Source organism: Hemitrygon akajei, chromosome 11 (genome assembly GCF_048418815.1).
Source record: "Hemitrygon akajei chromosome 11, sHemAka1.3, whole genome shotgun sequence".
Classification (NCBI taxonomy): Eukaryota; Metazoa; Chordata; class Chondrichthyes; order Myliobatiformes; family Dasyatidae; genus Hemitrygon; species Hemitrygon akajei.
In genome coordinates, this window is record NC_133134.1 from 150,372,220 (window position 1) to 150,494,115 (window position 121,896).

At 39.6% G+C, this 121,896-nt stretch overlaps 1 protein-coding gene and 1 long non-coding RNA gene across 3 annotated transcripts; one reads left to right on the forward strand and one right to left on the reverse strand.

Annotated features, from left to right (window-relative positions):
• Positions 1 to 27,847: 27,847 nt before the first annotated feature.
• Positions 27,848 to 55,588, reverse strand: LOC140736122 (uncharacterized). The gene is made up of 3 exons (XR_012100890.1): positions 55,503 to 55,588; positions 36,313 to 36,426; positions 27,848 to 28,125 (listed from the first exon to the last, which is right to left on the reverse strand). It is a non-coding gene; the product is annotated as an uncharacterized lncRNA (long non-coding RNA).
• Positions 55,589 to 59,011: 3,423 nt separating this feature from the next.
• On the forward strand, positions 59,012 to 121,686 carry rpn2 (ribophorin II). Of its 2 annotated transcripts, XM_073061915.1 has the most exons (18): positions 59,012 to 59,086; positions 67,532 to 67,728; positions 68,823 to 68,918; positions 69,889 to 70,064; positions 78,395 to 78,470; positions 80,312 to 80,446; positions 81,499 to 81,675; positions 83,782 to 83,900; positions 88,770 to 88,875; positions 89,996 to 90,087; positions 90,209 to 90,323; positions 90,707 to 90,901; positions 92,526 to 92,612; positions 95,900 to 95,995; positions 98,233 to 98,308; positions 101,305 to 101,434; positions 108,964 to 109,041; positions 121,395 to 121,686. In XM_073061915.1, the coding sequence occupies exons 1-17, from the start codon at positions 59,071 to 59,073 to the stop codon at positions 109,013 to 109,015; spliced, it is 1,941 nt and encodes a 646-aa protein (XP_072918016.1). In that variant the 5' UTR covers positions 59,012 to 59,070; the 3' UTR covers positions 109,016 to 109,041; positions 121,395 to 121,686. The 2 variants fall into 2 exon arrangements, with proteins under 2 accessions (XP_072918016.1, XP_072918017.1); XM_073061916.1 differs by lacking the exon at positions 108,964 to 109,041.
• The last annotated feature ends 210 nt before the right edge of the window (positions 121,687 to 121,896 follow it).

The following is a 121,896-nucleotide window of genomic DNA, read 5'->3' on the forward strand; positions in this document are numbered from 1 at the left end:
TGTTCAGTTTAGTTCCGTTCAGTTCAATCTAGTGCTGTGTCGTTCATTGACTACAGGCCGCAGAGCCAGTTCGCCCCGATCAAAATCACACAAAGTGGCAATAAAAAAAGGAGTAACTGGAAATCAGAAACACATTTACCATGAAGTGCAGAATCCACTCTACAAACCCAAGACTCTGGCACCATCCTCTGGTAGCATCGAGTGAGGGGTGAGAGAGAGAGACCAATCTAACACAGGCACCTTCCTTCGGGAGCAGCGAACGAGAGAGAGAGACCAGTCAAAACACCGGTGACTACCTATTTAATTCACAAATGCTCTTTATCTGGCTTGCCTGTGGTGTTTGGACATGAGTCTAATACCTCCCATCAGCAGATGAAACAGAACTAGCTGATGGTTCCACCTGTAACAGATTTCCTTCTCCACTCCATTGTTGTTTGTACAAGAGACAACCAGTGTTTCCACCATTATGTGGAAATCTTCCAAAGATTTTCTTTCATGTGAAGAATAATATGGTTTGTAGGAAAGCTGGCAGGGAATGAAACCATAGAAGCTACTTTGCACGCCAAAATATAAACCAGAAATATAATTGGACTTCAGAGAAAATGTCTGATGTAGCTATAAAAGGCTCATTTTCCAAGTCCACAAACACTCTTATGTAAAGAGTAATACAGATTTCAATTTAATTTTGAAGTAATTCCCTGTAGCTTCTGCATGTTAAAGTGAAAATGTCCCCTGTGCACATAGAACACTTATGTAAAGGAGTCAGTTTCTATATGCCGCACATAGTGTGTTCATTCATCGCACTAGACCATGAGAAGAAAGTAGTATTGACTCCACCATCTGGGTGCAATTCAGTCACGAGTATAAAGGCATCCTCATCAACTGGGTCGCGATCAAGTTATACCAATCGCAAATGTTAAATGTTCCCAGAACTTGTCTGATAGTAATCAGCTAGACCCATAAAGATTTATTAAGACTGTTACATAAAGTGGGGGAGAAAGCTGATTATTCCAGGTAATATTAAATAACTTGTAATAGTGCTGGGAACTGTCTTTGACAAGAATTTGGATCAGAAAATCTAGAAGCTTATTTTCTTTTACATTACACTGTATTTTCACTGGGAGTGCAGAAGAAAAGAAAGATTTGCACTTCAATAATGCACTTTTTAACCTCAGGGCATCCCAAAACCCAATGCAGTCAATAATGTATTTTTGAAGTGTAATGTAGGAAACATTACAACAACTTGAATGGAGTAAGCTTCCAAAAACAGCACTGTGATAATGACCAGAAAATCCGTTTAAGTAATGTTGAGTGAGAGATTAAAATTGGCCAGGCCATTAGGGAAACACCACTGGTCCTCTTTGAACATGCATCATGAACTTCTGCTCTCTTTTAGCTCAGAGACGGCAGTTTATTAGGTGGTGTAACTGAATATGGTTCTCCCTCAGTACTCCACTGGCACTCAGACTTCTGGAGAAGCACTTAAGCACACAATCTCTGACACCAGGCAAAAGGTTGGCGATTAACCCACATCTGACATAATGATCTTCACGTTTAGTTAGAACATAGTCTGAAGTCCATGTAGGTTCTCTGTTTGGTCTACAACAACGGAACAGAGGCCAAAATCTTAATCTTAATGCATTGCAGATTAGCGATGTGTAACAGTCGGGTGCTAATGAGATACATCCTAGGATGCACTGGGGCACATCGTTGGTGATGTAACCTGGGATCATCAGGTGTTTCAAGCTCTCAACATCAGACACTTTCACCCCGGTGACCAAGCCAGGGTTGCTCAGGTCCTGGGTTGTGTCCCGGCAGCATTGCTCAACGGGTTGTCAATGGGTCACACTTCTTGATCCACAGCCATCTGGGGGCTCGCTCAGCAGCCTCTGTGACGGTCCTGGTGGTTCTTTTCTTTGCAGTCCCCATAATGACAAGGAGAGAGTAGGTTCTGCACAGTGAGCAGCCAGCACAACCTCACACCCCAGCTCTATAGACTTGCATCGTGCCCTTCACCCCTGTCCCTGGCACTGCTCTACCAGCTCCTGGTATTTGGCTTTCTTACATTCAAATGCCTCCTCAATCCGGTCTTCCCAAGGAACTGTCAGTACTAACATGACCACCTGCTTTGAGCTTTCTGACGGAGTGACCATGTCAGGCCTCAGGGATGATGATGTGAGGGAACTTTAATTGCTTGCCTAGCTCGAGTTTCAGTTGCCAGTCAGACGCGGTGGCAATTGAGCCTGCTTGTGATCTGGGCTGAGTCTGTAGTTGGTCCTTTCAAAAGAGCAATCAAAGCACATTAGAGGAGGAGTCAGACAGAAAACTATTTGTGTTAATTGCCAAGCAATTCAGAATCTGTAAACTTCACTTCAATAAACCTGGGGGTGGGGGTGCTGTGTGATGTAACTTAGGTACCATCTTTAGGAACCCATCCCTAACTGCCTTTGAGAAGCTATTGGTGAGCTGCCTTTCAAAGATCAAAGTTTGAAGCTCCTGCAGCCAAGCTGGTGCCAAAAGTATTGCTTCCCTTTCCTTTGGACAGCACTGGTGAGGCCGAAAGGGGGATCTTAACTACTGGGCATCCCAAGTTCTCCATACTTCCACTCAGGCTTGTGCCCTGGAGAGATCACACCAGTGCCACACTCCATTGTTCTTTGAGACGGACAGATGCCAACATCATCATCATCATACATGCAATGTGTAGTTTGTGTTTTATGTGATGGTTGGTACTGCATTTTGCACCTTGGCCCGGAGTAATGGTGTCTCGTTTGGCTGTATTCATGAGTATTCATGTATGGTTGAATGGCAATTAAACTTGTATTGAGATTAATTGAATTTCAGCTATTGTAAATTGATCACGGATGGAGTGAACATTTAGTAATGGATATGGTGCCAATCAAACAGATTGCTCTGGACAGTTGAGTTGTTAATTCTCCATTCATCCAGGCTAGTGTAGAGTATTCTATCATGCTCCTGATTTGTACGTCATAGGTAATAGAAAGCCCTTGGATGTCGAATGAGAGTCATATGCCACAGGATGCACAGCATCTAATCTGCTCTTGCATCATAATGTAAGTGTGGCTATCCCAGTTAGGTTTCTGGTGAACCCTAGATATTGATGGTCAGGGTGCAATAACAGTTGTGCCATTGAATGTCAAGAGTAGATGATCAGATTCTCCTTTGTTGGCACTCTTGTGGCCCAAATATTATCTGCCACTTATTACCCCATGGCATGACTATCATTGAGGCCTCGCCATCAATATCTGGGTTCAGTATTGATCAGAAGCCTAACTGAGACAGTCACACATGCATTGTAATACAAGAGCAAATTAGACACTGCATGGATACCCTGAGATGATTGACACCCAATAACAAGAAACATTTTCCTCTGTGTAAGGTCTGACTCCAGCCACTGAAGTCCTTCACTTTTATGATTGCATTGAATGAAGTCCGCCTACAATTTAATAGCTGACTTATGCAGTAATGACATATTATGCAATTTCTTCAAATAGAAAAGTTTCATCAAATAGGAAACTCACTACCCCAATAATCTAGAGTTAATTACATAATTTATTAGATTTTCCTGAATGCAGTAAATTTCACATCCAGTATCAGGCTCCTTGGGCAGTTTTATATCTATATCATTCTATGTAGCAGAATGAATGTTCCCATAGTTCAGGAATTTTCGACTGCCACTGTATATGTCAGAATCTTCTGTCTCTCCCTTATAGATTTAAAGCTAGGGCTCATTTCCAGTGTCTGAAATCTACACCTTTAACTTCTACACTCCAATTTTGAACTCATTGCTTGTCTTTGTAAACTTTTCCTTAAAATGCTTTCATTACACCAGGTACAAGGAGCATATTCCAGTGCAAATCTGCACAATATGATACGTGCCTTGAAGAGAAAGGCACTGTGCCTCAAACATAACAGCCAGGCCAGTAACAGGTCCTTCTGGCCCAACAAGCCTGCACCACCCAATTACCTCCATGTGACCAATGAACGTACTAATCCGTATGTCTTTGGAATGTGGAAGGAAACTGGAGCACCCCAATGAAATTCACTCGGTCAAGGGAAAAGCATAAAGTACCAGCAGCAACAGAATTGAAGCTGGGTCACTGGCACTGTTATAGCGTTATGCTAACTACTACACTATCGAGCCATGCCGTTTGTCTGCATATGAATTCTCAAAAGACATATTCCTGGATTTTGCTGTGTTTCAGCATAAAAGATTAAATCGACAGTATTTGTATTGTCCCTGATGTCTTGTTAAAATACTGTTTTAAAACACTTGGAAAGTTAACTGCTTCTTAAAAAGTTGTTCTTGGGGTTGGAAAATATTTTTCAATAGAAACTCTTGTAGACTTTGAAATTCAATTCTATGTCATTATATTTCTAAGTGTTATATAAATTTTTCCATTAGTAAAATATGTAAACAACCATTCTAAAATTAACCTGGGCACTCCCTGTCATGAGGCACCCTAGAACTCTGTTACAATTATCACGTCAGGGCCAGGTGAGATGATAGAGCTCCTCGTGGAACCCTCCTTTTGCAGCGCCAGGAGTGCCCGACACTTCACACTGATTGGACCACACGAACTTTCCTATTTTCTTACCCACAGTTCACCCCACAGAGCCTAGGTTAATCACACCCTAACCCTGTTCCTGTAACCTGCTCTCACCACAAAGGTCAAAGTTCAAAATAAATCGATTATTAAAGTACAAACCTGAGATTAATTTTCTTGCAGGCATTCACATTAAATCCAAGAAACACAATAGAATCAATGAAAGATCGGCCCCAACAGGATGGACAAACCATCAATCTGAAAAGACAACAAACTGCAAATACAAAAAAAAAGAAATAATAATAACAAAATAAACATCAAAAACAGAGGTGAAGAGTCCTTGAAAGTGATACCATAGGTCGTGGGAACTCTTCAGTGACAGGACAAGTTAAGTTGAGTGAAGTTATCCCCTCTGAATCAAGAGTCAGATGGATAAGGGGTAATAACTGTTCCTGAACCCCGTGGTATGGGTCCTGAGGCTCCTACATCTTCTTCCTGATGGCAGCAGCACAAAGAGAGTATGGCCTGGATGGTGGGGGCACTTGGTGAGTGGATACTTTGTTCCCACAATAGTGCTCCATGTAGATGTGCGCAATGGTGGGAAGAACTTTATCTGTGATGGACTAGGCCATGATGCTTCCAGTCAATATACTCTCCAGCACACATCTATAGAAGTTTATCAAAATCGTCAATGACATGTCGAATCTTCACATACTTCTAAGGAAGTAGAGGCACTACTGTACGTTATTCCTAATGGCACTTGCGTGCTGGACCCAAGACAGATCCTCTGAAATGATAACACTGAGGAATTTAAAGTGGCTGACCCTCTCCAACTCTGATCCCTTGATGAGAACTGGCTCTTGAACCTCAGGATTCCTCCTCCTGAAGTCAATAATCGGCTTCTAGGTCTTGTTAATATTGAATAAGAGGTGGTTGTTGTCTCACCACTCAGCCAGATTTTCAATCTGTCTCCTACAGGACTGTGCAGAAGTCTTAGAAACCCTAGATTTTTATATGGTTTCAGATGGCATATCCTCCAGAGTCCTGATCTCAACATCACCTAGGCTGTCTGGGATTACCTGGAGAGACAGAAGCAAGCGAGACGCCCAAAGACTGAAGAAGAACTGTGGAAAGTTGTGTGAGATGCTTGGGACAACCTACCCGCTGATTTTCTTACGACAGTGCACCTGAGAACTGATGCAGTTTTAAAGGGAAAGGGTTGATTTGATGCAGTTTTTTTTTACTGTTTATTATTCGTTATAGTTTTTTTGATATTTAGAAACTTTATGTTTCATTATCTTTGAAAGCATCATTGCTTTCAAAATTTATTTGCAAGTTGCTATGACTTGCACAGTACTGTATACGCTAATTCATCACCACCTTTGATTCAGCTAATGACGATGCTGCCATCAGCAAATTTAAATACGTCATTGGAGTTGTGTTTAGCCTCACAGTCATAAGCGTAAAGTCAGTAGAAGGCAGAATCCCCTCTGCTGTCCCTTGAGTCTACAATTCAACTGTACGCTGGAAGCAATTCACAGTGACCAATTAACTAACTTACCAACCTACTTCTCTAAGGAATGTCAGGAAAATAAAAACAGAGCATCGAATGGAATCCGTGTGGTCACAAAGAGAACAGTCAAACAAACACTGTCAGTGCCAGAAGTCAAAAATGAACTGGGATCACTGGAACTGTGGGACAGTAGCTGTCCCAGCTATTCCACTCATAGAGTCATGGACACATAGAGCAATGCAGCACAGAAACAGACCAACTCATGCATTCCGACCAAGGTGCTCTCTTAAGCTAGTCCCATTTTCCTGTGTTTGTCACATAATTCTCTAAGCCTTCCCTATCCATGAACCTATCTAAGTGTCCTTTAAACATTGCAATTGGTGACATCTCTATCACTTCCAGTGGCAGCTTGTTCAAATCCCAACCACACTACCTGAAAACTTCATCCGTCAGGTCCTCTCTCACATTAACCATGTGCCCTTTAGTTTTAGAAACCTTGGGAAAACAACTGTGGCCGTTCACCTTATCTATGTCCCTCATGATTTTATAATTTCCCTCGTGATTTTGTGGTAGCAAAGTGGTTAGCAGAACACTTTACAGTACAGGTGACACAGGTTCAATGCCCACCACTGCCTGTAAGAAGATTGCACGTTCTCCCCGTGACTGCATGGGTTTCCTCTGAGTGTTCTGGCTTCCTTCCACAATCCGAAGATGTACCATTTGATCATTGTAAATTGTCCTATGATTAGACTAGGGTTAAGTCGAGGGATTGCTTGGGTGGCGTGGCTCAAAGGGTTTAAAGGACCTATTCTGCAATGTATCTCAATAATTAAACAAATCTATAAGATCACCCCACAACATCATTCACTCCAGGGTAAAAGTCCCAGCATTTCTCCTGATAACACAAGCCCTCCCGTCCCAGCAAAATCCTTGTGTAACTTTTCCATACCCTCTCCAGCTTAATTACATCTTTCCTATAGTATGGATAACAGAATATTCCAGGTGTGGTCTCACCATCTTGTACACCTGTAACATGACATCCCAACTCTTGTACTTGATGAAGTTAAGTCTGTCTTCCTGTGTACCTTGTCTACCTGTGTCACCACTTTCAGGAACTATAACTTCCAAAATGCACATCACTTAGCATTTTGCTTTGTATTTGCTCAAGTTAAATTCCATCTACTATTCTTTTGCCCGATTTCCCAGTTGATCGTGGTGTAACCTTAGACAATCTTCTTCACTGAGCACCATGCTCCCAATTTTAGAGTCATCTGCAAACTTACTTGCAATTCTGTGGCAAAAATATGGGACACAGCACAGATCACTATAGTACATCACAAGCCTCCAATATTAAAAACAATCAACTAAGAACACCCTACTACTGCTTTCACCAATCACAAACAAGAGAAAATCTGCAGATGCTGGAAACCCAAGCAACACACACACACACACACAATGCTGCCTGGTCTGCTCTGTTCCTCCAGCATTATGTGTATGTTGCACTGCTTTCCCCAAACCCATTTTGTATCCAATTGGCTAGCTTAGTCTGGAGATCACGTGATCTCAGCTTCCAGAGTAGCCTATCATGTGGGATGTTGTCAGAAGTCTCACTAAAGTCCATATAGGCAGCAACTGACCACTCTGCCTCAGTCAATACTTTTGGTCACCTTTTCAAAAGACCTAATCAGGTTTGTGAGACATGATTTCCCCTGCACAAAGCCATGCTGATGATCTCCAATCATTTTTTGCCTTTCCATATGCAGATTGACCCTATCATAATCACCTTTATGCCAAGAAACCAGCATAATGCTTACTTGTTGCCTGCTGCTGCTTGTGTGTGGGAGGGGGGAGCTCAAGAAGGGGGGGCTTTGGGGTTCTAACATTTAATTGCCATTCATTCTTTGAGGCACACCTCTGTTTTTGTGGATGCCTGTGAAGAAAAACAATTTTGGGATGTATATTCTATAAATTTCTCTGATATTGGTCACCTAATTACAGGAAGGATATTAATAAAGTTCAAAGAGTGCAGAGAAGGTTTACAAGGATGTTGCCAGGACTTGAAAAACTGAGTTACAGAGAAAGGTTGAATAGGTTAGGACTTTATTCCCTGGAGCGTAGGAGAATGAGGGGTGATTTTATAGAGGTGCAAGCAGGCTTTTTCCACTGACGCCAGGGGAGAAAAAAACCAGAGGTCATGGGTTAAGGGTGAAGGGGGAAAAGTTTAAAGGGAACATTAGGGGGGCTTCTTCACGCAGAGAGTGGTGGGAGTGTGGAATGAGCTGCCAGATGAAGTGGTGAATGCGGGCTCATTTTTGACATTTAAGAAAAACTTGGGACAGGTATATGGATGAGAGGGCTTTGGAGGGATATGGCCCAGGCGCAGGTCAGTGGGACTAGGCAAAAAATTGGTTTGGCGCAGCCAAGAAGGGCCAAAAGTCCTGTTTCTGTTCTGTAATGTTCTATGGTTCTATTAAATGTACCTATTGAAACCTATGGAAGTTGTTTTTCCTCACAAAGGAACTGTTTCAATATGGAAGTGTGTGATGTGGGAGTCAGTTTATTTTCATTATCCAAATGCATTACATCGGGTTATATCTCCCTGTATTCCGTACTGTATTTTGCTGCAATTCTCCACGTCATTTGCTTTTCTGCCTCATCTGATTTCAACTACATATTTCAAGTTGAATGAGTAATTGCCATATCAAATGCCTATCTGAGAAACCACCCTTAATTCCAACTGATTATTTCCTGTTCTGTGTCTATCTTTGTGTGATTTTGTTTTTGCACGGGACGGGGGGGTGGTAGTTGATGTTTTTCTTTGAACGGGTTCCATGGTTTTCTTTGTTTAATGGGTGTCTGGAGAAGACGAATCTGAGTGTTGTGTGTTGCATACATACTTTGATAATAAATATACTTTGAACTCTTTCGACATATTCTGTTACCACGCAATTATATTACTTGCTCTGATCACCACATCAGATAACATGAGCGTCTACTGAAAATGCTAGTTCAAAAGATTTATTACCCATTTGACATGGGTCCATAACAATATACCAAACATGTAATATATTTACAGGACAACATGATTTTCAAAGGGCTTGAATCTGGACTAATTTATATGCCTGGAGCAACACACACAAAATGCTAGAGAAACCTAGCAAGTCTGGCAGTATCAATGGAATTGATTAAACAGTCAATGTTTCAGGCCAAAACCCTTCAACAGGAATGGAGGAAGGGAGGAATGTTTGATTTGAGTGAGTATGCAACATTTTTTTTTAATTTTATGAGGGATCTAATTGATATTGGTATCATATAGTCATAGAAAAGTACAGCACAGAAAGAGGCCCTTTGGCCAATCTAGTCCATGCCAAAACCAATTAAACTGCCTACTCACATCAACCTGGACAGGGACCAGAGCCCTCCGTGCCCCTACCATCCTATCCAGACTTCACTTAAAGGTTGAAATTGAGCTTGTACGCACTACTTGTGTTGGCAACTCGTTCTACACTCTCTCAACCCTCTGCATGAAGAAGTTTCCACTCATGTCCCCTTAATCTTTTCACCTTTCACGCCTATTCCATGACCCACCCGACCTCGGTGTGAAAAGCCTGCTTGCATTTACCCTATCTATACCCCTCATAATTTTGTATACCTCTATCAAACCTCAATAAGGAATAAAGTCCTAACCTATTCAATCTTTCCTTATAGCTTAGCTCCCCCAGACCCAGCAACATCATTGTAGACTGAGGCATGAATCTCTTTTGCTACAATGCATCGATATGCTATAGAAGTAAGGTGATGGGTCAATTCTCATATCACAGTTGTTAATCCACCTTAAACATCCTGGTGTAGTCTGTAAAATTGTTTTCAATATAAAGATGATGTTGAGAATATATTATTCTAATTAGTGCATTAAAAACATCAAACTAACTGAAAGTTATGGAGACAATGACAATTCAGCCTGTCATAGATCTACGTATCTGAGCTTGAGTGTGGTCTGGATATTTTCTGGCATCTCTGAGCACAACTGCTGCCAAGCATCGGATTCCCGTGTGAATCAGAAGTCACGAGTTTATTGGCTGAATTTATCCTCTGGCAACACTCTGGCTACATTCCACCTCTGGACTCTGTATGGAGTCCAAAAGAGAAGAGGGAGCTCGCTGAGATTGCCCAGCCTCTATCATGATTTCAGGTCTGCACCGTGTCGGGCCTCTAGCAGGGCCCATGACCCCATTCATTTGAATGGAAAATGTGGATACAATTGCCCGGAAGCAAGTTATCACTGAGTTCACAGTCCTATACTGAGCTGGTGCTGCATATTCAGAGGTATCATCCTCCAAGTTAGATGCATAGCTTAAAATGTCTTTGAATTGGGGAGCTTAATAATTCTCCTTTACCAAAAAAAAACATTTTAAATTTCTTTCTGGGAACTTGCAATGAGCAATAAGACTAGCACATTTTCCTTTAGTGATATCTAAATACATGCAGAGAACCAGGAGATGTGATCAGATTCTAAAATAAATAGACATTTAGAAGGAAACATTCAGTGCCAATTAGCTCATGTTTAATTTTTGAGTGCTGCTTTATTTAAGTATGACAAAAAGCTTGTCCACTGCTATTCAGTGCACATCATATTGATTAAGATTTTGGTGCTAATAATTACCTTCTGTTTACTTAAATTAAACAGTTCATCTGTTTGGATCCCACCCACTGAGATATTATTCAAAGTTTTTGCTTAGTTTAGCAACCATACAGATTATGTTACTTGCTTCATCAAAACTACATGTATTTAATGAAAATATTAAGCAGTCAAGAATCAATTAAAATCAACAATGCTTTAAACCACCTGAAGAAATTTTTCAGGAAAATTACCAATTTGACCTCCCTTTATGTCCTCTCAGATAATCCAAATTGTTTTGTTAATGTGTTACATTGGTGTCTGCTAAAATTTCTCTGTGCATTTATCCAATAAGCCTCATCATAAAAACACACTAACTTAAGTTCAACACTGTGCTGACCAAAGACTCAATGATAAGTGCTGACACAAATCTTTTTTCTGTCATAAATATTACTCAGCAAGTTAAATAATGGCCCCCTGAATGGCTCTGATATAGAGTTACAGGGTTTCCTGGTGATTAACTACAGATTAATTCTTTGGAAATCCACAGGGAATTTGTCAAATTGTTAATCCTCTTATGTGTCCATCAGTCACATGTCACATATGTTACACACATTGACAACTGGCGTCTGTATAGAGAGCTGCGTTGGCAGAAATGTTGAGTAAAAACAGGGTAATTTCCTACTTAAAACTGAAACAGTTCTGCTTATTATGAAGGATAGATACCACCAAAGAGAGACTTCAAGGCTATAAAATCATTCTCAAGGCTCAGCTATTAGGTATAAAGCTCCTGAGATTTACAGATGCAACTTATATTATAAATCTTCCTTGCTTTGTTGGATTCCTATGGCATAATTACCCTTGAGAATCGAATATCCATTCTTTAAATTGATAAAGTTACCCTTATCAGTTCAATACAAAAATGTTAGTGCAATTTGTTAAGGGATTCACAAGAAATAGATATTTATTACAGTTAGAAAGAAACTGAGCAAAAGCAAATTTCGAGCATTCTTCAATCTTAAAGCAACTCATAAAAAGAGGACATTATCACTCTAAGATGTTGACAAGATTGATCACACAGATTCTGTGGGTAAATATGTAAGCTGTATGACTATTGGATCTGAGATGTTTTTATTTTAAAATGCTCCAGGTAATTAATCTTTATCTCACAGAGAATTTAAAAACAGAATTTCACTGGACACTAAATATCTGTATCTTCCAGCACCTGGTTGAGAATGAAACAAATAGGACTTGGCTTCAACATCTTTAACAGAGTGAAATAAAGACCATAATCTGAGGAATGTTGATACCTCAGAGGTGTGAAGAAGATTACAGAGGCAGGCAAGAGCAAGACCATGAAAGAATGCCATAAGCAATGAAAATATGGATAACGGGAGCCAGGTAGGCTTACAAGTGTAGGGATAATGAGGAAATTAAACTTGAAATGGGTCAGGAGATGTGGAGCAGATTTTTAGATGACCTCAGTTTCATGGAGGGCAGAATGACAGCAGCCAGCATAGGGGAAGGAAAACATGGATGAGGATTCTAATTCTGAAATGAAGAGGCAGTAAGGAATTGCTCAACATTACAGTCGTGACAATGAAGGTAGATGGTCCAAAGCTCTCTCAAGGTCTAATAGGAGAACAAAATCTAACAATTTAGTTCCATTTTAAACTGTAGCTCAAGACAGGGATGGAGTTGGTAGCTAGAGAAATGGAGTTGTGATGAGGTCTTCCGGATATTTAATGCAAGGAAATTTCCACTCATCCCATGCTAGATGTTGGACAAGCAACCCAGCAATTTAGAAGCAGCAGAGTCATCAGTGGGCTGGGAGAGGTACAGCTGAAGGTAGAGATATGGAAATTGACCATGTTCTTTTGGATGGTGTTACCAAGGATCAACAGGTAAAGAAGAAGAAGAAAAAATTCCTGAGAAAAACCATGGTAAAAGTGCAAGTCTACAACAGGGAGTCAAGACAGGAGACTATTTGTCAATGACCAGATAGACAAGAAAAGAACCAAGTGAGTGTAGTCCTACTAAGCAAGAAGAGAATGGAGCAAAAGCGGGATGTTGTGGACAACCATATAAAGTAGCTTTTCAGTTTGAGGGAAGATGGAAAAAAACCTGATATGAGGAATTCATTCAAATAATTCCCAAAAAGATACATTCACATTTGGTAGCCTATGACATGCTGGAGAGGAAAGGGGAGTGGGAGATGGGGCAGTGAAATACGAGAATAATGTGAGCTCAAGAGGGCGGTGACAAGGACAAACTTGAAGAATCAGACAAGTAGCTTAGAAGAAGACTACTTAGCTAAGAGTAGTGCCAGCAAAGGAAGTTGAGCAGGCAATGGTTTTTGTGGGGAATGAGTTGAAGGAGCAGCATGAGGTCCATGGACTGGATGAGCACATGAAGAGCATAGGGAGAGAAGACAAAGTAGAAACTCAAGAGAATCTGAGAAACTTTAGATAAGTTGCCCTTTAAAGAGGGGGAAGTAATAGAGGTTGCCTTGATCATCTCAACCTAATTTCAAAGAAGTTCATGTGCTCCTCACACATGTGAATGTGATTGAGGAGATGGGGAATACAAGTCATGAACTTCTAACATAGATATTTTATACAACATACAAAACAGCAGCAACTCAACCAGTTACTGATTCTTACTGCAAAATAAAATCTAAGGTCACTCAGCATATCTGGAGGGAAATGGAATTTCAATATTTCATGACAAGGCCATTAAGCTGTACTCTTTCCCTCATGGATGCTGCATGGCCTGCTGAGTTCCCCCAGCAATTTGTTTTATGCTCCAATGTTTGCAGTTTCTTGTTGCAAAGATCCTTACTATTAAGTTAGACCTAATCTTAATTTTAAACTATGTATGGCCATCAAGATGCAACTTTAAAACTATATCAATTTTATCACAATGCAGTAAAAGCAAAAGCAGAAAATGGGGGCATGCAATAAAGTATGATACACTTGGCAGTACTTTGATTTGTATCTTCCTGCCTTTGGTACTTTCATTAATTCTTTAAACCAGGGTTTCCCAATCTGGGGTCCACAGACCCTTCAGTTAATGGTAAGGGTCCATGGCATAAAAACGGTTGGGAGCTTCTGTTTTAAACCAAAGAAAATAATGCATTAATTTTACATGTTTTACATCAATAAATATGTTTAATTTTAAATAATTAAGTAAGCAGCATTTCTGTGCCCTCCACCTTCCTGCAATCAAAGTAATAGCTGTGGCAATGAATTAATTATACACTAATTGGCCATTTATTAGGTACACCTGTACACTGTTTGTTAATACAAATATCTAATCAGCTAATCATGCAGCAACAACTCAATGCACAAAGGCCTGCAGACATGGTAAAGAGGTTCAGTTGCTGTTCAATCCAAACTTCAGAATGGAGGAAAGAAATGTGATCCAAGTGACTCAGACTGTAGAATGATTGTTGGTGCCAGAGAGTTGTAGCTGCCATAAGTTGAACAGCTCTCCAAGAATAGTTAGAAATGGCAAAAGGAGTTAAAATGTAGCTTGCACTTTATTTAGCAAAAGTAGATTGATTTTAAAAAAATTGTGAATACTTATGATAATTAAGCAAATGCTGTAAATCCAAAAACCACCCTTGGGGTTAAGAAGGTGCTGAATTTCAGATTTTCCCATATTTTGGACAATATAAAAGCAATATTTGAAAACTAAGAGCATTTTTTCCTTAATAGATTTTCTTCCAAGTCATCTACTTCCAAAGTAGACAGTTCAAGTACCTCAGGGTGACTCAGACTGCAGGACCAGCACGACATTGTAACTGATGTGGTAGAGCTGGAGACCCTAGCAGCTAACAGAATGTTCAGAAATGCCTGGATCTCATTAAACCCCAGTTTTTATTGGACAACATTCTCTATTGTCAATTGTTCTGTGATTTGTGCCTCTGGCCTATGATGCCTCATAATGGAGGAGGCTTTGGAGATGACATTGAGAAACTTAACACATATATTGAGAACTTTGTGGTAGAAATAGGTCACCTCACAAACTTGAGTACTTTGTGATCAGAAGGGTCATTTCAATGTTCAAATGGATTACTTTGAACATGGAAATGATCTCTTTGTATAGCAAAAAAAACGAACTTCAGCTATCATGTACAATGCAGCTTTATTTGCTCAGCTAACTTACGTACCTGTCACACAAACATTGTCAAGAACATTCAAGAAATGCATACACTCACCTAGCTTAAATAACAAGATTATAACTTTGGGTGGTGGGGCAGAGATATGTCTCTACCAAAGGCGGTGTAAGGCGCTCCTTCTCTCTGCTAGCCTGCAGGTCACCCTTGGGCAAGGTGTAGCACACGCTTAGCCCTCCAGTCATGGTCATATGAAGCCATGGGAGCTGGTGGTGGATGATCGTATGAGCAGTTGCTACATATCACAAGTCCTGGTCATGTGACCTCTGACACCAGGCAGACAATCTCTGAAGAGTATTGATAATGGCTGGGGTCACCTGTCTTGTAAAGACACTGCCCAGGAGAAGAAATGACAAACCACTTGTGTAGAAAAAATTGCCATGGAAAGACCATGATTACCCATCTCATATGACACAGCACATAGCAAACAAATGATAACATTGAATTCAACTGAGAATTGAGATAAATCTTTAACATAAAATGTATGTAATTTATGCTTTAACCTAACCTACCAGAAACAAAAACTATTGAGATTAACTCTCCATTATTTAACCTTTCCAGAAAGACAATAAAGTAAACCTGGAAATAAAGCATGGTGATATCACTTTTATTACTGTTATTTTATTTTAGAAACTCTGAAACAAAGGTTCAGACTTCTCTTGCAACATCTGTGGAAGAGTCTGAGGGTGTCATACTAACCCCAGTAGACACTTCATAGCCCACAAATCTTGAGCAGAAGTCATCCTTCAACCCAGGAAAAAGGCTATGATGCCTCATTTAACGTCCAAATGAACCTCATGCTTTTTCTACAACTCCAATTAATTTTGGAGTGTCTGGACATCCTGGATAATATATTAAGTTTCTGACATGTTAAGACAATGATTAAGAATCCTCACATAGAATAATAAATCTCAATTAGAATTAACAGCATGTCCAGATGTTGGAAATAAAGAGGGTCTCTAACTCAAAATGTGATGAACAACCTGCAGAATATTAAAAATAACATAATAATTGCAAAAACAAGTCTACATCAGAGATAACTGAGAAGGTAAGTCAGCCATGTCTATAACATAGATTGAAATAAATTGCTATACAGGCAACCAAACTGTGGTGCATCACCTACAAATTAACTGTGAAGGGAAGATTATGAGGAAATAGAACAAGCAAATCAAATTGTTCAGCTGAATGACCTAACTATGTCAAAATCAGGGTTTTACATCTTTGTTTTAAAGTGTCTGAAATAAAATAACAGTAATAAAAGTCAAATCAATCAACTTTATTTCCAAAGTAACATCATAAAACTATAATGGCTCTCTGGCAAAGTTAGTCAGTGGAGAGTTAATCTGAATAGGCTTAGTTTCTGGCAGGTTATTTTAAAGCATAAGTTAAATACATTTTGTGTTAAATATTCAACTCGATTCTCAATTGAATTTCATGAGTTATAACCTTGTCATTTAAGCTAAGTGAGTGCAGGCATTTCTGGATTGTTTCTTGACAATGTTTGTGTGAAGGGTATGTAAATTAGCAGAGCAAATAAAGACATATTGTATATGATGGTTTAAGCTTGATGTTGCTGGAATATAAAAAGGTCATTTCAATGGTTAAGGTAATCAACTTTGACAGCCTTCAAAGTAATAAGTTAATTTTCAAAGATGAGAAGCCGTTAAAATCAGACTATTTTAGAATTAAATAGGTCTGTGTGTTGCAACTTATTTGGGGTATGGGGTGATATTAGCAGTGTTTTCAAAAGGTCAGCCATAGGAGAAAGAAGACTAGAAACAAGAACAATGGTATTGTTTAATCGAGATTAATACATAATAAGATAGAAACTAGAAACTCTTAGGTTTCCTTTAAACGTTGTTTGGTTAAAACGCACAGCAATTTAGAATGGAACACATCTCTCTACCTGATATATGTTGAATTCAATTTAATTCAATTCACTGATTTTAATTCAAGGTTCAAAGGTTTAAAGGTTCATTTATTATCAAAGTGTACATCTTTGAAATTCTTCTTCTCCAGATAGCCACGAAACCAAGAAAGAAAAGAATGGCAGCACGATCATCAACCCCCAAATCCCTCCTCCCCTCAGAAAAAAATGGGGAAAAAAATGGAACAGGCACATCGACCTCTAAGTCCCCTGCCCTTGCACATAAAAAATGAGAAAGATCAGGCGAAAAACACAGAGTATAAAAAAATCTGTAAGACTGGAGAAAATATCTATAGTCTAACCCATATCCAAAACGCAGAAAACGGGTAACATTCTCCAGGCACAGCAGCAGGTCTTTTCCGCTCTGTAGCAGAGCGATCTTACCAGCAGTAAAAAGGCAGTCTCCACTCTCCATAGCAGAGCGATCTCACCAGTGATAAAAACGCAGTCTGCCCTGTCCGTAGCTGAACAATCTCACCAACGATAAAAAGGCACTCTGCCCTCTCCGTAGCAGAGCGATCTCGCCAGAGATAAAAAGGCAGTCCCCACTCTCCCTAGCAGAGTGATTCCCCAGCGATAAAAAGGCAGACAGCTGGTGTTCATCTTCTGCATTCATCGTGATGTTTCAATCTCCCTTGTTGCTTTAATAGGCAAACAATGGAAGATTTAACTGGCAAAATGATGATGATGCCCCGCAGCCATCTCAAAGCCTCCTCATGCTACACTAGACGCACTTTTTACTGAGAGTCTGGAGTCATGTATATGCCAGACTAGATGAGGGACATGATCATGTATATGCCAGACTAGATGAGGGACATGATCATGTATATGCCAGACTAGATCAGGAACATGATCATGTATATGTCAGACTAGATGAGGGACATGATCATGTATATGCCAGACTAGATCAGGAACATGATCATGTGTATGCCAGACTAGATCAGGAACATGATCATGTGTATGCCAGACTAGATCAGGAACATGATCATGTATATGCCAGACTAGATCAGGAACATGATCATGTGTATGCCAGACTAGATCAGGAACATGATCATGTGTATGCCAGACTAGATCAGGAACATGATCATGTATATGCCAGACTAGATCAGGAACATGATCATGTATATGCCAGACTAGATCAGGAACATGATCATGTGTATGCCAGACTAGATCAGGAACATGATCATGTATATGCCAGACTAGATCAGGAACATGATCATGTGTATGCCAGACTAGATCAGGAACATGATCATGTATATGCCAGACTAGATCAGGAACATGATCATGTATATGCCAGACTAGATCAGGAACATGATCATGTATATGCCAGACTAGATCAGGAACATGATCATGTGTATGCCAGACTAGATCAGGAACATGATCATGTATATGCCAGACTAGATCAGGAACATGATCATGTATATGCCAGACTAGATCAGGAACATGATCATGTATATGCCAGACTAGATCAGGAACATGATCATGTATATGCCAGACTAGATCAGGAACATGATCATGTATATGCCAGACTAGATCAGGAACATGATCATGTGTATGCCAGACTAGATCAGGAACATGATCATGTATATGCCAGACTAGATCAGGAACATGATCATGTGTATGCCAGACTAGATCAGGAACATGATCATGTATATGCCAGACTAGATCAGGAACATGATCATGTATATGCCAGACTAGATCAGGAACATGATCATGTATATGCCAGACTAGATCAGGAACATGATCATGTATATGCCAGACTAGATCAGGAACATGATCATGTGTATGCCAGACTAGATCAGGAACATGATCATGTATATGCCAGACTAGATCAGGAACATGATCATGTGTATGCCAGACTAGATCAGGAACATGATCATGTATATGCCAGACTAGATCAGGAACATGATCATGTATATGCCAGACTAGATCAGGAACATGATCATGTATATGCCAGACTAGATCAGGGACATGAAAAAAAGTCCTAGGCAAAGCGTGTAATAATTAAAGACCAAATGATTAACAAGTGATTGCAGATTCTCGAATCTGGAACAGCTCCTCACCTGAATCGATCTCTTGCCAGCTTTTGTCCAAGCTATTCCCCTCACCACTTTATCCTGGCTGTCTCCCCTCTACTCATTCAGTCCAGTTTAGCTTTCTGAAATTATCGCTATGCTTCTGGCACCAAAAGTCTTGACTTAAAATGGGAACCCACCATTTCCCTCTACGGATTCTGCCTGACCAATTGAGTTTCTCCAGCAGTTTGTTCTTTGTGTCCTAAATGACCTCTGACAAATTCTGACCTGGGTAAGATTTTTCAGTAGCTCCTCCGTGGCCACCAACCATTGACCCTCGGGTATATTCTTGGTTCTGGAATCAGGAAGATAACGACCTCTTCCCGATTCCAGAACCAAGAATATACCTGAGGGTCAATGGTCATGCGCTTCCCATGTGAGCCAGCAATTCACCTCAAATATTCGGAATAGCTTCTGGACCTTGAATAAACCATGGAGGCATCTAAAGGCAAGATATCGTATAAACTCACAGCAATTTTCACCCATATGATCAATTTACCTGAATTTGTATTTTTCATCTTTAAGCAAGTTAGCATGAGGTGTGTTGACCATCTAGAAAGGGCAAGGAATTAGAATTAATTAACTAAAAACCCAATGCCAGCCTTTTGTCAGTTGATGCGCCTCTCATATAAAAGACAGATGGCTAATACTTCCTAAGTTTGGGCTAATCATTTAAATATTATAACATAACTGATGGTGTGATCACCTCTATAGTCCACAGTATCTCCCAACCTTCCATTCAGAATCTAACCCACACTTCAGTATCACCGACCACAACTCCATTGATGCTCTGTCTCCTGACATCTGAACACTTTTCCCCCCCTTTAATCCTTCCAGACTCTCGTCGTTCCTCACTATAGGGCACTGTTGGATCTCTATTTCATTTCTGATCCTCAGGGTTCTTCCAGGAGTCAGGAATAACGAGCAGCCTTAAATCCAAGATTTCATTTTATTTTAGGATACAAGCAAACATACAAATACTAAGCAAACTAAACAAAGAGCTGAGAAACAATGCTAAGGGGTATAAGACAAAGGAATAACTCTCTTTCTTCATGTCTTCAGAATGTCCCAGAATGTTTCATAATCAGTGAAATGATTTCCAGAGTTTATTCACTAAAGTAACACGAGCTGATTTTGGTGAGGAAAAATTGCTTTCAGTCATACATTAAAAGAAACATTTTTAGACTTGTTGCTGTCTGGAAGAGTAAGCTTTGACATTCCTTTTAATGCACAGGCATATCCATTAATCTTCTAATCCTAAACTCAATTTATAATAACTCTGATAGGCTAGGATGATTTCATGAACACCTATAAGGAACTACCAAACTGAGTTATTTTTAGACATTATCATTCATAGCACTGATATCCAGACTACCATTTACTGTCCATTTCTAATTTTAAAAGCCACTTAAGAGTCCACCACATTGATGAGAATCTGGAGTCATGTATATACCAGACTAGATGAGGGTGGCAGACTTCCTCCTCTAGGACATGAGAAAAAAACAGGTCATTTTTTTGAAACAACAGTCTGGCATTTTCATGATTCTTATTCCTTGTTCTATCTTTTAAATTCAAAATATGTTCAATCATTTGAATTTAAATTTCCCAGTAGCCATGCCAAGATTCAGTCTGGTGTGTCTACACTAACGATCTAGGCCTCTTTTATTATTACAACAATTATGTTACCATAGCAGCAAGAATTCCTTTCACTGACGGTACATTAGAGGCAACCCTCCCAGCACGGGAGGGTTGTTACCCTAGATCCTTGACAGTAGAGATCAAGGTGGAGGTAGTGAAGTAGATGGGAGTCGCTGATCCATGTACCCACTCCTGATATCATTTCCTTAGAAGACAAAGCAGACTCAGGTAAGTAATGACAGACAGCTGAAATGGATCTGGCCTCACGTTCAACTCTCTGTGGACTTCTGATTGTCCTGAGCTCCAATCACCGATATACTGCATTGTTATTAATGAATATTCAAAAGAAATTCGAATTTCATATGTTTAACTGTCCAGACTACGTGATGATATTCAGTTTGATGGCTGCGAAGTTTAAAACTCAAAGATCTAAAATCCTATCTGATATAAATAGGTTCAGGTACCCACACTAAGGGAGATTATACTGTAGTCATTGTCTCCTCAAAATCTAATTCACCTTCCTTGTTTATCCTCCGTGGTGCGTTTAGCTGCCAAAACCCACCATTTGAGTGGTGCTTTCCCCCACTTAGAAGGAGATACTTCCAGCTAACAAAGTAATTCAAAGATAGACAAAATTCTTAAAATACAGTTAAAACTCACAGAGGATTTCTATTGTATAAAATATTTCCAAATTACAACTAATTTCTCAGACGCAGAGAATTTTCAAAACAGAAGTACAATTCCTATAAGCTAAAAAGGCTTGCCAATAAGTTGCAGACGAATGAATCATCCATCACAGAAATCGAAGGGAGAGAAATGGATTCTAGATCCCCACTTCTGTCATTCTTCTTGATGTTTCTGGACCATCATAAAAAGCCTGACTGCTCTCTTACATTTATACTGTTTCTCTACCACTTGGGTGACTACACACATGATATTTTTTCAGATCTCTTTTCACAGAGATGACCTAAAAGCTTCTGGGGACAGAGATTCCTAGACACCCATAATTCATGCTGTGAAGCTGACTCTCTCAGTACACAGATCTCTTATTGTGATCACAAGACACTGTTGGACCTTGGTAATGTATAATACTACAAGTCTGTTTCGTTGGTTCATTGGCAAGGGCAACGATGGGGAGCTGCATTGCCTCAGGGGAGGAGAGCTGAGGTGGTATGGAAGATAACAGGGACCACAGTTGGGTATGCTAGAACCCATACTGGGTTGAGGGATGGCCCCTCCAGGTGGTCGCTGGGTGGCTGCCCTCTGGTGGTCGCTCAGTGGAAGATCAAGCTGGACCAGGAAAATCTACAGTACAGTCATGACACTCAGGGACCTGGGCTATATTTTTTTGTGACTATGTTTTTTTTAATCATAATCATACGTGCTATTTGTGCTGTGTGCTGTTGGTAATGTGTTTTGCACCTTGGCCCCAGAGGAATGATGTTTCCTTTGGCTTTATTAATGTGAACTTGAGCACCGTGTGTTTGGCTGTAAATTTGAAAGGAAAATATAAAATTTCACTTCGGACACTTCAGGTCAAAATCTAGGCTACGAGTTCAAGGAGAACATATATAACTCTTCTGCAACCATTGTTGTTGGGATGAAACTTAAATCTAAATTCATGTCTGCCCTCACATGGCCACCACAATTCCCACTGTACTATTCTGAGCAACAGCACAGGAATTATCAATCCAATATTGATCTATTGATAAGCATCTAGTCATTAACACATTGGCATTTCTAGGACATTACAGAGTGAAAATCAACTGTAGCATTTTCAATTTTCCATCAGTGACAGTATATCAAAAATAAAACATCTGACATGTAAAGAATCGTCTGACATACTGAGATAAGAAAAAGGCTTTTATAGATATGTCTTACTGTTTATACACAACTACCAAAGAAAATACACCCAAATCAGTCCTAAAATAGTTTTAATCGTAAATGCTGAGTGTCCATGTAGTTAGTTTATGTAATATCATCACGATATTGTCTTAGTAAATAAACTCATTACATATGTATTTGAATGTAGTAGCTACACATTTTTAACACCAGATATGAAACTTCAGTTAAGTTTCACTTTCAAATTGCTGACAGAAAATGATTACAGTGTAGTGGGACATAATTGCAGCCATCAAGGTGAGTATCAGTGCACTGGGATGCAAAACCAAAAAGAATGTCAAATACAGTACTCAAAGTGTTACATCGCAGTGCAGTGAGTATAAGAAATAAGGTGGATGAACTTGTTGCACTATTACAGATCGTCAGGTATAATGTTGTGGCCATCACTGAATCATGGCTGAAGGATGGTTATAGTTGGTGTGGTAACTTCTACTTTATAAAAAGACCACTCGACAACTTGATGGCCAAAGGAGCATCTTTATCTGGGACGGCAAACAATACTTACAGTACAGAGGCTTCCAGGTACCTCGTGCGGCCTGGGTGGAGGAACTATATACAATGCATACTGGGAGTAAAAAGAGCGGAAGTAAAGACCCCGCCAACCCCGGTAGTATTAACTTGCTTTTAATAACACTCACATTACAACAGTTGGGGGTTGAATATCCAAGGTTACACGTTGTATCGGAGGGATAGGAAGGTTGGCAGAGGGGTGGCATAGAATGGTAAAGAATGCCATCAAATCAGTGGAAAGATGTGACATAGGATCGGAAAATGTTGAACCCTTGTGAGTTGACTTAAGAAACTGCAAGGGTAAAAGGACCCTGAGGGCAGTTATATACAGGCCTCCCAACAGTAGCTGGGATGTGGACCACAGATTACAACAGGAAATAAAAAAGGCATGTCAAAAGGGCAATGTTATTATAGTCATGGGAGATTTTAACATGCAGGTTGATTGGGAATATCAGGTTGGTAATGGATCTCAAGAGAGTGAGCTTGTTGAATGCCTAAGAGATGGCTTTTCAAAGCAGTTCTTCATTGAGCCCACTAATGGATCAGCTTGACTGGATTGGGTGTTATGTAAGGAACCAGAGGTGATTAGGGAGCTTAAGGTAAAAGAGCCCTTAGGAGGCAGTGATCACAATATGACTGAGTTCAAAATGAAATTTGATAGGGAGAAAGTAAAGTCTGACGTATCAGTATTTCAGAAACAGAATCAGAATCAGGTTTATTATTGCCAGCATGTGTTGTGATACAGGCATCCCCCGTTTTTCGAACATTCACTTTACGACAATTGGCTGTTACGAAAGACCTACATTAGTACCTGTTTTCGCTAACCAAAGAGGATTTTCGCTTCTATGAAAAAAAGGCGCCGCTTTATACGTGTGTTTACCCCAAGAAAGACTACAATGACCGTGAAACCTTGTGCGGGCCGTTGTTTGTGTATGTGTGTACGTGCGTATGCATGTATGTGCACATGCGTGTACGTGCCGATTTTTTTTCTCCAAATAGATTTTGGCTCGCTGTCTTTCCGATTTTGATAAGTGAAACTACACCGTACATACAATATTTCTACTTTATATAGAGTGTATATTTATCATATCATTCCTGCTTTTACTATATATTAGTGTTATTTTAGGTTTTATGTGTTATTTGGTATGACTTGGTAGGCTATTTTTTGGGTCCGGGAATGCTCAAAAATTTTTCCCATATAAATTAATGGTAATTGCTTCTTCACTTTATAACATTTCAGTTTACAAACGGTTTCATAGGAACGCTCTACCTTTGGATTGCGGGGGGAACCTGTATTTGTTAACTTAGCAGCAGCAGTTCAATGCAATACATAATAGAAGAAGAAAATAATAATAAATAAATCAATTACAGTATACTGTATGTAGATTGAACAGATTAAAAATCATGCAAAAAAGAAGAAATAATATATATTTAAAAACTAAGGAAGTGTTCACGGGTTCAATGTCCATTTAGGAATTGAAGAGAGGGGAAAAGCTGTTCCTGAATCACTGAGTGTGTGCCTTCAAACTTCTCTATCTCCTACCTGATGGTAACAGTGAGAAAAGGGCATGCCCTGGGTGCTGGAGCTCCTTAATAATGGACACTGCCTTTCTGAGACACCACTCCTTCAGTGGAATAAAGGAAATTACAGTGGTAGGAGAGAGGAGTTGACCAAAGTAAATTGGAAGGAGATGCTGGCGGGGATGTCAGCAGAGCAGCAATGGCTTGAGTTTCTGGGGAAAATGAGGAAGATGCAGGATAGATGTATTCTAAAAATGAAAAAATACTCAAATGGCAAAATAGTACAACCGTGGCTGACAAGGGAAACCAAAGCTAACGTAAAAGGAAAAGAGAGGGCATACAACAAAACAAAACTTAGAGGGAAGACAGGGGATTGGGAAGCTTTTAAAAACCTACAGAAAACATCTAAAATAATCATTAGAAGGGAAAAGATGGAATATGAAAGCAAACTAGCTAGCAATATCAAAATGGATAGTAAAAGCTTTCTCAAGTAGATAAAAGATAAAAGGGAGATGAGAGTGGATATAGGGGACAAGGAGATGGCGAATGAACTAACTTTGTATTTTGCATCAGACTTCACTGTGGAAGACACTAGCAGTGTGCCAGATGTTGTAGTGTGTGAAGGAAGAGAAGTGAGTGTAGTTAATATTACAAGGGAGAAGGTGCTCAAAAATCTGAAAGACCTAAGGGTGCCTAAGTCACCCAGACCAGATGAACTGCAACCTATGGTTTTGAAAGAGGTTATGGAGGAATTAGTAATGATCTTTCAAAAATCATTGGACTCTGGCATGATGCCAGAGGACTGGAAAATTGCAAATGTCATTCCACTCTTTAAGAAAGGAGGAAGTCAGCAAAAAGGAAATTATAGTCTATTTAATCTGACCTCAGTGGTTGGGAGGATATTAGAGTCAATTGTTAAGGATGAGGTTATGGAGTACTTGGTGACACAGGACAAGGTAGGACAAAGTCAGCATGGTTTCCTTCAGGGAAAATATTGCCTGAGGAACCTGTTGGAAATCTTTGAGGAGGTTACAAGTAGGCTAGATAAAGAGGATGCAGTGGATGTTGTATATTTGGACTTCCAGAAGGCCTTTGACAAGGTGCCACACATAAGGCTGCTTACCAAGTGAAGAGCCCATGGTATTACAGGAAAGTTACTAACATGGTTAGAACATTGGCTGATTGGTAGGAGGCAGTGAGTGGGAATAAAAGGGTTCTTGTCTGGTTTGCTGCCAGTGACTAGTGGTGTTCCACAAGAGTCGGTATTGGGACCATTTCTTTTTATGCCGTGTATCAATGATACAGATGATGGAATAGATGGCTTTGTTGCCAGGTTTGCAGATGATGCAAAGATTGGTGGAGAGGCAGATAGTGTTGAGGAAACAGGTAGGCTGCAGAAGGATTTAGATGGATTCGGAGAATGGGTAACAAAGTGGCAAATGAAATACAATGTTTGAAAATTCATGATCATGCAGTTTGGTAGTAGAAATAAATGTGCAGACTATTTTCTAAATGGGGAGAAGATCCAAAAATCTGAGATGCAAAGGGATTTGGGAGTCCTTGCACAGAACATCCTAAAGGGTAATTTGCAGGTTGAGTTGGGGGTGAGGAAGGCAAATGTAATGTTAGCATTCATTTCAAGAAGTCTAGAATACAAGAGCAGGTATGTGACGCTGAGACTTTAAAAGGCAATGGTGAGGCCACACCTTGAGTATTGTGACACAGTTTTAGGCTCCTCATCTGAAAAAAGATGTGCTGGCATTGGAGAGGGTCCAGAGGTGGCTTACAAGGATGATTCCAGGAATGAAAGGGTTATCGTACGAGGAACGTTTGATGGCTCTGGGTCTGTACTTGCTGGAATTCAGAAGGATTGCAGGGGATCTCATTGAAACCTTTCAAATGTTGAAAGGACTAGACAGAGTAGATGTGGAAAGGATGTTTTCCATTGTGAAGGAGTCTAGCTCAAGAGGGCACAGCCTCAGGACTGAGAGGCATCCTTTTAAAACAGAGATGCAAAGAAATTTCTTTAGCCAGAGGGTGGTGAATTTGTGGAATTTATTACCACCAGCAGCAGTGGAGGCCAGGTCATTGGGCGTATTTAAGGCGGAGACTGATAGGTTCTTGATTGGATAGGGCATCAAAGGTTATGGGGAGAAGGCCAGGGAATAGGATTGAGGAAGGGAAAAAAGGATCAGCCATGATTGAATGATGGAGCAGATTCAATGGACCAAATGGTCTAATCCTGCTCTTATGTCTTTTGTAATATGGTTTTTTAATCATTTGGTGAATTATCAATTTACAAATATGTCTGATTGATGTTGATTTTGTCTCCAGGTCCAGTCACTAAATCCTTTTTACCTACAAGTCACTCAGCTATTCATTCAGCCGAGTAGACCAGGTAGACTGGAGCAGAATTCCTTGTGCAGATTCTTATCAATTTTGTTATTTTCTAAGTGACATTGTGGAGCTGCTTTATGCGTCATGCCATGTGAACATGTTGCCTAAGGAAGTATAAGGGGTCTATGTCCCAAATGTCTGGCAGCACTTCATCTGAAATACTGACAATTCCTGCTTTGCAGGAAGAAAATAAACATAATTTTATTCGTTTGTTGAAATTTTCACAGATAATAATACCCCACACTTGAGAGGCAGTTTGCAGGTATATAATCATGTGAAGTAATTATTCCCTGCAACAATATCTCTTTAACTGACAGAATTTATGCCTGAGAGAATCTCTCAGTTTACATCCATTCTGGCAATGCTGACGATATTGGATAGGACTTTTTAATTGCTTTTTTTAAATGGTTGGATTGGGGGTTAGCATTGCTAGAGAACTGGAGTGAAAAAAAAGTGTAACTTTTTAATTAACTAGTAGCACTAACTTACTGTCGACGTTTTGGGCTGAGGCCCTTCATCAGGACATCAGGACTACCTAATCCACCAACTTACTGTAAGAGGGAAACAGCAGGAAAACTTGAAACTCAGGTACAAAAGAAAACTAATGTATCTCTGCATATTGTATTGGAGAATAAATCACAAGTGTATAATATTGCACAAGGTTACATGACTAATTTTGGCCGGTGTCAATAGCTAAAGACTGAAATATAGCACCTGATCATGGCTTCATAAAGCAATTAGAAAAGAACATGCAGCAAACTTCACTTTACATTCCTGACTGAAGACGTGGACCCATTTGTGGTGCAGATTGAATACCAATGAAAGCTAATGCAATACGGAAAGCTGGATGTTGCAAGAAAAAACAAAGACGTGTAAATTTTACAAAACAATCAAGTGATTGTTTTTCTACTTCGGAAGGATGCTCAGAAAACTAATGCTTTGCTGAATTTGGAATAATCATTTTATGTGCAAAAAATGACACTTATGAGAATGTTACAAAATAATTTGTTCAGTCAATAGAATACAGTACCATAACGGTGCCGCTCTACCCCCTACAGCTAACTCACTTCTCCCGATGTTCCGTGGTCTCCCGCGATGCTTCCGTCAGGGGCACCGGCCTAGAATCAGCCCACCTCTGGAGCCACAAAATTCCGGCACCTTGAAGGTGCGCTAAGCTTCCAGGCTGCGTCCTTGGGAAATCAAAAAAGCAGCCGGTCCCATTCCCACATAGAACTGAAGTCAGAGTGCAACTCCAGATCAGGGTCTTCAAAAGAACCTTGAAAAGCAAAAAACGGAGATATCAAAGATAGAAATAGAGCTGTTCCCAAAGATGCAAGCCGTTTAGCACCATCTTGACTTCACTCTGCCTCTCGTTATTATATATGTAAGTCCAATTATATATGTGAATTCTAACTAGAGCTGAGTTTACATTTAAATGGGTAGTATGATAGTATAGCAGCTAACATAATGCCATTAGAGTGACTGTGTTACGTAACCTCGTAACCAGGTAACTTACCAGCAAAGATAGCGGGATCAGCTGAGTCGGATGCTACTATTTTCAAACGTTTTATTCAAAAAGGGGCACAAACGTATGGTTAATACAAAACATTCAGATCATATACATCGTCAAAACTCAATCTAAAACACCGGTGTAATAATAATCAATCAGAAATAAGCTCTATAGTTGCCTAGGGGTAATACTGAGTCCAATTGAAATATAAAGAGTCACTCAGAAGTTTGCAGGCTTTTCCCTTTTGGGAACAGCTGGGGTTTCACGTTGTGGAGAGAGAGAGATGGTTGAGAAAGGATAAACACTTGCCCGTTGTCTTTACAGAGCAAATCCTTGGAATCAGGGGAGCAGGCTTCCCCGTTGTTAGTTAAAAGCAGTCTTCCGATGGTTCTAGCCACAGATTCAAAATTTGGAATCTAACGCACGTGGCTTCCTTCAAAATGGCTTCCCGCTCCCACGGGAATCGGTATTGTGCTTCCTTGGTGTCTCCTTGGTGCGTCTGAGGGTTGTCCCCCCCTCAGACCCTCCTTTATACTTCTTCACGGGATTGCAGGTGTCAATCAGGTTGCAGGTGATGCGATCTCTCTCTCAACCAGCCCACTTTGCCCAAGGGCTTTTCACGTGGTCTCCATGAGACAATAGTCAATGTCGCCTTTATTCTGCTTCTCGGGAGAACGTGGTCTTCTGCACGTCTCTCTCTCTCTCCCATTTCCTGTGTCTATTCAGCACGTCTCTCCCCCTCTTGGGTCAGTTGACCCCCCCCTTGACTAGGGCTCTTGCGATTCTCACAAAGGAGGGGGCCGAGGGCATAACAACTGCAACACAGGTTCAATTCCTGTCGTTGTCTGTAAGGAGTTTGCACAGTCTCCCCATGATGTGGAAACCATAGAAAAGGTGGAGAGGAGATTTACAAGGATGTTGCCTGGATTGGGGAGCATGCCTTATGAGAATAGATTGAGTGAACTCAGCCTTTTCTCCTCGGAGCGACGGAGGATGAGAGGTGACCTGATAGAGATGTATAAGATGATGAGAGGCATTGATCATGTGGATAGTCAGAGGCTTTTTCCCGGGGCTGAAATGGCTAACACGAGAGGGCACAGGCTTAAGGTGCTGGGGTGTAGATACAGAGGAGATGTCAGAGCTAAGTTTTTTATGCAGACAGTGGTGAGTGTGTGGAATGGACTGCCGGCAACGGTGGGCGAGGCACATACGACAGGGTCTTTTAAGAGACTTTTGGATAGGTACATGGAACTTAGAAAAATAGAGGGCTACAGGTAAGCCTAGTAATTTCTAAGGTAGTGACATGTTCAGCACAACTTTGTGGGCCGAAGGGCCTGTATTGTGCTGTAGGTTTTCTATGTTTCTTTTATGTTTCTATGTTTTCTATGTTTCATCTTATTTCTCCAGGTTTCCTCCAGATGCTCCGGTTTCTTCCCACATTCCAAAGGCATGCAGGGCAGTTGGTTAGTTGGTCACATGGGTATAATTGAGCGGCACCGGCTCATTGGGCTAGGAATGTGAGTTACTGTTTTGTATCTCTAAATGAATTAAAATGATAAACTATTAACTATGTTAAAGGACATGAGAGAAGGTAGAGTTCAGGGATTACATAGGATTTGGAGTTAGCACAAGAACAAAGAAATAGGAGCAGGAGTAGGCTACTTCTCTTCTTAAGCCTGCTCCAGCAATCAGTCGGATAATGGCTGTGTTCTGTCCCACATCACATCTCCCACCAGTGTCCACAGTTTTATCAAACTCAGCCTTCAGAATTCTCAACAACTGAGCATTCATACGCCTCTGAGTTCAGAGCTGATCGAAGTCAGAGCTGAATTCAGATCACAGAAGACAAAAATCTAAAATTCAGAAGGTGTAGCTGCCATATACAGTATCTCATGCTGCCCAAATGCTTAGTGGGAAAGGTGATTATATGGCATTTGATAGGGTTCCAGTAAGTTCGGAGACTTAAGGTTAGGAACATGAGAGCCAAACTGGATTTGAGACTGGAAGGATACAAAATGTGGGACTAATAAGAGAAAGAGAGCTATGTTACAGCATTAGGCAGATTGTGGCTTGGATTTTTCTAACTAAGAATTAGCTGTTCAGTATTATTGCACTATTTCTAGAGGCACTAGGTTATATTGGGTCAATGGAGGCTCATGGCAGGTGTAATTCAGTTCCATAGTTCATACTATCGACCATTAGTAGAGAAGGCTTAATAATAGTTTTGGGAATGAAAGAGTTCCAAATGTGGAATCTGGATCAGAGCCAAAATGGGTATTCAAATTCAGCTTGTTTTGATAATCCTCTGGTTTCCAGGAATCCTTTTGGCAGTGATGGTGTCAAAATGTTCCAATAGATATCCACCAATTTTTGTGCCTGACTTGTCAATAAGATGTCAGAGCCTGGACCTGTAAGCTGCCTAACCAGGTTGCTGTTCCAACAAAATCATAACTGAATGGAGAAGCCTGTGGAACAAAATTCATTCTACTTCTGTTTTAATCGTAATCCAGGTGAGCGCCGTACTAGCTCTGGTTTGACACCTCGTGGCTCTGAAATCAAGGCATTCAAATCTCATAGCGCTGTTACATGGCAGCAACCTGGCTTCGATACTGCCGCTATCTGTGAGGAGTTTGTACGTTCTCCCCGTGACCGCATGTGCTTCCTCAGGGTCTCCAGTTTCCGCCCGCATTCCAAAGACGTACGGCTATGTTTAGTGAGTTGTGGCGCCGGAAATGTAGCGAGGCTTGCGGGCTGCCACCAACTCAGTCCTCACTGTATTCTGAAAAGTTGAGTTCCTTTAGTACTATGTTGATGAACAAAAAAATTAAAATTAAAGACAAATAGATTCAGCAATCAGGCAGAAGGTATTAGTTTCAAGTTCTACCTCCATGACTCGCAGATTATAAATTCAGTCTGGCATTCTAGTGCATTCATGAATAAGTACTACACTATCAGAACTGATGTCTTTCAGATGGAATATTAAATTGTGCTCTCTCTGGTGGAGGTGAAAGATCATATGATATTACTTTGAAGAATAATCTCTGGTATCCTAGCCAATATTTATCCCCAAATTTGATTTGCTTCTACATAACCTCACTGACCGCACTTCAAGAGGAGTACTGCACTTGTTGGTTATAATGTTTCTTCGAACTTTGGAAAGAGATGAAAATGTGATTCTATAAACTGATGAGCTTTATTTAATAATAGAACAAAAGAATGAGCAAAAAGATTTTAAATCTTGACCATAAAGAAATATGGTCTGTTCAGTGTTGCTCACATCTGTCCAAGAGCTCCCTCTAACGTTCTGACTGTGAAACAGCAACTCCAAGCCACAGCCTTTAGTTCAACAGACCATTTAATACAGTAATCCCATAGTTTATGATTTCTATACAATTCTTTCTATTTAAAATTCTACTGATTTAAACAATCAATGTATCTATATAAGCTATCTTCTGTATTTGTATTTATTGTGTCATTCTATTATTGTGTTCTTTATCTTACTGTGTTTTTTACAACTAAGGAACCGATCGTAGATTTCAGGAGAGGGAAACCAGAAGTCTATGAGCCAGTCCTCATTGGAGAATTCCAGCTGGTGAGGGTCAGTGAATTTAAATTCCTCAGAGGGCCCATCCTGGATCCAGTATGTAAATGCAATTGCGAGGAAAGCACAACAGTGCCTTTACTTCCTTAGGAGTCTGCAGAGATTGAGCAAGTCATCAAAAACATTGACGAACTTCTATAGATGTGCAGTGGAGAGTGGATTGACTGGCTGCATCAGAGCCTGGTATGGAAACGCCAATGCCTTTGAACGAACAATCCTACAAAAGATTGTGGATTCAGCCCAGTACATCATGAGTAAAGCCCTTTGAACCATTAAGCATATCTACATGAAACACTTTCGTTGGAAAGCAGTGTCTATCATCAGAGATCCTCACTGCCCAGGCCATGCTCTTTTCTCACCGCTACTATCAGGTAGAAGGTACAAGAGCCTCAGGACTCGCAACACCAGGTTCAAGAACAGTTACCACCCCACAACCATCAGGCTCTTGAACAAAAGGGGATAATTATACTCACTTGCCATCCATTGAGAAGTTCCAACAACCAATGATCTCATTTTAAGGCTCTTTACTTGTTATTTCATGTTCTTGTTATTTTTAGCTATTTATTTATATTTGCTTCTGCACAGTTATTTGTCTTCTACGCTCTACTTGATCTTTCATTGATCCTGTTCCAGTTATAATTCTATTGATTTGCTGAGTATGCCCGCAAGAAAATGAATCTCAGGATTGGATGTGATGATGTATATGTACTCATAATAAAAATTACTTTGAACTTTGAACTGTCTTGGATCTAGAGCAATAATTATTTCATCTTGTCATGAAATGTAGAAGAGGGTTGATCCAAAAGCAGAGCAGCAGAGATGATATAACAGTGAGCGATAACTTTAAAAATAGACTGCAAAATAATTAGCCACGAGGGGCCACAAAACAAAAGAACTAATACTAAACACAACAAGGCAACAAGGCTAGGAACAACTGTTTAAGTCTGGTTGGTTCAAATGAGTGAACAAGGATTGTGAATGAGGGCTGGGTTTAATTAGGCTGCAGGTGATAGTGGGAAACAAATGGCAGGTGACTCCTATTAGCTGAGTGGAGACTGGGAGAAGCCTGCATGTGCAAGTCTGACAGAACCTCCCCACCTACAGCTAGCTCCCGATGGCCCTGGATGGAACTCTTCGATGAGTGATGGATCCAGGAAGAAAGTGGATGGCACCAAGACCTCTTCTTCAGGCCATACCCTTGCCAGTTGAGCAGGTACTGGACACCCTGTCCATTGGCCTGGGAACTGTGTATACTGGGCCACCTTGTGCCATCCTTTGTTCTGGAGGCGCAGGCTCAGGAAGGATGTGTGGAAGATAGATGTGATCCTGAGGGACGGTGACAGCTGGACACGGTAAGAGACTGGATTGATGCAATGGGTAAACGTAAAAGGACCAATGAACTGGGGCGAGAGCTTCCAGGAGTCGATGAGTAGAGGCAGATCTTGGGTGGACAGCCAGACACAGTCCCCAGGCCAAATTAGTCTGCCTGGGTGCCAATGGAAGTTAGCCTGGTGGTATGAGGCAGTAGGGTAGCCCTCCATGCCTTCTCCCAAGCATTCCAACATCAGCAAAACAGTGTTCTGGCAGATGGGATCTCCATCATTGGCTCAGGAAACAATGGGGATTGGTAGCTATGAAGCACTTCAAAGGGTGACATCCCCCTGGCAAAGGAAGTGTGTAGATTGTGGGACAGCTAAGCCCCAAGCTGACAGGTCTCCATGTGAAAGGGTTAGGGGCTGCAAAGCATCACAGGAACTTGTCCACTTGCTGGCAGACTCTTTCTGACTGTCCATTGGTCTGCGGATGATAGCCAGAGGACAAACTCACTGAGGTGTGGATGAGGGAGCAGAAGGCTCACCAGAAGTGAGAGACAAATTGTGGGCTCCAGGTCAGACACAACATCCTGGGGGAAACTGTGGAGGTGAACTACATATTGGAGAACCAAGTCCAGGGAGGGCAATGAAGTGGGCCACCTTGGAGAACCATTCCACCACTGTCATGATCACAGTGGCCCAGCAGAAGGTGGTAAACCCATGATGAAATCCATGCTAATGTGGGACCATGGGCATCGAATGGCCGGCAAGGGCCACAGGAGCCCAGACAACTGCCGGTTGAAGGAATTAGACTGGCACATTGAGGGCAGGCAGTGATGAACTGATATGGATCCACCAGAACTGATGATGATGAAGTCTCCATTGGTCAAAGTCGACCGCAGATGTTGCGTCCTAGCTGTCTAGGTACTCAAGCCTGGGCAGTACAATATAGAGAGCAAGCCGTTGCCCATGTAGCAAGCTCCCCCTCATGGATCTGATAAACCCAAAGAAATGGCATAGACTGATACAGTTTGGCATCAGCAGCATCACAGGAGTTGCCAGTCAGCATTGAACCCAACGTAGGACTGCCTTGGGGGCTCCAGCTCTGGATTTCTCCCTTGGGACTTATTCCCAAGGCCTTCCCCACGAGTGGGTACAGCCGCAAGGCAGCAAAGATTTGAGATCAGAGTTTTCCTTCTCCCAGATGAGAAACAGAGGTTGATAGGTCCAATCACAAACAAGATAAAGTCTGCAGATGCTGGAAATCTGAGCAACATACACAAAATGTTGGAGGAACTCAGAGGGCCAGGCAGCATCTATGGAAAAGAGTAAACAGTTAACGTTTTGGGCCAAAACCCCTCATCAGAGGCTGATAGGTTCTTGGTTAGACAGGGCATCAAAGGTTATAGGAAGACGACAGGAGAATGGTGTTGAGAGGGATAATAAATCGGCCTTGATGGAATGGTGGAGCCGAGTCGATGGGCCAAATGACCTAATTCTGCTCCTATGTCTTATGATCTTATGGTCTAAGCCATAATGCAGTAGTGCTTTGGCAATGTACTGGTTAAAGGCTTGAGACTCAGCGGAGAGGTTGCTGTATCGAGACAGAGAAGTGAGTGGTAAGCAGATGGCCAATAGTTTCCTGCTACTTCTGGATCATGTACTCATGTCAGCAGATGACTTTCTTCAGCTGAGAATACTCTGCAGAGTCAATTGATGGTTCACTTATCCTATCACAAAATGTAGAGGGGGCTTGACCCCAAAACAGAGCAGTGGAGACGATTTAGCAGGGAGCGAGAACTTTAATAATAGACTGCAAAAATAACTAACCAAAGGGGGCTACAGAACAAGAGAGAACAGATACTAAACACAACAAGGTCACTGAGGGCTAGGCGCAACTGGTTGAGGCTGGCTGCTGGTTCGTATGAGTGAACAAAGATTGTGGTTGAGAGCTGGGTTTAAATAGGCTGCAGGTTATGAGCTGGAAACAAGTGGCAGGGTACTCCTGTTGGCTAGGTGGAGACTGGGAGGAGCCTGCATGTGCAGGCTTGGCAGTTCTGTTTTACACTTGTGAACTGGAAATGACATTAAACCATCTTGCATCTTGAATCATTCTCATTAATTCCATTGAATGTTTCCTTTTCTTAACAAGTCAGCATGGATCAAAAGTAGAAACATAGAGAGCCACGCATACCTTTTAATTAGTCACTTGCAAAATTAAAGTGTATCAGAGTTAGACATAGAGGCATTACACAAAAGAACTAGTGATCAGCTTGTATGATACCGAAAACAATTAATTCAATGTCCCTCAGGAATCTGTGAGCTCAGGCTGAGTTTATGTTGCGTTGATATGCAAAGATTAATAGAAGATATTAAAGGGTGATGGAGTGGGTAAAGGGGAGAGGTGTTTTGAATTTTTAAAAGGTCTTTCTAGATGTAGAATTTGTGCCAATTGTGTATGTGTGCAAAGAAGTTTATATATCATTGACATATAGATTTTCAATACAACATTTTACATGAGAAAAGTCATTTGACATATGGAACTCTCTCAGTCTGTGAAACTTGTATCCAAACAGCTGTAATTCAAAAAACGATTAATTCAAAGCCAAGCATTTGCAAAACCGGAACGCTGTAATGGAATTAATTGAATTCTAGAGAGTTGAGAAGACATTCTAAAAGGATGAGAAGTGGCTGTTTGAAGAGATGTGGAGATCCAACTGGAGAATAAGCAAAGAAGTGAATAGACTGAAGAAGTGAAACTAATAGAATAACAAAGGAACAAAACAAAATTGGAAAAAGGATTGCGAACAGGGCGAACTGTGTAAGAATCAAAACCCACTAAGCTGTAAGATTCAAACAAATCGATAAAGTAGAAAAAAGAATTAATTGAAACACACTGATAAAAAAGTAAAACAAGGAGGATAAAGGGAATCCTGCAAGAAGAGACTAGAGAAAAGGACTTGTTGCCAAGAACTTTTGTCACATGAGATTAATATTAATTGCTTGCAATGGAGAGAATTTACAAATTACCATACTTACAGTAAATATATTGTGTAGCGGCCAATTTTAACAAATCAGTTGCCTTTACTGGTAACCTAGCATGGGTTGTTATCCTTGTATGACGCATCCTCCAATCACTCCAGTAATGATGTTCTAAAAGTCAAAGAACTGTATTCAATCCTTTATTTGTAACTTGAAGCGAAGAAACTTAAGCGTAATTAAGCATAACTAAGTAGAATTAAACAGTCAGCAAAAGATTTGCCATTTGTCGGTCCCCAGTCCCGAACTGCACAGAACAAAGCACGAATACATAACTTATTCCCTTCACTTTTGCCAAGTCCCACTCACATGACTAGTTACTGTAATACACATAATAAACACGCAACACAGAATACAATACAGGTAGAAAACAGATGCGTGGCTCCTACATACTGTAAAATAACTAGACTGAGGGTAATGTTAGGAATATTTATTTTTAAATGTATGGGTATAGTTAAGTAAGTATTGGGGCAGATCCTGTTTTCTTCAAAGTCCGAAGAAGGGATTCGGCCCAAAACATCAACTGTTTGTTCCTTTCCATGGATGTTGCCTGACTTGCTGAGTTTGTCCAGCATTTTGTGTGTGTTACTTTGAATTTCCAGTATTTTCAGAATCTGTTGTGATCACTGTCTGTAATTGCCCCACACTCAAACTTACCCAATGCAGATGTTGAAACCTAATGTTTTATTGACCCAAGATGTCCTAGACTCTAGTCACAGGTTTGAACAGTACTAGAGCCTCCACTGAACCACTAGTGTAGACCCACCCATAAAACTCCTTCGATATCATTTTACAAATGGCAAAGCCCATTCCAGTTTAATGGCTATCAGTACTGCAATACTTAGAGGCACTTGGAAACTCAAAAATGAAGTAACAGATTTAAAAATATTAAAAATGAAATTGAATAAATACTAAAATACAAAGAGATTTAAAATGTCTAAGATCAAAATTATAAAGTCAACTAAAACCATTTAATTATACTTTTGAGCAATTAACAGCATAGCAGAAAAGCACAAAACAAATTTACATTCTCTTTTCCATGCTTTTCTCAGAAGCTCTATAATTCCCAATAAATCAATGAAGCTGCAGAAACTGTGCCAGGTCACACCTGATCTAGAATCTAAAAGCTTGTTCCCCAGTGAAAATCCTCAGGAATTTGATCAGCAATCTCAAAATAGTTGGCGCCATGGAACTGCATGGTGCCAACTATTGTCCAATAGATCTCGGATCTCCATATTTGACTCTTGATGCCTGGAAGATCTGGACTTGCTGGCATTTGCTAGCAAAATCTGTCATTCAAATGTAAGTTACAAATTTGAATCACTCATAATGCATTGTAATCAAATGCACAGTCTAGTCAGACCCAGTCAAGGCACTTGTTATGTCATTACTTTTCAAGAGACTTTAAAATGTCAATACCAGGTGTTCCAGACTTCCCCAAGTGTCAGGGGAGGCAGTTCTTGCCTCTGCTTAGAGTATCTATTCAATCACTGGAAAACCTCCAGCTGGAATCCCTTCAAACATTTTCCATTATCTTAACTATTTATGCACCTTCTGAAAGCTTTTACTTGTGACTGAATTATACTCTTTCAGCTTTTTTTTTAACCACAGTCATTGTGTCGAGAAATCAATAATATCTACCTGCATGTCTATCCTGTATATACCTAACAAGATACAGGAGTGACTGCTGTTGACCATGAGGACAACCTTGGTGGCAAAATGCTGGTTTGCTTGCTTGGTTAGTTTATCACAGATTTTAACTGCAGCACTGGAGACACATGCCAATGTTTTACCTCTCTACTGCCCGTTACACTGCTGGCATTTAAGACAGCAATGAAGGCCCTCCATTTCTGGCAGTGTTCCTTCATCATGTCAGTAGCTCAGTTTTCATAACTGTCAGTCACCTAAGTCCCAGGTGAAGACTCAGGAATACCATTGCGCTCAGATGTAGAAGGATTCTTCATTGCTATTCCATTGCAATTTTGTTTACCAGTCATGGTTGTTACCACTGAGCTGAACCACTGAAACCTGGAGGACCAGTGGACCACACTTAGTCTGGCTTCTACCCGTGGACATGTTTGGCACGGGTTACCCAAAGCATAAAGTTCTGACTCCAGCCAACACAACTCTCTGGGTCATTGAGACACACAAGTCTCCAAACCACAAGGCTGTGGTCCTCTTGGAGGAATGTTTTGCCTTGTGTTTTACAAATAAACTTGCAAGAGGAGATGGTGTAAATTTAAACATCTTTCTTTCAATGAGATACTGGCTTGTATTCATCCCAGAGTGATGGCATCACTGTCTTTCCTGCCTGACAGTTACAAGCACACTGGGGGCAGCTGGATGAATATTGTGGATTTTAGCTTGATTAGCTTTGGGATTGGGGAGAATGGATGTGCAATTTTCGTTTGGATAATTGAACAGATGAAGTAGATTTGAAATAATGTTTCTTGTCTGTGGCTGTGGAATAAAACTAAATGCGAATCAGAATCAGAATCCAGTTTATTATCACTGACGTACAGTACACTGTGAAATTTGTTGCTTTGTGGAAGCAGTACAGTGCAATACATAAAATATATTATAAGTTACAATAGGAAATATGAGAAAATATGAAAAATGTGCTGGAAATGCACAGCAAATCAGATGGAAATTTAAAAATTGATGATTCAGGAAATTTGCAATAAAATAGAAAGTTCTAAAATACTCAGCAGATTAGGTAATGTCCGTGGAGATAGAAAAAGGGACAATATTTCAAGTCAAGAACTTTTCATGAGAACTAAGAAAACTTAGAAATCACACAAGTTGTTAGGTTACATAGAAGGGCTGTGCGAAAATGGGCAAATCTCTGATAGATGGGAGTTCAAGAGAAAGTGAATGATACAGCTGTTGGTGCGACTGGCTGAGAGAGGGGCTGAAAGCTTGTTGATTGCAAGTGATTGGTCTGGAGAAGATGCAAACTGCAGACAAGAGAGAAGAGAGGAGCGCTATTAACGCAAAACATGAATTCTGTATCTTTATTTCCTTTACTAAAGTTGATTCAAATGATTCCAATATCACAGTAAAACAATAATATACTGTAATATACAACTCCATAAAATGCACTATTTATAGTTCCAAGTCACAATACAGTTATCACTGTCCTAAACACACTGAAGCACACAAGGTGCCCACCAGTCTTGGAAATCCCCGATTGTAATGACGGACGCCAGGGACACCAGGCATAAGACATAGACATAACTATGAAAAGAGGGGCAGCCAGTAGGTTCGGGAAGAACCTTTGACTTCCCACTGCCTGAACTTGTGAAAGGCCAGTTTGACCAGGCCCCAGCGCAAACCGACCAGACAATTCGCTGATCAGCCCACCTGCTGTAATGGGTGGCAGAAGATCAGGAGTGTGGGGTTGATGTTCAGCCAGAACTTGAGGAGCAACCCCTTCAGATATTCAAATAGAGACTGCAATTTCTCATGCTCCAAATACATGTGATACACCGGCCCTTCCTGTCTGCAGAAATGAGAGGCAGCTGCAGTCTGTTATCCAACCTAAGAATCTGCTTCAAAGTATTGCCCTGTGCTCAATACATCCCAGGTCCTCAATGTAAAGGTGGGGGGAACTCCACTCATCCCTTCCAGGCAGACCATCTGAGAGCTATGTTGGTCACCCATGTCAGACTCGTCAACGGGTAGAAGCCAGACTAAATGTGGTCCACTGGTCCTCCAGGTTCGAGGGTTCATCTATGAAAATGTTGAATATTTCCAGTTTTTTAAACTTTTTTTATAGAAAATCATTGGCATCTGAGAGAGTAACATTTAAAGTCAATAGATCTTTCATTAGAACCAGTATAGTTAGAGCTGCACAGCTTTTAAGATGCAAAGAAAGGGATGGGGTTGAAAGGTAAAGGATTGCAATGGAAGGGAGAATAAATGACAAAGCAGGCAATTATGCAGGGCAGCAGAAGTGTGGAGGGGTGAAGAAAAAGACTGATTATCTGAATTACCAAAGGAAGGAAGGAATTCCGGAAAAGTGAATTGGAAATGTTGGAAGTGCTCATAATCTGAAATTGTTGAATCCAGTCTTCAATGAAGACTTCAATATGTTTGATTAAAAGTTGATTTACTGTTCTTCATGCTTACATTGAGCTTTGTGGGAGTAAAAAGTATGTCTCTAAGCAGGAATTATTCATCCTCCTCTATTTTTTGTGTCTGTCAATCTTTTTTTTTAGCTTATCTATTGGAGGACATGCCAGACCAGGACAATTGTATACATTTGGGTAATTTTCCTTCATTTTACACATAACTTGTATGGTCTTTTGAAAACTCCCATCCAGAATTAAAACAAATATTAAAGGAAGTTTGAGCTTCTACTCGTTCAGATGCCTAAATGTTTATATTACTGATGCTTTCCGGATGATTGCAATGAAAGGATATTAAACTTTAATATACTCCCTTCACTTCCAATGTTACAGCACATTCTTTGTAATTATTCAAAACATTATACAAAAGTACAAAGTCCAACCACAGATACTGAAACACTCTAGCAAAGATTTACGAAAATTAGCTCAACTACTAACCCTGCTGGATGCTGATGGTAGTACAATTCAAGGAACTCCAGATTTAAAATACCAATTGCCTCTCACACTTTGCACAAAATCATGACATTTAAATAGAAGTGAGTTCAATATCTGTAGGATAAAACAAAGGTAACTAGGAAAGAGCCTTCTAACAGTGATCAACACATACAAATTATTGAAGGAACTCAGCAAGTCAAGCAGCATTCATGGAGGAGAATAAATCTGGGCCGAGACCTTTTTGTTTTGCTCAAGATTTCCACATTTTCAGAATCGCTTGTGTTTATTCTAACATGCGAGCATTTTGTGTACTTACTATCAGAGACATGGCTAAATTACTGCAGCTGACTTTCTATCAAATACATGATCATTTCCTCAGACCTTCAGTTATTGTTTTTCCTGGGTAAAGTTTTTGACAGAGATTCACAAAGGATAAATGAACAAATATACTAATCTGCGTAGACTTTGAGAGTTCCATTTGTAACCTGTGCTAAGTTCACTGATCTTAGCTGAGCTGGCAATGCAGTTTTTACAATTATCCATGGCTTTGTAATTTGGGGAAGGATTAGCAAGTGGCTTTGGTGGCATTCACTGATTTCAAGTGTGTGCTTATGTCTGCTTATTACTGAGGGAATTGGTGTTCTTTTAATGTACAAGTATTAACCAAGCAATTGAAAGAGATTTTAACTAAAGTATAAAGCGCCCTGGATTTTAAACATAGTGGCACACATCACAAGAGTAAGGAAGTTCCTTCGAACCTCCGTCAAACTGGTTTAGCTGCACAAAGAGTATTGCACTTATTTCCAGCCATTGCATTATAAGAAACACTTAGGACTCAGAGAGTTTGCAGTCAGGATTTAATTGAAAGGAATCTGGTATGAGGGACTTCATGTGATGGATAAGCTGAAGAAACTGAGGATGCTCTCAATGGAGCAGAAAAAAAGTTGTTCAGGCCTAAAAATCATCTTTGACCCATAGACTCTGAACTGATCAAAATAGTACATAGAACATGTTGCAACACAGTTCAGGCCCTTCAGCCCACACTATAGATCTGACCCTTTAACCGATTTCAAGAACAGTCTAATGCTTCCCTCCCACATAGCCCTCCATTTTTCTGTCATCCACATACCTATCTAAGAGCATCATAAATATCCCGTATGTATTTGCCTCTACCATCACCCTGGGCAGAGCATCCTACGCACCTACCACTCTCTGCATAAAAAATCTACCCCTGATATCCTCCCTACAGCTTCCTCCAAACACCATAAAGTCATAACATGATTGGCTCTAGCAAGTTACTCTGCTCAGAGTTACGTAAGATTGGAAATTGCTGGTTCACTTTATGATGATGCATATCCTATGAACAAGTACATTTTAGAAAGTAAGCAAAATTACTTTTTAAATATTTTGAATTTATTGCATTGACAGGCACCTCAAAGGGTTTATCATTATAAGTTTTAAATTTTGAGTATTTTTCAAGCACTCCACAGGATTGGTTCAACAAAATATTGTATTTGAAGTCCATGGAGTTTGTTGCTGTTGTTCCTTTTCGTGGTGTGTGGCGCATTTCTGTAGCATTTGACATTTTTTATGAGGCCAAGTTGCTAGCTCAACGCTCAACCCAGCATGGATGGAAAGTGTGCAAGGAGCACAGCCAGATTCGAACTCAGGACCATTCGCTTCAAAGTCCAGTGCTGATGCCACTACACCACCAGCCAGCTAATGGTAGGGGCCCATGACATTAAAAAAGGTTGGGAATCCTTTCTAATGTAGTAATTGCTATAGGTAGGAAGTCATCGGACAGGCTAGATGCAGGAAGATTGTTTCCGATGTTGGGGAAGTCCAGAACGAGGGGTCACAGTTTAAGGATAAAGGGGAAGCCTTTTAGGACCGAGATGAGGAAAAACTTCTTCACACAGAGAGTGGTGAATCTGTCGAATTCTCTGCCACAGGAAACAGTTGAGGCTAGTTCATTGGCTATATATAAGAGGAAGTTAGATATGGCCCTTGTGGCTAAAGGGATCGGGGGTATGGAGAGAAAGCAGGTACAGGTTTCTGAGTTGGATGATCAGCCATGATCATACTGAATGGCGATGCAGGCTCGAAGGGCCGAATGGCCTACTCCTGCACCTATTTTCTATGTTTCTATGTTTCTATTCCCATGTTTCTGTAAATTAACAGTTGATTCACTGCATTGACCTGATGGTATGTTAGGGTAACTTCACGTGCAGAAAGCAGAGCTTGGATGAGATGACAAATACCTTAGTATATGATTGAAAAGCAAGTATTTCCCCTCTCATGCACTGTGTGTCTATTCACTTTCCAGCGAGTAGTATAGATATTACAAACACTTTTAAATGGAATTGTGGCGACCCACTTTCTACGCAGGCGAACTGGTTCACAAAATGGCGTGCGCGTCGGTAGAGAGGCCAGCCCCAAAATGGCGCTGGGCTTTCTTCTTCACCAGCAAGGGGAGAAAGCCCGCGCGCGGGAAGATACTTTTGTAATACACCTCTGATGTCATTTCCACCCAAAGAGGGCGGGAACGGAACTGCGTAAAAGCTAGTACTGCGAATTTGAATAAACTAGTCTCGAGTGCAACTTACAGACTGCGTGTCATTATTTCTAGCTCTGTGTGTAGCACATCGCTACAGAATCAACAATGTACCTTCCCAACCTCGTCAACTCAGGACAGAGTGAGCTCAGACAGATAAAATAACAAACATGTGAATCAAACAGCTCCCTGTGACCCAATATGTAAAGCAAAAGATGCACATTTGCTACATATCACAAAATATTGTGGGACTGGCGGGATGGCGGGACTGTCATATGTTGAAAGATTGGAGCAACTGGGCTTGTATACACTAGAATTTAGAAGGATGAGAGGGGATCTGATTGAGACATATAAGATTATTAAGGGACTGGGCACGCTAGAGGCAGGAAACATGTTCCCGATGTTTGGGGAGTCTAGAACCAGAGGCCACAGTTTAAGAATAAGGGGTAGGCCATTTAGAATGGAGTTGAGGAAAAACTTTGTCAGCCAGAGAGTGGTGGATATGTGGAATGCTCTGCCTCAGAAGGCAGTGGAGGCCAATTCTCTGGATGCTTTCAAGAAAGAGTGAGATAGAGCTCTTAAAGATAGCAGAGTCAAGGGATATGGGGAGAAGGCAGGAACGGGGTACTGATTGTGGATGGTCAGCCATGATCACAGTGAATGGCGGTGCTGGCTCGAAGGGCCAAATGGCCTACTCCTGCACCTATTGTCTATTGTCTATTGAAGTGTCAGCTGGAAGTTTGTGGATGTATTATAAAATTTTCATTATAGAATACATCTTCCATGAAGCTAACACCATAAAACTCAAGCTCAGTGCAGGCTGGAATATAAAATAATTTAAGATGAAGATTTTCTATGCTCATGCACAAGATGAGGGAACTTTTATAAACAAGAATGCACACCATTATTGTAAAAAGGCTTTTCTCGACCAGATTACAAATCCAGCCCTCTTATTTTGGCACCACACTTTGTAAATGCATAGAATCATTTCCTGCATCTGCACTCTATAGAAATCAAATCTCAACACTATGCAGTGAAGCACAGCAGCCTTCAAAAGACTGATACGTGCCAAATATTTTGTACTACTTGAAGGTCACTATTTTGAGCAAAGATCTAGAGAACTATAAAAGCACATATAAAATATTAAATGTGAGTGCATATTTCCAGGATAGAATATAAAAGTGAAGAAGTAATGTTTCCCTTGTACAGACATTTGGTCAGACCCCAAATGGAGTGCTGCACTCAGGTTTTGGCACCAAATCTTAGTAAGGGATAACTCGCCCAGGGGAAGTATAGTGAAGATTTGCCAGAGTGATTTCAGGACCTAATGATGGAGAAATTTATAGATAAACTTGGTTCCAATCAAGCTCTGATACACACAACTCTATCTCACCTGCACTCCAGAAACCTCCCCCTCGACCTGTGATCATGTAGCCCCAAATGCAGCATCAAACATTTCCAATCTCACAATTTTCCGCACTCAACCCTCACCCACTTCTCCACTCACTCTGACTACCACCACTCAAATATCATCAGAATCCCAAAGTTGTGTTTATTTCTGTTGTTAGTGCAGATGCTTTGTCCTCCCAAATCATTTTTCTCTACAAAGGTACAGGAGAGTACCACTCCAGGGACAGAGCATCGGAGAAAATCTGCAGAATTATTCGCATTTCTTAAAGTGAGGGGATAGTCAACTTCTCCATTTAGATGTGTAACTATCTGATCAGACACCAAGGATTATATTTTCCAACAGAAAGTAGTTTCCACAAGCAGAAACAATCCTTCTTTGTGCAGCTGGGAGAATGGGGCAGAGAAGGACTTGAATTAAAATCTGTCTTTCAGGATAAATGCTACCATTAAAGGGACACTATTGTTTTCCTTCCTTAGACATAGCGAATGTTGATCCTAAAGGACTTCTGTCTCCATTAAATAGACACGTTTATTTTATTTTAGTAATTACATCACAATTGTAATTTCAAAATATTACATTGCTTGGTAAAAAGCTGAAATTGCAAACTTTCTTATTAGTTCCCTGCAAAACTGAATTGATGAATGCTTTTGCGGAGGTACATTTCCTTTAAAACAATCCAACTGTATGAATTGGCACAGGAAGATAAACTATAACAGATGTTACAGTTATACAAAATGCAACTGATTCCTGTGTTTCGCTACTACCAGAATTAAAAGGTAACTGGAGAATCAGTTCACTGAAAACTATATTTTAGGTAAGATACTGGGATAAAGCTTTAATTCACCTCAACATTTTCTTTGCTTAAGATTTTGATGACACAATAGTTAAAGTTTATGCTGTAACTTCCAAATATCAACACATGACAGTGTAGCGATTACTTTAAAACAAACCAAAAGCACTCAGTGACTAAGGACGGAGAGGGTGTTGACACTGTATGACACACTCCACAAAATGAACTTCTAAGTTGAAGAAAGTACGTTCAGTCCAAACGAGCAAAGATGATCAATCTTGTAATGTTAAAAAAAACTAATGAGGGGTTTCAAGATGGCGGCGCAGAGGAAAGTCTGCTTTGCTGAGCTCAGCACGGCAACACTGAGAATTTCACATATAAACCTATCCATTTCAACTTTTTTTAAATGCTCAAGTGTTGGATTTAATGACATGAACATTGATGAGTATTTTTGTTTTGAGCTGCTTCAACACCACGCCATCGAAAGGTACTAAAAAGGCGACCAGGATGGGCTGCACAGAGTGCTCGCCCGGGGCTGAGGAGCTCGCTGCTGCTAGCTCTGCTAACACGTTGGACTCTGCATTTCGCCAAGTGACGCAGCAAGTTACAGAGAACATATCCAAAATGATCAATGAGAAGCTGGCTCCACTCTCTCTGACACTCCAAAACCACACATTGGAGCTTAAAAATCTTGATACAAGAATGACCGAGGCCACGGACCAAGTCTCTGCAGTAGAAATTATAACTGATCAGTCCCAAAACCACATCTGGGTGCTAGAAAAGCAAGTTCAAAGCCTGTCCGACCATATCGATGACCTTGAGAACAGAGGCAGGAGAAAGAACAAACAGATCATTGGTCTACCTGAAAGTACAGAAGGCAGCCAACCAGCTAAGTTTTTTGAGGGCTGGCTGCCTAATTTCCTTGATTTGGAAACCAAGGCTGGATGCATGAAAGTGGAGAGAGCTCACCATAAGCTGGCGCCAAAACCAGGCCCAGGCCAAAGCCCTCGACCTGTCCTCATGCGGTTCCATAACTTTGGTGATCAGCAAAGGGTGATGGAGGCTCCGAGATACTGCGGGACTGATGCACAGGCTTTAATGTATGAGGGATCCAGGCTTATGTTTTTTCAATATTTTTCGGCAGCCGTTATTCAGAAGTGCAAGGAATTCGACCAGATAAAGAAGCGGCTGAGAGAATCCAGAATCTAGTACATTATGCTATACCCAGTGGCGCTGAAAATCACCTACAACGAGACTACCAAGATATTTGATTCTCCTGGCAAAGCTAAAACTTTTGTGGACACGTTGGACTAAAGAATGTATACAGTAAATTGTGTAGCCCTGGTTATGGACAATAACATGCTCAATGGTCGCTTTATTTTACCTTTTCATTACTCAACAGTAAGATATCTTATAGGATGGGTAACATGTTTGTTTTGATTAATACAGTTACATTATTTGTTTAAATTAGCGGTGCTGCTCCAGCCTGAAGGAGTTTAAACATGATGGTAACAAATCGGTGGATTGATAAATTATGCCGTTTTCATTTTTGACTATGTTAAATACCATATTGGCAGTGGGACAGAATATGGGGTGTTAGAAGGTTCAGATATCCCCTTTAAATGTGGGGTAAGTCTTCTTGTTCAGCCCTGTTGGTGCTTTGTTTTTGTGTGTGTTTTTTTATTTACTTATTGTTGCTCAGCTGATCCTAAGTCGGGTTTCTTCTCCTCCGGAGTCACGTGATTGTTATAAAGGGTTATGGCCAGTAATATATTAACATTGTGCATTTGTATCATTAAGGGGAGTCATTCACCAATCAAGAGAAAGAAAATCCTACTAAACCCAAAAAAGGAAAGGGTGGATATAGCCTTATTGCAGGAAATGCATTTAAATGATAAAGAACATCTAAAACTGCAATGGAGTGGATTTGATCAAGTCTATTGTTCATCTTTTAATACCAGGAGTAGGGGGGTGGCCATTTTAATTAGGAAGAACTTACCTTTTAAGTTATTAGACTGCATTAAGGATAAGTGTGGGAGATTTGTGATTGTTAAGGCTTCAATATATGGAGAGGAATATGGTATTCTCAATATTTACTGACCTCCAGCTCATCCTCTCAAATTCCTAACAGATGCTTTTTCCAAACTTACAAGCTTTTCATTACAAAACATTATTGTAGGTGGGAATTTTCATTGTCTCATGGACCCATTGATGGACAGAGTGCCTAGTGGTCCCCCATTGCTCTCCTCACAGTTCAAACAAGTCATGGGCTTATGTGGAGAACTAGGACTTGTGGATGTCAGGAGGTTTTTACATCCCTCAGACAAAGACTTCCTTTCTAATCCATGCAAGTGTTACACCAGAATAGACTGTTTTCTAACTCCTAAAACACTCCTAGATTTAGTTATATCCTGCACAGTTAAGAGGACTAGATAGAGTGGACAGCCAGTGCCTCTTCCCCAAGCCACCACTGCTCAATACAAGAGGACATGGTTTAAGGTAAGGGGAGGGAAAGTTCAAGGGGGATATTAGATGAAGGTTTTTCACTCAGAGAGTGGTTGGTGCGTGGAACGCACTGCCTGAGTCAGTGGTGGAGGCAGATACACTAGTGAAATTTAAGAGACTACCAGACAGGTATATGGAGGAATTTAAGGTAGGGGGTTATATGGGAAGCAGGGTTTAAGGGTCGGCACAACATTGTAGGCTGAAGTGTGCTGAAGTGTGCTGTACTATTTTATGTTCTATGTTCTACAATTGGAAATATTGCTATTTCTGACCATGCAGCAGTATATTTAAATATTAAGGCCAAAGATAATTCAGCGTGACTTAGACATTGGAGGCTCTATAGACTACTTTACTTCCGAATTCAAAACTTTCCTATCTATTAATTCCAAATCAGCTAGTAGTTCATCGATGCTCTGGGAAACGGCTAAGGCCTATGCAAGGGGATTAATTATCTCCTGCTCTGCTAGTAAGAAGCGACAAGCTGCAGAACAGCAGCGCCGAGTGGAAGCAAGGCTTGCAGCAGCTGAAAAGGATTATATTAGTAAGCCTTCTGCAGCCAAGTAACAGAATATCACAGCCCTACGCTGTACACTAAACTATTTACTTACACAAGCAGCCAAAAGAAAATTGAAATTTGCTAAACAATGATTGTTTGGACATGGTGAAAAACCAGGTAGATATTTGGCTTATTTAGCTAGAAAGAAAAATGCCTCTCAGACTATTGCTTCAATTAGGGATGGGACAGGAGTCCTCACTAGTAATTCCAAAATGATTAATGTTGTGTTTAAGAATTTTTATTCTAAACTGTATCAATCTGAGAAATGTAATGATGGACAATCTAGGACGGAGTCCTTTTTCAGGAATTTAGATCTCCTGGGCACTTCTTCTGAACAAGAGTCCCTCCTCAATGCTCCGTTATCTATACATGAGATACAGGAAACTGTGAGAAAGCTCCAAAGTGGGAAAGCCCCCGGCCCTGATGGACTCACTAGTGAATTCTATAAAGAGTTCACAGGGTTATTATCAGAGCCTATGCTAAACATGTTCAATCATGCATTTAATTGTGGTCTCCTCCCACCATCATTGAGCGAAGCTAATATCTCCCTAATTCTTAAGAAAGAAAAGAGCCGGTCTCTTCAACTGCAAGGAAAAGTACTGCATGTAAAATTGGACCTTTTCAGAATTTAAGAAGAGTCCAGGAAATTTGGAAAAGAAGGAATACAGAGTAAAGGGGAAATTTCAAAAAATGGTTGGGGCAGAAAAAGAATATTTTTTTTTAATTAAAAAAAAGCAAAGAGTCCTGAAGATTGTACCTCCTACAGGCCTATTTCATTGTTAAATGTTGACTTTAAAATCTTATCTAAAACCTTAGCATTGTGATTAGAAACTGTGTTACCTTTTATCATAAAAGAGGATCAAACGGGTTTTGCAAAAGGCCGTAGATCATCTAACAATATCAGGAGATTACTTAATGCGATTTAGGCATGTCAGCAACAGGCAGTGGACGGCTCGGTGGTTTCCTTAGATGTAGAGAAGACCTTTGATCATGTCGAATGGCCGTATCTTTTTTCACTTTAGAACGATTTGGTTTGGGCAATAATTTTATTAAGTGGGTGAAGGTTCTTTATAATGACCCTTTGGTTGCGATTCTCATTAATGGTATTAGGTCGGATAATTTTAGTATTCTGAGGGGCAGCCAGCAGGGCTGCCCTTTATCACCACTACTTTTCACACTAGTGATCGAGCCATTGGCTGAGCCTATTCAGTGAGACCCTAAAATATCTTTTCCAGACATAGGAATAAAGTCACATAAAATTACATTGTATGCAGATGATGTTCTAATTTTTTCATCAAACCCTGCTATATCCTTATACAATGCATCAATTCATTTAGCGCCTTTTCAGGTTATAAAATCAACTTTACTAAATCAGAGGCTATGCCTCTGGGGAATCTGCAGCAGGTACCTGACACTCAGGGTGTTTTCCCCTTTAAATGGTCACAGACAGGTTTTATTTACTTAGGCATATTTATCACACCTATGTTTGATCAATTGTTCAAAGCTAACTTTACACAGTTATTTGACAAAATCAAACCAGATCTTGAGAGATGGAGCACTCTTCCCATTTCTTGGCTTGGCCGAATATTCTTGCTCAAATGAACATTCTTCCTCATCTGCTCTACCCAATACGAATGATTCCAGTTATTTTTACCCAACAAATACTTTAAAATAGTAAATGGCTGGTTTGTTTCTTTTATCAGGAACAAAAAAAGAGCCTGTATTAAAATATCTAAGTTACAGCTTCCCAGTAGTCTAGAGGGTCTGGATTTTACAGACATCAAAAAATATCAATTAAGTTCCTTTTTATCTTATGTGGTTGACTGGGTTTGCAGGGACCCCTCCTCAATTTGGCTAGACATTGAAGCTTCACAAGCAGAATGCCCTCTTATTAATCTGCTTTTCCTCAATAAGATGAAACTAGTTAAGGAATATTGTCGCAATCCAATGACAACTAATACAGTCAGGGCTTGGAGGGTGGTGTGACAAATTGAGGGCAATGCAGTGAAAATATCACCCTTCACTCCAGTAACCGGCAGTCCAGATTTTCAGCCTGGCATAATGGATTCTGGATTTAAACTTTAGATTTCTAAGGGTAGTTTCCATCTAGGAGATTTGTTTGATGAAGGAACAATGATGTCTTTTAGTCAAATAGTACAGAAATTTAACATACCCAACAAGGATCTTTTTTGTTTCTTTCAGATAAGAGATTATATACAGAGAAAAAAATTATTGTTAACTGATTTCTATAGTTCTGACATAGAAAAGAGGGTGTTTCATTCTAAGGATGAAGTCTCCATTAGTACTTTTTACAGCATCCTGAGGGAATGTTTTTGTGGAGAGGCTGACCAGCTGGGATGAGTCTGGGAGGAAGAGCTGGGAGTACAAATTACAGCTGAAACATGGGAAGACATCTGTGATAATGCAAAGATTTCAGTTTATAGTAGAACTAAAGCATTGCAACTCCAAATTCTGCATCGAGCCCATCTGATTCCAGATCGTCTCTCGAAATTTAAGACGGGGGTTTTTCCAATGTTTTCTAAATGTAAAGTAAGTACTGGAACTTCCACCCACTGTTTTTTGGACTTGTCCCAAACTTCAGGCATACTGGAGTGACATTTTGGGTGAAATGGAAAAGATTCTGAAGATGGAGCTTGAACTGGACCCAGTGTCTTTTCTCTTAGGCTTACCCAGCAGTCGTATTATTAATGCACATCAGAAAAAACTTTTTAACATCCTGACTTTTTGTGCGAGGAAGAACATTTTACTTTGTTGGATATCCAATAAGGCCCCTGGACTTTTTGGCTGGTGTAAATTAATAATAGAATACATTCCTTTGGACTTTTTGACATGTATGGTATACTCAAAAACAAATAGTTTTCATAAAACACGGCAACCTTTTCTGCAGTATATGGATGTAAACCTGTCTGCTATACTAATAAGGGCTTTTGTATAGGATGTTGCGGTGATGTCTATATTTTGATGGAAGTGTTCTGATACCTGACATCTGTGAAGGGAAGAAATGTAAATGTAAGTGTATCTGGAAATTGAGAGCTTTGTTATGCCGAGCAAAAATATAAAATTATATTTTAAAAAACCAATGAAACTAAAACTAATGATATAAAAAATAAGCAGCCTAAGTGTATTCAAACTTACTTAAGCATCAGTGTTAAAAGTATTTAAACGTTAGCAATCAACAAATAAAATCATTTATCCGATCTGCCCTCTGCTCTAACCAGACTAAAACTGAAATAAAACCAAGCTCAAATATGTAACTATACTCTTTGCTTCTACTATGCCCCAGCCCATGTGACAAATTACCCATAATAAACGCATAACGCAAAATACAGCACAGACAGACATAAAATAGATATGTGGCACCTACAGACAGCAACAGTTAAATAATGATCTAAGCAAGAGGTGATTGTGGATCCTTTGACAAACCATTGAAGGGAGTTTCCTCATAAATATAAGTATTTTGAAAAAAAAAATCAGTAGCAACTTATATTTCTGTAATACTTTCCACGTAGCTGACTTACCAATGTAACACGCTGTAAGGTTTCACTGCTAAGGCTAATGTAATGGCTTCTCTGTAATGTTCCACTGTTAAGGTAGTGGTTTCTCTGTAGCAGCAATGTTTGAGTTATGACTAGAGATAACAGGACTTTAGAATACAGGGGCTATCCAATGGGAGAAATGTTGTTCTTTCTTGTGTGTCTGGGAGCCAGGTTTTTTGTGGTCTTTCATTGGGCAGCAATGGAGAGAGAGGGAGCGGATGGAGAGAGTCAGAAGACCACCGGATGGAGTGGACTGAGGAGCGAGGGTCCGAGGGCTGGCTACGCTCAGAGGTCAACAGGAACAAATGAACGAATGGTGAGCCCCAAAGCTGTGCTCACTATGGTTTGTCAAAGGATCCACAATCACCTCTTGCTTAGATCATTATTTAACTGTTGCTGTCTGTAGGTGCCACATATCTATTTTATGATATGACTGTTTCATGAGAATGCGCCCTTTTCTCTTTTTTTTGTTTCTTTACTTACCATATAGTCAAATTAAGAATTATAATGATCAATCGTTTAATCGCATATTGTGTACTGTTTGATATTTTGGAGTGCAGATTTGTAACCAGGAAACACATCGCGCAGCCTCTGCACAAATGGGATTTCTCAGTTTGGCGGGGCCAGAAGTTATTTTCCCCTAGATGAACATGTGTTGGCCAAGCCTGAGGGTTACACTAATAATATTGAACAAAAGTAATCTAGATTGTACAAAATATACTTGTGTTTTCAGCCTCATGTACGTGCTTTGAGAAATATGGAAATCAATACAATAGTTTTGCTCCAAGTGGCTCCAAGTGGCAGAATTCCTTAAAAAGTTTAAACAAACTTGAAAGAAAGTGACTGTTGACATGAAAACCTAAATAAGTTATTAGCTTATTAGTTTCCCAGGAATACTCTAGGTTAAATCTCTATTCTGGCCAAAGTTCCTCATTTCAACTGGGACAAGCCTATGAGTGCTACAATTGCCTCAGTATATCTGGGTCGTAAATTGGTCAGGTTTCCAACAACTGATTTTTCCTCAGTATTTCCTGTTAGATCATCATAAGAACATGATGGTACCAACACTCCATTGTACATTTCTTCCAAGGTCAGTTATTTATGCTTCCTATCTCTGATGGATATGGAGGGGTCTCATGAGGGGAGGGTGAATAAGGCTGATCTATATTCACTGGAGTTTAAAAGAAAGTGTGCTCAACTCATTAAGGCATTCAGGATTCAGAAAGCCTTTCTCCAAAATATGAAAGGTTGGCTCCATAGGCTACAGAATATAGAATATACAGGCATAGCATAAGGATAAGGAGTCAGCGATTTAGGAAGGAATGAAAGAATAAAGATCTTTCAAATTATTTTCCAACTAGGCCACTGGATGCTCAATTATTGAGTACATTCACACTGGCATTATCATTTTTTTGTGCAGAAAGGATGTTGGTGGGTTGGCTGAGAAAGTGGATGAGGCCCAGGATTCCTCCTGGTTTTATTGACTGACTCTTCTGCTTTTATTTCTTAGGTTCTTATTAGAAAACAATAAACCACCAGGGTTTAGGATTTGATTATAGCTGCTTTAGTGAAGTACTACTCATGAACTTAGTTCAAAAACCTAGGTAATGGAAAGAATAAAACTGCTAATGAAAAATATATTTTATAAAAAATCATATATTACTGTAGAAGTGATCTTAGTGTGTGTCACTTTGAAACTGGTTCAACCAATATTCTCCCTTGCAATGGGATTTCTCTGTCTATATATTCAAATTTCAAAGTACATTTATTATCAAAGCATGTATACATTATATAAACTTGAGATTTGTCTCCTTACAGGCAGACACAAAACAAAGAAACCCAGAAGAATGCATAAAAAGGAAGAGGATCAAACACCCAATGTACAGAGAGAAAGAAAACTCAAATCATGCAAACAATAAAAATAAGCAAATAGCATTTCGAACTGAAGTGGGCCCACAGACACGAAGTCTGGAGCAGCCAGAGCAGGCCACATCCTGACCCTCAGTTCAGTGCAGAGCAGAGTAAACATCATGGAGCAGTGAGCAGAACTGGCCTAACCCTTGCCTCTGGTCCCGACACCTTGCCTTTTCAATCCATCTGGCCTGGTGTTTAAATTGTCCAAACATTGGGTGATTGATCGCTCTAGGACCCTGCTGCTTCAATAGGCTCTGGGCCTGGACCCCGCTGGCATGATTTGGAAAGGCACCAGACCTTTCCAAATTGGCCTGGCAATTAGATCAAATAAAACTCACTCTAGGTTTAGGCTGATGGCCCTTGAACCTGCCTCTCCTCCTCCCTGACTTTACTCTGCTCTGCTCACCTCAACTTCGCCTCAAATATGCTTCAACCTCACCCCAACTTGCCTCACATCTGCACACTTCAACATTCAACTCAGCCTCACTTTCGCTAGCCTCTTCTTTGTTTGTGATGATTGTTCACTATAATTTTTTACAGAAAAAAATGTTATTAATGAAGTGTTTAGTTGTATTCCTTACTTTGTTAACCGCCAGTAAGTAGTCACTGGACTTCGGCAGTATTATCTTAAACAATTGTGCTTAACTTATTTCAAGTTCCATTTTATTTTAAATCTTTTTTAGATACTTTCTATGAGTTGTCTGCAATGTATCAATTAGTTTTAAGTAAAATATTACTTAATTACCTAAGGCCACAGAAATAAAGACAATAACAGTAGGATGGAGTCAAGAATATTTGGTCTTATTATTAGCATTTCATCCAAAAGAGTTATAGATACTCTTGTTTTTCAGATCGAATCCCCAAATTCTTGTTTGTCATTTACAATTGCCTATCTCAGATTTCCCCCGTCAACTTTAATTCCATAAATCTTATTGAAAGAACTTTGTAGCTATCGATAAGTTTAATAAGTGCATCATTGCACATTCTAGTTATCAGCAGGAATAAGTCAGGAATTTCATGATTTCTTATGCTCTGTAGCATCATCTGTACTAGGAGTGCAATGGCAATCTGATGAATGGGGTGACTGGCAAAATTACAGTAACAGCCAAATAAACTGATTTGGATTTTGCTATTAGTTCAGAGTAGCTTGCAATATTGCATCAACTATCATTAGCTTTAGATGGCAAAAAAGGTAACACAAATCTGTTTACTTTCACTGTTTAATTATTTGTTCTAAATTCCTCATATTTTTATTGAATTATGTTTCCATCATCCCATTTCTTTCTCTGCATGATTCTGAGACACTTTTATCTGTTCTTGGCTCTTAAGTTAGCGTACCTGTCTGAACCCATGCCTTTCTATTCCTGTATACATCTGCCATATGGGTTGCACATGTCGTTTGCCTTCAATATGCGCATTTCATGCTGTATAGGGTGAGAACAAGAAAGCAAGAAACAAAGGGCCAGTTAGTTTTACAGCTGATAGTGAAAAACTAAGTTAATTAGAAAGGCTTCGTAGCAGGACACTAACACAAATTCATGGTGATCAGCCAAATTCAACATGGTTTTGCGAATGGGAAATCATGCTTGACCAATTTTTTTGGAACTCTTTGAAGAAATGAAGTGATGTGGGTAAAGTATAATTAATAGATATCCTGTTTTTAGATTTTCAGAAGGCTTTTTATTTCAGATTTCCAGCCTCTTCAGGTATTTTGTTTTCATTTGATAAGTGCTACCTCAAAGGATATGGTGGAAGATCACCACTTGTGATGTAGGAAATAACAGAAAACAGAGAGAAAGCATAAATGGGTCTTTCACTTGTTGGTGAGCTATTATGAGTACCGTGCCATTGGATCAGAGTTGGGGGCGTGAATATTTCACAATTTTTATAAATGAATAGCACATCAGAAGGCTACAAAAGGATTCAGATAGTTTAAGTGAGAGGGCAAAATATAACTCACAAAAAATGGGCATGCAGATATAGCAAGGAATTAGCTAAGCTAACAGAGAATAGAGTACCACACACAAAATGCTGGTGGAATGCAGCAGGCCAGGCAGCATCTATAAGAAGAGGCACAGTAGACGTTTCGGACCAAGACCCTTCATCAGGACTAACTGAAAGAAGAGATAGTAAGAGATCTCTTACTAAGCAGCATCTGTGAAAAAGAGTACAGTTGACATTTTGGGCAAGACCCTTCATCAGGACTGGAGAAAAAAAGACGAGGAGTCAGAGGAGGAAGAAACACAAGGTGATAGATGAAACTGGGAAGGGGGTGTGAAGTAAAGAACTGGGAAGTTGATTGGTGAAAGAGATACAGGGCTGGAGAAGGGGGAATCTGGTAGGAGAGGACAGAAGGCCATGGAAGAAAGAAAAGGGGGGAGGAGCACCAGAGGGAGGTGATGGGCAGGTAAGGAGATAAGGTGAGAGAGGGAAATGGGAATGGAGAATGATGAAGGAGTGATTTTATTAGACTAATACCTTGAATGGGCATATTGTCTTATGATGTAAAGTTGAATGGGTTACGTTTGATTAACCTGGAGTTAGGTGATGGGAGGAGACTGAAACATTTAAATTCAAAATGAATCTTGATAAAGTGATGAAGAACATATTTTCCCCTTTGTGGGTTTTAATACCTTGTTGCTTACATTATTTCGGTCTTTGCATAGAACATAGAACAGGCGCTTCTACTCACAACACTGCCCATGATGCAAATTAAGCTAAACCTGTCCATGTGTGATCCGTCTAATCCTGGCATGTTTGTACGCTTGTGTAAATGCCTGCTGAACAACACTACCCTGTCTGATTGCATCACCACCCCTGCAAGTCCACTGCAGACACACATCACTCATCATGTGAAAAAACTTCCCCCACACATCTGCCTTCAACTTTTCCCTTTTCAGCTTAAATGTATGCCCTCCAGTAAATGCCAAATACCAGACTGGGAAAATAGGTTTTGACTATCTATCCTAACCACTTTCTATTAGCACCCCCCCCCCCCCATCAAGTGCTCCAGCAAAAACAATCCAAGTTCATCCAAACTCTGCTTTTAGTTAATACTCTCTAATCCAGGCAACATTCTGATGATCCTCCTCTGTACCCTTTCCAAGTCCTCCACATCCTTCCTGTAATGGGGGCAGGGGACCAGAACTGCATACAATACTCCAATTGCAATTTAACTGAAGTTTTATATGGCTGCCATGTGACCTTCTAACATGTATGCTCAATGCCCTGATTAATGCAAACAAGTATGCCAAGTGTGTTCTTTCCCACCCGATCTACGTGCGTTGGCACTTTGAGACCTATGAACTTGACCCCCAAAGATCCCTCTGTAGTTCAACGTTCCTGAGGATCCTGCCACTTACTATATACTCTCCTTTTGCATTAGATCTCCCAAAGTGCATCACCTCACTCGGTTCCAGATTAAACTGCATTTACCATTTTTCTGCATAACTTTCCAACTGATCTATATCCTTTGATAACTTGCTTCACTAAACTCCACCAATGCTGTAGTTGTTATCTGCAAATTTACTAATCAGGTCTTATACATTTTCATCCATGCCACCACAAACAACAAACATCCCAGAAATGATGTATGCAAAACTCCATAGAGGTCAAATCACTGTGGATCTTGAGCATCTTAATCTTCCGGACCAGCCTATCATAAGGGTCCTTGTCTTTATGCTGTTGATTTCTTCAGATGGGTGGGCAGGTATGAAGAGTTAATGTTGCTTGCATCCGAAGTCCATGTGTAAGTTGTACAATGACACATACATACCATCTAGCAGAAAGCAAGCAGTTTTTAAAAACCTTATAAACTTGTAACTATGGTGTTGGCGTGTGGCCTAGTGGGCAAGGCATCAGACTAGTAACCTGAAGGTCACTGGTTTGAGCCTCAGCTGAGGCAGTGTGTTTGTGTCCTTGAGCAAGGCACTTAACAACACATGGCTCTGCGACGTAACCGGTGCCAAGCTGCATGGGTCCTAGTGCCCTTCCCTTGGACAACATCGGTGGCGTGGAGAGGGGAAGGCTTGCAGCTTGGGCAACTGCCGGTCTCCCATACAACCCTGCCCAGGCCTGCGCCCTGGAAACTCCAGGCGTAGATCCATGGTCTCTTGAGACCGACGGATGCCACCAATATTGTTTAAAACATAGGAATACAATTTGCTGAACAATTAAGCTCGGCAGGAACACTAGCCACAAAAATATACAGTGCTGGTGTTCGACTTTAAACTTTAACCCTGGGTATGATTCACTGGCATTGCCTAATCTGTCGAGCATCTCCAGCTCTATTTCAGAAATGTAACGTTTGCATTTTTTTTTGCTTTGCATTAATAGTTTAATCCTGCCCCTCTTAGAGAACGAAAAAAGGGAGGACTTTTCAAAGATTTTCTTCTGAACGACCCGAATACACACGAAGCACTTTGGCCAAGTTACTCAACGAGAAAAAGCACAACCGCCGTGGAGTATGATTGACGTGTCGAAACAGCCAATGCCCTTAAAACACATCTACAGATCCCGCCCAATATCGCAATTCCCTTCAAGGGATTTCAAAATTAACATTCGTGTTAATCACATTATTGGGAAATCCTGATTTATAGTTAGAACAATTAAATTTAATGATATTAATCAAAGTTATGCCACCAAACAGCCATTTGGGAGGAAAGGGGCGGGGATGCACTTAGGATCGTCGACTCTTCATTAAAAGTGATCAGCGCCTCATCTTTACAAATCAAGAGCATGTAGTTTAATAAAAAAAATAAGCAACCCTCTGTCATCCAGCTGCAGTGCCGAGGGTTTGTCTAATATTTTATCTAATTTTCCCTAATTACGGAGTTCTGAGCCGGCTAACCCGGAAGGGGAAACGGCTCCGGTTTGACCCCCTCTCTGGCTGGGTGACGCGGTGACAATGGCAGAAGCTGCAGGTAATAGGAGCGGGAGTCGAGCGCGTTTGGGAGACACGCCGACCTTGCCAGCCTCCGGTCCCCCCCCCCCAACACACCAGCGGCTCCTCGTACCTCATCGATCGACCGAGAGAGCCGAAGCGCGGGGATTCTGTGCGGACGTGGCGTCGCACGCCCCTTCCATTCATTGGCTTCATACATCCGCGGTTGGAAGGGAAAGTAGAGAAGGATGGGTCTGGGGAAGGAAAGGGGTGGATCTGGGGTGTGAGGGTAGGTCGCGGGGAAGGAGAGGGGTAGATCTGGGGAGCAGGGGTCATGAGGAAGGAGAGGGGTGTGTCGGGAATGGGGTTCGTGGAGAGTGTTCGCGCATGGAGCCAGGCTGGTAGTGTTCAGCTGTGCTCTTTGATCTGTTTGAGTTTGGTATTTTAAATGGTATCTGGTCCATCATTACTTAGTGAACATTTCTAGTGTTTTGCTTTCCAACTGTGTATCTGTTGGATTTAAGAAAATTGCAGTTCACTTTATCAACTCCAGTTCCAGATCACAACCAGGCAATTAATAAATAAGGCATACACAACTAATAGGGATGAAACTCCTCCAGACATTCATCTGACATTTAGGTGCATGAAGTCACATGCTAGAGTATAGTTTTTTTTCTCTCTAACTGCCCCAACTCATCTGCTCTTTTGCTGTCAGATGTACACAATGATTTCTTGGTCAGGATTTCAGTAAGCATTTCTACTTCCTGGTGATTAATGGCTCTAGTTGGGTTCTGAATTGAGCCTGTAATCTCCTTGTTGTTTGTTTATCATATCCACAACGACAGGAGATCCATGTAGGAGAATTTATAAAGTGGAAAAGCCATGGCAATGGGGCAGTTCCATTCTCTCAACTTTGGATGTTGGTGGTATGAATAGTCATCACAAACTGGGGTCTTCCTTGGTTGTAGTAGATAACCATGACTACTTCTGTACCTTGTCATGCCCTTCGTTCTCCACAAAGTCTTGCAGAACTGCCTTCCTGGCTGTTAGATCTCACCATTCATCTCATCTGCCCATTACGCCAAAGCTAACTTTGCATGCTAGGACAGGTGTGTCCATGTCTCAGGATGAGGCCTGCCTGTTGAAGCTGTACACTGGGGTGTGACTGCTGTCACATGCAAACAGCTACTTGGAGCCACAGGTGAGAGCTGAGTTTCTGGTGGGACACAAAAGGTGAGTGAGCTGCCCCAGATTGGGCACAAGCACCTTCATCAGAGATGCTACCCCTTGGAGTCTCCCTAATACAGTATAAAAGCTCAAGTTTACAACCTGTAAGACTGCTCCTTGCACAAGTATTCATTCACCTACCGTGCCAGTTCAGTCTCACCCCTGAAATTATCTGTTATGGCAATCCAGTACAAAAGCTCAAGTTTACAACCCGTAAAACTGCTCCTCGCAGAAGTATTCATTCAATTATACATGTCAGTCCTGCCTCACCCCTGAAATTATCTGTTATGGAAATCCAAATCATGTAAGTACTGGCTATATTTCTGAGGCTTCTGCAATTTTTTCTAACCTTGCACATTTTATGCTTTTCAAATTCTAATCTAATGTGACCCAATCTTTGACCTATTCCACACGTCAAAGTCAGTGAGACATCTTTAACTGTTCTTGTACTGTGGAGCTACCACCCTAAGACCTTCTACTTCCCCAGATTATTTCAAATTCTATTAAATTACATGCACGTTCGGTTGTCTTTTGTCATTTGCCCTAATTTTCCTTAAATTTGATTGTCACTTGTAGTAGTGCAAAAAAACCTAAATTACTTCCAGGACGCAAAATGCTTGTAACACTTGATGTGCTGAGCAGCATTAGTGCTTAACTACATCTCACTTATTTCCTGAATCTGTCTGTTTGCCCCCCCCCCCCCCACCTCTTCCTCTCAGAGCAAGCAGAGACTTTGCGTAGCATACTTCCCACTAACCTCTGCATTCAACAGATCATCCTTTGCAAGTTCATGACCACTCTGTATGATTTCACTAGTGGGCTCATAGTGTGTTCCTTTCAGAATTTTGTAGGATCGCTCCCTTTGTGATTGGTCTTTGATTGCGAGCTTCTAGCACTTTGTAGGAAGTTGCAATGTTTTGTTAATGATGCAGTAAGAATGCGAATCATTTTGTTGTGGCAGATTGTGGCCGATGAATTTTTTAGCACAACAGTTAGTGTGCTGCTATTACAGCTCGGGGTGTCGGAGTTCAATTCCAGCATCCTCTAAGAAATTTTGTCCTTTCTTCCTGTGAGTTTCTTCCCACAGTCCAAAGATGTATAGGTTATAGGTCAATTGATCAGTGATAGGCTAGGGTTAAATAGGTGGCTTGCTGGGCATAAACACAAGAATGTCTGCAGATGCTGGAAGTCGAAGGCAGCACACACAGAATGCTGGAGGAGCTCAGCAGGTCAGGCAGCATCTATGGAAATGAATAAGTAGCCAAGATTTTGGGCCAGGACCCTTCTTCAAGACTGAGAAGGAAGGGGGGAAATGCCAGAATAAAAAGATGGGGGACGGGAATGGAAGGTGATGGGTAAATTCAGGTGAGAAGGAAATGTCAAGGGGTGGAGAAGTGCTGAGCAGTGCAGCTAGTTGGACCAAAAGGGCCTGTTCTATGCTGTATCTTTAAATAAATAAATGTTATGGTTATTTTGCATCAGTACTTTACGGAAGATAAAACCTTGCAGAGTACATTGATGCATAATTATTTTGCACTCCTTAAAACGCTATTAATGCCTTTTAATTTGTCATAAGGTAAAAGACAAGTTAGTTTGAACGAGGTCTTAATTTGATGGCTGAATATCACTTAAATACAAGAACTCTTTCTTTAAAATTATTTCAATTCCATCTGCAGGGATAAATAAGTAATTTTCAAAAAATGACCTGTATTGGAGTGTCAACCTACTTTAGTATTTGAGGAGGTGTGAATAGAATTGAACATTGTACAACTGTGAGGAAATCTCATCAGTTTTGCCCAGATGACAGAAGCAGTAATGGTTGGGTGATGTAATATTAATTGTATGATTATATAGAATATGGAAACTTACTAGCATACTGTCAATAACTATGCTGTGTCTGGACCTTAACTGTCCAAGATTGTGTCTGGAACTATAAAGGTTTATATTTTATCTATAGATTAAATAGAATTTGCTAACAGAGAAGTTTGGAGAGCAGATTCATTTAAATTTTTACGGTTGGCTTATGTATTCTTAAAAGAAAGAAATGCCTGTCTGTCAAAATGGATTCAGTGGTGTTGCAACAAGAAACATTCAAATATGTTAATGGATTATTTTTGGATAATCTTGTGATTAATTGACATAAAGCCCTATTTGAGCTTTTAACAGCCATATTGGTTGTTTTTCTAATTTCCATAAATGAAGGGTTTCTTCGTAAATTACATTGCAAAATAGACCATTCAAACTAGCCAACAAGATAGTATTCATGCACCACATTGGCAATGGTTATAAAACCATGTTCTATGTCCTACTATTAATATAGTCTTCTATGATTAAGAATAGTCGAGGACAAGATGAAAGCAGCTCAATACACTTAAGTCATGTGGCATTTATGAAAAGAGAAACAGTAAACATTTTGGTTCAGAATCCTTCATTAGACCTCTAACCCTAGATAGACACTTTGAATAGTGGAGAATTGGTTCTATTCTGTTAGCGCTTCCAGCATTACCAGCATTTACAGTTTGTTTATTTTTCAATAAAGCTTGTATCTTAAGTCATGAGTTCTAGCCATTATTTGCCAACTCTAAATGTTGCCTCTTTTTTTTCGAGTTGCAGAAGTATTGGCTTTAGTGATTTGTAAGGACTTTGATCTCCAAGCATATTGTCTAGTTTAATAACAAATATTGTGAGCCACAATCCTGAGGAGACATGGATTGCACAGAGGGAGAGAGAATTTTAAAGAAGCAAGTGGGGATAGTCAGCACATTTTGTGTGCCACAGTCCCAAGGAGACACTGGATTGATAAGCGGGAAAGAGAGTTTAAAAGCAGTGAGTGGGCAGTCGGCACCTTTTTGTGAGCCACAGTTCCTGACGAGATGTTGATTACACATAAGTAGGCACTTGGCAAGTGTAGGAGTGGGGAGTTGGGGTTTGGTTTATCCAGGCTTAGGAAAGGAGAGGTGAAGGCTGTAGGTCGATTTTATTTATTTTTGGTTTTTTTGGGGGGAAATTTTCTTACTTCCTCATTGCACATTTAGAGCAATGGGCATACCAGACAGGACACTGGAATGCACCTCTTATGGTATGTGCGAAGGCAGGGAGGTCTCCAGTACCCCTGATGATTACATCTGCAAGAAGTGCATCCTGTTGTAGCTTCCAAAAGGCCGTTTTAAGGAGTTGGAACTGGATGAACTTCAGATCATTCAGGAGGTTGAGGGATTGATAGACAGGACATGCAAGGAGGTGGTTACACTCAAGATGCAGTACACAGGTAACTGGGTGACCGTCAGGAGGGGAAAAGAGGATCGGCATCCAGTGCAAAGTATCAACCAACAAGTATACTAATATGGATACTGCTGGGTAGACTGACCTAGCAGAGGAGAGCAAAAGTGGTTAGGTCTATGGCACTGAGTCTGGCTCTTTGGCTCAGAAGGGAGGGGGGAGACGAGTTGAACTGTAGAGATGGGGAGGTTCATTGGTTAAGGAACAGAAAGAAGATTCTGTAGACAAGAACGAGATTCCTGGATGGTTTGTTGCCTCCTGGGTGCCAGGGTCAGGGATAACTTGAACTAAGTACACAGCTTTCTTAAGTGGGAGGGTGAACAGCCAGAGGAGTTGGTCCAAGTTGGTACTAATGACATGGGTAGGGTGGGTGACGAGGTCTTACAAAGTGAGTTCAGGGAGTTAGATGTTAAGTTAAATGACAGCATGTAGTATCCATTTATTTACCCAGGGCATGTTGTATCCAATTATTTTGGGGCAAGACTGGCAGCTCAATGTTCCAGGGTTCCGATGTTTTAGATGTGATAAAGCAGGAGGGATTAAAGGGGGAGGTGTGGCATTACTAGTCGGGGAAAATGTCATGGCAGTGCTCAGTCATGGAGAGCTTGTCTACTGATGCTTTATTGGTAGAACTGAGGACTATGAAAGGTATGACCACATTAATAGGATTATATTATAAAATTGTATTAGTCATTGGCTTTGTGAGAGTGGTTGCCTCTCTAACTGGCAACTGATTAGTGGAGTGCCACAGGGATCGGTGCTAGGTCCATTGTTGTTGTTGGTCATCTGTGTCAACGATCTGGATGATAATGTCGACTGGATCAGCAAATTTGCAGATGACACCAAGATTGAGAATGTAGTAGATAGCGAGGAAGACTATCAAAGCTTGCAGCAGGATCTGGACTAGCTGGGCTGCAAAAATGGCTGATGGAATTTAATACAGACAAATGTGAGGCATTGCACTTTGGGAGGAAAAACCAAGGTACATCTTACACGGTGAGCGGTAGGGCACTGAGGAGTGCAGTAGAACATGGGGATCTGGGAATACAGATCCATAATTCCTTGAAATTGGTGTCACAGGCAGATAGGTTCTTAAATAAAACTTTTGGACATACTGTATTAGCTCAGAGGGTGGTAAGAGTGGAACAAGTTGCCAGCACAAGTGGAGGATGTGGGGTTGATTTCAATACATAAGAGAAATTTGGAATGGTACATGGATGGGAGGGGTACGGAGGACTATGGTCCGGGTGCAGGCTGGGCAGATTAATAGTGTAGGTTAGATTGGATTAGATGGCTGAATGGCCTGCTTCTGTCTTGTAGTGTTTTATGACTAACTCAGTAAAGAACTGGGGAACTGCTGCACTTTACGAATTCTCTCTTGAATGGAATGTGTAACCAAAGCCCTACCTACCTTGATCTAAAAATTCCCAAGACATATTTTCAAAATCTATGCAGTATTTCAATCAGATTTCTTTCCATCAGCTATCAAAATGGTTTTAGCTGCATTTTCTTTTTACTCTGTGCGAAAACAGTTGATTTGAGCATTAGCTCAATTGCCTATTGTGGCATATTGACTGAGTTCAACAATAACTGTTTGTTTAAAATGACCCTGCTATAGATAAAAACTTGATAATCAGACACATTCTTTCATAATGTAAAGCTGATTAAATATTAAATGACTTTGAACATACACATTTCTCAATCCTGCCGATAGCTAAAATATTTAAAACACTCCATTAACAGCTATAGGTGTAGTCCCATCGTTAGTGGGCAATAAATACATTCATTCATGATTTGAATAATTTGTAAATAATTCTCCACAACTTCAGTGTAAATCCAGTGTATATGGTTTTCAATTCATATAATTGTCATTTCCATCATTCAGCATTCACAGGCTTGGATGAAAAAGCATGAACTCTCTTAAAGCAACCATTTTATCTCCATGTTATCTGAGCTGTCAGATCCATACACTTTTTTTTCTTGAAATTTTTGTGATGTTCCAATAGTTAATAGTACAAAAAATATAATCAGGCTTTTGATCACAAAATTGCAGAATTGATGGCCATGTCAGTAAGTATTTGTTCTGTTCAGATTTGCCTGTTGTAAACTGGTAATAAAGTCTTTAATAATATTGTGGTAAATATATATTTATCTTTATTGTATATCCATCAATTATAGAATAGCATAGAAACAGGCCCTTCAGCCCATCATGTATGTACCAATAATGATCCCAATCTAACTAATCCCACCTGGTTGTGCATGTTTTAAATCCCCTCTAATCCCTGCCTGTTTATGTGCCTTTCTAAATGTCCTTTAAACATTTCTATCATATCTCTGGTCAAGGTACCTACCACTTTCAGCTTAACAAAAAGAACTTGCCTTGAACATATTCTTTAAAAGTCTTCCTCTCACAAACTTGTGTTCTCTAGTTAACACTTCCACTTTTTTTGGGGGGGGGAATAACTGGCAATCTCCCCTAACTCTAATTTTATAACCTACTATCAGGTCACCTCTTATCCTCCAACACTCCAGAGAAAACTATCCAAATTTGTCCAACTTCTCTGTATCAGAATCAGGTTTATTATCACCGGCGTGAGTTGTGAAATTTGTTAACTTCTCAGCAGTAGTTCAATGCAATACATGATAATATAGAAAGAAAATAAATAAATTACAGTATGTATATATATATATATATATATATATATATATATATACTGAATAAATTTAAAATCATGCAAAATCAGAAATACTATATAGTTTTAAAAAGTGATGTAGTGTTCACGGGTTCAGTGTCCATTTAGGAATCATACGGTAGAGGGGAAGAAGCTGTTCCTGAATCACTGAGTGTGCTTTCATGCTTCTGTACCTCCTTCCTGACGATTACAGTGAGATGAGGGCATGTCATGGGGGTCCTTAATGGCCCTCGCCTTTCTGAGGCTCTGCTTCTTGAAGATGTCTTGGGTACTACAGACACTAATACCCATGATGGAACTGACTAATTTTACGACTTTCTGTAGCTTCTTTTGGATCTCTGCAGCCTCTGCCCATGATGCAGCTTGTCAGAATGCTCTCCATGGTACATCTGTAGAAGTTTTCAAGTGTTCTAGTTGACAAATGAAATCTTTTCAAACTCCTAATGAAATACAGCCACTATATTGCCTTCTTTATAGCTGCGTCAATATGTTGGGATCAGTTAGATCCTCTGAGATATATAGCTAATGCATTAGCCTTATAGCTAATATATTTCAAAATCTTGGTGAGCTGCTTTTGTACCTTCTCCAAATCTTCCACACTTTTATGTAATGTGCAGCCAAACTGTACAAAGTAGTCAACGTGGAGTAATCATGGCTGTATACTACTGCAACATGACTTCCCAGCTTCTACAGTCACTGTTCTCACTGATGAAGGCAAGTATGCTGTTTGCTTTCTTCACCACCCTATCCAGCTGTGCTGACACTTTCAGGTAGCTGTGGACTTGCATCCCAAATTCTCTCTGCATATCAATAGTCTTAATGACCCTGCCATTTACTTCATGTTGCATTTTGACCTTCCAAAATCTATCACCTTGCACTTGTGCAAATTAAACTATATTTGCCATTTCAACTTTTCAGCTAATCCATGTCGTGCTGTGTCCTTTGACAATCTTCCTCATGATTCCACAATTCCATATTTTGTGTCATCTGCAAACTTTAATCAAACCTACTACATTTTCAACCAACTGAGAGATCCTAGCACTGATCACAAATACCCCTCCACCACTGCACTGTATCTTCTCTGACTAATTCTGCACTCAATTGTGGGAAAAGCAATGCAGCAATCCCCAGCCATGTCATTAAAATTGTTGCTTGTCTATAAGAAACAGATGATTGTACATACCAGAGTTAAGTGCTTCCCAGAAAAATTGCAGAAAATAATATTTTGTGAATTTAGTGCCTGTATGTTTGATCCAGTTGCATTTTTTTTTTGTCTTATCTTTCAGGTTCAGGGATTCTGTTCATTCTGTTCACCGTGGCTTTGCTGACTGGTACTCACGCTGTCACTGTGAAGCATTATTTGTCTGATTCTGATATTGAAAGATTAGCACAAACTTTAGAACAGCCTTTTATAAATTTGGAGAATGCCTATTACACCATAGTAGGCTTGCAAAAGCTGGGAATAGAGGTAGCAGATGAACAGGTAAGTTGTAGCACAAAGATTATGTCAATCCAATAAACTTTCATGAATGCATATCATGTTTTTTCATCTCATACAAGTTCTCATATTTAGCATACATCTCCCCTGGGTCAAAAAGATCCACAATACCTCCCCAATTATTTCTTAAAAGAGAGAAATGTAAAGATGACTTTTTTTTGCTCCCAAGGATATGTGTGAATTAATCCTCTTCTCAGATAGTCAGACTGCAAATTACTCCATGGATCAGCATACTTAATCAAATATTATTTTCAAGTCCCATAGCATCATAATGCATTTGTACTACTTATGCATTTGTATTGATGCTCAATAGCTATCACTATTAATTATGAAGAGCTAGTCTCATGCTGTAGGATCATGTTAATCAATTGGAAATATGGTCCGAGAAATGCCAGGTGGAATTTAATCCTGATAAGTGATGCACTTTGGGACAGCTAATAAGGCCCGGACCTCTACAGTGACTGATTGGATCCTAGGCAGTAGTGAGAAACAAGTCTAAAGATCCCTGAACATAGCACCATTAGATGGACATAGAATATAAGAATTGTGAAGTTACATTATAACAATGTATTTTTTAAAAACTGGTAGTTGGGCCACGGCTGGAGTACTGGTCCCACACAATAGAAAGAATGCGATTACTCTGAAAAGATGACAGAGGACAGTTGTTGCCTTGAATGGACCATTTTCATTTAAAAAGAAAAAAACTGGACAAGCTTGTTTTTTTTTTCAGGATGGGGAACCTGATTAAGGTATAAAATGTATTGGTGGTATAGATGGTAAGAAGTATTTTTGCACTCAGAATAGGTGTGTACAACTAGATAAGGTCAGGGGGAAGAAATGTTGAGGGGATCTGAGAAATAATTATTTTCAGCCAGAAATAATTGGAATTTCTGCCTCCAACCACTTCTGAAAGGATGTTAGAGGCAGAAACTCTCACAACATTTAAGGATCTAAATCAGCAATTGAATTGTCAAAGCACATAAAATTGGATTTGTGCTTGCTGTTGAACGTGAATGTAGTGAGAAAGGGGAATATTCTGTTTGGTAATGAGTTTTATTTTCTTGAATCTTTTCATTTAGGCAGCGTGTAACTTTTTAAAATCACAAGTGGACTTTGGAAGTGTTGATTCCCTTTTTTATGCTGCTGAAGCAAGTCAAGCTCTACGCAATTGTGAGGTAAGTAATGTGTAATTTGTCATCTGTGTTTATATAAAAAAACGTATAGGAAATATTTTTAAGCTTTAGATATTTACTTAAAAGACTACAGAGATTTGTTCCACCATGTATTTTCCTGTAACAAAGCAAGGATGATTCTAATATTGTAAGGAAGTTTGTAGCAGTAGTACAGGGAAACTAATGTTATTAAATTATATATACAATTTCACTGATACTTTGTAATAGGGTTGCCAGCAAATAGTATGAGTGATCAGAATTAGGTTTAATATCACTGGCATATGTCATGAAATTTGTTGTTACATGGGAACATTACATTGCAATACATAATAAAAGCATTATTATTATTGTAAATTACAGTAAGATAAATAAAAAAGGGTTAAATTAAATAGGTAGTACAAAAAGAGGAAGGAAAAAGTAGTGAGGTGATGTTCACGGGTTTAGTGTCCATTCAGAAATCTGATGGCAGCGAGGAAGAAGCTGTTCCTGAATCATTGAGTGTGTGCCTTCAGGCTCCAGTATCTCCTCACTGACGGTAACAAAGAGAGGCATGTGCGGGGTGATGGGGGTCCTTAAAGTTAGTTTTGCAAGTTGTATCAAGAAAAGGAATAGAATTGAGTGCAAGTATTCCAAATAAAAGTGCTGCCAGATTTTGCATTATGAGTCTCTATTGATCTTCTCATCATGAAGAATCATCACAGCAGAGATTACCATCAGCAAGTCACTGACCATCTGGTGATGGTGAAAAGCATATCCATGAATTTGTGATGTATTTTTGTTATTAATTTTATGCTGAAGGACAACTATCAACTTCAGAATAAAATCTCTTCATTCTGTGTTTTCCTTCATTCTGTTGAAAGCTAGAGAAGATACAGTCCTCACTAGCCTGAAATGTGGAAGTAGATACCTTGAATATCTGACTGAAGTGGGAGGACTGCTGCATACTAAATTCTTCCTCAAAATTCATTCACAGATTACAGTCAGCAATGAAACCAGAGATTTTTTGTTAGCAACCGTGAGTGATGATTCTTCAATTACCCAGATTTATCATGCAGTGGGAGCTTTGAGTAATCTTGGCCTTCCTCTGGCATCTCAGGAGGTTCTCAAAGCCCTTGCAGCTCACATCTCTAAAGATGATGCCTCCTTGGGGTATGTAAGCTTTTGTATTGCTGTTATTCAAAACCAGTAATTTATATTTGTAGATAATTACTTCAACTCTTGTGTGTTTAAGAATGTGTATGTACCCAGCCTATCCTGCAAAGAAGTTGCTTAGTTGTAGAGCACTACAGCACCAAAACTACAGCCTGTCTAGCCCATGCCAAACTCTTATTCTGCTTAGTCCCACTGACCTGCTCTCCAGTCAAAACCGCATCCAGTATTTCCACTGGTAGCTTATTCCACGCTCATGTTATCCTCTGAAGAAGTTTACCCTCAGGTTCCCCTCGAATATTTCAACTTTCACCCTTAACATATGATCTCTAGTTCTGGCCTCGCTGAACCTCTATGGAAAAAGCCTGTGTGCATTTACCCTATCTATATCCTTAATAATTTTGTATACCACTATCAAGTCTCCTGTCATTCTCCTGTCTTCCAAGGAATAAAGTCATAACCTATTCAACCTTTCTCTATAACATATGCCCTCAAGTCCTGATAACATCCTTGTTAATTTTCTCCATATTCTTTCAATCTTTCCTGTAGGTATGTGACCTGATGCAGTACTACATGTAATATTTCAAATTTGGCCTCACCAATATCTTTTTAAAGTACAATTTTTAAATAACTTCCCAACTGCTGTACACAATACTCTGATTTATGAAAGCCAATGTGCCAAAAGCTCTTTATGAACCTACTTACTTGTGACACCATTTTCAAAGTAATTATGGTCCTGTATTCCAAGATCCCTCCGTTCTACCACTCTCCTCAGTGCCCTAACGTTCACTGTGAAGGTCCTGTCCAGGTTTGTCCACCTCGCATTTGCATTAAATTCCATCTGTCATTTCTCCAGCTGTTGCAGATACCATTGCAATCTTGGATGGCCTTCCTCGCTGTCCACTATGCCCCCAATCTTGGTGTCATCCACAAATTTGCTGATCTAGTTTACCCATTACCTAAATCAGCAATATAGATGATAAACAATAGGCCCAGCACCAACCCCTTGGCACACCAGTTGTCTTAGGCCTGCATTCAAGAGAAACGACCAACAATTACCACTCTCTGGCTTCTCCCACTAAGCCAATGTTGAATCCTATAAATGCCAAGCGACTGAACCTCCTGGACCAGTGTCTCAAGTGGGACTTTGTCAAAGGCTGACGTCCATATAGACAACATCCACTGCCTTTCCTTCATCAACTTCACTGAAAAACTCCTCAAAGATCCATAAGATTGGTTAGACACAATCTACCATGCACAAATGCTACATTTCTGTATTTGCAAAAATTGCTTTCATTATTTTAGCAGATAATGTGGCACTGAAGGAGGCTATTTGGCCCAGTATATTAATGCAGGATCTTCAAGAGTAAACTGTAATTACTTCCACCTTTGCTTATTACTTTTCAGATATTTATCCAATCGATAAGCACAATATCCACTTTTCTTTTTGAAGTTGGCTGCAGAATCTGTTTTCACATTTGTTTTGGATGATCAGTTCGTGACATTTGTTTTGGATGATCAGTTCGTGACAATTGACTGCGTGACAATGTATCTGTTCAAATTTCATCCAGTTCTTTTCTCAATTACATTTGTGTCCTCCAGTTACTAATCTTCCTCCATAGTTAAGTTATGTGCCAAAGATCTATTACTTAGAAAGTTGTTTTGTGCTTGGAAAAGTACGTTAAAAATTTCATGCACAGTAGGCCATTGAGGATTTTTTTAATTTTGGATGGTTCAATGCTGCAAAATGTTGTTGTACACAGAAACCAAGGCATTGTGTTCGGTATCACAGGCCCTGCACGTTATTGTGCTCAGAAGTTTTTCTCCTACTGCCTGTATCCTTGTGCTTTCCATGTTCTAGAGAGAGAAAGATAGATGCTTTATTGATCCCAAAGGAAATTACAGTGTCACAGTAGTATTGCAAGTGCACAGATATACAAATATTAAAAGAGAAGTAAGAAAGAATAAAAAAATAAGTTACCTCAAACAGTCTAACAGGAGGGTGTTATCACTTCCCCGGCTATAGGTTGACTCATTATAGAGCCTAATGGCCAAGGGTAAGAATGACCTCGTATAGCACTCTTTGGAGCAGCACAGTTGTCTTAGTCTGTTACTGAAAGTACTCCTCTGTTCAGCCAAGGTGGTATGCAGAGGGTGAGGAACATTGTCCAGAATTGCCAGGATTTTCTGTAGGGTCCTTTGTTCTACCACAGCCTCCACTGTGTCCAATCTGACTCCACTAACAGAGCCAGCCTATTGGCATCACCCATGCTGATGTCATTGCCCTAGCACACCACCACATAGAAAATTGTACTGGTGACTACAGATTGGTAGAACATGTGAAGGAGAGACCTGCATACTCCAAAGGACCTCGGTTTCCTCAGGAAGTAGAGGCAACTCTGACCCTTCTTGTACACTGCCTCTGTGTTGATGCTGCACTCAAGTCTGTCATCCAGGTGCACCCCCAGTACTTGTAGGTCCTTACCATCAGGGAGTGCAGGCTTAGTCTTCCTAAAGTCCATTGCCATCTCCTTTGCCTTACTGATGTTTAGCTGCAGATGATTCAGCTTGCACCATTTGACAAAGTCCTCCATCAGAGCTCTGTGTGTAACTGTACAGAATCTGGAACAGTTGTTGAAAGAAGCTTGGTACATAATTGCTACTCACATATCCCAGCAGATCTGGAAAGAAAATTGAGGCTGCTTGATCCTATGGTATTTCCCTGATTTCTAGTTGCCAATTAGTTTTCCTGAGAAGTTTAATTACCAGCCGTCCCTATGTTTAATGTAATGAATTTTAAGCCTAATAATTTTAAGAATACCGTTAATACCTTTCTCCCCCAATTTTGATTCAGTGGAGAGTATCTCTTGCTGCATTTGCCAGCTTATCCTATAAGGACACTAACTTGTCATTGTAATAATTTGATACAGGTATTTCATTATAATTCAAAATCAGTTTTTATATATTGCAACAAGTCAAACAACAAAAATAGTTGGCTTCATGATTACAAGCTGAAACCAGACTGAAATGATCATTTATCTCGTACTCTATAAGAGATGTGTACATTTGTTGCTTTCTAAATCACCTATAATCCGACTTTATTTAGTGCATGCAGACAGACATTTGGACACCCCAGGAGCTGTCAATACAGTTATGAATCTGTTTATTGTCGAGGCATAAAAGCTACAGATACTGTTTATTCTGCTTCTATATTCTCCAAACACTGAGAATATAGTTAAAATGTAGACAGATAATCTGGTTTTGTGTAAAGGAGGTTTATTTAAATAATGAATAATAACAAAATATGAGAGGATGGTATTTTGTGATTTCACTGAGTAGCATAATAAGCTGTACAAATTCTGGAGCTTTCCAGTCTTTTGATATACAGTAACAGAGAGTGCAAATTTGTTCAGATAGTGATTACTTCAGTTTTACTTTATTAGTACATCAAGATTACAGGATCACTAAATCAAAAACAGATTCAGTATCACCAGCTTACATTAAGCTTGCAGTAGCAATACATTGCAGTGCATGGTAATAAAAACTATAAATTACAATGTGTATATATAGAATAATAAATAACTAGTGCAGAAAGTGAGGAGAGAAAATACTGAATGAACTGGTTTGAAGACCGAATGTAATATTAATAGTAAGACTGTTGGCAGTGTGGAGGATCAGTGAGATCTTGGGGTCTGTGTCCATAAGACACTCAAAGCTGCTGCACAGGTTGACAGCGCTGTTAAGGTGTATGGCGGGTTGGCCTTCATCAACCGTGGGATTGAGTTCAAGAGTCACAACGTAATGTTATAGCTATATGAGACCTTAGTTAGACCCCACTTGGAGTACTGTGCTCAGTTCTGGTCACCTCTCTACAAGCAGGATGTGGATACTATAAAGAGAGTGCAGAGGTGATTGCCTGGATTGGAGAGTGTGCTTTATGAGAATAGGTGGAAGGAACTGGGCCTTTCTCCTCGGAGCGACGGAGGATGAGAGGTGACCTGATAGAGGTGTATAAGATGATAAGAGACATTGATCGTGTGAATAGCCAGAGGCTTTTTCCCCAGGGTTGAAATGGCTAACATGAGGGGCGTTGTTTTAAGGTGCTTGGAAGTAGGTTCGAGGGTGATGTCAAAGGAAAGTTTTTCACACACACTGGTGTGTGCGTGGAATGCAATGCCAGCGACAGTGGTGGAGGCAGATACAATAGGGTCTTTTAAGAGACTCTTAAGATGGGTACATGGAGTTTAGAAAAATAGAGGGCTATGTGGTAGGGAAATTCTAGGTAGTTTCTAGAGTAGGTTACATAGTCGGCATATCTTTGTGCCTGTAATGTACTGTAGATTTCTATGTTCTATTGACCATTCAGAAATCTGATTGTGTTGGGGAAGAAGTTGTTCCTGAAGTGTTGAATGTATGTCTTCAGGCTCCTGTACCACCTCCTTGATGGTAGCAATGAGAAGAGCCATTTCCTAGATGATGGGGGTCCTTAATGATAGATGGTGCCTTTTTAAGGCATCGCCTTTGAAGGTGTCCTGGATGCTGGGGAGGCCATTGCAAATGATGGAGCTTGCTGAGTTTACAGCTTCCTGCAGCTTTTTTCGATCCTGTGCAGTAGCCCCTCCATACCAGACGGTGATGCAACCAGTTAGAATGCTCTCCACAGTACATCTGTAGAAATTTGCGAGTGTCTTTGGTGACCTACCAATTCTGCTCAAACTCCTAATGAAATATAGCAGCTGTTGTGCATTATTTGTAATTACATCAATATGAAGGGCCCAGGATAGATCCTCAGAGGTGTTAACATCCAGGAACTTGAAACTACGCACACTTTCCACTTCTGATCCTTCGATGAGGACTGGTGTGTGTTCCCTTGACTTGCCCTTCCTGAAGTCCACAATCAATTCCTTGGTTTTGCTGTGACACCACACAACCAGTTGATCTATCTCATTCCTGTATGCCTCCTTGTCACAGACTGCAATTCTATCAATAGTAGTTGTGTCGTCGGCAAATTTGTAAATGGTGTTTGAGCTGTGCCTAGCCACACAGTCGTTGGTATAGAGAGAGTAGAGCAGTGGGCTAAGCACACATCCTTGAGGCACACCAGTGTTGATTGTCAACGAGGAGGAGATATTATTTCCGATCCACCCAGAGCGTGGTCTCCCCATGAGGAGGTCAAAGATCCAGTTACAGAGGGCCCAGGTTTTGGAGCTTCTTGATTAGAACTGACGGTATGATTGTGCGGAACACTGAGTCGCAGTCAATAAACAACAGCGTGATGTAAGTATTGCTATTGTCCAGGTGATTGAAGGCCGAGTGAAGAGCCAGTGAGGTTACATCCACTGTCAACTGATTATAGCGATAGGCAAATTGCAGTGGGTCCAGGTGCTTGTGTAGGCAGGAGTTGATTCTAGCCATGACCAACCTCTCAAAGCATATTATCATAGAAGGTGTGAGTGCCACTGGATGATAGTTGTTGAGGCAGCTCACCCTTCTCTTCGGCAATAGTATAATTGTTACCCTTATGAAGCAGGCGCAAATCTCTGACTGCAGCAATGAGAGATTGGAGTTGTCTGTGAACACTCCCACCAAATGGTTGGCAAGTGTTTACAGAGCCCTACCAGATATACCATCAGAGCCTGATACCTTGTGAGAGTTCACCCTTTTAAAAAATGTTCTGACTTAGGCCTCCAAGGCAGAGATCACAGAGTCACTAGGTGCTGCAAGGGTTCACAGAGATGTAATTTTAATCTTCCTTTCAAATTGTGCATAAAAGGCAATGAGATCATCTGAGAGTGAAGTATTACTGCCATTCATGATATTAGGTTTTGCTTTGTAGGAAGTAATGGCCTGCAAACCCTACCAGAGCTGACGTGTATCCAATTCCATCTCTAGACTTAATCAAGTTGTTTCTTTGCTCTTAAGTTGGTCTTCAATATAGTGTTCCTGGAATTCTTGTATCATTCTGGATCACAGGTCTTGAATGCCACAGATTTATCCCTCAGCAGATTACAAATCTCTTGGTTCACCCATGGGTTTTGATTTGGGTGTGTCCAGTATTTTTCAAAGGCACACATTTATCCTCACAGGTCTTGTTGAAGTCAGTAACAGCTATGGTGTATTCATACACACTCGGAAGATGAATCCCTGAATATTGCCCAGACCACTGACTCAAAGCAGTCCTGTAAGTGCTCTTCTGCCTCCTTTGACCATACCTTCTTAGTCCTCACCACTGGACTAATGCTGCAGTCATTAGTCTCTGCTGAAATAGAAGTCAGCCAGGTGATCAGACTTTCCGAAGTGTGGGCAAGGGATGACAAGGTAAGCACTCTTGATGGTGGTATAGCAGTGGTCAAGTGTGGTCTCTGGGTCAGTACACAATATACTGGTGGTAGTTGTTCAAGCTGGCCTGGTTGAAACCTATCGTGATAAGGAAGGCATCGGGGTGCACCGTTTCATGCCTGCTGATTACAGTTGCAAGAAAAAGTTTGTGAACACTTAGCAATGATCTGGTTTTCTGGATTAATTACTCATAAAATGTGGTCTGTTCTTCATCTGTCACAATAATAGACACAATCTGCCTAAACTAATAACATACAAACAGTTGTACTTTTCATGTCTTTATAGACCACATTGTTTAATCATTCACAGCTCAGGTTGGAAAAGGTATGTGAACCCTTGTATGTAATAACTGGTAAAAACCTCCTTCAGCAGCAATAATCTCCACCAAACATTTCCTTTAGCTGCTAATCAGACTTGCACAATGGCGTAGAGGAATTTTAGGCCATTCCTCTATATAAAACTTTCAGTTCATCAGTATTTCTGGGATGCCTTGCACGAACAGCCCTCTTCATACCATGCCACAGCATCTCATTTGGGTTAAAGTCTGGATGTTGATTTGGCCATTAAAAAGAAAATTCATGTTTTGTAAAACATTGTTGTTGATTTACTCTTGTGTTTCAGATCATTGTTACATCATTTAATTTCTATTAAGCTTCAGGTGACAGACCGCTACTCTGACATTTTCCTTATTACAATTTTGAATTCATTGTTCCCTCGATGATTGCAAGCCCACCAGGCCAGGAGGCAACGAACCAGCCCCAAACCATGAAGTTCCTTCCACCGTGCTTCACAGTTGGAATGAGGTTTTGGTGTTGGTATACAGTGCCCTTTATTTCCTCCAAACATAGCAGGAAACATTTCTGCCAAAAAGCTCAACTTTTATCTCATCTGTCCACATAACATTGTGGAACAACCAGATGGTCTTTTGCAAACTTGAGATGTGCAGCAATGTTGGGTTTTTTTTTAGGGCAGTGGTTCCCTCTGTGGTGTCCTTCCATGAATGCCATTTTTGTTCAGTGTTTTTCGTAGTTGACACATAAACAGAGACTTTAGTAAGTTTTAGAGATTAATGCAGGTCAGTTGATGTTACCCTTGGGTTCTTTTTCACCTCCTTCAGCACTGCAGGTTGTGCTCTTGGAGTGATCTTTGCAGGACACCTCTGAAAGTTGTTTTGATCGAGGCATGATGCACATAAACAGATCTTTCCTGAGAATAACTGGCTCTGTCAATAACCCGACTTTGTGGGCCTTCTTTATAGGGCCTGGCACCTCTACAACCCACACCTCCAATCTCATCTCATTAATTGGAACACCTGACTCAAATAGCTTTTGTAGAAGGCATTACCCTGGAGGTTCACATAGTTTTGTGAACCTAGTCGGTGAATATTTAAATAGTTTTGCCAGTATTGACGAGAAGAAGTACAATTGGTTGTGTGTTATTAGTTTAGGCAGATTTTGTTTGTCAATTATTGTGACTTAGATGAAGATCAGACCACATTTTATGAGTAATTAATGCAGAAAATCAGCTAATTGCAAAGGGTTCACCAACTTTTTTCTTGCAACTGTACATTGCTGAGCTCCTCGGGAGATTGCCTGATCTTTACCTGTGGAATGTACACCGCTACTAGGACAATGGTGGAAAATGAAGTTTTCTCTGATCTTTTTTAAGTTTTCTAAAGTACAGAAAATTTGTTTATCATTGTATGGTGAACTGAGATATTGCATAAAACTTCACTTTGCATCCCATCTGTACAGATCATTTCATCACTTGCTCATTGAGGTAGTACCAGGGAAAACAATAACATTGCTGAATAAATTGTTACAGTTACAGAGAAAGTGCATTGTAGATAGACAAAGTGAAATAGTGTTGCATTTTTGTGGTGGTACAAATTGATTATAACATAACTCAGTTTTAATTTGTCATTAGCCTTTTTTATTTGTGTATATATATGCACCCCTAGTATTAAACAGCTCTGTTCCTACTCTTGACAGAATTATCCATGCACTCTTGGCAGCTTCTTACCTTTCTCAGCAGGCTGATCTGAAGAGCATTATGGAGGAGATTGAGGTAAAAAACCTAAAAATTAAAAAGCTAGACAGTCAAAATTAATAAGGGAAAGTTTTAAAGTTCTAAACTGACATTCTATAAGGAAAATGTTGATACAACTTCTGGGTATAATGAAGTGACTTGGGTGATTTGGATTTTGGCAAGTTAGTTATTTCAGTAGAAAACATTTTACCTGTAGGAAAAGTAATGAAAATACAATTATAAGTGGTAGCTCTTGATTTGTAATGTTAATGGACATTTATATGTATTACATGTGACCCTTTGAGATAATGTTAACTTTTATACCTAAAGTTCATTTGAGAACTAGGCCTCATATTTGTTCTAAAGAGTATTAATTGTTCAGCAGTAGCTCTGTTATTTTGTATATGACCTTGTGTATTTTGTTGTCCATTTTGTACTTAAGGCTATAAATGCTAACCTTTTATTTCCCTTTTAAATATAATATTTTCCTTTTAAATATATTTGAATTTGTAGATTAAATCAGTACATGCAAATAAATCACCTGAAGCAGAATTATACCTTTTGTGACTTAAACTCTTGAACTCTACACCCATCCTGGATGCCTATAAGTCCATTTACAGTTTCAAACTGTTTGTTAACTAGGTTGCTTTAAATGCAACCATTGCCTTAATGGATGGAGCAACTCAGTTAATCAAGCTCCCTTAGCACCAGGTAGTCAAACCTCTAATTTTAAGACAAAAACCTAATTTGGATGATTCATAGTTTATTCTGTTCTCTGGAGGCTTTGCTATTCAAATCTTTTACAAATCAAGTCAAGTTTAGACTTTCTATTAAAATGGTAGGTGATTTAATTATGAAATTCTGCTTCTTTTCCTGCTTTCTATATGCAAGTCGAAGCCATGGTTTCAAAACTATATCACTAAATTTTGTAGTAAAATTAAGATTAAGCATTTTTATTCTCCTAAGCTTAATATGATTCCGTTAAAGGTCAATCATTTTGTGGTGCATTTTGTTGTTAACGTGTATATTGTATTTTAAAATTTGTATACCTTTTCAAGTAGTTTTCTTTTATTCTTGTAGATGAAGCCTAGGTCAACCATTCCCTCAGTGTTTTCACATTTCTTGATATTTAACTGAAATTTACTCCATCTTGTAAACCTTTCACAAATCATATTCAATGTCTTGAGTGAATCTTCCTTGTTTTCAGAAGATAAAGCAGGCATTGTTTTAGGTTTTAACCGCCATGTCAATTAAGTAGTAATAGGCCAGGAAGTAATACATTTTACAGTAGTCATTCAAATTCGTTAGCTACTTGTAGCCCTTTTTTTTGTGGCATGTAACTATTTCCCCCACTGGCTTTGAAAGTCAAGACTTAAACAATCTTCTTATGAGCTAATTCCTGGCATTGTAACCTGGGTGGAAAAATGTTCAGACATTGAAGCACTTTCTTGGTCTTGTTAATTTAACTGCCAAATTCAAACATAACCATTGATCAAATACACTCTGAAATCTAAGCCCTGCTGAGTCAGAATAATCAACATTGCTATCGTTATTTGTTAAGAGCTTAGCTTCTACCAGGAAAAGCTCGAGTACCAATTACAATCTTGATTCATCAAGGTTAGTGAAAGACGTTTTGAAGCAGAGTTTGATGATTCCATAACTCTTAACAGAGAAGTTCTATTAATTTTTTCAGATTACCCAAGGTCAAATCTATCTGTGTTTGCCTTTAATATTTAATTGCATAAGGGTGAATTTCTGGTACCCAAATAGACTTGGGAGTCAACTATTCTAAGTTTTTAAATATTAGATGGCTCTTTAAAGTCAAACTAAATTTGGTACTTTGCAATAGATACATGAATCTGCTTTTATTTTCTTTTCAGGATCTGATTGCCCGCCTTGATGACCTGGGGGGTATTTATCTTCAGTTTGAGGAAGGGTTAGAAACCACAGCAATGTTTGTCACTGCGGCCTACAAGCTCTCTGACCATGCTGGAATGGAACCAGCTATGAAAGAGGTGAATAAGAAGCAGGGATATTGAGTAACAATGCTTAGTTCACTTGAACAGAAAAATCAATTAATAGTACTCTATTAAAGTTTTCAAAGTGGTATGTATGTTTTGTGGAGACCCTGCCCGTTTTTATTTCAAACAAGAGAAAATCTGCAGCAACACACACGAAATGCTGGAGGAACTCAGCAGGCCAGGCAGCATCTATGGAAAAGAGTACAGTAGACGTTTCGGGCCAAGACTTTTTACTTTTATTTTAGGGGCAATCAGAAGAAATAGATTCCTACATCTGGATTTCTGAAATATTATATTTTAAAGTACGCCTGCATGGAAAATGTATGTTTTCAAATGATGTATTAAATTAACTTTAACAATTTTTTAAAAAACTTAATTATGCATCCTTGCCATGCCACTCCATTTCCTTTTGGATAAAGGAGGAGGAACGTGTCATCAGTAGTACCAGTCATTACAAAAGGCTTTATGCAGTCCAGTAAACAGATCACATTTAATGTTGATGTTCTTTTGTTATAAAAGCCGTGTCCTTTCCCAGTCTTCTAATGTCTTTGCCCACTGTCTTTGATTGCCCATAATGTGGTCCAGTTTGATGGAATGGTGCTTGCTTGATTCCATTTTGATCTTTCTATTTGTAATCTAAGCGTCACCACTAGTGATTTTTCATCACTTATTATCTTTGACCTCCAGCAGTCTCCTCTTACCTCCATTTTGCCCCCCAGACAAAATCATCGGGGAAAAACCAACCTCATCCTGTATGTCTACCGTAGTGTCATGGACAGATCAACTCAAGAATTTTGAGGGTTAAGGGGTTAAATATTTGATTTGAGATTAAAAATTGTACACAAGCTTTGTGATTCTAAATGATCACTAATGTTTTAACTGATCGTGCTCAAATTTGTGGATGTACATAAAGAAATGCAGAAAATGAATTCATTGCTTCTGATCCTCTAATATCACTGGAAAGCTAAAATATCTCCAATCTTTTATGTATTATGTACAATTGCATATTTGTAACATTCGGCGTTACTGTTTTTTTTAAATTTCAGGATCAAGTCATTCAATTGGTTAATGCTATTTTCAGTAAGAAATATTATGCCACATTGTCGGAGGCTTTCAGCATTGCATGTGCGGCTGCAGCTTTATCCCAGAACCATTATCACGTTCCAGTTATTGTAGCACCTGAAGGATTAGCCTCTGTTTCCCATAAGAAGACCAATCTGAAGGTAATTTCTATTACGTCTGCTTACTTTGCATTAACTCAGTTCATCATGAATATCAAAAGTTTTATTTTCCAAACAGCAAAATTTTTCTTCCTGAGTTGTTAAAAATTTTGAATCTCGTTTTTGTACATTTCCTGATTTAATGACTACCTTTGTTGCCTTCATAATCTGAGCAACCTGGCCCTCAACATTTTGTATGTAACTGTACCAAGAGTGAAATACTGCAACAGCAATTTGCATTTATGACCTGGGCCAGATGACCATTATCTATTGCAGTTTTATCAAACGAGTATTTAGTAAGATGGGTCTGAGTAAGGAAAAAATAAGATGCTTTGTCAGATGATACAAATGAATGTTCTAATTTGGTCTAAACAATTTATCTTCACTTAATTGCTGAATCTTATTGATGTAGCTTTGCTCTCAAGTACTCGTCTGGGTGTAGAGGCTTAGCAAGGCTCAAGTGGTAGCAGACACTCAAGTCTGCACTGATGTAGTCCCACCTAAGCACTTCTGATAGCAATGGCAGGTGGAAAGCCCTGCTCCTTGGGCTTGTCAGCTTTAAAGTTGTGAGACATTTTTAAATGTTTCTGATGTATGGAAAAATTAAAAGCAGTCTTGAGTTTAATCCTGAATGAGAACCTTGACATCTCATCTAACTTTGGAACAACATCAAGGGTGATTGGAAAGGAAATGGTAATAAGTTTGGACCATACCCAAAATTCTGGAGGAACTCAGCAAGTCGAGTAGCATCTAGGGAGGAGAATACTCAGTTTATGTTTTGGGTGAGGCGTTTCACGATTTGGACCACTTTTTGGGTCAATGAATTATGGATATTTGGAGGATCAAAATTGCCTTTTGTGCTTCAAAACGAATACATGTGAAATGGAAAAGATAGTAACTTTATGAAGTTATGCTATTTTTATTGATTTTTAAGGTGTGTAGATTCATTTTGCTAAATGACTTATCATTTAGATGCTTTTGTTCCAAAGCTATAACTATGTCTTAAATGTAGAGAAGGAATTAGACTTGTTCAAGTTACTAAAAAAAAGTTATGTTTAAAGAGAATATTTTAAACTGCAATTCTTTTGTTCTAGTAGTTGGAAAAATAGTAAATTTAACAGTAAGAACTAATAATGTGTTTCACAAAAATTCACCTGGCTTTACCTTAAACCAATAGTAGCCAACAAAGGCAGATTCACTTCCAGGACAGTTTACCACTTTTCATAGAAGCAAAAGTAATCATGTTATAACATCTGAAAAATGAAGGGGAAACTGTATGTGCCCTTAACTTCTATGTCCTTAACAAGTGGCATTTATATTGTCCTCGGGCATGGATTACGAACCAGTGGCATGTGTACCCAAGATGGCAGGTGAAGAAATTTTGTTGGCATGTGGCATGTAGTGCCACCCTTCAATTCTATAAACCACACCCAGGAGAAAAAGATACATAATTATTATCTTTACTGGCAAATGAGGCAGTAAATGATTTTTTTAACAACCCAAGAGCTGTGAGATATTCTCACAAGATATTTACAAAATACGTGAAGTTGGGTGATAATATTTGGAAATCCTTGCAGATCTGCTGCATGTCTCAGTATTGGATAGGAATCACTTGGACCAGTTGGCATTGGCTTCACTTTGCTTTTATATTTTCTTCTGTCATTTGTGAGTGAGCACTGGATTTTCAGTGAGAATATGGTAAATATTGTATGTAGTTTTGCACCTCCATTAATATTTAATAGTTTTGCTGAAATGCTTCATTAATTTTGATCTGTCTCTGTTACACTTCCATAAATAGTGAATACGCATAATAGTTAACAGGACTCATCCTTTTACCTTCTAGTACATGATTATTTTACTTAAATCATGAATCAGTAATAATTTCTGCTCAAACTTAATATAGCACATGAGAGAATTTTGTAGAAGATCATCACAAATTTGGGCAATCACTTCAAATTTTGCCGCTCCAGGATATACTTTATGATATATTTTAAGAAGCAGCAAATTATTGTTGGCAGCTGAAAGGAATCTTTGATTGCAGTTGTGTTGATAAATCTGAAAATGCTGTTAGCTTTTACTCCATTTGATATCCACTTTTCTTTTCGCTAGTTGCGTGTGATGAATGTCATGTCCCAGAGTCTGACTTCAGCTGATGTTCAACTTGAATATGCCAAATCTGTTTTGACAAAGAACACAGTTCTTCAGCAAACATCTTTTACCTTGAATGGGTAAGAATGAGACTTTGTGACCTATTCATCTAGGTCTCAGTGGATGACCTGAAATGACTGATACTAGTTATCTCTATAAGTTGGAGATCTGATAAATTTCCCACTTTGCACCAACTAAATCCCATAACACTGAATTTCAAAAGAAAAGGTGTACAAGATGCTGGCAACAAATGTGGTAAATAGCTGCAATATAACATTTAAGGAATCTTGTATTAGAGCTGAAACGTTTGTATATATTCGATCAAGAGAAAATGTGCAGATGCTGGAAATCCAAAACAGCATGCACAAAATTGCTGGAGGAGCTCAGCAGGCCAGGCAGCATCTATGGAAAAGAGTAAATAGTCAACGTTTCGGGCCGAGACCCTTCATCGGGACTGGAAAGGAAGGGGGGGAAGAGTTTGAGTAAGAATGTGGGGTAAGGGGAGGAAGAAGTACAAGGTGACAGGTGAAACAGGAGGAGGGGGTGATGTAAAGAGCGACGAAGTTGATTTGTGAAAGAGAGAAAGGGCCAGCGAAGGGGAATCTGATAAGAGAGGACAGAAGACTATGGAGGAAAGAGAAAGGGGGAGGAGCACCAGAGGGAGGTAATGGGCTGATAAGGAGGTATGGTGAGAGAGGGGAAACAGGAAAGATGAAGGAGAGGGGGTTGCAATTACCAGAAGTTCAAGAAACCAAAGCTCATGTCATCAGTTGGAGGCTACCTAGGTGGAATAGAAGATATTGCTTCTCCAAGCTGAGTATGGCTTCACTGTGGCACTAGCGAAGGCCTTGGACTGACATGTTGAAATGGGAATAGGAAATAGGATTGAAATGGGCGGCACCAGGAAATCCTGCTTTTTGTGGCAAATGGAGCAAAGGTGCTGGGCTAGTCACCCAATCTATGTCGGGTGTCACTGATATACAGGAGGTTGTGCCAGGAGAACTGATACCGTCGATGACCCCAGCAGACTTGCTTGGTGGTGGGATCCCATTGGCGATGGCAGAAGTTAAGGAGAATTATGTACTAGTAAAGGAACCCTATCCCTGGTGTGGAGGTGGGAGAATGGGTGAAGGCAGATGTGGAGTGTAGAAAGAGATGTCCTTCTTCAAAGAAAGGAGCTTCCCTTCCTCTATCGTCAACACTGCTCTCACCCACATCTCTTCCATTTTGCGCACGTCTGCCCTCACCCCATCCTTCCGCCACCACACCAGGGATAGGGTTCCTCTCAGACAATTCGTCCTACTTATTCCTTGATCAGGACCCCACTGAGGAGCACCTGGCCATTGTCTCCTGCACCATCAAAAACCTTATCAACCCAGGGGATCTCCCTTCCACTGCCACCATCCTCATAGTTCCCTCACCCTGCACCTCCCATTCCCATGTGTACAGGGCCCTGGTGAGACCACACCTGGAGTATTGTGTACAGTTTTGGTCTCCAGAGTTAAGGAAGGACATCCTGGCTATAGAGGAAGTGCAGCGTAGATTCACGAGATGTCCGGACTGTCTTACGCAGAGAGGTTGGAGAGACTGGGCTTGTACACGCTGGAATTAAGGAGATTGAGAGGGGATCTGATTGCAGCATATAAGATTATTAAGGGATTGGACAAGATAGAGACAGGAAATATGTTCCAGATGCTGGGAGAGTCCAGTACCAGAGGGCATGGTTTGAGAATGAGGGGTAGGTCATTTAAGACAGAGTTAAGGAAAAACTTCTTCTCTCAGAGAGTTGTGGGGGTCTGGAATGCACTGCCTCGGAAGGCAGTGGAGGCCAGTTCTCTGGATGCTTTCAAGAAGGAGCTAGATGGGTATCTTATGGATAGGGGAATCAAGGGATATGGGGACAAGGCAGGAACCGGGTATTGATAGTAGATGATCACCCATGATCTCAGAATGGCGGTGCAGGCTCGAAGGGCCGAATGGTCTACTTCTGCACCTATTATCTATTTCTACCTCTTACCCAGGATTCATATACCTGACTGTCCAGATAGAAACCATTCTTTCTGCCTGCTCCTGCCCCACTTAACTTGTGTCTGCATACCTCGACTGTATTTTATCCGCCTGGTTTAGTCCCTTCCTAACCTACATCTGTGACACTTCACATGCTCTTGATCTTTTCAGTGTCTTTAAGTTGCCTGGCCCAATCATCTCATTTGCAGGCTGGATGTCCAGTCTCTGTACCCCTCCATCTCCCATCAGGAGGGCCTGAAAGCTCTCCATTTCTTTTTGGACAACAGACCCAACCAGTTCTCCTCCACAACCATTCTCCTCCGTCTGGCAGAACTGGTCCTTGCCCTCAATAATTTCTTCTTCAGCTCCTCCCACTTCCTTCAAACCAAAGATATAGACATGGGCACTTGCATGGGTCCCAGCTATGCCTGCTTTTTCGTCGGTTACATGTAAGAGTGTGTTCCAAGCCTACATCGTCATCGCTCCCCAACTCTTCCTACGCTAAATCAACTTAAGTCTTTGACTTAATAACTGTTTCTATTTTCACAGCTGCTATATGGACTGATGTGTGCTTCTAGCGTTTTCTCTCTTTATTCTGTTTTCCTTTACCTGTAGTTTCTGATTTTCAGTTCATGTATTCAGTATCGGTATTAAAAAGTCTAAAAAGTTTTTGGCAGCATATTGATGTTGTTATGATTCGTGTTTTTCTTTGAAAAGAATGTAGTATTACCTGCTGACTATAAACCTTCCCATCTAGATCAGGTATCTAACTTAAGTTCAAATCATGGAAATTCTGAATTTTCAGCAAAATTAAGCAGTCAATCTCATTGAAGAACTCTCAGTTGTATTTTTTTTTCAGTTTTACAAAATAAAGAGTGAAGTGTATACTAGAAACTGCAGCACTTAATGTTTTGAAATATTTGACAGTTCTACACTTCACACAAATTATTGTAGGATTGCAAAGCTGCAGTTAAAGCATGATATACTGTGGCGACCCACTTTCTGCGCAGGCGAACCGGCTCACAAATAGCCTGCGCGCGGGTAGAGACTTTGGTAATGCACCTCTGATGTCATTTCCGCCCAGAGAAGGTGGGAACTAGGGATTAAAAGCCAGCGCCGCGAAGTTTTAAATAAACTAGTCTCAAAACGACTTACCGATTGCGTGTCGTCGTTTCTAACTCTGTATGTAGTACATCCCTACAATACTATTAAAAGATGTTACTTGCCTTGTGTTTTAAAAAAAAACGGTTGGACAATGGGATAAGCATTCTTTCTTTAAGATTAAACAAGATTGGGAAAAATAATTTAATTTGACTTTTATAATGGAGGACTGAATGCGGATCTTGAAGTTGGTTAATTCTTCCTCGATTTGTGCTAGCCATTCATTGATTCAATTTAAAATTGTACTATTTGACGAAGGAGAGATTGTCTAAAATCTTTCCTAATGTTGATAGTTATTGTGCTAGATGTAAAACTGAGACAGCTACACTGACACAAATGTTTTGGTCTTGTTCTATACTAGAACAGTTTTGGAAGTCAGTTTTTTGTACAATTTCTAAAGCACTTAAAATTAATTTACAACCTAACAAATTAACTGTGCTCTTTGGAATAATACGTCAAAATATTCATGGTATTTCTTTGTCTGACCAACATGTTATTGCGTTTGTTACATTGATAGCTAGGAGGGCCATCTTGTTGAAGTGGAAGGATACATCGGCTCCCACTCTGTCACAATGGTTCTGTCAAGTGATGTTATGTCTTAGTGTGGAGAAAATTAGAAGTCGGACCTTTGAACCTATGGTTGATTTTGAGAAAAGATGGGGTTCATTTGCTCGTTACTACCATTTGAGTTAATTGATAGATTTTCTCCACGATCTAATTGTAAATTTTGATATAATTTTTTTTGCTGGCGGTTTGATGTTTATCTTTAGAAGCTTTTTGTATGATGCATGGCTCTGGGGTTGAACACCTAATGGGTCCTTTTCCCCCCTCTTTTTCTTGCTTTAGTAGGGTTTTTTTCTTTTTTTGTGTGTGTCACCATATTTTTCAATCCTTAATATTGTTTTTTTTTTCTCTTTTGAGACATTGTAAGTGTTACTTCGATGTACTCTTGTTATTTTATATAATAATAAAAAGATTTAGAAAGAAAGACAGTTGAAAGTATTAATGCTAAAGATGGTCTGATAATAAGGAATTTTAAGATTTGTGCTGTGGTTGGTGGTAAATCAGCACACCTTGTGGAGGAGCATGGAGTCACTTAATGACTGTTGCATTTTTGATTTACAATGCAAGTCTTCGCTCTAGAAATTGTAATTTCTTGATGAAGTGTTGGGTTTTATGAACTAACAAAATCCTGAACATATGATATTTGGTTTTAATATTGGTACACTGCTAGGTTTAATCATAGCTTTATTTATTCCCTTCATTGAAATACTTCTCATGGAATATGTTAAATAGCAAATCATTGAATCAGATTGTTTCTATGTCACTTTGAGTTGAATGGAATATGCCATGCCCATCTTGAATTTTTTTATATGTTTGTGCAAGAGAATATTGGGCTCTGAATTTAATATCTACAACTCCAAGACGGTAGGCATCAAAGAAAGGTCATATCCGGCATCTGTTAGATCTTCTATTTGTTTTAACAGTCAATTAGCACTTCAATTGAAGTTACAAGGTCACCCAGCAGTTCTCATCTTGGAATGGTGTGTGGGATAAAGTAGTTGTATAATGTAAAGAAAACACTACTTCAAAAAGATTGCCTTTTTCAAATTGCATGTCCATAATTTCACTATTTTATTGGAACTGCTTTGTTTTGAAATTGGGAAAGGCAAAATTTCCTGTGAATAATACACATCAGTGATTCTTAATTCTGTAAGTTAATATTTTATCAGATAACATTTTAAATATTTATTGACACCTAATATTATGTTTTTCATTAGTGATGTTTTTGAATTGAATTTTATGGAGGCAAAGCCACCAAGTGGATATTACGATTTCTCTATTGTTGTGGATGGAGATAACCGATTTAGGGGAAATCATGTTGAGGTAGGTGTATCATTTTAAATGGTACTGTATACAATAAATTCTTTAAAATGAAAGTATGAAATAGACTTGAGCTGTTTATCTCCGTAAATATAGTATGATTTGTACGAGTTCATATACATTTTCGAAGATTGCTTATCAGCCCAACTCTGTTCCCAAGATGTTATCCTTGTACCTCTTTATATGTTTCCAACATTGTTCAGAGTATTACCCGCCACATAATTCTGACTAATGGTGCACTTGTAGAATTTATTTGAGAGCAATTTCAGATCTTTTGCTCTGCCTTCTTGTGCTCCATACACCAGTTATCTCCCAGGCTTCTTTTTGATAATTCTCACTCCTACTTCTATTCCTCCAACCAGAGTCAGTTACCTTTGATGTCAAGTGTGGCGTAGCATATACTGTGTAAAAATTCTGTGCCTGATTAGGTAATCTTCTCTGTCCCAGCCTGTGTTGTCTTCCCTCCTGTTCTGCATCTCGTGCTATAAATAATGTCAAGGCTGGTAGTTCAGAACATCAACAAACTTAACTTGTAGACCATAATGGAACAGTTTGAAGAGAGACAGTACTATGCAAAAGTCTTAGGCACACCTATAGAGCTAGGATGCCTATGACTTTTGCACAGTACTGTAGTAATTTTATGTATTGCACTGTACTGCTGCCACAAAAAAAAAATTCATGACTGATGTGGGTCTCTATTGTGAACTGAGAGTAGGAAGGGGACAGGGAGAGGGGAATCTTGGTTGGGTAAAGGGGAGTGGGGAGCAAGAAAGGAGTGAATTGGAGGCACTGGAGAGATCTTCTGTAATGATCAATAAGCCAATTGTTTGGAATCAAATCATCTTGCCTGGTGGCTCAGGAATGGGTGTATCTGCTCTTGTGCCACCCCTCTGCCCCTGGCACTCCTCTGCCATCTGTGCCACGCTTCTCCTACAGCACTCCACCCTCGCCATTCCTATCATCTTTTGCTTCCGCCAGATTTACAAACTCATTCTCCATTCCATATTGACAAATTCTGTACTGTGCAACAACAATGAATTGTGTTCCATTTATCAATTTAATAGTTTTCTCTTTCTTGATCTTAATTCTGTGTAATAAACATGAACATTTTGTTTGAATCTAGCTGAAAATCAAAGTTGCCACTGAAGTTGGGATTACAAATGTTGATGTTTCCATTGTTGACAAAGATCAGAGCATTGCACCAAAGACCACCAGGTAAAGAAATATAATTGTTTATGGAAGTATTTCTAAAATTGTAGCTTTTTCATAAGTATATATTTTATACAAAAAATACTCTAAGATTTTTTAGTATCATCTTCAATGTTTATCCCATTAGGGTGATTTATCCAGCACAGGCCAAGGGTGTTATTACTGCTGATAGTCACCAGAACTTCGCCTTTTCATTCCAGCTGGTTGATGTAAACACTGGAGATGAGCTTACTCCACATCAAGTATGTACTGTATACTTACTGCCACCTTCCTCTTTACACGTGTTTTACAAAGGTACCTTGTTACGCAGTCTTTGGGCTGGATCTTGCTTACCCAGATTTACCATGCCCAACTCAAAAACCTCCCTTACCCAGAATTGCCAACTTCGGCCCTAAAACTGTCCATACGTTGATTCTAAGGGGAACTTTCATAATTAAAGGTTCCCATGGTGGGATTTCAGCAATGTCACGGCCTCTATCAGCATAGAAGAGACCCTGCTACTAAGCTTTAACAGCCAAAAAAGGCTCTCATGCCGTTATTTTGAGCTATTGTTTAAAATATCCATTCAATTTCAAGCTTTACATTATTAAATATTGGAATATATTGTGAATGTTGTATGTTTTAGACTTTTGTGCGGTTGTACAATCAGAAGACTGAACAGGAAGTGGTGTTTGTGGCTGAAATGGACAGTAAAAATGTATACAGGTTTGAACTGGATGTGACAGAAAGAAAGTCTGAATTTAATTCGGTCTCTGGAACCTACTCACTCTTTTTGATAATTGGAGATGCAACACTTGAAAACCCAATTTTATGGCATTTGGTGAGTTTGTTCTTTCATTGAGTTTTTTTTAAACTTTTTCAAAATGTGTAATATTTTTGATACTGGAGATGACTCACATGTTTTTAAATGATTTTGAATTTGTACAATGTACTGTATCATTGCACTCCTTTGTTTTGTTTCTTTTCCCCAAAAATAAAATTATGTTCCCTATGCTTTTTTTACTGCTGAGTTTTTAATTGAAGTGTTTCAAAGTAATAGCTTCATTGCAATATGGTAAGTATATTTGTTTCATATACTGTAGATAATTTACAAGTACTGACGGTGTTACAAAAAATGTTCCAATTACAAAGAGTTGCACTAGCTACACATGGTAAGAAAACCCCACTGTTTCTGCTTTCTAAATTACGGTATGTCATAATGTCAACCCTTGTGTAGGTGCACAATTTTAATTTTCTATTTAAGCAAGTAGTTAAGATTGAATATGACCCATAACATTCCTACTTTCTTTGGTGCTTCATATTTTAGCAGTATCATTCATTGAAGCCTGCATAGTATTAAGCTGTTCAGTATTGATTTGTCATTAAGAATGATTCATGATTTGAACATTCTGCTACAAAGGCCCAGAAAAGAGTTTAATTGATAAAATGGAAATGTTCAATAATTTCAGGTTGTCAAAGTGGTATCTAATTGTATTTAGTGTTGGGTGAGTAACCTGGTTCATCCATTTATGGATAAAACATTTCTAGAAGAAAGCAGCAAATCTAGAATTAATTTTCAAGTTGATGTCATGACTGTTTTTATTGCTGAGGTTGCAGCACTAGTACAAGATTTTTTTTAAAATTCTAATACTAATTACAGTAATCTCCGTGAGAATTCATAACAGGATCAGTTTTGCTTCATGCATACAATTCTAATGAGCTGAGGCATCCAGGAGAATCCTACTCTTAACGTATTTGTGTATCATAACCTTCAATATGTTTGTAATTTAGCTACATATATTCTAACATATTCAATATAAAGTAGAAAGAAATTATATTAAGAATCTACTGTGGTACTTACTTGTACTGCAAAGGGACCATTATAATTGTTTAGGTTCCAATAAAAGAGAAAGTGTGTTTATCAACATGAATGGGCCAGATCTTCCTAGATCTGGTGCACCATCCATAGTCCCTGTCCCCAGACACTCATGGAGGTTTGATCTCACCAGCATCTCCATCTCAAGAATAACGATTGACCAGATGTCCAAAAACTGAAGTTGATGTGAAGTTAATAAGGGGGAAAAAAAGAATTGCATAAATAACCATTTATGTGAGGACAAGAATCCCCATGAAAATTAAATGCACACTCCAGTCACACACCAGATCTGACTTAACCTAGGCTCAGAGTGATGATTTTCGCAGAGTAATGTTGGGGATTCTCAGCAAGAGTAGCTCTCCTGGGTTCTATATATGTCCATGTACGTACAAGAATTGGTTGCATTGCAGTAGTTAAATATTGGTAGTTCCCTTTGGACTTTTGGATTTCTTTCGATATTTGAAGCTTCGTGCAAAAATAAAAGCTGGATTGTGAGACAGCCAAAGATTTTAATGAGATGAATTTTGGCATAAATTGCATGTTTTAACAATTAAAAGGAAAATCTGTTTTATTTTCATGAATTTTGTAGGCTGATGTTCTGATTAAGTTTCCTGACGAGGAGGCTCCAACCCCAGTACAGTCTCGGAATCTCTTTGCCCCCAAGCCTGAAATTCGGGTAGGTGCTTGTGTAAGACTAAACTGCAAATAACAGGCATTGTTCTGATATAATCTGGTCCAATTAAGAACAGTATTACATTTCTAATACTAGAAATCTAAAATGAAAACAAAATACTGTGAGTCTTTGGGTTAAGTAGCATACCCAGAGAAAATTAAGTTAACTGCTGGTTAGCTTTAAAGATGACCTTTCTGCAGATGTTGTAAGACTTGCTGAATTTTGCTTCATTTTAGTCTAGGTATTATAAATGTTGGAGTAACGGTTTGCACTTCATGTCAGGCTGTTAACATTCATGAATTGCGTTAGCAACATGACTGATACCACATGTAGTGACATTCTTCAGATTATTTTGAATTCATTTCAATTTGTCATGTTTGGTAAAGACAGACAAGTATATAATGATGGTGCCAAAGCTTGGCAATCTGTCAATTTAACTTCAATTTTTACAATGAACTTGTAGTTTTGAATCCATCCAATGACCAATAGAAGTAACGCAAAACAAATGTAAATTGGGAAAGACCCCAACTCCAGAAACAAATTGTCCCCTTGACTGTGTGGGCCTCCTCCTGGTGCTTCGGTGTCCTCCCACATTTCAAAGATATACGGGTAGGTTAATTGGTCACATGAGTGTAATTATGTCACACAGGCTCAATGGGCCAGAAGGGCCTGTTAACATGCTGTATCTTTAAGTAAAGAGATAAAATGAAAATGTGCTGCCTCAGAGTTTTCAATATTAAAGTACATTTGCCATTTTCAATCTCGTTTAAATTGCCATCTTTCCACAAGGTTTTTTACAACTGTAAACTGTATATTGCATACTGTCAGTTCTAATTTATGCACCCATAAATTGCAAGATTACAGATAATAATCTCTGAATGCAATTCAGTGAACTAGATTTAAGAAGGTAATGAATTTATATGAACTTTGAATCAGAATTGGGTTTGTTATCACCAACATGTGACATGAAATTTGTTAACTTATCAGCAGCAGTTCAATGTAATACATAATCTAGCCAAGAAAAAAATAATAACTAATTAAAAAATTTAAAAATAATAAACAAGTAAATCAATTACGTATATTGAATAGATTTTTTTAAATGTGCAAAACAGAAATACTGTTGTTTTTTTTTAAAGTGAGGTAGTGTCCAAAGATTCAATGTCCATTTAGGAATTGGATGGCAGAGGGGAAGAAGCTGTTCCTGAATCGCTGAATGTCTGTCTTTAGGCTTCTGTACCTCCTTCCTGATGGTAACAGTGAGAAACGGGCATACCCTGGGTTCTGGAGGTCCTTAATAATGGACGTTGCCTTTCTGAAACACCGCTCCCTGAAGATATCCTGGGTACTTTGTAGGCTAGTACCCAAGATGGAGCTGTCTAGATTTACAACCTTCTGCAGCTTCTTTGGGTCCTGTGCAGTAGCCCCTCCATACCAGACAGTAATGCAGCCTGTCAGAATGCTCTCCATGGTACAACTATAGAAGTTTTTGAGTGTATTTGTTGACATGCCAAATCTCTTAGAACTCCTAATAAATGTATATGTATATTGCTTGTAATTTTTTACATCAATTTTGGTGATCTTTGATTTGTAATTCCACGTGAAATGTATATCCATTTTTTCCTCAAATTTTCTTGTTATAATTGCTCTCTGTGTCAAAGCAATCCATGATATATAATTGCTTAATGGAATTTGTTACCCATTTTCTTCACTTCTTTTGCCACTACAAATTAATGATCCCTCCAAATTCTCCAAACAAATTGTCTTTCTCCCTTTTTGTATTAACAAAATTCACTGTACAAATCTCTTATATATTGCAAGAAGAGCAGTGAATATAATTCCAGTTTAGACCTGGATGTTCCACCATACTTCTGGAGCAATGTTCTGTGGACAGATGAGGCAGAAGTTGAACTTTTTGGCAGACATGCACATCACTGTTTGGAGGAAAAAGGACACTGCACACCAACACCAAAACCTCATCCCAGCTGTGAAGCATGGAGGATTGAGCATCATAGTTTGGAACTGCTTTGCCGCCTCATGGACAAGACAGCTTGCAATTGTTGAGGAACAATGAATTCAAAATTGTGTCGAGTATGTCAGGGTAGTGTTCTGAGTTCTGAAGCTTAATAGAAGTTGGATGATTCAACAGGACAATGATCCAAAACAAAAGTGTAAATTAACAGAAGAGTGGTTTAAAAAGAACATTGTGTCTTGGGATGTCCAAGTCAGAGTCCAGAGCTTAACTAAATTGAGGTGCAGTGGCATGACCTGAAGGCTGTTCTTGCAAGGTATCCCAGAAATATTGATTAACTGAAATAGTTTTGTATGGAACAATGGTCTGAAATTTCTCCTTGCTGTTGTGCAAGTCTGATCAGCAGCTACAGGAAATGTTTGGTAGTGGTTATTGTTGCTAAAGGAGGTTCTGCCAGTTATTAAATAAAAGGGTTCACATACTTTTTTCCACCTGGATTGTGAATGATTAAACAATGTGTTAAATGAAGACATGAAAAGTACAATTGTTTGTGTGCTGTTAGTCTGGGCAGATTTTGTTTGTCTATTATTGTGAGCTAGATGAAGATCAGGCCACAATTTATGAGTAATTAATGCAGTAAACCAGGTAATTGCAAAGGGTTTACAAACTTTTTCTTGCAACTGTCTATATAATTCCTCTGTCTGCTCCCACTCCTTAGTTATGCCCCTTCACTGACCATATATTGTCTTGCTGGCCAGCTCATCGCTTGTAATATGATGCTTATGTTTATAAGCGACTTGTATTTCTTTTTAACCTAAGACAGTACAGGTCCTTCGACCCTTGATGTATGCTGACCTTCTAACCTACTCCAAGATCAATCTAATTTTTCTTTCTCACAGAGCCCTCCATTTTTCTTTCATTCATGTGACTATCTAATGAGTCTCTTAAATGTCTGTAATATGTTTGTCTCTACCACCAATCCAGGTAGCAAATTCCATGCATCCACCACTCTTTGGGAGGAAAATCCTGCACCTATCATTCCCCGTATACTTCCTCCATCACCTTAAAATTATGCCCTTTTCTCTCAATCTTTTAACAGCATAACTGTGTTTCTGGCTCTTTCCTTATTAATCGTAGCTGTGAATATTAGGAAAGGAGACTTTCAAGGTATTTAGTTGACATTTACATTTTTTTTATATAGTACAGTTCAAGACTTGAATTAGGATCAGTAATCATACTTAATAATTTAATTTTGATATATACTCTTACATAATTTAGCTGCAACATGGTAAATGATCTTTTAACACTGTTGTTTTTGCAGCATCTCTTTAGAGAACCTGAAAAGAAACCGCCGATTGCAGTCTCCAATACTTTCACTGCCCTTGTTTTAGCACCCCTCCTGTTACTTATCATTCTGGTAAGCAGACATTTTATCAGTTTTTTATGATGCTATGAATGACTGGAATTTTTATTACGACACTGTCTATTCAATGTAATCTTTTCTCATTTTATTGTTAAAGGTTAATTACAGCTCTGATAATATTATGAACATTTGTGTACTATGTGAAGTTCAAGTAGTAAGGAAAATACGTTTGGCAACTTGAAGCATAGCTTCCTTTTTATATTTTCATTGTTTCCATATTTTATCTGGCTGGTCTAAGGAAACAGTAAGAAGTAGAGATGACATTAATGTTGGCGACTAGAATTCTAAGTAAGGCATGGAATCACATGGGTATCATCACATCTAAACCTTCTCATATTTTTACCAAGCATCTAGTACCAAGCACTTATTGCCTTGTACCTTCTAGAGTAATGATCGAATATAATTGGCTGATCTTCTACTTTACTTTGGACCCTTGATGTTTGTAAAACAAAACCACAAAAATGAAAGTAATTATGTAGCACTAATTGGGCCAGCTGATGGTGTAGTGGCATCAGCAATGCACTGCGAGGCGGATTGTCCTGAGTTCGAATCTGGCCAAGTCCCAACCTAGGTAGAAACAGTATCTGCGTCGAAGAAAGGCTCGGCAATCTACTTCTGTATCTTGCCACGAAAACCCTATGGACAAGTTCATAGGGTTGCCAAATGTCGATGATGACTTGACAGCATTCAGCAACAACAGTTATGATGAGGGGCAGGAACAGTGATGCCAAACCTTACAAATCAGCAGCTTTCTCCTCTTCTTCCTCTCTCTCTGAGGGGGAAAAAAAAAGGAGAAATGTCAGGTCACAGCAAAAGTAAGGCTGGCTTTCTAAAGTGAAGCATTCAAATACTTTGAAATTAGTTTCAAATAACTTCTTGAAATGTCATTGTATTCTGCAAATAAGGGCCCAGTTAATGGGGTCCACAATGTCCTCTGTAAAAATTGGGTTTTTTATTATCTAAACGTCATGACCATTAAAGTTGTCTTCCAAAAGCCATTTGTTGAACAACCATGATGTATTGTATATTATTCTTTTCAGTGTGATATGTGGTAGAGTAGGGTATATGCAGTTTTCAATATCTTGATATATACTCCATCAAAATGGTAAAAGAATGACTGATGACTGTCAAAGGTTTTCTTATTGGAACATGAATGCTGTACAATAACTTACTGGCTGTTCTGTTTGTACCTTTTGTTTTACTGCCTACTTTATACATAGATTTTCAATTGGGGAAACTAAGGTGCATATTAAATGGCTGGTGTAGTTGGGAATTTTACAGATTCGACTAATTGTCGTAATTTCACATTTCTCAATGCAGAGAATAGGGAGAGCACTTCAAATTGAACAGCATGAAAGCTGGTTAATAATGGGGTTTCGTGAACTGCTCTTCTGAGGCATAGAATAAAGAGGTTAAAATGATTGCATATACAGTTGATAGAAAAAGGAAACTCTAAACCCAAAGTGCTGTAGATAAATCAGTGAAAGGACAAGTGTTTAGATCTTAGGTTATTTTTGTGTGTCGTGCTACAATTGTGACTAATGTATTGAAATCAGGTAGGACTTGGTAATGTAATGTGAGTGTAATTTTTAAACAAATCATGCACTGCGAAGTATTTTTCTGAGATGATGCGGTCAAAGATCATGAACAAAGATTGACACCAGAATTAAATTGAAGTAGCAATGAAATGACTGCCAGCCATTAATCTGCACTGACAAGTCTTTAAAATGTTGTCCTAATGGATCTTCGAAATGCTCAAATGACATCATTAATGCTACAAGAGAGTAGTATTGAATTATTTACTGAGTTCTACAAAAATGTCAATTACAGTTTAGTGAAAGAGTCCAAAAGGTCCAGCTGTCTTAATGATTAGGTTGTCATTTTGATGCTATTGATAGCACTTCTTTCTAGTGCTATTTATCTAAATAGATTGTCCACGTTAAGAGTGAGCTTCAGTTTAATTGTCTTGCAACATTGGGAGTCTGGAGAAATCTCCCTCAGTTATTTTTAAATCTCACTTTGATGTTGGCATTGATTGAGTTTGGGGTTGGTGAACAGATGAGTTTCATGGACTTTCCTTGCCCTTTTATTCATTTCTTAAGTTAGAATGATCCTGTTAAAGGAATATTATGCTTACAAAAAGATGTAATGTAAATCTTTAAATGGTGACCTTGTGTTTTATAGAAATACCCATTTTAGGTTTGTTTCTTTAAAATTGTTTTCTCTTCCAGTGGATCAAATTGGGTGTCAACATCTCTAATTTTACCTTTTCACCAAGTACTATTATCTTCCATTTGGGTCATGCTGGTAAGTTATCACTTCTTGAGAAACTAATAATTTTTAAATATTATTATATATTGCATTTAAATTCAGTACATGATTGAGCATTTACTTAAAAATCATAAATATTATTAAACTAGTTATTTGGTCTTGTCACCCCTATTTGCAGTGTTAAAAATATTATCTTTTCCTTTGTACCCTGTGTCATACCCATGGCTTGCTATTTTAGTTTACAGTATTTCTGAACTTAACCATTGTGTTCCTGCAAATTTAGTCAAAGTGCTTTCTAGAAACTATTTTAATTGCGATTTGTTTTCTAAAAAAAAGTTCATTTCGACTATGACAATAATAATTCAGATAAAAATTGCATCAGTCATGACAATTTTTGCAAAGCACAACTTTTTTGTACAGTATGCAAAGAAACTTATTCTAAAACTCAGTTATTAAATACAATGTAGTGTTCCGATGCGTCAGTCACTTAGTTTTGAATAGTTTTCTGCTCTACCATTTTCACAACTTTATTTGTTTTTACTTATTGGTGTTATCCATTTTGGTTACATGACCCAGCTTAAATTGTACATAATATCCAGCAACCAAAGGAATGAATCAAAATTATGGAACTCTATTTGATACTTGCAGATCTATGTTTGGTTAACTAAGGAAAATCATGGGGGATATCATTATGCAGGTAGATTGGGAAAATCAGGTTGGTGCTGGATCCCAAGAAAGGGAATTGTACAATAGCAATTAGAAGCTTTTTAAAGCAGCTTGTGGTTAAGCTCACTTAGGGAAAGACAATTCTGGATTGGGTGTTATGTAATTAACTAGATTTGATTAGGGAGCTTAAGGTAAAGGAACCCTTAAGAGGCAGTGATCAAATTTTGATTTCACTTTGCAGTGAAGGAGCGAAGATAAAGTCAGATGTATCTATTATAGTGGAGTAAAGGCAATTACAGAGGCATGAGAGAGGAGCTGGTCAAGGTTGATTGGAAGGCAGCATTAGCAGGGATGGCAGCAGAACAGCAATGGCTGGAATTTCTGGGAGCAATTTTGAAGGTGCAGAATAGATACATCCCAAGGATGAAGAAGTATTCTGTAGGGAGGATAGGCTGACAAAGGAAGTCAACGATAGCATAAAAGCAAAAGAGAGGGCATATAATATAGCAAAAGTTAGTGGGAAGTTTGAAAATTGTGAAACACTTCCATAAAGAAAAGATGAAATGTGACAGTAAACCAGCCAGTCATTAAACAGGATACCAAAAGTTTTTTCGGATATACAAAGAGGAAAAGAGGAGCAGGAGTTGATATCAGATCACTGGAAAATGACGCTGGAGAGACAAACTTAAGTATTTTGCATCAGTCTTCACTGTGAAAGACATTAGCAATATGCAAAAAATTCAGAAGTGTCTAGGGAAGTGCATGTAGGTGCATTTACTAAGGAGGTGGTTGGGATGCTGAAAGGTCCAAAAGCAGTTAAGTCATCTGGACCAGGTTTCTGAAAGAGGTAGCTGAAGAGATTGTGGAGGCATTAGTAGTGACCTTTCAAGAATCACTAGATTCTGGAATGATTCCGGAGGACTGGAAAATTGCAAATATCATTCCACTCTTTAAGAAGGGAGGAAGGCAAAAGGAAAGTGCATGTTTGGCACAGCATCATGGGCCGAAAGGCCTGTATTGTGCTGTAGGTTTACTAAGTTTTTTTATGTTTTCTATGGAAGAAATTATAGGCCAGTTAATCTTGACCTCAGTGTTTGGGAGGATGTTCGAGTGCATAATCAAGGATGAGGTTTTGGGGTACTTGGAGACATGATAAAATAAGCCAAAGCCAGCATGGTTTCCTTAAGTCTGTTGGAATTCTTGGTGGAAATAAACAAAAATAGACAAAGGAGAGTCAGTGGATGTTGTTTGCCTCAGAAGGCATGGATAGAAGATTGGCTGTCTGGCTGGAGGCAAAGTGTGGGAATAATGGTGGCCTTTTCTGGTTGACTGCCAATGTCTTAGTGGTGTTCCATAGGGGTTGGTGTTGGGACTGGTTTTGTTCACGTCATAGGTCAATGATTGGATGATGGAAATGATGACTTTGTTGCCAAGTTTGCAGACAATGCAAAGTTAGATGGAGAGGCAGGTAGTGTTGAGGAAACAGGGATTTTTGCAGAAGGACTTCAACAGATCAGGAGAATGGGCAAAGAAGTGGCAGATGGAATATAATGCACTTTGGTAGAAGGAAAAAAGGTGTAGACTGTTTTCTAAATGGGGAGAAAATTCAAAAATTTGAGATGCAAAGGGACTTAAGTACAAGATTCCCTAAAGGTTAATCGGTGGTAAGGAAGGCATATGCAATGTTAGCATTCATTTCGAGAGGACTAGAAAATGAAAGCAAGGATGTAATGCTGAGGCTTTATAAGGCATTGGTCAGATCGCACTTAGAGTATTATAAACAGTTTGGGCTTAATAGATGTTTGTGGCATTGAAGAGGGTCCCAAGGAGGTTCACGGTAATGATGCCAGGAATGAAAGGGTTAACGTAAGACATGCAGTTGATGGTTCTGGGCCTGTACTCACTGGAGTTTAGAAGAGTGGTGTGTGGATCCCTTTGAAACCTATCAAATATTGAAAGACCTAGGTGGAGAGGATGTATTCTATAGTGGGGGAGGCCAGGACCAGAGGACATGGCCTCAGAATGGAGGGACGTCCATTTATAACAGAGATGAGGAAGAGTTTCTTTAACCAGAGGATGGTGAATCTGTGGAATTCATTGCTATAAATGGCTGTGGTGACCAAGTCATTGGGTATATTTAAAGTGGAGGTTGATAGGTTTTTGATTAGTCAGTGCATCAAACTTTGGGAAGAAGGCAGGAGAATGGGATTGAGGGGGATAGTAAATCAGCCATGGCAGAGCAGACCCAGTGGACTGAATGGCCCAGTTCTCCTGTGTCTTTATGGTCTTGTGGTCTAGTAGTTTATCCATGTAGGACTACCATCTTTAGCCAGTCTAATGCTTCTCCTTGTACTGCTTAATTCCAGGTATGTTGGGACTGATGTATGTATACTGGACTCAACTGAATATGTTCCAGACTTTGCAGTATCTTGCTGTGCTTGGCAGCATCACTTTCTTTGCTGGGAACAGAATGTTAGCTCAAAAGGCTGTGAAACGGTAAGAAATTCTCATTTTGCTCATCTGTGCTATGCACCTTTGTAACTGAATTTTTGATGGTTCCAAATGTTTGTTTATTTTGTCACTGCAGCCAATCCAGTTCTTTGAATATCTAGTTCTTAACTCTTCTTAGCCTAAATTTATGGAGCTTCTAACACAATAGAAACGAGATAATGCTCCTGATTTAAAGGTTATGGCTGATAAAACCAGGCGGCAGGGATTCCATTGTGCTTGGAGTTGCCTCCTAATTATTTAACAGTAATTAAAAACATAGAATTTGGGTAATTGCATAGTTGTAATTTTGTACGTCAAATTGATTTTATCTTAAGAATGTTATAATTGCCAAAAGTAGGCCATTTGTAATCTGAAAACAAGCATTTTGTGTTTTTCTTACCAAGAGAAAGTTCCAATTATTAAACAGCTTCAATGTGTTTAAAGCACATTAGGTTTGTCATGTGCAGAACATTCCTACCAATCATCAAAAGGTTAAAGTTGAGTGCTTCTGGTCCTTCTTCCTAAAATACTGTTTTTAAATGCAGCACTATCTCCACGATAAAAATTGGATCAACAGCATCTATATAAAGACAATTCTAGGTTTTATGGGAGCTTGAAAATGAGTGACCCAATATGTGAGGCAAGCAAAAAAAAAGGATGACCCAGCAGTATCCACAATGTGCAGGAGGTCAGGCAACATTTATGGTTTGGGACCCAACAGTCACTCTGGGTTGCAAGAAATATCTACAGCCATTTTAGCTTGAACAACCATATTATCCATATATTGGAGGAGATTGGCTGGAAGAGAAGGAATGAGGCACCAAAAACAGCAGTGCTGTCACAAAACCAGGGTTTACTTTCAAAAAAAAAAAAAAAATTTGCCTGTCTGAAATAGAGCTCTAAAGACAGAAAAACAGGCATATTTGAAATTGACCTTAAAAGTTCATCATTTAAATGTGGATACTTTTGTGCTGTCTGGGTTATGGCTCGGTTGCAGTAATTAAACACAGTCAACGTCTAATTCTGTAATGCTAATTCATTAATTTTAAAATAGAAATTGTAAAAAAACATTTGCTTTAAAGCTATTTGCCATTATTGTTTGAGGCTCTGAATATATTTACATGTGTTTCTATCTCTTATAGTGTAGGTATCCAGTGGTGAAAATTTTATAGGATTAAATTCATTGTTCATTTACTTTCATCTGTTCTGGAACTCTTACCTTTGAGATGAAAGTGTCATTTCTTCTGCTGAGAGTCTAATGCAAAATGTTAACAATTATTATAGCCACTGTACAAATTAAGAGGAAAGAAATTCTAATGACAAAATATGTCACTAGTTTTTGTTTTGACTTATAATTAATTGACTATGATTACAAAGAAAGGAAATATTATATTGTGTGGTAGTGGCATTCCTAACCAAAGTAAATGCTTTTTAACTCGCCCAGCATCTACTGAATGTAACTTTCAAATATTGCATCGAATCACACTTGGTAAATTGTTGGAGAAACCCTTTTTTGTCTGTTGGGATGGACATCTCTATACATGGAATTAGAATTTTACAGCTGCTCAACATACCTTTGATTTGTATGATAATTATTGAGAAGTTAGAGATACAGTGGATTCTGGTTAATTAGGCCATCACTTAATTGGGGCATCCTGTTATATGGTACAACTCTTAAAAGAACAAAATTGAATTGAGAAAATTGACGGGATTCCCTTCATTTATTTTGGACACTATGCCACTTAATTGGGCAGGAGACTGTTGCTGAGCAGTTTCTAACTAGCATTAATCACATGCTGTTAGACACTACACTCTGCTTTGAATAAACAGATTTTAAATAGTGTTAGTTGTGAGTTTTCAAAATTCAGTGTTTTTGTTTCTGTCACTAATATATGGCAAGAAATAAGCAGTAAGATGAGTCAGGATCATTTTGCTCACTACAGTTTCAAGCATCCAGGCATGATGCTTGAAATGGCCAGGAGTGAGAATGAAGCAATTTCATTACTTTTAACTATTTCCATGAAACTTCAGCTTATTGGGTCAGTTGCTGAATTGGGCCAAAATGTACTGTTCCGTATGTGTCCCAGTTAACCAGAATCCACTGTATATTTAAAAATGCACTTGAAGATGGCGCATGCTGAATTTATTTTCAGATATTGACATTTGGTAAGATTTTTTTAATCATTATAGAACTGAGACAAAGTGAAGAACATGTTTCCCTGCATAAAGCTCAGGTGTTCAGTACATAGTATACTCCACATAGTACATTCAAATAAATGGCACTTAAATATTTGACATATCACTTTAATGTAATCAGCTTTGGAAATCGGTACATTAGTATATAGTTTCAACTATTCTCTGTATTAAGTGTAACTTGTATTTTTAAGTTTTCTTTTTTGCTTGTCATAGTGGCCACTTACGCAGTCATTGGTTTCAGCAATTATGGTCTTATGTTAGGTTTCCTTGATAATTAGCCTTCTTTCCCCCAAACTGACACATTTTTAAAAGTTGTTCACATAATGGTTTACCTTTGGTCAATCATTTCTGTGCTCACACAACCAAATGAAATGGGTTTTTATGCCTTTTATGGTATTTCAAGTGACATTTCAACAGTGATCATGCAAGTGCAGCTTGGTTTCTGTTTTCAAAACTACTAGCCAAATGTTCCCTTAAAGGTACAGTTCAGAGCCCTGGATAATGGTATTGTGCTATGGTTAACTCATTGTTTAGAACTTTACTGAGTATAGTTAGAGTAAAATGCTTCAGTTAGGTTAATCCATACTACTTGAATTTGAAAGCGTCTCATCTTTTTATAAATATTAATTTAATTAAACCAAAGCTCTTCAGAAATACACTAAGTCTAAAATCAACAATGACTTAAGAAATTCTATAGATGCTGGAAATCTTGAGCGACATACAAAAAATGCTGGAGGAACCCATTCAGGCAGCATTTGTTGATGAGAATAAATCGTTGATGTTTTTGGGCAGGATAGGAAAGAAAAGGGGAAGGACCCAGAATAGGTTGGGAGGGAAAGGAATACAATCTGGCAGATAACAGGTTAGACCAGATTGGGGGGAGGGTGCAAGGGCAAGACGCTGTAGAAGGAGAGAATGGTGGACGACAGAAAAAAGAGGAAGAGGATGGGAATCAGAGAACGGTATTGGTAAGTGAGGAGAACAGAAGAGGTGAGAGGGAAACCAAAATGGGGAATAGAAAAGGAGGGAGTGGGGAGAAATTACTGGAAGATAAAGAAATCGATGTTGACATTGTCAGGTTGAAGGCTACCCAGGTGGAACACGAGGTGTTGCTCCTCCAACCTGAGCTTGGCCTCATTGTGGCAGTAAAATAGACCATGGGCAAACATGTTAGAATGAGAAGTCAAATTGAAATGGGTGGCCACCATACTAAAGTTCAGGGAGTGTCATTGGAAGCATTGTGAAATTTGCAGAAGGTCTCTCAAGGAAGAAATAGAATTGTAAGCATGGTGCCCAGAAAACATTGTTTTCTTTTTGGGGGTGTGAGTTGAAGAGGGTTTTCCAATGGGCCACAGAGAGGAGGTCCCTGTAATTGAGAGTACAAGTTGTAAGGGACAGGACAGGTGGGAATGGTATGGCATTGAAGGTATTTTCAACAGAGTTGATATATTTTTAATTATCAACACAGTTAATATTTTGGTGATCAGAAGCAAGAGATAAATAGAAAGGAATTCTGTGTCATAGAAGCAGCATTCGTGTGGGAAGCCAGTGTCTCACATTGGAAGCTTGGCTCGGTCAAAAAGTAATTCATTTTTTGGGGTCCTGTCAATGGCAAGGTGCTTCAGTTTGAAAGGCTTGTCATTTGTTATTAAGCTTAAGCATGTGTTGGAAACTGTACAATAATGTCTTGTATTTTGTCTACCTAATCCATGAATGTGACTTGAATAGAAACTCAAATACAATGTTCATTGCTCATAAGCAATGAACACTGTATTTGAATGTATCTTCATTAATCACATCTGTACTTGCAAAAGCACCTAGGAATAATGAGATTGCTATGCTTTAGTAGTTTCAAAAATATTTCCAGTGTGTTTGCTTTGAATCTTCAATAATGGTTTTACAACCCTCTGATGATTCTGACAGAGGGAAAGTATATCTCAAAATCTTAATACATGGATTAGTAATTAATTTGGGCATTTATTTATGATGCACAGAACATTGTTCATCCTTTAGTATTTATTTGTCAAATTTGCTTTGTCTGTTTCTCTGCCTCCCTTTTAACAAAATCAAAGATGCATTTATCATCAAAGTATATAATCCTGAAATGTTACTTACCGTCTTGAAGATTATGTTGTCCACTTGCAACCCTTGACAGTGTTGCCATGCTCTCAATCATAGCCAACCAGAGTTAACTACCTGTTCTCTAAAGATGAGCAGTCAATAGACAACTCACTATTGCAAGCTGTGATATCAACATTACCCTAAAATTAGCACAAAGGATCACACTACCACCCACCTTATTCCATATGAGTCAAGGTGACAATGTGTAGTCTAACTTCTTGGAGTTTGGGTGTTTGACCAACCAAATAGCACAAAAGGAGGCTATTTCGATGTGCACGTCTGTAATGGCAGGTTCAATGCCCTATCCATCTACAACCTCTCATCTATGCTTGCCTCTGTTCCTCTCCTGTCACTTTGGAAGTTGCTATTGAATTTCCTTCTGCCTGTTTTCCAGATTGTAACTTTTCTTGGTGGGGCTTGCTGATTGTAAGTGCTTCATTGTCACAGAAACAGTAGCCTTTCTGCCCGAGTCTGTATCAACTACTGAAAAAAAAACACCAATCATACATGTAAATTTATTCTCCTCACGTTACCATCGATGACACCCAGATTCAATTTTGCTTGCACGTACACACGCATGCACGCCAATTCTTGCTTCATCAGAGTTGGAGTGGCATCCGAAACATTACGTAAAACCACTCATACAGAGAGTAAAAAGTCTCATAGGCAAAATTCAAAGGCAGGAATGCACCCTGATCACTGGAGCTGGAAGGCAGAAGTTCTGCAGGATGCAGTTTCACTGCTACAGGTTCATCATTCCCTCACTTAACCTTGATTCAGAAATCTAGATTCACTGACCTACAAGGTAGCAAGGTGGAGATGTGTCTGTACCAAAGGAGGTGTAAGGCACTCCTTCCCTCTGCTACCTTACAGGTCATCCTTGAGCAAGGTGCAACACCTGCTCAGCCCAGCCTCTCCCCAGTCAGGGTCCCATGAAGCCATGGGATCATGTGGTGGATATCACAACTCCTGGTTATGCAGCCATTGGGGCCAGGTAGACAATCTCTGAAGAGTATTGATAATGGCTGGAGTCACCCATCTTGTAAAGACACTGCCCAAAAGAAAGCAATGATAAACAACTTCGGTAGAAAAATTTGCCAAGAGCAATCATGGTCAAGACCATGATCACCCACATCATATGACATGGCACATGATGATTAGGTCTGGAATTCGAGCAGTCTGGTCCTTAGTGACAGCAGGTCTGCAACAGCATAATGAGGTGAAGTTGAGTCAGAATAATTTTGCACAAATCCACCTGTGGAGAATTTAAGCAGGCAATGGCCCAAACAGGCTTTATCTATCAAAGGTGTCAAAGTGTTTCAATGTCTAACATTCAGAAACATTTTTTAAAACTATTTAAGTATAACCTTGCAGGCAACTCTTGTATTTTAAAAATTGCTGTCAATTTCCCCCTCTTCAAAACAGCCTGACAATCCCCACTGTCTGCAGACAGACTGTTCAGTCTGAATGCTGAGGAATTGCAACATGTTCCTGCTTCACTGGCAGAGTGGACCAGGACTGAGAACTGGCTGAGCTCTACCAGTGATTAAGTTCAGGACTTCAATCTTTATGTGGCAGTTTTGAAACTCACCACCACTCATTGAAAAGCACATTAATATCTAAAACATGATACAGAGTCATTAAAAAAAAGTACAGTACAGAAACAGGCCCTTGGGCCCATCAAGTCAATGATGACCTATTAATCTTCCTAGTCCCATTGACCTGCACCTGGACTATAGACCTCCATATCCCTCCCATCCATGTACCTATCCAAATGTATTTTTGATACATTTCTCCTTCCAGTTATGCTTACTGGTCTTCCAGTTATAGGGTTTACTACTTGTGGTAAACAGATCTTCTGGTCATTCTGTCAAAGCCCCTATTAATTTCGAACACTTTTGAAATATTACTTGTTAAGGATAATAGTCACACCTTTTATAGTCGATTCACAGGACAGAAGTCTCTTGTTACCAATATCAATCTGGTAAATCTCAGTTCTTTCTACAGTATCTTAATCTTCATAAATTAATGTTGTCAATCATGAGTGATTTGTGAAGGCTTGGTGCATCTTATAACTTTACTTTTTTTTGCAATGTTTGCTGGTGTAACTTTGTCTTCTGCATTTATCCTGCACTTCATTTTCCTTCCAATCCAAGCAGTGCAACTGAAGTAAATGTTTGTTTATGCTGCAGGGTGCTTTACAGATGACTGATTATATCATGTTGATGAATTCCTGTTGGATATATAATTTTAGTAATTCGTTTGAAGATGGTTCATTTGGAATTAGGCTACCTGTGTACTCTCTGAGGACCTTTTTAGCCATGGGAGAAAATCTATTTTAAAGTGTGTAGTCTTTCAAAACAGGGCAGAAATCCATTTATCATGTTAGACAGTGCTTTAGGTCCCAAAAAGTTCCAATAAGCTTCAGCTGTTAGTTTATTCAACAAAAGAATGTTGTTGTAGAACACTATTAGAAAAGAAATCATCGCCTAATAATCAAGTCAGTGCTCTAGTTATTCATTGCAGTTTATGCAGTGTCATTGAATTGGGGGAAGAAGTGAGGTTTTATTTTGCTGTAGTTTTAAATGCTATCCTGTTGGAAGTAGGCATATATGAAAAGAGCAGAATGGGGCTTGCTGTGATTTCTGAACCACACCTTCTCCCCAGAACTGGTAGAATGTCTTACAACAACCACTCTTTAAACATTCCTTGGGTGAGGTAGCTAGAAAGCCAAGGGAACTGTAGACTGATGAGCATCTTGAGCATCATTGGCCAACATTTTGGAGAAATATGAAGTCCAAACTACAACTATATTCGGAGATCATTAATGACTGCAGACAGTCAGTACCTTCGAAAGAAAATATTTGGGTCTGGAATTCACATTTTGCTTTTAAATATGATGTAATAAAATATTTGTAACAGATTTACATTTAATTAAAGCAGTATCTTTAATTTTTTTCATGTATTGTAACTAATGTGCCGGGGGAGGGGAAGCTGAGAAAGTCTTCACAGCAGAAAATAGTCAAAAGCAAATTTCCAAATATTTAGTTCATGCAAACTTCGGTGGTTTGACTCTTTCTATGTAGAGTTAAAAACTCTCAATATGCCATCAGTGGCACTTCAGTGAGGAGTTTAATTCTGTGAGCTTTAACATCGTATTCCTCTGCTCGAAAGATCTTTTGCCTTTTCTAAATCTATATTCCTCTCTCCTTTGCCAGGATTGCAGCAGAACAAAGCAGTAGATTGGCAAAATATAGAACTCTTCGGTAGAAGGGTTTCTAATCAACTTAACCCAAGTAAGGGTTTTAAATGCATCAGCTGTGTATGTAGAAAATTAAATTTTCTGATGAGCATGTGACTTGCTGAGTGTTTTTCGTTTCTGCTATGCATGGCAAAAGATGTGTATTTGAAGTTAATGGTAAAGTTGTATTACTTTTTCATTGTCAAAGTGAAAGTTGTGGCTGTTGGGTGCATCCAGACTTTCATTTAATGTGATCTTGATCAAATGTACATTTTCTGCCATTTAACTCTTATTTTGATATTCAATACTTATTAAAAATAGAATTTATTTTATTGATCTGGACTCTTAATATCAACCAACAACTTAACAAGACTATTTCAACATGTGTTCAGTGGCCACTTTATTAGATACATCTGATTGTTAATTCAAATATCTAATCAACCAATCATGTGGCAGCAACTCAATGCATAAACGCATGCAGACATCAGAAACTGCTGATCACCTGGGATTTTCATGGACAACAGTCTCTAGAGTTTACAGAGAATGGTGCAAAAAAAAACAAAAAAGCATCCAGTGGGCGGCAGTTCTGTGGACAAAAATGCCTTGAATGAGAAAGGTCAGAGGAGAATGGCCAGACTGGTTCAAGTTGACAGGAAGGCAGCAGTAACTGAAATAACCACACAGTACAACAGTGGGGTGCAGAAGAGCATCACTAAATGCACAAGATGTAGAACCGTGAAGTGGATGGGCAGCAGAAGACCACATTGACTTCAGCTCTGGTACCTAATAAAGTGGCCACTGAGTGTATATTTCAACATAATGCTTTCCATATTTAAATATCTCAGGGTCCTTCGTCATAAAAGATGAATGTGTATTGTTGAAAATTAGAAGCTTTGAACACATAAGAGTCCATTGTACTCCTGCTAGCTCAAGAGCTTTACCATTCCCTGCACTTTCTGCAGAGTTTGAAGAAGTTGTTATCTTAAAAGTTAATGTCCAAGATGCATGTGGACTGATGAATTAAATAAGAGCCAGAGAGTAAACCAGAGCCAGATCGAAGTATATAATGTTGTGTGGCATGTGACATTATATATTTATTTCAATCAACATTATATATAGAAAATGCACGCTGTAAAATGTATAAATTTGATCAAGAACTGGAAAGCAAAGAAGATAACTGACCAACCATTTTAATTCCTATCCTCCTACCCATTCCGACATACCGGTTCGTGGCCTCTTCTTTTGCCACAATGAGGCCAATCAAAGGGTGGAATAGATACACATATTCCATCCAGGTATCCTTCAACCTGATGGCATGAACATCAATTTCTCCTTCTGGTATTTCCCCTCCCCCTTCTCTCTTCTTCCCCACTCTGGCCTCTTACCTCTTCTCATCACCTGCCTATTCCCCCCCCCCCCCCGTTGCCCTTTCTTCTCCTCCAGCCCCTTTCCCATCCACCTGATTTCACCTGTCACTGTCCAGTTACCCTAATTCCCTTCACCTCACCTTTTTATTCTGACAACTTCCTTTCTTTCCAGTTCTGAAGAAGGGTCTCAGTCCGCAACATTAATTGTATTTACATTGCCTAACCTGCTCAGTTCATCCACCATCTTGTATGTGATGCTATAAGGATTGGTGGTTCACAATGGTGATTATGAAGACGGGTGATGATTACAGATAACGAATAAAAACTGTCGGTGCTGAAATGAAAATTGAAATGCTGGAAAGCTCAACCAATCATGCAGCATCTGTGGAAAGAGAAACCAGTTGATGATTGGGTCATTTACACTTGGAACTGGTGGGAGAGTGTAGGGTTCAGTTTTCAAAGTAGAGCTTTATGGTGTATGGATTTGGGGTTTGTCGAGTTGAGGTATAAGACGAAAGATTATAGGCAGATGGTTAATACAGCTCAGATGATAAGGAGCACAACTACTAAGCATCACCAAAACATCTTAAAGAAACAAGGTGAGAAAGGGGCATAATGATCATCGGAAACAATGAAAGCAGTTTAGCTGAATTTAGTATGCATCCCAGAGGTTGCAAGTGCCTATCAAGTACCTTGATAGCAAATTAGATCATAGAGTAGACCTGTTTGAATGACTATTCTAACCTTAATCCAGATTTCATTGAATGGGCATGTTTCTCGAGAGTTGATTAAAAATTGTCTGTATGTTGTGTTGCATGCTACATTTTATCATTAAATGTTTTTGATTATTTTGGTGTTTTCCGTACTTTTTCATATTACAATGGGACATTAATATACAGGAAAAGTGGCTATTATAATCATTTTGGCATTCCTGTCGAATTGGTTGAATAAATAATTTCATGTTTCATTATTCCATTTCTTGTGCAAAAATATTGCAAAAATGGATTCTGCATCTTTTTTTAAAAAACATTGACTTCCTTAAATGGGAAACTTAAAAGCAAAGATTTCATTCTGCAACTCAAAGTGACTTAAACGCTCAATATTTAGTCTTTTGTTTTCTTTTGAAGTTGCATCAGGTTGCATTTTATCTAATTTGAGTGTAAATCCACTAATTTGAAACAAACTGGCTTATATGTGAAACAATAGCATATATTTACTACCTTGTAATTGTGATCCCATTAAAAGGTTTTAAATCTCTGTAACTGTTTAGTTACCCCACTTGAAGTACTGTGCTCAGTTCTGGTCAGCTCACTACAGGAAGGATGTGGAAATTACAGAAAGGGTGCAGAGGAGATTTACAGGGATGTTGCCTGGATTGGGTAGCATGCCTTATGAAAATAGGTTGTGTGAACTTAGCCTTTTATCCTTGGAGTGACAGAGGATGAGAGGTGATCTGATAGAGGTGTATAAGATGATAGGCATTGATTGTGTGGATAGTCAGATGCTTTTTCCCAGGGCCAAAATGGCTATCATGAGAAGGCACAATTTTAAGGTGCTTGGAAGTAGGTATAAGGAAGATGTCAGGGGTGAGTTTTTTTACACAGAGGGTGGAGAGTGCGGGGAATGGGCTGCTGGCGATGGTGGTAGAGGCGGATACGATAGGGTCTTTTAAGAGACTCCTGGTTAGGTACATGGAGCTTAGAAAAATAGAGGGCTATGGGTAACCCTAGGTAATTTCCAAAGTAAGTACATGTTCGGAACAGCATTGTGGACCAAAGGTCCTATATTGTGTTGTAGTTTTTCTATGTTTCTATGTTAACTAATCTTGGCTCTTTAGTTTTTAAATAAAAATACCAGTTCGATTTAAATTCAGATTGTATTAACATAAGTGAAACATTTACTGGGATGCTTCCCTCCAACTACCATATTTTCATTTTTCTCAAATCTTAATCTTAAACCTGATTTAAACCTGGCTCATCCAGCTCCTGGTCGTGGCCACAGCCTGTCTCCAGGTCGAGACCTCACATGTCACCACACTATCCCTTGCAACCTCTGCCTCTCTGAATTGGAATACTGTGTCCCCAGCAGCACCCTTGCCTTCATGCACCTCAACAAGTTCTGCGCCCACCATGACACTGAGCTGTTCTTTCATTGCCTCCATCTCTGGGCCTACTTCATTGGAATGGATTCCCCACCCCCAGTTAATGACATTTTCTCCTATCTTAAGCCCTCCTCCTCCGCTTGGGCACTTTACTGTGGCCTGCCATCTCTGGATCTTTTTATCTTTAACTAGCAATGAGAACGCTGTCTCAATTTCACTACTTCACTCACCTTATTCCAACCTCACCCCATTCTACCTTCACCGCACCTCTGAACACATTGCTCTCAACTCTCCGCACAAATCTCCAGACAAGTGTGGTGCTGTTGTGGTTTTGGTGTACTGGCCTCTACTTTGCTGAGGCTGGATGCCAGCTCTTAGACACCTTTTACTTGCCCCTGAACCAGAACCCTGCTGCAAAGCAGCAGACCACTTTCTTCTGCACCATCACTGACCCCATCACCTTGGAGATCTCCACTCTCTAGCCCCCTGCCTTGTTCCCCAATCCCACAATGCTTGTTTCTATTTTCTGCCCAAGAAACATGAACCTAAGTGCCCTGGTAGGCCGATTGTTTCTGCCTGCTCTTACCCCACTGAACTTGTCCTCTTATCTTATCTCCATTTTGTTCCCCTTGGTTCAATCTCTTCACACCTAAATCTTGATACTTTGCATGCTGTCCACCATTTCCACAACTTCCAGTTTCCCAGCCCTAACCACTTCATTTTCACCATTGATGTCCAATCCCTATACATTTTTATCCCTCATCAGGAAAGCGTCAAGGCTGTCTGCTTTCTTATAACAGACCCAACTAGTTCCCCATCATCACCACCCCACCATCACCATCTTTCATCTGGTAGAACCATAGCTCACCCTTAATAATTTCTCTTTGATTCTTCTCACTTTTTGCAGATGAAAGATGAGCCTATACGAGTGCCCATGGCTACCAGCTATGCCTGCCTTTTTGTTGGGTCTATGGAACAATGAAACAACCATGCTCTAAACCTGCAGCCACGCTGAGCTCATCAATTCCAACAACTTTGCTTCCACTTTCCAACCTGCCTTCAAATTCATTTGATCCATTTTTGATACCTCTCTCCACTATCTTGGTCTCTTTGTCTTCGTCTCCAGAGTCAGCTTTTACAAAACTACTGAATTCCACCGAAACCTCTTCCCACACCGTCACTTGCAAGGATGCTAATCCCTTCTTTCAGTTCCTCCATCTCCACCACATATGTTTTCATGATGAGGCTTCCCATTTCAGGGTGTCTGAGATGTCCTCTTTTTTTCCCCAAAAAAACTTTTTCCACTCCACTACTATCATTGCAGACCTGACCCATCTGCATCTCCTCCACATCTGCTCTCACTGTTTACCCCAGTCATAAAAGGGATAGGATACCCTTTTTGCCTGACCTACCACCTCACTTGCCAGGATCTCCTAGTGGCCAGTTATTTTAATCCCACTTTCCATTCCAACACTTGGCGTGTTTGTCCATAGCCCCCATTACTTCCAAGTTGAGGCTAGACACCAGTTAGAGGAACAACACTTCATATTCCATCTTCGTAGTCTTCAAACTGACGGCATCTACATCAATTACTTTCCAGTAACCACTCCTGTTTGTCTTCCAACCCTGTGGCCACTCATTTTCCCTTATCCCTCTGGCTTCTTTATCCTTTCTCTTTGTGCTGCACCACTCCACACCTTCCTCTCCTTGCTTCCCCACCTCCTTCCCTTTATTCCATGGTCTACTGTCCTATCGGATTCCATCTTCTTCAGCCTGATATCTCTTCCTTCTATCAGCTTCCAGCTTGTCACATCATTCCCAGTTCTCTCCCCTTTCCCTTTTATCACCTACCAGCTCCTGATTCTCCTCCCTCCTACCCTTTAATTCTGGCTTCTGCCTTCTTTCTTTCCAGTTTGTTGAAGGGTCTTGTCCCAAAACATGTTTATTTCCCTCCATGAATATTGCCTGACCTATTGAGTTCCTCCAGCATTCTTTGTTTTTTCCAATTTTCTTCTTGTGTGCTTGCTCTTAAGCATACTTTTATTGCTTTGAAATGTCTGAGATCTATGAATAGCATTCTTTTCATGGGTGAATACTATTACAGCAAAAAAATTGCATGTTCTGGAGTTCTTGTGTTTTTCAATGTCCTAATCGAGTTCCAAATAGTTTGGTTTTTATATAGTCCTTGAAGGGGAGTACGCTTCACAAACTGAACCAAGTATTTTTTAATTGCCTATTCCTAGTTGTCCTCAGAGGTGGTGGTGAGCTGCCTTCTTGAACCACTGTAGTTCTTGTGTTGTGCACAATGCTTAGGATTTTGACCCAGTGATGCCGAGGAATGGCAATATATTTCCAAGTCTGGGTGGTGTGTGGTTTGGAGGGCAACTTCCAGAAGGTGGTGTTCCTTATGCTTTATCTGCCCTTGGTTTCCTCGCAGGTAAAGATTGTGGGTTTGGAAAGTGCTGTTTAAGGAGTCTCGGTGAAATGCCGCAGTGGTACAAACTGCTACTTTATGTTGGTGGTGGACTGTGGATGGGGGTATATTTGTTTTTAAAAAAGAATGTACTGTTACATTTATTTGCAAAAGCACATAATGATTGAGGACAAATGGGCCCAACTTGATAGCTTTGAGGATCTCAGTATTCTACTCCACCTGCAACTTTGGCCAACAAGGCATGACACAGCTTATAGGTACTGAATCGAGTAGGGGCAACCGATGTGGAACTGCTTCATACTGAATCCTGCCTTTCATATTCCTCACCAAAATTCCTCTCAAGGTCCACCCATCATCCGTGTTAGTGAGGAGTTTCAGAAGACACTACAAATGGAGGAGAGTTGAAAAGCAAAGATTAGGCCTTATTTTGGCTTGTAATGGTATTGGTTTATTACAGTCACATGTGCTAAGATACAGTGAAAAGCTTGCCTTGCATTCTGTTTATAAAAACAAGTCATTATACATCGCATTGAGCTAAGGTAAAACAGTAACAATGTAGAATAAGTGTAAAAACGACTGGAAGTGAGCAGTGCAGGTAAATGATAAAGTGCAAGATCATAATGAGGTAGACTCTGATGCCAAAAGTCCATCTTGTCATACAAGAATCAAGTGGCACTGTTGATCAGAGATAGTGTCTCAGCTGCAGAAAAGGAGGAAGTCATGGAGGAATTGTCTACTGAGCCTCTGTGGGTGGAAGTTAGGAACAGGAAGGAGTCAATAACTCTGGGTGTTTTTTATTGATCTTCCAATAGTAATCAGGACATCGAGGAGCAGATAGGGAGACAGATTCTGGAAAGGTGTAATAATGACAGGGTTATCATGGTGGGAGATTTTCATTTCCTAAATATTGATTGGCATCTTCCTAGAGCAAGGGATTTAGATGGGGTGAAGTTTGTTGGGTGTGTTCAGGAAGGCTTCCTGGCACAATATGTAGATAAGCCTACAATAAGAGAGGCTGTACTTGATATGCTCTTGGGAAATGAACCTGGTCAGAGAGGATTTTGGAAATAGTGATCATAATTCTATCTCTTTTACCATAGTAGTGGAGAGGGATTGGAACAGACAAGTTAGGAAAGCATTTAATTGGGGTAATGGGAAATATGAAGCTATCAGACAGGAACTTGGAAGTATGAATTGGGAACAGATGTTCTCAGGGAAATGTATGGCAGAATGTTCAGGAGATATTTGCGTGACATTCTGCATAGGTACGGTCCAATGAGACAGAAAAGACGGTAGGGTACAGGAACAGTGATGTACAAAGGCTGTTGAAAATCTAGTCAAGAAGGAAAGAAAAACTTACGTAAGCTTCAAAAAGCTAGGTAATGATAGAGATCTAGAAAATTATAAAGCTAGCAGGAAGGAGCTTAAGAAAGAAATTAGGAGAACCAGAAGGGGCCATGAGAAGGCATTTTACAAGTATGTGAAGAGCAAGAGGATAAGAAGAGAGAGAATAGGGCCAGTCAACTGGGATAGTGGAAAAGTGTGTATGGAACCGGATGAGATAGCAGAGGTACTTAATGAATACTTTGCTTCAGTATTCACTATGGAAAAGGACCTTGGTGATTGTAGGGATGACTTATAGTGGACTGAAAAGCTTATGCATATAGGTATTAAGAAAGAGGATGTGCTGGAGCTTTTGGAAAGCATCAAGTTGGATAAGTTACCGGGACCGGACGGGATATACCCCAGGCTACTGTGGGAGGCAAGGGAAGAGATTGCTGATCCTCTGGCGATGATCTTTGCATCATCAATGGGGACAGGAGAGGATTGGAGGGTTGTGGACATAGTTCCCTTATTCAAGAAAGGGAGTAGAAATAGCCCAGGAAATTATAGACCAGTGAGTCTTACTTCAGAGGTTGGTAAGTTGATGGAGAAGATCCTGAGAGGCAGGATTTATGAACATTTGGAAGGGCATAATATGATTAGGAATAGTCAGCGTGGCTTTGTCAAGGGCAGGTTGTGCTGATTGAATTCTTTGAGGATGTGACTAAACACATTGATGGAGGAAGAGCAGTAGATGTAGTGTATATGGATTTCAGCAAAACATTTGATAAGAATAGCCCATCCAGGGCTTATTGAGAAAGTAAGGAGGCATGGGATCCAAGGGGACATGGCTTTGTAGATCCAAAATTGGCTTGCCCACAGAAGACAAAGAGTGATTGTAGACGGGTCATATTCTGCATGGAGGTCGGGGATCAGTGGTATTCCTCAGGGATCTGTTCTTCGTGATTTTTATAAATAACCTGGATGAGGAAGCGGAGGGATGGGTTAGTAAATTTGCTGATGACATAAAGGTTGGGGGTGTTGGGGATAGTGTGGAGGGCTGTCAGAGGTTACAGTGGGACATCGATAGGATGCAAAACAGGGCTGAGAGTGGCAGATGGAGTTCAACCCAGATAAGTGTGAGGCAGTTCATTTGGTAGGTCAAATATGATGGCAGAATATAGTATTAATGGTAAGACTCTTGGCAGTGTGAAGGATCAGAGGGATCTTGGGGTCCGAGTCCATAGGACACTCAAAGCTGCTGTGCAGGTTGACTCTGTGGTTAAGAAGGCGTACAGTGCATTGTTCTCCATCAGTCATGGGATTGAGTTTAGGAGAGGAGAGGTAATGTTACAGATTTATAGGACTCTGGTCAGACCCCACTTGGAGTACTGTGCTCAGTTGTGGTCACCTCAAAACAGGAAGGATATGGAAACTATAGAAAGGGTGCAGAGGAGATTTACAAGGATGTTGCCTGGGTTGGGGAGCATGCACTATGAGAATAGGTTGAGTGAACTTGGCCTTTTCTCCTTGAAGTGACGGAGGATGAGAGGGAACCTGATAGAGGTGTATAAGGTGATGAGAGGCATTGATCGTGTGGATAGTCAGAGGCTTTATCCCAGGGCTGAAATGGCTGACATAAGAGGGCACAGTTTTAAGGTGCTTGGAAGTAGCTACAGAAGAGATGTCAGAGGCAAGTGTTTTTTTTACACAGAGGGTGATGAGTGCGTGGAATGGGCTGCTGGCGACGGTGGTGGAGGCGGATACACTAGGGTCTTTTAAGAGACTCCTGGATGGGTACATGGAGATTAGAAAAATAGAGGGCAATGGATAACTCTTGGTAATTTCTAAAATAAGTACATGTTTGGCATGGCATCGTGGGCCAAAGGGCTGTATTGTGCTGTAGGTTTTCTATGTTTCTAATCAAGAGTCTGATAATAGTGGGATAGCAGATGTTCTTGAGCCTGCCTGCTAGTACGTGCTTTCAGGCTTTTGCATGTTCTGTCTGATGGGAGGGTGGAGAGGAGAGAATGATTGTCATGAGTGAGTGGAGTCTTTGATTATGCTATCTGCTTTGTTGGCATTCACTGGTATGTAAATTATTAATGAAGGTCTGCATGACCTTATTAGATTGCTGTATATGGTATTTCATGCAGGTACAGTACTTCTATATATTCTAGGTATATATCATTATAAAGGCCTGTTGTATTGTGCTGGTCCTCCTGTTGCCCTTAAATGCAGATTAACAGACTATGAGCATCTCCTGCTTCCTCAGCAGCTCTACACTGCTCTCATTGCCTGCCTTTTCTCATGTGATTTGTAAGTCAGCAAGTACAGTCGGTGAGTACAGGAGATGGGATGTTATGTTGAAGTTGTGCAAGATGTTGGTGAGGCTTTCTTGGAGCATTGTGTTCAGTTTTGGTTACTTACCTACCAGAAAGATCTAAATCAGGTTGAAAGAGTACAGAGAAAATTTACAAGGGTGTTGCTGAGACTGGAGGACCTGAGTTGTAAGGAAAGATTGAATAGTTCAGGCCCTTGTTCTTTGGAGGGTAGAAGATTGAGGGGAGAATTGATTCAAGGTGTATGAAATTGAGGGGTATAGATAGGGTAAATACAAACAGGCTTGTTACACTGAGGCTGGGTGGGACTACAGTTGGATGTCATGGGTTAAGGATGAAAGGTGAAAAGTTTGAGGGGAGTCTTCACTCAGAGTCATGAAAGTGTGGAACACTCTGCCAGTGAAGTGGTGCATGCAAGCTCATTTTCAACATCTTAATAGAAGTCTACATGGATGGCAGGGGTATGGAGAGCTGTGGTCCCTGTGCAGGTCGATAGGGAGTAGGCAGTTTAAATGGTTGTGGCATGGACTAGATGGACCGAAGGACCTGTTTCTGAGCTGTACTTTTCTGTGACCTTGTGACTCTTAAATTGAAACTCAACAGATCAGGCAGCATCTGTGGAAAGAAGAAAATGTGAATTTTTCAGGTCTGGAGTGAGAGTGAGTTGGATCTTGAATCGGTGACTAGATCTTCTAGGGAGCTTGTGTATTCTACTGCACTACCTTAGGACACATGAAAGCTTGTGTGCAAGGCAAGCTGTCACTAGTTGTGTTCCTCAGTCCAGTAATCAAAGAGATTGTATTTCTCTCTAGAGCTACTCTCTCCATGGCTTTGCTGCCCTATCATAGTAACCAAGGAGGTCAGCTGAGATGATCATCAGGGTCATCATCAGATCTCTCTTCCCGCCATCACGGACATTTACACTATGCACTGCATCCGCAAAGGAAACAGCATTATGAAGGACCCCATGCACCCCTCATACAATCTCTTCTCCCTCCTGTCATCTGGGAAAAGGCTCCGAAGCATTCAGGCTCTCACGACCAGACTATGTAACAGTTTCTTCCCCCAAGCTATCAGACTCCTCAATACCCAGAGCCTGGACTGACACCTTGCCCTATTGTCCTGTTTATTATTTATTGTAATGCCTGAACTGTTTTTGTTCACTTTACGCAGTTCTGTGTAGGTCTGTAGTCTAGTATAGCTTTCTCCATGTTTTTTTTATGTAGTTCAGTCTAGTTTTTGTACTGTGTCATGTAACACCATGGTCCTGAAAAACGGTGTCTCATTTTTACTATGTACTATACCAGCAGTTAGAGTCGAAATGACAATAAAAGTGACTTGACTTGAAGGATGCTGGCATGTGTTGAAAGGATGGATGGAGAGTATTTGTTTAAGATGACTTGGCATTGCATAAAGAATGAGGCTGACTGCTGGCTGTGGCTGAATGGATAGCAATGTGAAGCATTGCCTAGACAGCAACTGAATAGTTGTCCTTGCAGTGTACACTGGTGTAAAGAATGATCTGCTGCTGTGAGCTTGAGAAATAAGACCAAGCATTGACAAGAACATGCACATTATTTACATCTTAATAGAAGTAGAAAGTGGATTGGCAGAGGACAGTTTGCATCAAGTCACCACATTCTGGCAGTGTCTTGTTTCATGGAGAATATCTATGAACATCCTTTTCTTCCCCTGCATGTATCTTGGAATCACTTCTGTTATCGAATCCCATACAACCTTGACACTGCCCTATTTTTTGGGCGGGTGGTTTCGTCCTTTGGTGAGCATTATTCTTCTGCATGCACTTGCAACATCTGATGTCAAATCCAGGGAAATGTCACTGAAAGACAATCTTTGAGAATCTTAATTTCAAATTAACTTCCAAGCTCTTATTTTAAAAAAAAAAATCCTCAGAACTCTGGATTGAAATTAAAGCTTGCCCTACTCATTATGCTCAAAGGAAACTGGTTGAAACATCTGAGAAAGCATCAGTACAATAGTTGTGTTGCGAAATTGCTGACAAATGCAGTACCTTTACTTGCAGCTATGCCTGATTTGACCAGACACTGCCTCATTCCGACCGCTTGTTTTCCTTATGTTCTCAACTTCAGATTCAGCTCACTTTCACGTTCTGCAGTAATCATATTGTAAAGTTGCTTCTCTCACTGAATGAGCAATCTAGTTTAAAATCTGTTTTAAAGGATGGGCAGACTAGAAGAATTTGTCGAGAACTATCATGGTCATGAAAAGACCAAAATCATCCATGTCATGTGACATGTCTCATAACAAACCAGTGTCTAAAGGTGTGCACTATAATTCCTCTTAAAGTCTTGTGAAGACAATCACTGTTGGACTACTGGCATATTGAAAGAACTTAAAGACTTTTATGAAAAAGAGTTGTGGTGTCTGGCTTGTTAACTGAAACAATCAGGGCAATTCAGTGCTTCTTTGGAAGTGGCTGTCTAATCATTTGTATTAGTTTGTGCCATGCCTAAATTCCTACGGTTGTGTTAATTATTAAAAAGCTATGTTTTAATGAGGATGTTCTCAAAGGAGGAATGTTTTGCAAGGTGTGATGTGCACTATGTATAGTTTATGTATGACATCATGCAATAAACAATCATTCAGATCAGAAGTTAGTTGAGGATTGGAATCAGTGTAAGTAAAGCTAGGTGCCTGGAGTTGAAAAATAAGAGGAGGCCTCAAAATAATTTGCTACCTTTAACAGTAGAAGAATAGTAGTTCAGTCACTGTTGAGAAAAATAATCTTGTGCAACTGGCAATTGTATGTTAAGAATCAACAAGTTAATTTGCTAAATAAATTTGATTTTCTCCTTTTAGATCGGGGAAGCAATAGAAGCCCTTGAGGAAAACCTGAAGATGAAAGCTATTTCTAAAGCCTGAAGATGTGCCACAAGATTTTTAAAAAAATTTGATTGTAATTTCCTTTCTTGAAGTGGTGAAGGTGGTTTTTATTTTAAGTGCACTGACTTTTTGGCTCATGTGAGACACCTCTGAGATTTGCAAGTAATTGACTGCACTTCAAAGTGCTGGCTTTCCTATTGGCTGTCTCTGATGGTGCATGTTTTGTAATATTAATTTGTTTTCTGCAATAAATCGTAGCAGAAAATGACATTTTCTCGTATTCTTTATTGATTTCTTAATAATGAAGTTTTTCAAGTATGTCATGCTGAAATCCTACATGATTAAATGACTGTTGACCTGAATTTGTTAATCCTTGGACCAAGCTTATCACTAGAAAGGGTCCCATTTATTGCTCCATCACAAGTTGCCTTTGAAGGTTGGGATATATGCAGGTCATTTTTATAAAAACAAAATGTAC

What these genes read in the sequence shown, in the direction of transcription:
- rpn2 (XM_073061915.1), top strand. An exon ending in ATAAGAAGACCAATCTGAAG is followed by an intron (nt 81,676 to 83,781) that starts GTAATTTCTATT and finishes TCTTTTCGCTAG; the next exon opens with TTGCGTGTGATGAATGTCAT. An exon ending in ACATCTTTTACCTTGAATGG is followed by an intron (nt 83,901 to 88,769) that starts GTAAGAATGAGA and finishes GTTTTTCATTAG; the next exon opens with TGATGTTTTTGAATTGAATT.